Consider the following 142,554-nt stretch of genomic DNA (forward strand, 5'->3'; position numbering starts at 1 on the left):
TGTGGAGTACGTTAGCTCTGAGAGTGTGGAAGGCTGGGTGCCCGTGGAGGGCCTGATCTTCCTGCTTTCAGGTTCTGAGCAGTGATCTGCTTCTTAGCTGAGGAAAGGGGACAATGAGGGGCAGGGCTGGCTACACATGTCACTGGGGATGTGCTGTCTGTCCTTTGGCATTGACACCACTTATGGCATAATCCTCAGGCCTTTACAAACCTGTCCTTTCTGTGCCTATAACAGTCCCAGGGCCCCTCTCACCTGCACTGGTCACCCACCTTGAACCCTTCCCTCTTCAAGCTCCTCATGCCTGCCCATGGCCTCCCGCTCTACCTAGCCCTGGACTAGGTCCCAGAAACCTCAGGGGCCTGCTTAGAGCCCCAGCAATCACTGTTTCTGCCTGTCTCAGTTAGGCAGGCCTTGTGGCGAGGTGCAGCCATTTGGGGGTGTTCCTTTCCCAAACTCAGTAGTGGTGACCTTGTGTGTGCTGTAAACTCACGACACCTATGGCATGTTTGCACAAAGTCACTGTTTCTTTTTTCAGTCTGCCATCCAAGTCTTCCACACGATGTCCCTGCCCCAGGGGGACATAGTCCAGGAGCTGGAGATATGGTCCATGGGGATCCCCTCAGGTGAGGGTGTGTGTGCAGGGTCTACCTGACAGGTTCCATAAGACCTGGGGGATGTAGCGTGGAGGCTTTTGGGTGGTGGGCACAGAGCCCGAGCTTGGAGGGCTAGCTGGAGGGTCCCTTGCTGTAGCTGGCAGATCTATTGGGTCCTGAGAATAACATGCCGTGGTGAGTCTCCTAAGCTCTGCCTGAGAAGGAATTCAGGGGTACTCTCAGGGAGTCAGGCAACCTATTTTAGACTGTTGCAAACTTGGGGGGCCTACAGCTGGGGTTGACTGGCCCTGTTGGAGGAAGATGCTGCTTTGTAATAGGGAAGCCTGCTGGGGTGCCCTTCCCTTCCACCTGCTCCACATGCCCTGCATAGCTCTCAGGTGAGGACACTGGAGACTTTCCTCTCAGGCCCCACTCCCAGAGAATGACCATGCTCAACTGTGGGCACTATGGTCGCAGCCCTGGCCATGTGGAGTTGATTCCACCCCTGAGCAGTTATTAGCAGAGTATCACAGACCTTCAAGTTGGTTTGTCCCGCCCCTGCTTGTCTGTCCCATCTGGGCCTCTGAATCTTGCTAGTATCTTTTAAGGACTTGGCTTGGCCACCGCAGAGGGTCCTTATGGCAGGCAGGAAACTGGCAGCTACTACGCTTTTTTTTGTTGTTGAATCTAGATTTTTCTTTCAAATGGAAAAATGTTACACAACCAAGCTCTATGGACAGGGTTGGGGCAGGGCTGTTCCGGGTGAGATGCTTGGGGGGAGGATGGCTCAAAGTCACTTTTTGGATTCGGCTGACACCTCCCGAAGGAACGCGAGCTGTCTGGTGGCAAATTCCCGGATGCCAGGTTCCGGGTCTTTTTTGAGATCTTTAAAAGCTTCAAGAGAAAAAGGACAAGTCAAAAGGGATTCTGGCCTGGGAGCAACCTTCCACCCCCCCCAAGGTCAGTTCCGTCTGGGTAGGAGGATAAGAGGGTTCTTTCTGTCCATTGGGCAGCATGGAGTGCTCTGGTGGGGTGGGGGTCTGCTCAGGAGGCCTGGGTCCTTGTCTTTTTCACCATCTGAGATAGGGATGCTGCAGAAAGCTGGGATGTGGAGACAGGCCCAGGGTGTGGGCTGCTCACTGGAGAATAGCAGCCTGGTGTCCATGTCGTTGACCATCTGTGACACGGCCTGGGGTTGGTAGCAGGTGGTGTACCCTGTGCAAGATGGAGAGCCACGACTGCTGGATGCAGGCTGTTCTGGCCCAGCCCCAAGGAGCTTCCAGAAGCCCCCAACTCCCTAACCCCACCCCTTCCTCTGCCGTGGTGATGGGTGGGCAGGGCAGGTGAGCCTGGCCCATGCTGCCCACCTATAAACAGAGCTGCCCAGGTCTTGATGTGGCGGTGAGGGCTGTGCAGATAGTTGATGGCCTGCGACAAGTGGATGCTAAACTCCTCCTGGCTGTGTGTCATCTGGTCAGAGGAGAGCCCACCTGTCACTGCCAAGTGCCTCAGGGACTATTGACCTCTATCCCTGCCAGCCTCACCTCTCTGGGAAGGAGAGTCCGTGGGTGTGCAGCTACCTCAGGTCCCCACTACTGACCCTGCACCCTCGCCCCTCACCAGACAGGTCCAGAGGAAGTGGCGGGCACTGAGGCCTTTCTCCCAGGCCAGTGTACAGAACAGGGTGTGCCGTGGCTGCCAGCGGAGCAATACGGCACAGCGGTAGAAAGCAAACTTGGCCTGCTGTGGAGACAGCCATGGGAGGGATCACCCACTGCCCGTGTGTGGCTAAGCCTGAGCTTCCCATTCCCTGAGACCACAGCTGCAATGGGTAGGGGCACCTCAACAGCCCACTGTGCTGATGTCTGGGAAGCTGCTCCTACGCTAGGGATATGGTGCCCTGTGGAAGGTAGGTAGGTACTCAGCTCTGCCTGAGCTTGTTGGGGAGCTGGCTGCTATTGTCTCCTCTTCCGATGATCGAGAGTCCAAGGAGCGGGGCACAATGAAGAGGGCTCTGTCTGTGTGTCAGCAGGTGCACTGTCTGCCTGTGTCCCATCATGCTCTGCTCTAGCCGGTAGACCCACAGGTCTGGCTGGCTCCAATGAGTGTGGGAACACACGGGAGGGGACAGTGATCGGGAAAGCCCTGCAGATGGCCAGACCTTCTGCCGCTGCCCTCTACCCCACCCTCGGGCAACCCGATCTGGCCGCCCTGTCCTTTGACCAAGATGAAAGGCTTGCGGGTGGGCACTGACCGTAACAACAGCTGGACATTGGTCCTTGAGGTGCAGAAGCAGAGGCACCATACTTAGGCACACCTGGGGCCGCAGGCCACTCAGCTCCTTCTCTGCTATCGTTGCCACCAGGTCCCCAAACAGTGCCATAGCTGCTGCTCGGACATTGTCCCGCTCCTACGAGGCAGGGACTTAGTGAGGTGCCAGTGCTTCCCAGCTTGGGGCCCCTACTTCCTTGGACTTCCTCAGTCAGGCTCGGGGACCCAGGGTAAGGTCGGTACTGCTCCCTTAGGTTCAGAGGAGGGTCAGAGTTTCTCTCAGACAAGGTCTCAGTACATCCTCCCATAGAATCGCCCTGACCTCTGGTGCCCACTGTTATCCTGACAACCAGAACCATGAAGGCAGCTAGGTGACTTATTCCCCATTTCCTAATTGGGGTGGCCTACTACAGACCACACGGGCCAGGACACAGAAGGGTTGGTTGGACAAGTAAGACTTGGCACTTCAGCCATGAGGAGGCGTGGAACACTTCCTGGTGGACACCTGGCCAGATCTGGTGCACTGTGGCTGCACAGCTTGGCCCATGGGTTCGGTTCCCCTGGGTTCAGAGTCAGGTGCAGTGGGAGGGCAGAAGGGGTCCTGAAGCCAGGGAGTTGTTGGGAGGGCCCAGGGGGCGAGCCCAGCCGCGTCTGTCTTTATGCTTACGTCATCAAAGAAGTAGCGGGTGTTGATAGAGATGCAGAGACTCTGGGCACCTGCGCCCTCTGTGCCCAAGCGGTGCAGTACGTCCGATACCATGCCCATAATGCCTACCACCACCGCCTCATTGTTCTGGAAGAAGCCATTGAGGAAAGCTGGCAGTTGACCTCTGAGCAGGGTTCCCTATGGGGAAGGCAGTAGACAGTGGGGGGCAGGCTCAGGTCTGCCTCCTTCACCTGGTTTCACTTGGGGTATCTGACCGGAGCCCTGCTGCTGCCTTGCCCTTGAGTCCCAGGTCCTTATCCCTCCTGGGCCTGGCGCTGCTTTTTCCTGCTTCTGAGCCCCGCAGGGGCTTCACTCTCGTGTTTGGCTCCCTTCAGGTCAGATGGGGTCAGCTGGACTACGAAAGGCTGGTCAGGTCACATTTACTGAGGTGGGCCTCCAGAACTTTTGTGTTGCAAGGAATCGTTGTGGGCCATTTTTACACTTTTGCTGTTTGTTGTTCCAGCCCATTCTGCCAGCCCCACTTGTTGGCTGTGTGTCCTGAACTCTCAGTGAGTGGTCAGAAGTCAACAGGATATTCCCACCTTTGGGTCTTTTATCAGGGTGGCTTTCCTCTTATAAACAAACCTTGTCTCCTAAGTTCTGTTTGGTTTGAAATACTAGGTTCACCTTCACAGAGTTGTCTTTTGGCCATGCAGATGCGAGCACCTGTGGGTGTAGTCAGTGTGCCGGGCCCTGGGGTCTAGCCTGGTAGGATGGGGTTCTGATAGAGGAGCTAAGGGGGAAACGGGCACGTCTTTTGGTTGGGAGCAGGCGGGCTGCTGAGGACTGAACAGACTTTCTCGCTGGAGTCTGGGAAGGGGTTTACCAGGGCCTCAGCTGTTGCTCATTACATGGTCCCTGCAGTGAGGAGGATGCCCAGGACCCTAGGGCCTGAACTGGGCTGGGGGAGACGAGGGAAGGGCAGGCCCCCAAAGGCAGCATTGCAGTCCTCCTCAGCATAAACTGTCCATGTCGGATGTGGCTTGTGATGGTGGTGGCATAGGGGACTTCATTGGAAATGGAGAATTGGGGGGATAGGGGCACATGATTCTCAAGGGGTGTTCTCTCTGTACCAGGTGAAGGGTTCTGTCTGCCTGGTTTCTCAGTGGGCCTCTGGGTTGTGCAGGAGGGTCCATCCCTTCTCAGGGTGAGGAGCCATGTTCCTGGGGAACATGGGTGTCCTCTCCTAGAGTGTGTCCCAGGTGGCAGAGCCAGGATTCCAGCCCACTGAACCTTGCCCACCCGACACTTGCGGCTACATGGCACTCTGGCCCTCACCTTCTCTGCGTGGAAGAGTATGTTTCCAAGGCCCTGCAGGCTGGCCACACGGATCTCGGGGCTGGTGTCCTGGAGGCTTTGGGCCAGTACCGTCAGCGCAGCCTGTTTAGAAATCACCTCCAACAGGGCAGGGCTATAGAGGAACTGGGGGACCCGGAGAATAAGTGGTTCAGGCGTGGCATTCTCTCCTGGGCAGCCTGTGTCTTTGTTGTGGGCTTAGGGGAGGATGGTTGACTAGCATGCCCACAATATCAGGGTTAGCAAGTATTTAAAACTTCAGTGGCCAAACCTTTCTATGTATGGCTGATGAAGCTGAGGCCGAGGGAAGTTATTTAGCAAGTTTGGAGCCAACTTGTACCCATAGAAGCGCATGGGACATAGGGAAACAGGACCCCAGGAAGGGCAGCTCTCAAATCCTTCCAGTGGATTGGGAGGAGACATAAGGCCCCCTCTCGGCTTAGAGACCTAGTAGCTGATGCCAGTTCTGGAAGCCACCCTTCCTTCGAAGCTCTGCTTGTGCCAGAGCCCACGGTGGTGAAGTGGCCACATCCCAGCCCTTGTCGAACCATTACCCTGTATGTAGCTCACGGTTCTAGGGTGGGAGTGGGTGGGGACCCGGAGTTACATATGAGCAGAACAAGGCCATGTTTGAGTATGATCTGCCAAGTCCATACCCAGGGATCCTCAACTCTGCTTGGGTCATCGTGGGCAGGGTAAGGTGAAAAGACAGGGTCCCCTAGGCTGTAGGCTGAAGGTCCTGAGAGGAGGCCCCTGCAGAGCTGGAAGGGGTCAGTCTGGGCAGCTATCCCCATGGGGTGAGTCAGGTGGGCATCTTGTCTTGGGTTGAGGAAGCCAGAGGGTGGGACACAGACTACCTGGGGCCCACTGCTCCCCCCACCCCACCCTCCCCACCCTACCTCAATGAGGACCAGGATGGCTGTCTTCCTTTCTCGCTCCTGCTGGCTCTGCAGGCCGGGCAATAAGTAGCTGAGAACTGCCTTGATCTGTTTGCAGTGATTCTGCACCATGGCCCTGGGGGCGGGGCCTGGTTTTGTGGTCACTGCCCCTGAGTGTACCTGCTACCACCTCCCAGGCTGGCCAGGTTGGGCAGCTAGGTACAGCCCAGTGTGATGGAGCAGGCATGTGTCTCTGTGTTCTTCTCCCACGTGCCAGGCCTGGGCTATATGCACGGGGAAGGCAGAGGAGGAACAGATAGCCTTTGAGATAGCCTTTGTTCCTGAGGTCCCAGGACAGGGTGGGACTGGGGGAGGATTCTGCACCTGCGCACTCTGAGTTCATATGCCTGGGAGTGTAGCCCATGCCTCTTGTGCTCCAGGGTACCGTAAGCGTATGTAGACCCAAGAGGTGCTGCCTCTAGGCTGCCCAGGGTGGCCTCAAGTGAGGCACAGTGCTCAAGGCCTGCCCGCTGTGGTTTCATTGGCCCAGCCTCCCCTCCCTTGTCCCATTAGTACCTGGCAAGGAGGCCCACAGCCAGGGGGTAGGTGTTGATGGATGTGAAGTGCTCCCAGGCACTCTGCAGTTCCAGGTGAGCAAAGTCATGCCAGTGTCCCGTGGTGGACAGCAGACTCTTCAGGGCCTCCAATGATGTGCTGCAGCCAAGCAGAAAGGCAGGGTCTATCCAGAGTGGCTGATGCCACCCGAGCCTTCTCCTGTTCTTGGGATGGGGTCCCAGGCTGTCTTGGCTCTGGAGCCTGCCTCCTGCTAAGGGCCAGGGTGAGGAGGAGTGTACAGGGCACAAGGACACAGCAAAGCACACCCACCACTAGGTCCTGCTGCGGTGAGTGTCTTAGTTACTTTTCTATTGCCATGACAAAACACCGTGACCAAGGTAACTTATAAAAGAAAGCACTTAAGCCGGGCGGTGGTGGCACACGCCTTTAATCCCAGCACTCAGGAGGCAGAGGCAGGCGGATCTCTCTGAGTTTGAAGCCAGCCTGGTCTACAAGAGCTACTTCCAGGACAGGCTCCAAAGCTACAGAGAAACCCTGTCTTGAAAAACCAAAACCAAACCAAACCAAACCAAAAAAAATAAAAAAAACCCATTTAATTAGGGGCCTCATGATCCCAGAGTGTTGATAGATTCCATGGCTATCATGGAACTGAACACTTACATCTGATCCACAAGCAGGAGGGGGAGAGAGAGAGAGAGAGAGAGAGAGAGAGAGAGAGAGAGAGAGAGAGAGAGAGAGAGAGAGAGAACGAGCAATAACTCAATAACTGGGCTTGGGATTTTGAAACCTCAAAGTCCACCCCCTATGACACACCTCTTCCAACAAGGTTGCACCTCCCTTCCCAAACAGTTCTACCAATTGGGGACCAAGATTTTAAATGTCTGAGTACTATGGGGACCATTCTCATCCAAACCACCAGAGCGGGTGACAATCATGCATTCACAGTAGGCGGAGTTCTTAGTTGCTCAGCAGCTGTTTTGGGGCAGAGCACAGGAGACAGGGCTGGAGAGAGCTCTGGGAAGTCTTGGGCTCTAGGGTCTCTCATGACCTAGGGTCGGAAGGGTCCTAGATGTGTCCTTGAAGGATGCAGATGTTTAAATCTTGGCAAAGAAAAATGAGCAAGGAGTACTTGGGAGGGAGGTGAGCTAGGGTGTGTGGCGTTGTGGAAGTTCAGATGGTTTATTTCCTTATCCACGGCTCCTCTGTCCTGTGTCCATGAAAAACGACCTGATGTTTGCTAGGTGCGGGGTACCTGTGAGGAGCCTCAATCCAGTGTATTCGGTGTAGTACTGAACACAGGTAGAAAGCTGGGAATGCAGGTCCATGGAGCTCAGGGTGGCCTGGCTCCTTGACCATCTGGCTGCTCCTTGCCATTAGTTGCCGGGAGTGCACGAGCCTGATGCATGGGCTTGCCGTGCCGCGATGGCTGAGCTCTCTCCACCCCTCCCCAAGCTGGCAATAAAAAGAGGCAACGTCTTCCGAGTCACTGCTCACAGCCACCGAGAGATAACGGCTTTCAGAAGGGGAAGGGGTGAGAGGGCATTTTGTTCAGACATTTTGGAATCTTCTAGTCTTGGGGCACCTTGGGCCCGTGGTGACAGCTTATTCTTCATGGTTGATTTGTCCTCATGGCCACAGCCAGGGCTTCAGAGAGATGACCATTAGCTGCTATACACACTGTTAGGTATCTCTGCCTGATTCCAGGAGAAAACCCAGAGCAGAAGTGGGATTGCTGGGCCACATGGATATTCTCCAGGCACTCCCCTCCCCTTCTTCTCTGGAGATACGTTCTCTGTATATCCCAGGCTGGCCCCTTTATTCCTGATCCTTCTGCCTTGGCTCCCTAAATACTGGCGTCACAAGCACATGCCACGACAGTTCATGCCATAGTCGTCCTTTCTGAGCTGCCCCATCTCACATCTCGCTGTTACTGGGCAAGGCTCTTTGTTTCTCCACATCTCCCCCCTTTTTGTTTGTTTGTTTTTATTCAAGATAAGGTTTCTCTGTGCAGCCCTGGATGTCCTGGAGCTTGCTCTGTAGACCAGGCTGGCCTCAAACTCATAGATCTGCCTACCTCTGCTTCCCAAGTGCCAGAACTAAAGGCATGTGCTACCACTGTCTAGCTGTTTTTTCATCCACATCTTTACCCTGTTTGTGATTGTACCCACCCTGATGTGAGCTTCTTTCTCCTCCATTTATTTTTTTTTTTAAAGATAAGATCTTACTGTGTAGCTCAGGCTGGCCTCAAACTCTTTCTGAGGCTGGCCTTGAACTCAGGGTCCTCCTGGTTCAGGTGTGGTGCTGAGTGCTGAGCCTAGTGTGCTCTTCTTGCTTCTTTTCTCCTATTACTAGGCTTTGTCCCTTGACCCAGAAGGGCAAAGGTCAACACTGATGCCAGGATGAGAGTGAGGATGAAGAGAGTTGGAATAGAGATATGACATGTCTCACAAGTGGGCCAGTCAGCCCCTAGTGGTTTGACTAAGTGAGAAGTCCTCCAAGGGCTGACAAGGGACACAGCTGAGAAGTGACCTGGGTGGTTGACACACATATTTGTGACTCAGGGATGTCCCCTGCCTGCCAAAGGCATACCCCACCCAAAGCCCTACTCCTGGTATGGGGCCCAGCCTCGTTGAGCAGGATGACAGGAACCTCCAGTGTCAAGGCTCACTTACCCTGCCACCTAGCGTTCTGTGCCATCCACCCTAAGGGGACCAATAGCAGGCGATAGCATTCAGCAGTGGGTTCCTATATCCACTCTTCAGCACCCTTTTTTCTCTCCATAGTGCCAGCCAACCTGGCACAAGGCCCTAGACTGTGATATATCTCACTGATGCCACCTGTCCTCTGAGGCCTAAAGAGCTCCAGCCACGTCCCTGATGCCCCACTGCCACTCCTGTTTATGTGGCCTGCCCATGTTTGGGCCTCTTTGGTTGGTCCCAGCCAGGCTGCTTTCCTCTGGGGAAGGAGACCCAAGTCTTGTTCAAGTTCTAGGTGGATATAGGAGCCACACCTAGTCAATCAGAGCCTTGGACGTTTTCATTGGTTGGGTAGATGACTGAATATGGGCCAATCAGAGCTCATGTATTCCACCCAGGATATGTTTCAGGGCCTTTGGCTGCTGGGGTCACACTTAGGACCTGGCTACAGGGTGGCCAGTGAAGAAAGGAGAGCTGAGGTGGAGAGGGATACATCTGCTTTCCTTCCACAGGGAAAGCTACCCATGAGCTCAGGAATGTGAGACCTTCCTTGGGTGTGGAAACAGACATACCTGCTTTCTAGAACCTTCCACCCACGGGGCGGAGGCTACAAACCAGGAAAGGCGTTGTTGTTAGGCACTGATGGCCCAGGGTCAGGTATGGCCTGAGGGAGGGGTTGCTGTTTATGGGTGTGGGTGGCCATAGAGGCTTTGACAGGGGACTCTCAGGTAAGCAGAGCCCTGAGGGAGGAAGGCTTTGGGGAAGAGTGCAGAGGGCGGAGAAGCAGAAGGGAGGAGTCATCTTTGCATTCTTCCCCACCTTGCTGAGCTCTGGGAGGAGAATGTTTTATTAGCTTATTAGGGAAGATTCATGCATTTTGCATGGTTGATGTGAATAAAAAAGAGATTTCGTGCATATTGAAATTCAGAAGCAATCTGAGAAGTGACATTTCTTTCCCTGTGCTGTGCCTTGGGGAGGGCTGTTAAGACTGACAAATTGCTGAAGCACACCATCACACAAACAAATGAAAAGAGTGAGCCCTGGTGGCTTCTAAAGACGCGCTTATTGAATTTGGGGACATGTGACCAGGTGCAAGGGAAGCCCAAGGCAGTCGGGCCCTCCTGTGGCAGGATGGGATGCCCCTCACATCCTGGCCAGGTGGGTTGGTGGGTGGGGGCATTAGTATCCATGACATTACACGGAGACAAGCAATGGTCCACTTTGGTAGCCACAGCATTGGCTATGATGAGAGAGGGCTGGATGGTCATCTGTGGTCCAGCTTAGTGCCTCTTTGCTAGAGGAATGTCAGAGCCACCATGAACCACTGCTGTCCCGTGTGCATGATGTGGGGGGATGGCTATGTCCTAAGCCCATTGCAAGGAGCGCATGGATCAAGGAGAGGTCCCCTGCCAGGTGGTGGTGGCACATGCCTTTAATCCTAGCACCTAGCAGATGCAGGTGGATCTCTGAGTTCGAGGCCAGCCTGGTCTAAAGAGAGAGTTCCAGGACAGCCAGGACTACATAGAGAAACTGTGTCTTGAAAATCCCTCCTTAAAAAATGTACCCTGTGTCATAACTGGGTAGCTGTTTTCAGGGACCCCTTTTTGATAAGTGTCTGTGGAGCCAGATACCCTAGGGGGACAAAGAAAACAGGCACATACCTGTTTTGGGGATCATTTGTTCTGGTTGCTATCCTGGTCATGAATGGCATTTGGGATCATGACTATTTATTGTCCCTTTCGGAAAGATATGTTGGAGCTACGCCCCACTATCCTCCCTCCAAGCGTGCGGATGCCATCAGGTTGAGATGCAGTTATTAGGGTGGCCCAGATTCAGTGGTTGGTGTCCTTATATGAAGTGGGCCTTTAGACACAGGCAGAGGACAGTATTATGGGATGTTGGAAACAGAGATTAAGGTCATGTAGCTTTAAGCTACAGACATATCCTGGGAACAGCCAAAGCTAGGGAAGTAATAGGGGTAAGGCTGCAGACCCTCTGAATTTAGACTTCTGATCTACTGAAGAATCTGACCTCTGAACTGAATGATCAGATCCTGCTATCTAAGCAACCCCCACACTGTGTGTGTGTGTGTGTGTGTGTGTTCCCTGGCCAGGAAGCTAACTTTGTCCTGGAGGTTCCTATAGGTGTGTGTAAGGCCTGCAGTTAACTGTCCATGAGGCCTTGGGCTCACCTCTGAGGACTTGGCATGGCTGCTTCTTGGGCTTTCTGCTCTTGCTCAGGCTCTGTGGGTTGGTCCAGCTCCAGGATATAATGCATTTGCGCCAGAAGGGCCAGGAACAGCTGGGGGAAAGCATGCCGCACGGCTTTCTTGAACTCTCTTGCGAACTGTAGCTCGTGGATTGTGTACATGGCCTGTTGGAGTGGAGCGGGTTTGGATCTGAAATGTTGGAATTCCCGGCCAGGGGTGTTTAGCCAAAACCCACACTCAAACACACCTCTCTCCTCTGTTCTGATGGCTCAAGACCATACGTGTCCAGGCAATGTCATTTGACCTGCGCTGGCTTATGTCACCTGTGCACCCTCCATTAGAGCCTCTGGACTTGCTGCTCTAGTCTCGCTGGTGCTCCTCAGATGGTGTGCCCTAGCCTGTGCTCTTTATCTGATGCTCTAGAGTCATCAGCGGGCGCATCAGCAGTTGGCGCATTCCAGCCTGTGCTCCCCAACCCATGCTTCCTAACCAGTGCACCCCAACCTAAGCACCTCCTATGTTCTCAGCACTATGTCTGTAAGTCGTTATCTATCTAGGGAGGATTTGAGTGTGGGGAAGCAGCTATCTTCCAGAACCTATCTGGGCTATCACTTGGGAGGCTTGGAGGTCAGGAATCTGTCTAAGAAAATGTTACATAGAGTTTGGCACAGCTGCTGCCTTGCCAGGTGTAGACATGGCCACCTTAGCAAGCAGGTGTCCTGTCCCAGGGTTTGCAGATATGGTGTAGGCTGATGGAGAAACTGGAGAGAGGGACCTGCAGGAACAGCATTGCTGCCAATCCTATGGCTTGTCCAGAAGTCTATAATACCAATACGGGGCATGGCTTTGAGCCCCAAATGCTAGGCTTCCGTTTGTGCATTGCCAGAGGCCCCTCCCCTCCAAGGCTGCCTCCCTAAATCTCTTTAGCAGTCCTACAGGCAGCCCACTCCTGACTTGCTGAGGGCTCAGAGTTCTGAGCCTGGTCATTGGGAACTGAGCCTGGGGCCACAGAGTGTGGAGTCTGTCTGTGAGCTGGGCTGCCCCATACCTTTTCCTCCAGATAGGCAGTGGACTGTGTCTCAGCCCTCCTCCCTGGAACCTGGCACACTGACTCACGTGCTCACACGGCTGCCCTCCAGGGATGGGGCGAGAGACTCACGGCCAGTGAACGCAAGTAAGGCTTCTCCTTGGGACAGGAACTGCTGTCGCTGGCATCTGAGGGCAGAGGCCTCTTCTGCAGCCAAGCCATCAGCACAGTGAGAACCAAATGGCTTGCAGGCTCTTCAGCTCCCAGGGCCTTCCACAGGCAAAAGACATGACTGTGGGCAGAGGGGGTGCTGTGAGCGCCATGATGCGGCTCCTGCCTGCTGGACTTGGCTAGTAGGCCCTGTGTCTAGGGCCCTGGTGAAGGGCAGGGTGGCCTTGTATTTACTTTGAAGGGAGCTGGATGCTGAGACCTGCAGAGAAAGGCTTACTCAGATCACAGCCCTGTCTGGTATCTGGGCACTGGCCCTGCAGCCATCTGAGGCCTGGGGCAGGGAGCGCAAGTACGAGCAAGTAAGGAAACAATGATGTTTTCTGAGTCTTGCCCTAGTGTCTTCAGGCCTTTAGTGTTGGGTGGAAAGAGCTCTTTGGGGACAAGACAAGAAGGACTTAGTTGAGTGGCCTCCTAAGTGGCAAGGCAGACCCGAGGGGGCCACCTTTAAGGACATCACGCCAGTCCCAGCTGGTGGGCACAGAAGATCGTAGGAGTGTTCTATAGAGTGGCCACAGGATGGCGGCATCGAGAGCTAGAGGGAGAGAGAGTCCTCCCAAGTCTCTGAGAGTCTGGTGGGCGAGTCTTTCCATCTGCTCCCTGGGGCTGCTGCTTCCTCAGCTGCTCCTTTGTGCTGAGCACCTTGAAGCAACATTCAGGAGAGCAAGACATACAAAATTGACAAAATCCTTGACGTCTTAGGGGTGACAGCCTAATGGTAACTGCGGATATGTCAGACACTAAGTGCGGAGGATGCTGAGTGCAAGACGGAAGTGGGGTGGGAAAAGGAGGGAGGACAACCCAGGAAGCAATGGTACCCACACATGCAGGATGATAGCCCGAAGGCCAACAGCTAACCAAGGTGGGGATGGCTCCAGTTCCATGAAGCTGTTGGTAAGAGCAGCTTCCTCTCAGCTGCCCTGGGAGTGCTAGAGCTAAGCAGGCTTGGGAGGAGTGGGGACAGGGAGTAAGAGAAACACAGCCAGAATCCACTGACCAACAGACCTTCTCAAGAAAGAGAGATGCATGGCCATGGAAGAAACACATGGGTGATGTGGGCACCAGTGGGAACCAGTTCATTTTACTTCACCCCCACTGTGATGCAAAGTCCAAGGAGTGAAGAGCACAAGCCTGGGCGAGGATGTGGAGAAACTGGAGTCTGTGTGCTGCTGGGGAGTGTAAAGAGGCAGAACCGCTCTGGAAAGCTGGAGCAGTTCCTGGGGGGGGGGGGAGCTTAGATGCGATGCTGCCACATAGCCTGTGCCTTCACTAAATGCAGGCACCCCCAAAGTCAGAGAACAGAGCAAACATACACAGTTGTCCCATGGTGGCAGCAAGGGGTTGGTTTCAGGGCCTCCCTTGGGTATAAAAATCTGGGGATGCTCTAGCTGGGCATGGTGGATTGCAAGGGTGTGAGTGTAGTCTGGAATACATGGTGAGTTCTAGACCAGTCTAGGCTACAGTGCAACCGTGTCTCAAAAATCCAATCCAAATCAAAATAAACCCGGAACAAGTCCCTCGTGTAACATGGTGAACTCTTTGCATATACCCTACACACACCCCTTTTCAGGTAGCCTTTAACCTTCACTGTCATTATATGGACATATTAGGAGGTAGATTCTGTGCAAGCAGTCATGAGCCTGTGTGGGGTCAGTATAGGCGTAGTGTTTCTGGAGAAATATTCTGACTCAATGGATGTGGGAGCTGGGGATGCAGAGGGGAGAATTCTTGTTTGCCAGTGTTGACAGCAAATTACTCATGCAGAAAAAAGGTGTAGACCACCTAGGTGTCTCCCAACAGATGAACTGATGAGCCAAATGTGGATGGACACACAGTGATGTACATGCACCCACCATAGAGTACACGCAGGGGAATACTGCCCAGCCATAAGAATGAAGTTACGACACGTGTTTTAGCATAGAGGAAAAAATGTGCAATACCCAGGGGAGAGTCTAGGCATTAGTCCAGGGCTGTAGCGGTTCACCCAAGGACTTTGAAACTCCTTTACTTGTCTGGAAAGAGCAAGGATAGCAAAGTCAATCCAGAACACATCGATGGAAAGAGTAAGGGTAGAAAAGTCAATCCCGAACACATTGATGGAAAGAGTAAGGGTAGAAGTCAATCCCAAACACATTGACAGTTACAGTACACACAAATAGAACATGTACTCCAACAAAAACTGGCTATGACAAACTTGATAAAATTCTGTCTACAATGGACATGTCTGGGTGCTAGAGAGATGACTCCATGGTCAAGAGTCCTTGCCCTTACAGATGACGTAAGTTGCATTCCCAGCACCCACATCGGGCCTCTCACAACACTCATAACTCCAGAGTCAGGTGATGAGATACCCTCTTCTGAACTCAACAGGTGCCTGCATGTGCACACACACACACACACACACACGCATGTTGAAAAATAAAGAAAAAGATAAGTCTGAAATGAAAATGTGAAAATATTAGAAGTCAAAGCTGCAATACTAACCAAAGGAATTTGTGTGGTTAGGCTAGGGTTTGAGCAGTCTAAAGACTGGGCAGTGTGAACTCAAATTCTCTAGCAGTGTGCATGTGTGTGAGTGTATGTATCTGTGTCTATGCACATGCCAGTGAGTACCCAAGGAGGGACAGAAGAAGGTGTCAGGTCTTCTGGAGCTGGGGTTATAGGTGGTTGTGAGCCACTCTAACACTCGTGCTGGGAACCAAACTGTGGTCTTCCAAAAGAGCAGCAAATGCTTGTAAGCCCTGAGACATCTCTCCGGCCCCTCGCATAGTGTTGAGTACTTCTGAACACTCAAGTGAAAACAGCCATCAAAGGTGGAAAAGAAGAAAGGCCTTTCGGGTGCTTGGCTCTCAAGTGTTTTGTGGACGTGCAGAGGGCCAAGAGTAGAGAAGACATTCTTGGAAAGTCAGAGGGGAGGCCACTCTGTAGAGGACAATTGTTGGAAAGTCAGAGGGGAGGCCGCTCTGTAGAGGACAACTGTTTCAAAGCTGTCACTATTAGAACTCTTGAGTGTTGTCCTGGGGGATGGAGAAGTAGAGCCCCTTGAGGACAAGAAGTGCTTGGTTTGTGAGGGATGCTGAGCAGGGAGAGGGGTGAGCCGGCATTCTGAGACCATATCTGCATCATACACGAATCATTCCAGATGGGCTGGAGAGGTCAATTTGAAGGCCATTAAGAGACCCTTAGAAGACAGTGCATAGCAGGGGTGTGGTGGCACATGTCTTTAATCCCAGCACTTGGGAGGCAGAGGCAGGTGGATCTCTGAGTTTGAGGACAGCCTGGTCTACAAAGTGAGTTCCAAGGACACACAGATCTACATAGAGAAACCCTGTCTCGAAAAAACAAAAAAATAGCAACAGAAAAGATGACAGTGCTTGAGGATGTGTGAATTGGTACCTGCTCACGAGAGGATGTGTCAGGGGTGAGAAAGCAGCTGCCGCATGGGAGAAGATATTCCTAACATTGCAGGCAAGAAGGGACCATGTCCAGCTTTCGGGAAAGAGTCTCATATTGTATATTATAAAAGAGGGACGGCCAGTGGGAAACCGGGCTTTTGTATAGTCGTCTCACTGCCAAATGGCAAGAAGTGGAAGATGGGAAACAGCTCAGTGGTTAAGTGTTTGCCAGGCAAGTGTGAGGCCCAGAATTTTGATCTCCAGAAACCATAGAGATGCCAGGTGGGTATAGTGATCCATCAGTAATTCCAGCCCCTGAAGGCTGAGTAGAGAGAGGGTCTCCAGAGTAAGCTGGCTCTAATGAGATTAGCCATGTCAGTGAGCGGTCTCTCGGCTTGACTGAGAGATACCGGTTCAGTGGATAAGGTAGAAGAGCAATTGAAGATGATCCCAGACACGAACCTCCATCTTCCACATTTATGGTCATTCACACACATCTGCCCATGCACACACGCATGCACATGTTTGTACACACATACATGAAAGAAAAATGAACCAGGAAAGTGTCAAGCTCAATCATGGAAGTAACGATGAATATAAGGTGAACAGCACCCACCAAATTGGCTAAAATGTGGATGATTGGTTAAAATGCAGGTGCTGAGCATTGGTGAAGCTGTGAAGCAAGAGGGACACTCCGAGAACAGCAGTCTGTCCCTGGGGCGGGACTCGGCAGGAGCACACTGGGAAATGCCCCCCACCCTCCATGGAGGTGGGACACAATACAGCTCCCTCTTCTAGGTGCACTGTCCCTGATAACACACATGTACATACATACGTACATGTGCACATGCGCGCGCACACACACACACACTCCCCACAACACAGGAAATAGAGTCCTCGAGTATGTTAGGACACACACAAGCAAGTTCACAGATGCACTGTTTGTCAAGGTCTCTAGTGGGGAACAATGAAATGTTCTCCTACAGTGAAGAGGACCCTTGGCCTTCACAGTGTTAGTGCCACAGCAACAGTGAGGAGGGAGCTGCAGGGGGACACCATGAAATTTAAACATGAAGTCAGAAGGAATCAAAGCCAGGCAAGAAGAATGGCATTGGAAGAGTCCAGACTGCACGGTTCTGTTTAGGCTTTCAACACACATTGCACTGTTGGGATGGTACGTTTTTTGAAGCAGGGTCGTTCTTGTCTCCCTGGCTGGTCTGAAACCTGGCTGTCTTTGAACTCGGAGGAGGAGGGAGTGCCTGCCTTACCACTCTTGACATCCTTTTTTCTTTTCCTGAGGCAAGGTGGCAATTTGTTTTTCCTTCAGAGACAGAGTCTGTACATAGACTCTCCTTAGAGTTGTAATCCTCCTGTCTCAGCCTTTTGAGTGCTGGGATTCTAGGCGTCCACCACCACATCTAGCTAGGACATGCAGTTTCTTTCTTTTTTTTTAATGAAGGTTGTCCATGAGGGGCACCTAATAGGTGATCTCTCCATAGAGTTATGTGTGTAGTTTAGGGAAGAGAAAAAAGGAAGCAGTACACAAACAAATCTCTGCCCTGTGGGAAAAAAAGAGGAACCCCTCTCCTTTCCCCACTTCAGCACTCTGGCTGGGAGACAGATGCTGTCCTAAGAATCTGAACCATAAGCCTATTTTGATATTTAAATTCCCACCACCAATGCAGCCCCCAAATTGTCCAGCTGGACTTTTATGTTTAAAACCATCACAAATGACGGTGCCCAGGTGACTGGTCGAAGCCAATATCAATCCAGAGAAATCCAGAGAGGCTCCACTGGTGTGCAGCACACTCAGGCTCTGTAACTGTTATCATGGGGACGGTGCTTGGGACTGAGGAAGGCATAAACTCTGGCAGTGAGATGGAACCCTACTAGGCAGCGGTGGGGGTGGGGGTGGGGAGTGCTGCTTGCAGACATCTGCACTTTCCCAGATTCTTTGAGAGACAGCACAGAGCAGGGAGGGAGCAGTGTAACCATGGTCCCTTCACTGGGAGTAAAGAGAAAACACACCAGCCCTGGTGGGCAGGCTCCACCCCTCCACCACAAGGCTCTGAGAGACAGAAGCAGATAAGAGAAACCTTTGGGAAGAGGACAGAGGGCAAATAAAAGCTCAGATTGGGCCAAAGTCACCTTCAGGAAGATTAATCCCCTTGAAGTCTTAAAATACACCAGAAGAGAGAGCACTCTGGGAGGTCAGAGCACCTCCCTTCACCAGCAGTGCTGAGGAGTGTCTGTCTACACGTTCTTACTCCTCATTACTGGCTCTCACTAATTGCCCAACCTCAGGGGACACAGGGAAGGAGTTAAACACTTTGTCATCTTCATATGCAAAGCTTTGGGAGGAAGAAGGGAGAGGAGAGGACTAGGGAGGAGGAAGAGGAGTCAGATGGAAGAAGAGGAGGAGGAGGAAGGATTGAAGGGGAGGAAGAGTAAGAGGGGAGGAGACTTGGTGGTGAAAGGGAAAGAGGGAAACATTCCTGTCAAAGAAGAGAAAAAGGAGCCCAAAGAACTAGAAGGCATATGTATTGGCCTATCACCAAGCCCGAAGTCTTTGAGATGGCCCAGCTCTCAGCTGTACTGACAGAAGATGGAGCCAACAGAAGATGGAGCCGTTGGACTTGAAAGCCCGTGAAACATTCCAGCAGCTCCAAAATGAACAGTGTGGCGATTTGAATAAGAATGGCCCCTATAGGCTCACATATTTGAATGCTTGATCATCAGGGAGTGACACTACTTGAGAAGGATTGGGAGGTGTATCCGTGTTGGAGGAAGTGTGTCACTGGGGATGGGCTTTGACGTCTCTAAAGCCCAAGCCCAAGCCAGACCCATCCTGACCTATGGATCAGGATGTGGCTCTCAGCTACTTCTCCAGTCCCACACTTGCCTGCCACCTGCTCCCATGATCCCTCCATGATGATAATGGACTAACCTCTGAAACTGTAAGCAAGCCTCCCACTTAAATGCTTTCTTTTTTAAGAGTTGCCTTGGTCGTGGCATCTCTTCACAGCAATAGAACACCAAGACAAACAGCTCTACAGATTATTTGCAGCTACTAGAACCTATGAGTCAGCAAAGTGAAGATGGCTTCAGAGTGCTAGTTCTACAGAGGAAACCTGGACTCCTCACCCCACAGCAAGCAAGTGCTTAGAGACCCAACCACCTTGAATATGCTCAAGAAAGGACAAATCTTCAGTATGACCTGAAAAGAATTGGCTGAACTCAGGGAAGAAATAGAAAGAAAGAAAGAAAGAAAGAAAGAAAGAAAGAAAGAAAGAAGGAAGGAAGGAAGGAAGGAAGGAAGGAAGGAAGGAAGGAAGGACAAACCAATGACTTCAGCTAGGTTATCCTAGAACTCAAGGACTGAGGCAGAGGAGGAGGAGTTCAAGGCCAGCCTGGCAAGACTTGTCTTAAAAACAAACAAGCAAGCAAACAAACTAGACTTTCAAGCCTGGGAGATGGTGGTTTAAGAAGCCTACTTTGCCAGTATAAGGACCAGAGTTCAGATCCCCAGAACTCACATAAATGTCAGGTGGGCGTGGCAGCCCACCTGCAGTTCCAGCCCTTGGAAGGCAGAGATTAGCCACATCCGTGAACTCTGGTGTAAACTGTGAGCCCCTGCCTCAGTGAAGGCTCAGTGTCAGCTCCTGGTCTCTACATGTACATCATATACATATGTGTATATTACATACACAAAAAACCTTGGAAATGGGAAAAAAATCAAAGGGTGGCCACAAGAGGTACGACTCAGATAAACATTTAATAAGGGACATTTGGGCAAGGCAGAAGAGATATAATGAGGAGTACAGTGAGTTTAGGGGAAAGCCAAGAGCATCAGCAGGTGTGACCATGAAGGGGGAGGCGGGAGGAAAGTAGCACCAGACCAGAGACCACAACCTGGGCAGAGACCACATTTAAACACAGTCAAGTAAATGTCCCAGAAATAAGAACGAAAAGACTTGCTTACATAGTCAAAGATGCACCAGCTGCATGGGGAAATTAGGCTGGAATACCTCACCTAGTAAAAGACCTAGGTTTCAAAGAGAGAGAGAGAGAGAAAAAAAAAAAAAACATCATCTAGGCCACATGACCATGTAATTTATAAAGAAGGTAAAACTTGGGCCATCTGTATGGCTCAGCAGGTAAAGGCACTGGCCCACAACCCGATACTGTATTCTAGCTCCAGGACTCAGACAGCCAAGGAAAAAACTGACTCCAACAAGTAGTCCTCTGACTTTCACAAAATAAAATGTAACCTTTGGTGAGACAGGGTTTCTCTGTAGCTTTGGAGCCTGTCCTGGAACTCGCCTTATAGACCAGGCTGGCCTTGAAGTCACAGAGAGCCCCCTCTGCCTCTCAGAGTGCTGAGATGAAAGGCATGCACCACCACCTCCTGCTTAAAACAGTATCTTAAAGGAACCAGAAAGTCCAGAGCTGAAAGAGCAGCATTTGTATGTGAACACAAAGGAAATAGGAATTGCTCATGCAAACAGGACACCTCCCCGCTAAGGTGAGAATTCTCCACTGAGAAGACTCTAGGCTCTGGAAGAGCTCTCTCCCAGGTTTCCAGAGTTCCCAGAGCAGGTGGGGCAAAGACAGCACCCAGGGCAAGGAGCTGGGTTTGCCAGGTGGGACTGATTGGTGGAACCTGACCTGGGAACTGGGTGAGGACAGGGGGAGGGGGAGGATATGTGTGGGAGCAGGGGTGGAGAAGGTAGGCAGGACCCCACTAGGTAAAGGCTTGCTGGATCTTGGAGGGAATAAGAGATTCAAGCAGACGAGGGGCAGAGGGGGTTTCTAGTCTGGAAAGGGGAGAAAGCAGAATCTATCTTTGAGCAGATGCTATACCATCAAAAAGTGCGGGGTGACTCGTGCCAGGTCATGAATGAATGGTGGGTGCTGTAGACTGAGGATATGGGATCCAGAGGTGGGATTCTGGGAGAAGAGGGACATGAAAAGTACCAAGAACCCTGGTCTATCCCCAGAGCTGGGGGTCCAGGGGTATGGGAGAAGAGGCAGGTCCACCTGAGTGGGGCAGGAGGCTCAGCAGGAAGAAGAGAATGAACAGCAGAACAAGTCAGAGGGGTCCACATTGAGGGATGGGGAAACTTTGTGGTTGGTAGGGATCCTGCCAGGAGCACTCGGGAATTAGGGACCACTTAGCATGGGTAGTGGAGTATGGGACAGACATTTCTGTGGAATGCCTACCAGAGGCAAGCCTAAATGAACAGAGGTGCTAACCCCCTCCCTACGCCAAGCACTCTGGGTTCCTGTTGACTGTGATGGACAGACAGGAGGGCAGAAGCTGTGACCCTGGCTTGAGGAAGGATGAAGGGTAGGTGATAGGGTCAATGGGGAGAGTAGGGCTAGGTACCTGTCCAGGGGAGTGGAAAAGTCCAGGAAGGCAGCCACCAGCTCTGGGATGTGGTTCCGGGCCAGGAGGCTGATGACACGTAGGACATTGTTCTTGGCTTGGGGCAGTTGGATGGCACAGAGGTGGTGGTGGATGGCCTTGCTCATTTTACCCACCTGTTCGGGGAGTAGTGGGAGGGCTCTGAAGGGGAGAGCCCACCTGCTCTGCACACCTTGCCTGAAGGGAGGTCCCAGTAGGGCTGTCTGAGGCGTTTGGAGAAGTTGGCATGAGCTGTCTCCTGCTGGGGCACCGTTCTCACTCTGTAGGGTTCATCACTCTCTCTCTGCCCCTACTGGGCCATTCTGCCCACCTCTGTCTGTATGTTGTCACCCATCAGACCACAAGCTCTACAAGTTCTGAACGTTTTCTCCCCATGTCATCTCATTCCTCTATGGTCCGTAGTTATACTTGATCAATATATAATTACCCCATGACTCTGCAATCGTCACCAGGACCACAAAGGCTCCCTTGAGTCACCCCTGTGTCCGCCTGTCCATCTATTTATTCATCCATCCATCCACCCATCTACCCACCCATCTATCCATTCATCTGTCCACCCGCCCATCCATCTGTCCCATCCATCCATGCATCCATGCATCCATCCATGCATCCATGCACCCATCCATCCACCTGCCCATCTATCTATCCATCCCATCCATCCATCCATCCATCCATCCATCCATCCATCCATCCATCCATCCATCCACCTGCCCATCTATCTATCCATCCCATCCATCCATCCATCCACCCACCCACCCACCTATCCATCCATCCATTTATCCACTAATTGGGTTGTTTGCTGCCTGCGTGGAATCCCAGTCTTCTCCATTTTGTTCTAGAGAAGGTCCCTAGATGCTGCCTGTGGCCTAGTCCTCAACTCTTCCCCTCTCCTCCCTGGCCCTGGGTGAGGTCCCAACCCCTCACAGTTGCCAGGTTGTCCCCATGCTCCTGGACGGCAAGGAAAAGCATATTGGAAGATGCCTGCACCCAGGAAGAGCTGGTAGAGCCCAAGCCATCGATGGTTGTCCAGATGAGATCAGTCAGCTCTGCCATTTCAAGATGACCCATGATCTCCTGTGAGAGTGGAGAGCCTGTTAGCTTATCATGCCAAACCCTGTGTCTGTCCCCTTTAACCCTTCTTCTTTGTCAGACTCCCCAAATATCTAGGCACCCACTCCTCTAGGCTCTCTATGTGGGCCCAGTATACAATCTTCCACATCTCTCTGCCTCAGTCAATGTCTAGGGACAGGAAGGATGGGTTTTGGTGTCTAGCACTGAGCAGGCATAGGACTCTTTTTTCCCAGTCAACACTGGCTTGTTCTTGGATTCAGGTGGTAAGTCTAAGTTTCTATGTTTTCGTCCTCCCTAGTGCCGTGGAGGGTAAAGCTGGGCTAGATCACACACAGACAGAACCTTCTGGAAAGACTGGCTGTTCACTATAATATCCTGCCACTCAGTAGTTTAGATCCAAGATATACTTAAATCTATCAATATTTAATTTAGTAAAACTAAAACTTCAGTTCTTTGGCAGCCTTAGCTTCACGCCAGGAGCTCAGCAGCTACGTGGGGCCAGTGGCTTCTTTGATCTGCACAGATGTAGACCGCATTCAACCTCACAGAAAGTTCAAATTAGAATAGTGGTGAGATGCTCAGAGCCCAGAGTACTACAGGAACAGGAGAGAGAGAGAGACTCCTGTGAAGTTGAGTGTTAATCAAGGCCACGAGTAAGCGTGAGATGGTGGGTTGGTGGTAGTGATGGCAAGGGTGAGGATATGGGTGATGTTGATTACGGCAGGTGTCGGAGGGGGTGATGATGTGGGGATGATGGAGGTGGCAATGATAGTGGTGGTGGTGGTGGTGATGATGATGGGAATGATGTGATGATGGGGTATTAGTGATAACAACGGGAGCGGTGATAGTGAATGTTGGTGAGGTTGCAGGTATTAGTGATGATGGTGGTGAGGGTAGGGGTGGGGATGATGGCATGGTGATGATAGCGATGATGATGGGGGTATTAGTGATGATGGTGATAGTGATACCTGGTGGTAAAGATGAAGAGGACGGTGATAAATGTGTAGTGCACACCAGGACCACACGAGGAGTCCTGTACAGACGTGGGAGGGGAATCGAGGCCCAGAATATCTGCTCTCCTTTGGAATTCTCCAAGGTCTCCATCTCGAAGTCAGCAGATCCTCCCATTCCTACTCCTCTGTGCCTCCCCCATGGATGGAGAGCAGGTTGCCTCTCTGCAGACCTTGGACTCTAAGCTTCCCAGTGGCTCCCCTTTCTTCTGGAACTTGCTGGGCTGGCGGCCAGTGGAACTCATCCCTCTTTGCCTTGCTTCTGCCCCCAGTCCAGGTTCTGTGATACAAACTACAGCTAACTGAGATTTCCTTCATTTTAGGCAGGCCCATGGAGGTGCTGGCCCCAAGGACTGAGAGAGTCTGTATGAAACTTCTAAGGGGCCTAATACTCAGACAGCTCACTGTAGCTGCTGTGTTCTGGAGTCCATGGGATCAGACCAAAGTCTTGCTGGGGCACTCTCACTAGCCATGCGCCCCACTTTTCTGTCTTCTGTTTATGTAGGATGTCATGGCTGCTTACTGAAGGCCGGTTCAACTACCAGGCCCCACATGGACCCTGCTGAGAAGTGGAAGGCTAGGTCTCACAAGGACCGGCAAGTATGCCAATCACAGGGGTCATTCTTAGCCAAAGTTCAACCCAACCTGAGCAAGAAAGAGCTCACACCTCACAGACTTCATGAACTCCCAGCTCGGATGCCACTTTAGTGTGGGCCACCAGCTAATGGAAGTCCCTAGCTCACAGCCTCGGGTGTGATCTGTGTGGCTTCTGAGGATTACAGTCCAAACCTCGGTGTGATGGGGTGGGAGAGTGGTAAATGGAAAAACAACCTAGAGAAGGCTGGAAAAACGTGAGAAAATAATTTTGAGGAAACCTACGAAGGCTCCTGTCCAAGGTACACATGGCCTAGTGTGTCCCAGTGTCCCTCCACTCTGCCTGGTCCCCCTTCAACAACTTAGAAAAGGATGTGTTTATTGCCACCCACAGATGTGGCAGTCTGCTTTGGCTATGTATCCATCCATCCACCCACCCACCCACCCATACATCTATCCACCTACCCATCCATCCATCCATCCATCCATCCATCCATCCATCCATCCATCTATCCATCCATCCACCCATCCATCCATCCATCCATCCATCCATCCATCCATCCATCCATCCACCTACCCACCCATCTATCCATCCATCCATCCATCCATCCATCCATCCATCCATCCATCCACCTACTCACCCATCTATCCATCCATCCATCCATCCATCCATCCATCCATCCATCCATCCACCTACCCACCCATCTATCCATCCATCCATCCATCCATCCATCCATCCACCTACCCACCCATCTATCCATCCATCCATCCATCCATCCATCCATCCACCTACCCACCCATCTATCCATCCATCCATCCATCCATCCATCCATCCATCCATCCACCCACCCATACATCCACCCACCCACCCATCCATCCACCCACCCACCCATCCATCCATCTACCCACCCATCCATCCAGAAAGACTAAAGGCTTTGACCTTTATAACTTGGTTGCTGCCCATGAAGAAGATGCTGTCATTTTTGGATGCCATATCCTGGGGGATCAGAAGAGTGTCCTTCTGGTCTCCACTGCTCCAGAGGGCAGTTCCAATGACATCAGGCTGAGGGAATTCCTGATGGGTCTCCCTCTCCACCTCTGGAACTTCTCCTGCTGGTCAGGGCAGGCAGAGATGAGGGCAGGGTAGAGAGGGTGGGGTTTATGTGGGACAGAGCAGGAGTCAGGCTGGGTGCATTAGTGACTGGAAGCAGGCCTGTGTGTATTTGTGTTTGGTGGTTTGTTACTAGAAGGTTATGGCTGAAGTCAAGGTGGAAATCAAGGTTGGGCTGAGGGTGGACTTGGGGAAAGGTGGCGTTCAGGAGTGCTGGAATAAGTCTACCCGGGCTGAGTTAAGTAGGGAAAGGTCAGGTGGGCTGTGGTGCCGAGAACACTCACCTTTGTGGTACATCAGAAGCTGATAGAGATGGCCTATGGCTTCTAAACTGAAGCACTGGATGGTTCTGTCTGCGTCCTGGCACAGGATCCCCAGCATGGCCACCAACTGCCCCATCCTTCTGAAGGGCTCTTTGATCTACGTAGGGAGCACAGTTTGATGGTGCCTATCTACAGCACCCTATGGCTACTCATGCACCCAGAATGGCCTTCACCAGAGGATCCCTTGAATTGTGTAGCAGGGCCGGGGTTAGGAAAAATATAAGGACATGACTCCAAAACTTGGTAATCAAGAAAAAAGAATGGGGTTATGTAATAAAAAACAACGAAAAATAAAAACAAACCCTCAAAAACAAAGAAACAGCAGCAACAACAAAAACCGCAGAAAACTCCTGGAGGAACAGAGTGTTGAAGTCTTAGGACAGGATCCAGCTGTGACCTCCTAGGACACTATCTGGCTCCCCTCCCGCCAGCTCTTGGTTTATCCAGATGAGGTTTCTTGTGAAGCCCTGGCTCTCCTGGAACTCACTCTGTAGACCAGGCTGGCCTCAGACTCACAGAAATCTGCCTGCCTCTTCCTCCTGAGTGCTGGGATTAAATGTGTGCGCCAACACCGCCCTGCTCTCTGGCCTTTATTACCCTGATTTCAATTCTGGAGTCAATAAAACTATTTACAAAATACGTAGTCACCCTGTGGACCACAGTTACATTAAAAAAAAAAAAAGATTTATCTTCCTTTCATCTTTTATGTGCATGAGTGTTTTGCCTGCATGTATATTTGTGTGTCGTGCATGTGGTGCTGGCAGAGGCCAGAAGAGGGTGCCTGGCCCCATGGAATTGGAGTTATGGAGGACTGCAAGTCACCAGGTGGATGCCGGGAACTCTGTGAGAGCAGCCTGTATTTTTGACTGCTGAGCCCTTTCCCAAGACCCCACAGTAGTGCCTGATCACATTAAAATGTGATTTATCTTCATTATGGAGTGGGTTTTTTTTGGCTCAATCCCAGAAAATTAATTTTTTAAAAAAGTTATTTACTCCATTAAAAATAAAAGAACCACAACAAAAGGGATATCTTTTAGACTTCTTTGTCATGGAGCTCAGTCGGATAGCGATGTTCAGGGGCCACCCTGGCCTGGTGGCAGGGGCAAAGGTGTTCTTCTGAACAGGAGACCCCACCCTTGAAGGTGTATGATTAGGGAGTTGGGGAGGCGAAGAGTTGGGGAGGCGAGGAACTGGGGTGGGAGAGGAGCTGGGGAGGTGAGGAGCTGGGAAGGTGAGGAGTTGGGGAGGCGAGGAGCTGGGGAGGCGAGGAACTGGGGAGATGTTGCTTACGTCCAGGCATCGTTTATAGTTCAGGAATTTGAAGAGGATCATGCATCTATGCACAGCCCGTTGTCGCTCGTGAGCCTTCTCTGATGCCAGCCAGACATACAGGTGCTGCAGGGTGGGTGTAGTCAAGCGTTGTGTCAGATGCCCAGAGATGGCCCTCCATGTCCACCCCTCAGCAAGGCTCCGTGGTCCAGCTTTTCTTGTTCCCTTGTCAGTCCCTGACTCTAGAGCTGCCCTTCACAACTGGTCACTTCCTGAGCAGCAGAAACATTCCCTCCCCCATAAGCTCTCAGACTGCTGTGTTACGGATGCCCCTTTCTAAAACCTTCTGCTGTGCACACAAGCAGGGATGCAGTTACCTCTGGCAGAGGATGGGTACTGATTTCAGACCTCTGCACGGCTGAGGGGTTGTGTGGTCAGCTGATCTAGATGCAGGATGTTTGGAGATAGAGCAACCCAGGAATGGGTGAGGAAACCATCGTGGTTTCTGCTGGTAGAAGCCATTGCCGCTTGGGCACATTCCTAGATTGTCATGCTCTCTTGGGAGTTCCTTTGCCTGTGTTCTCCCTCCTGACTTCCACCTGTGCACCACAGGGCTTGGTGATCCTGCTTCTGCTCTTAGCTTCTTACATGGCTGAGCCTCACCATAACCCCTCACCTTCCAAGCTCTAGTGGGCAGAGTTACCTCTATTCTGACCTACTGAGCTGGCTCCTGCCTCTCCTTGGCTCCAGGCTCCTCTTGTGGGTCCTTCTCCTCTCAGGGATGGCTAAAGTTTTTATTCAGGGCTCTTTAGGAACTCCCGTTGGCTCTGACCTCTGGCCTGATGGACCTGGCCTCTCCACTGGATCTAGGCCCTGCTACTAGTCCTTCATCCTCTGCTGAGTGGTCTCCCTCCCATGGATACCTAGGGGGCAGATGAGGGGGTTTGTGGGATCCATGCCCTTGGGGGACACTGTGATATGGGCACAGGTGGTAGGGGAAGCCACTTCAACAGATCCTTTTTTGGCTAGGCTGACTGATGCTTCCTTGTCCCCTCCAGATGCTCCAAATCTCTAGGCATAGGAAGTCTACTGGCCAGGTCTGGCATCCTGTGGAGGGCCCTCTCTGGGACTCTCAGGCCAGAGCTGCTCATCCCTGCCTCCCCCCACTGCCAGCAGTCCTCACCGACAACAGGAAGTACAGCTCATTGGTTGTGGGGTTCTGGATCATGAAGCACTGGAGCATGTGGTCCATCGCCTCCATGGTCTGGTTGTATAGTCCCTGTGGAAGGGAGGAGGTCAGCCAGGTCCCGTAGGGATGAGGGCCAAGGCCACTGCAGTATCCAGCGGCACCCACTTTCTGCGTGTCCAAAGGCCAGATTCCCACAACTGACAGAGCTCGTTACCGTATCTACAAGGGGACTTGACACACAGGCATGGGGACAGGCCAGGAAGGCCTTGGGAACCCACCCAAGTGAATTTACCCGAGGGAAAACTCAGTCCCAGCAGGGCTGCCTCTGTAGACGTGTAGAAACGTGACCAGGCCTGCCTTGTCCCAGGACCCCAGGGGAAAAGGGAAACGATTACTGGAAGTAACACACTGTAGTTTTCTTCCTGAAAATCTTAGTAAAATTTTAATTTCACTATTTATTTTGCGTGTGTGCACATGTGTGTATGTGTGTGCACGTGTGTGCATGTGTGTGCATGATGCATACTGTAGCATGTGTGTGGAGAGCAGAGGACACCTTTCAGTCATGTGTCCTCTGTTTACTATGGATTCTAGGATCCAACCCAGGTCCTTGGACTTGAGTGGCAAGTGCTTTTGCACACTAAGGTCTCATTGGTCCTCTTAAAATGTCCCCATCCACCAAAACAGTGTAATAGTCCTGGCTATCCTGGAAGAGCAGGCTGGCCTCGAACTCACTGAGATCTGCCTGTTTCTCAAGTGCTGGGATTACAGGTGTGTGCCACCATTGCCCAGCCTTTTCAAAAGTTTTTTTTTTTTTCTTTTTGGGCATGGATATCTACCTTTTCCTGGTCCTGCAAGCTATAAAGCTGATGTAATTTCTGAGGCTCATGTAAGGGCCCTCAACAATGTTGCTGGCATGTTCAGGGATATGTGTATGTTTGTCACAGAAATGCCCTGACAGACTCTCATGAGGTCATTAGGAGCTCTGGCCATTTGCTATTTGGTGACCTGGATGGCTTCATTTCTTAGGCCAGTGTTCCTCTACAGGGGTGATAAGCAGCTGGTCCCATGTGACAGGGCAGGAGACAGATGGAGCCTGGACCAATGCTACTGCCTCCCAGGACTGACACTCAGTTCTTGGTGGCATTTCCTGCAGGGTCAAGGAGTCTTCTAGTCACCAGGTGCAGATACTCCTCCTCCTCCGTCACTACCTGTTCTAGTGTCTATCTGTCTTCATGCAGCCTGGGCCCAATTTCACATATGTGTAATACAAGTAGAGACCCTGGAGTAGGGTTCAGATATTGGCCTTCCCACTGCTGACTTTATTCTTCTGAGATGTGTATTCCTTGCCCCACCCCATCCCCCAGTCACCGTGGGAAGGTGGGGAGGGTCCACAGACGACCCAGTGCCTGTGCAGCTCACTTTACAAAGCTGTCTTGCCTTTTACCAGTCACATGGGGCTGGGACTATGCCTGACAATCTCATGCGCCCTCTGGTGGTAGCCATGAGACATGGCAAGCATCTTTCCGGCAGGGCCTGCTCAGTATTAAACAGGAGAGACCTGATCTAGTGAGTGACCCAGGCCGGCAGGCGTGGTTAATGCAACCCAACCCGCAAGGACGGTGACTCCATAAGCCATCCTAGTGCGACAGGACCAATTCCTGTAATATCAGGGAACTCATCCCTTTGAAAGAGCCATCTCCTCTCTTCTGTGAATTCCTTAGGTGGCCGTGGGACTTGGAGGGAGGGAAACACAGTGGTGACTCTGCTTATTCTGCATGGATTTTAGGTCAGCAAGGAGACCGTGCACATCATTATGTACAGAGCTCCTGAACAGGCACACACCAGGTAAGCCACCTACCTTAGCACGGCCCAAAGGATGATAATGGGCCATGTTCCAGGAGGGCAAATGGGAACCCAGAACCTTTAAGCAGCTATGTGGGACCTTCACCCTACCTGTGGAGTGGCCAGGCCATGTTCCCCACCCTGCTACACACAGAAGACTGAGCCTGACATCCTACCTGAGAGTCCCCTGGGCTTAAGTGCAGGCTGTACCTGGATGTTGGGTGGTTCCAGGAAGAGGCAGGTGTGCTTCTCCAGGGCATCCAGCAGTGGCAGGGCAAAGACGCTGCGGAAGCAGATGGAGAGGAGCCGGGACTTCCTGTCCACATCCATGGGTGGTCTCAGTGCGCTGTTGGGAAGGTGAAGCATCCTGAGGGCCTGGGACCAGGAGGGCAGCGGTCAGAGCACAGACCTCACCGAACCCACAGCCTTTGCTTCTCACAACAGGGATTTGTGCGTGCACTCATCCACCTCCCCAGTCTCCTAGTGGTCCGTCACTCCAAGCTCGAGCCCTGTGAGGGCCTTTGAAGGTGCCGCTCTTGCAGTGAAGTACCTGCAGGGCTCACTGACTCACCCAAGCAGGACTTTGCTTAACAGTCCCATGTCAGCCAACGTAAGCCGGCCTCATGCGTTGGACTCTGGTAGAACACCAGGCTTATAGGACCAGTCTATGAATCAATGCTCTACCAGCTGTCAATCAGCCTCTTTGACGCAGTGCTGGTGCTCCTACCCTTCTTTGCCTGGTGAGGATGTTACATTCCTCCCTATCTTACTTCTTGCTTCGGTCTCTTTGAGCACCTTTCCCAGCCCTATGTGTGGTATGCATCCCATTTCCAGGGGCATCTTGGGAGAATAGGGGTGTTTGCTGTTGGTTTCTGGCTGGGTCCTAAGAGACCAGACAGTCCCCAAGCATCCAGAGATCAATAGTGACTGTGCATTTGCCGAATACGAAGTGCGGGTTAGCAGAGACGAAGCACCGGGGAATGCATTTGGCGTGGATGCCTGCCCAGTTCCATTTGCCACCCTGCCAAGTGCCGTGTGAATTGCCTGCTATGGTCTGAGAGCAGGCAACTCTGATCTCCCCGGTCTTACCTCCTCCCTGATCTGTGGGTGGAGAAATAAACTGGGACCTGTATTCCCCGGGGTCTGGGGCTCCCCAAATTCTCTAGACCCATGCCCTGGGGTTTGACTGGGGCTAGCTAGATGCAGCTATCCTTTGGCCTCCTTCTAGATTTCTTCCCTACTTGAGCACTAGGCTGGAGAGTCAGCTCGCTGTGTGGAGTGGCTGTACTCAGGATAAATGTTCCAGCCCCCTTCCTGCCTCCCCCACCTCCCGCCATGACCTGCAGTGGCTCAGCTCCAAGCTCTCCCCAGCAGGGCCTTGATGTCTGACTTCCCTCCACCTTGTCCAGCTAGCATCCTGGCCAGGGAGCTGCCTTTTTGGGCCAAGACAGCCCCCATAGGCTGTAACCTACCAGAGGCTGGCGACAATGCGGATGACCTGCTGGCGGATGCTGGTGAACAGTGTGTCTTGTGGTTCTTTCTCCATCAGTATCTGTAAGTCCACGGGAGAAGGTGCAGAGGCTCAGGCCTAGCTGCTTCTGCCCCTGACACCAAATCTTAGCCCTACCCCAGCATTTCAGCACGCTAGGCAACTCAGGTGGTGGTGCTGTCTGTCTTTATCCACCTGGTGGTGAGACCTGGTTCCCACTTAGAGAGCCAGCGTGGCCTCTGGAATTAGACAGGCCAGGTCTGAGTCCTGGATACTGAGTTCGAGCTGCCTGCCCCTCCGGGGACTAGCTCCTGCTTGCACTGACTCTTGTTTCCTTACAAATTATTCCACTTTGCTGTTGGGTCCCAGGCCAGGGACAGGAGCCACCCTGTCTTATCAATGCTCTTTGCTTTTGACACTGCTGCCCAGTCTCTTGTACATTTCCCATCGTCCCAGCGGATCTGTCTAGGGACCCAGAATCCTAAGTGATTGATCTGGGACCCGAGTCAAGAAAGCATGTAGAATAAAGTGTGCTGGTCTTTCTGTGTCTCAGTGGCACTGGCTGTAATGTGGGCATACAAGGTTCTCTCAGGGTCCCAGGAAGACCCAGGTAACCTGGAGGACATGGAGTATTTCAGATGGGCTGGGGGAGGGGACTTCCTGTCCTGAGGGAGGGGGCTCTGCCCGTGCCCAGGGCCTGGTACGCACCATCAGACATTCCAGGAGCTCGCCAGTCTGGGAGAACTCGTAGCTGTGGGCACCCTCACTCCGGCTGATGGCTCCCACAAGCATCGCGACGGCCATAAGGAAGCTTTGTTTCAGGGTCTCATCCTGTGTAGGTCAGGCCCCAGGGCACAGATCAGCCTGAGAGCCCAGGAGCTTACGGGAGAGAGCAAGAGGGGAGGCCAAGGACACCATCTCCAGGAGCAGTTGGGTCAGGGTAAGAGGAATGTGGCAGAGACATCTGGGCTGGGAGCTCGTGGGTGGGGTTTTCTTTAGGAAGGGGCACCTGTGAGGGTTTCTAGGGTGTGTTGGCTACAGCTTGATGGGTAAGGCTTGTTGCTGGCTCTTGCAACAAACTGAACTATGGTGCTCCTTAGAGGCGAGCATCACCCTGGCCTCTCAGTATCCATGCCCCCCCACCAAGTGAAGATCCAGCATTTGCTTTGTAAGAGTCCCCCCTTTTTGATTCTAGGAGTTGGGGGCAGTGTGGAGGTGAGCATAGGTCCAAGGTGGTCCTGGGCCTCTCTGACTCCACAACTGGGGCAGGGCAGAGCTGGAATCCCGGCTCTGCAGTGGGGGAGGAGGTGTAGGACGGGGGTGATCTGTGGGGGAGGACAGGGCTGATGGTGAACAAGGCGACCTGTACCCAGGAGCTGAAGCGGAAGTAGAAGATCATCCTGGACAAGATATTGTCCACCCACGGCAGGATGTGGCTCTTGGCCTTGGCTGCCATCTGGCCGTAGGAGAGGAGGATGGTGCTGCCAGCCCATTTCCACCGAAGGTCCTCGAGGCTCTGGCCGTGGGGCCGGAGAGGGGTGGATTCAGTGTCAGGCTCTGCCCACAGTCTACTTGGGGAGTTGGTGGGAGGGTGCACCCTGAACCCAGCAAGGTGGGAGAGGGGTCTTCTAGAGGGTCTTTGTTCACCAATTGAGAACAGCAGAAGCCGAGCTGGCTTTTTAGGGGGTTAGACTGATTTATACTGGGACACCCAGGGCTACGTGTAGGGTACTTGGTTCTGTTGGAATTGGAAGAGTTGGGGTGTCTCCTGTGATAGCCCTTTCCCCATAGCCCAGCACCCCTTTTCTTACTGTATGAGACAGAGTCTGGTGTACCGTACCCTAGTGGCCTTCTGGGGGCCTGGAAAGATCATGCTCCTATCTAAACAGACAGTAATGGGTCAAGTGGAATTTCCTGCTTGGGTGTGGCCCAGCGTCACCTCTTCTCTCAGATGACACCAGAATACTAGCATGGTGATATTGTTTTTCAGTGCCAGGTGCCCTCTGAGAGTCTGAGGTGTGTACCCCAGTTCTGCCACTTGTCAGATACGAAGACCCATCAGAGGCTGCTGGCCTTCAGGTTGCAGGGTTAACCATGAGCAGAACCACAAAAGCAATAAGAAGCCTCCCCACCAAGGAATCCCAGGGGAGAGGTCCCCAGACACTGTGTCTTCCAGGGGGAATCATGTAGGCTGCAGTAAGGTAGCACAAGCATGGAGCCCCCTCCGGTGTTGGCAAGCAGTTCTCAGGCCAAGTATCTCACTTTTCAAATAAATCCTCGCCTCAATGACAACCGTAATCCCACAGTAGTTGTTCTGCCTTCCTTCAGGCAGTGTGGGGTTTGATGTCCCTCCCGCCCCTTGCCCTGCATCCCCAGGAACCCTGAGCTGATACCTTCAGGGAGAAGCTCTGCAGGCTCCACTTGACGGACGTGCTCCGTCCAAACTGTTCTAGGATGGCCCAGGCATCGTCCAAGTGGCATACTGCAGCCAGTCCCACCGTGAGAGCAATGCCCTGTGGGCAGAGTCCCCTGAGTCTGTGACCTGGACTCAGTGCCTTCCCAGCCCACCAGCAGGGTGCAGGGACTCACACACGCTTTAGGACCCGCAGCTCAGAGCTGAGACACCCATGAGGTATCTCTTGTGGAGTCTGGTGGGTGGAGTTGGGGAGGAAAGAGGTTGTCCCTCATGCCGACTCTGAGCAGACATGCTCAGGAGTAGGTAGGGAAGATATGTATGAGAAGAAAGGGATGAGGTGATGGTTTAGCTTGTGACTGAGTTAGAGTTCATGCTGTGACCAGGGCTCAGGCCTCAGGGCTCAGGACTCTGGGTGGGAGCAGGATCAGGGCCCAGTTGTGTGATGAGGGCCAGAGATCAGGATGTGACCAAGAAGAAAGCTCAGAATGTAGCCAAGATTAGAGTCCATGACCATGATCAGGGCTTAGTATAAGACAAGGATCAGGCCTCAGTGAGTGTTCATGGTCGGGTCTCAGATTGTAAGCAGCAAGGTTCAGTGTGTGATCACGATCAGGGCTCAGTGTATGATGGATATTAGGGATCAGTAAGTGACCAGCACAAGTCACTTTATGACCAGGATCAGGGTTCAGGGGTGACCATGGCCAAATTTGTGGTTTGGGTCAGGCAGTTAGAGGATCAAAGGAGACTGGGCCCTCACCTCCCCCTCTTGGGCCCTCACCTTCCCCCCTTGGGCCTTCATTCCCCCCCCCCCGTCTTTGGGCCCTCACATCCCTCCCCTTGGGCTCTCACCTCCCCCTCTTGGGCCCTCACCTCCCCCTCCTTGGGCCCTCACCTCCCCTTCCTTGGGCCCTCACCTCCCGCTGCTTGGGCCACTGGTGAGATGTTTCCAAGAGGGTTTTGAGGTGTGTCCTGACGGTGGTGCTCTTCTCCTCAGCTTGAAGGATTAGCCCATAGTAGGTGAACAGGAAGTCCTGGTGGGGTTCAACATCCTGTCCTGAGTGGGACCTGCCTGCCCTGAGTTCCTATGCCCAACCTCCCTGGGTTCCCTGACCCTATGGCTACCCTTCCCATCTTGCCCCAGGGTGAGGGAGGAGACACTTCTAGTCCAGGCCGGGATCCTGTTCCCTTAGCCCCTCCAGTTTCTTTCAAGGGCCCTATGTGTCCTATGACAGAGCCCATGGGCCTGTGTGGTGAATGACTGGGGTCCCTGGGGGCAGTGGGCTTACCTTCTCTGGGGTGTGTGCTTGCTGCGTCCGGTCAGACTTGGTAAGGGTCCACAGCAATTCCTTGGACCACACATCTGTGTTCAGGAATGGCACCGACTTTCTGGCCATCTGTGAGCAGGTGTGGTGGGCAGGGCTGGAGGCACTCCCCCCCAGCCTGAGAGCCCTGACTCCATCATCCCCCTACTCCCTTATCCTCCCGGGTTTCCAGAATTCAGCTTTTTGGCTTGTTGGATTCCTCAAGGTACCCCCAGATGTGTTTAGGATATCCACAAGTCTGGGAAGCTGCATTCCCAACATGAGCTGAGGGCTCAGACCAGATATGTCAGTGAAAGTGGCCCCGAGACAGGGCAAGGACCACAGGCAGGACTCTTCCTCTGAAGTGTGCTCCCCGTGCCTGGCAGGGTGGCAGCCTGCACACTTTGTTATTTCCTAGGGAAATGAGTGATCAAGTGAATGAATGCAATGGCCTTTCTAGACACAGGATTCTGGAAGTGCGTAGCTCGCTCAATAGGATGGCTGTCAATATGGCTATGAGATCTTCGTTTCCAGTGTTCCCAGAAGTCAACAAGTCTGAGGTTTTTGTCCTCAGCATTCTTCTGGTGTTAGGGACATCCTCTGAATCCTCAAATCTTAGAAAATATTGATAAATGTTTAGAAAACATAAATTAAGTTGAAAGATACAGTTGAGAATAAGGTGTCCCTTTCCTCTCCTTTGGAATGGTAATGTATATTCTGTGCCACTGATGTTGGAAACACGTAATTTGCTTTTTGACTTTACAGGGGCCATAATTAAGAGATGACCTTGAGTCTCAGAAGAGACTTTGGACTTTTCAATAGTGTTGAGACTGTGAAAAGCTATGGAGTTTTTTTTTTTTTGGAGTTGGATTACATTCATTACAATATACCTACAAGCCTGTGGGGACGAGGGAGTAGAATGTGGTGGTTTGAATGATAATAGTCCCTGTAGGCTCATATATTGGAATGCTTGGTCTCCCGTTGGTGGAACTATTTAGGAAGGATTAGAAGGTGTGGCCTTGTTGGAAGAGGTGTGTCTCTCTGCGTTTCAACAGCCCACACAGCTTCCAGTTTGCTCTCTCTCTTCTTTGTAGACCAGACATAGTCTTTCAGTTACTGCTCCAGTGCCATGTCTGCCTGCCTGCTGCCTGCTGCCATGTGCTCTGCCATGATAGTTATGGACCCCCTAAACCACAAGCAGGCCCCCAATTACATGGGTTTTTTTTTTTTTTTTTGTAAGTTGCCTTGGTCATAGTGTCTCTTCACAGCAATAGAAGAATATCTCTGATAATTCATTTGGAAATGACAAAAGGGGACGTATGATGAAGGTGGCATAAGCTCCGCCTGTCAGATATTTAAGAAGTGGACATTGGGGGCTGAGGCCATGGCTCAGTGGCTAAAAGAACTTCCTGGGCAAACTTAAGGACCTGAGTTTGAACCTCAGTACCCCCATTAAAAAAAAAATAACCAACCAAACAAACCAACAAACCAGGCATTGCTGCATGTATCTGTAATCCTAGCACTGGGGTGGGGGAGGCGAGAGGGGTGGAAGTGAAACCAGGTGGATTCTGGGAGCTTGCTAGTTAGCCAGCCTTGCCAAAATGGTGAGTGTCAGGTTCGGTTAGAGACCCTCACGACACCGAGGCAGAAAGCAGTAGAGAAAGACACCTGATGTCCGGATGGGTGTGCACATGGACACATTTGTGTAATACTCCACACATCTCCCCCAAATAAATAGATAACGAATATTTAAAAAATGGAAATGAAAGTAATTACATAACTTGGGGACAAGACTGCATAAAGGCTGGACACATACGGTCATTTCCTTCAACTGAGGACCACAGACAATATGGTCCCATAAAGTTAAAATGGAGATTTCTATTCCAGCTGTCATAGTGTCTTTGCTCATGTGTTGTGTGTGTGTGTGTTTTGTGGTAATGTGGTGATGCTGGTGGGAACAGGCTTATGCGCCACCAGACCTGTCAAGCCTGACACACACAATGACTGTGAGGTGTGTAGTCCTTGATCATGATAAACGACTCCGATGCTGGCTTATGCAGCTACTCCTTTGATCACTATTTGAGTATACTTCCTGCTTATAAGAGAAGTCATTGTACAACAGTGTCAGCAGGCAGCAGCCCCATACAGCTTGTGAGGACTGTCTCTTGCTTTCATCAAGGCCCTGTGTACACAGCACTGAAAATGCTCAACAGATCTGTAAGTGAAAGGAAGCGTTGTTTGGTGGCAGGGTGATAGAGCTGACAGCTTTGTGTGTGTATGTGTGAAGGTTTTGGCAATAGCAATTAAAAAACAATATTGACATCAATTAAAATCTAAAATACATTTGTCTAAGCAGCTAAGCTTTTAAGAATTTATCCTAAAGAAATCCTAAATTAGGGACACTGTGATCCCAAGAGGGACTGTCTTGCAGGACAGACGACTTAGAGCGCCCCCTGTAGGTAGGAATGTTTGTGTCATCCCCAGCCTTAGCTCTCATCCCTGAGATGGTAGTTGCTCTCCACAGATGGCAGAACCTGATTAGAGTGTGCTTGTCCAGCCTGGGCCCTGTTCTTGGTTCTCTCCCTGCATTCTAGGTACAGAACAGATGCCAGCTTAATCCAAGAGCACTGTGGGTGCTGGGAAGCCTCTAGGTTACCCAGAAGCAGGTGTGTGTGTGTGTGTGTGTGTGGACTCTTGTCTTCTCTCCCACTCCCTTCTGTCTGCTCACTGTTAGTACCAGAGCCTCTTGTCTGCAATGCAAATTTCAAAACTCAGAAAACTAAACAGTTTCCTCCCTATAGCTCTACAGTGTCCTCAGTGTGGCCCAGCCTGACCCAAGCTGATGTGGCATAGATTATGGGATTTGTGCATACCTGACTCCCTGCAGCAGAGGTGGTTAGTGTTTCTGTCTGTGAGTGGGCTACACACACTCTGTTTAGAGCAGCCAGGGGGTACACAGGGCAGGCACCACTGCACTTAGAAAAACCTAAATATTTGAAATGTTGAAGTCTATCCTCAATTAATATATATGAACCATATTATATATATACTATATCATACATAATATAATTTATATTATATAACAACATACCATATATTATAATATAGATATTATAACATATGTATAATCTGTATCATATTATGTATTACAGTATGGAATATATATATATTTGGATTTTTCGAGACAGGGTTTCTCCGTAGCTTTTGGTTCCTGTCCTGGAACTACCTCTTGTAGACCAGGCTGGCCTCGAACTCACAGAGATCCACCTGCCTCTGCCTCCCGAGTGCTGGGATTAAAGGCGTGCGCCACCACCGTATATAGCATGTATTATACTATATAATATGTTAGTATATATTATATATAACACATTATATATTAAATATATCACGCACATACAACATATATGTGCACACATATGTGCAATGTATATTATATATGATGTATAATACACTATAATACATTATATTACATACTATATTATATAGCACATATAGTATATTACACATTATATATTACATATTACACACATACACACCTATATGTGTATGTGTGTAATGTGTGTGTGTATGTGTGTGTGTGAGAGAGATCAAGAGAGAGAGTGATTGCTTAGTGGTTAAGAGCACTGGCTGCTCTTCCAGAAGTTCCCAGCACCCAAATGGTGGCTCACAACCATCTGTCGCTCCAGTTCCAGGAGATCCATTGCCCTTTTCTGGCCTCTGAAGATACCACACACATAATATATAAACATACATGAAGGCGGAACACTCATACACAGAAAATAAAAATAAATTAAAAAGTACATTTATGATGATGATGATGTGTGCGTGTGTGTGTGTGCGCGTGCACGCGTATACATGTGCTATGGCATGTGTGTGGTCAGTCAGTTCTCTCCTTCATGTGAGTCCTGAAGATTGCACTCAGGTCACTGGGTTTGGTGCACACCCCGTTACTTACAGGGCGTTCTCTTCATTTAAAACACTCAGGCGTAGTTCAGTTACAGTGAAATTCACAGTGCCAGAGAGCAAGAGATGTGAACACCCCTTAGAACTGTGAGATTCGTGTGCTTTCCAGCTACTGGATCTGCGCAGAGCTCCTGAGATTCATTCTGGCACAACCCTTTCTGATTATTTCATCATAAGGAAGCGGAATTTCTGGAACTTTATGTGTTTATCGTCCTTCACTGCATGCTTCTGTGTATCTGATGTTTTTTCACTAAGTGTGAGTATTTCTGAGATCCATCCATGCTGCTGCCTGCATCAGAACTTCATTATTTTTTTTTCTTTTTGAATGTAGAATTTGGTTGATTTTGGTTGGTTTGGGTTCAGGAGGGTTCTCCTTGTTTGGCTTCCTAAGAATACTGAGCCACAGGTTCAGATCTCCAGCTGGAGACATTACTCTGCCAGCCCCAGGTGTCTCCAGTTTGAGGCTAGAGCAAGATGGCTGCTGTAGGATTGTGCAGGGTCCACAGAACTGCATAGAAGTCCTCCAGGTAGAACTGGGAGTTTTCTTTACTAGAAGCAAAACTCAGGGAAAAACCTGAACAAGCCACATGCTATCCTGAATAGACCTCCTCTGTCACCTGCTTAGCTACTCTCAGCCGTCTATGGTGGTGCCTACCATGCCTTGGGATAAAGCATGACCCAGTTACCTTTCCCCAGGCCCTGTTGGTGGAGTTCAGATCTGTTTTCCTGTGTCCACGTGCTAGGCAGCCAATTAATAAATTCTTTGTTTTTCTGCAAGCATGTTGTTCAGTGGCAGGCAAAGTGGGATTGGCTTGGAACAGAAAGATTTCACATAGCTATTCTCAATTCTTTAATAGACACAGGACTACTGAGACCTTCTGTTTCTTCTTGTTTCAGTTCTGATAATTTTTTTTTTTTTGGTAGCAAATCCTTTAATATGTAATGTGTTTGTACTGTTAATTATTCTTTGCTGAAAGTGACAGTTTCCCCCTATTATTCAGTAGCGATCTTTCTGATGATCTTGCTTTCCCTCCTTTGTACTTGCTACACAGACCAGGCTGGCCTCAGGCTTAGAGCATTCCTCCTGCCTCTGCATTCTGAGTGCATATTTTCTTCCTTCCGTTTATTTTGGGTTTAGTTTGCTATCCCTTGTTAACTTCCAACCATGAAGTTTTATACCCTTTCTAATATAAAAAGCTTTTTGTACTTCATGATGTTCAAAATATTTTCTATTTTTCTTTCTGATATCTTTCCCCTACATTTTACTGAGAAGTGAGTTGTTTACCTTCCAACCATTTGGAATGCTTTCAGATGTATTTTAACACTGACCTTTAGTTCATGTTTTGGTCATAGAAAGTCTTGTTTGGTTTCGGTCCCTTTAAATTTATTGGGCGTTGGTACGTAGCCAGTGTGTGGGGGAGAGAGGCAAGTCCTATTCATAGTAGCAAGGAGCACCCGTCAGACAAACGTGCCTAATGTCGTCTCTGGTCTTCCAGTCCTTGCTGTTCTGTTTCATCTCCTCAGCCCACTCCAGCTTCTCTGCCTGCTGCCTACCACAGTACTGATGACCATTACCGAGGGACTAGCCCTTCACAACCACCTCTAACCCGTTTCACAGACGAGCAAACTAAGCTGCAGAGAGGCAAAGGAAGTCAGCCCAGGCTGTCGTTGCAAATAGCTGACGTTGGACTCAAACCCAGTACAAGCCCCTCACTTGGGAGAAGGTCAGAGATAGGCTTGCCCTGACTCTACTTCAGGCCTTGTCACACAGCCTTCCTCCATCCTTCCTTGGTCTCAACTCTGGCCCCTGTGTCCTTTCCAGTCCCCCAAGTGTGAGTGGCAAGCATTTGTCTGTGTTGAACATCTGCTCTGTGCTGAGTTTCTTGTGACCACGATTTAAATCCTGGTTCCCCCAGTGACCTTGGTCAAGTCACCTCCTGCCTCTACATTGTGTGCTTATCTGTAAGAGAAATTCTCTGTCTAGGCCCCTACCACCCCCATCCCCCCTTCCTCCTTCCCACTCCTTCATCCTCCCCACCTCTCCCTCTTTTCTTTTCCTCCAAGGCCCCAGCAGAGGTTTCCACGTGAGCTCACTGCCTTTCCCTCACTGATGACCCTCAGAAGATCTAGGGAGACAGGTTCCCTCCGTACCTGGGACAGCAGATCTTTCCAGCTCTCTCTGTCTTCTTTCTTGAGAAGCTCCTCTGTGGGAGAAGGGGGCGGGCTACAGGCCAGGTCTCACGCATCCCTCAGACACCAGCCTGCTCCTGCCTAGTGGGGTCCACAGGGAAGTGGGTAGGGTAGGAGACTCTCCAGTAGGAAGAACGTGAGCTGGGATGGGGATCAGGGTCCAGAGAGCTGGCCTGTAATCTTGGCACTCCCTGCATGCTGTGCCCAGGCAGGCTGTCTGCCTTCTCTGAACCTTGTTTTCCACTGGTAGGTGAGTGGAGGGACATTTTTGAAGCCCGGCCCTTTGGGATGTGCTGCGGTCCCTTCAAGTGTGGAAATATAAGTCTGGGAGGGGATACTTTGTGGGACTGGAAGGCCTTTTGAGAAATCTGGAAATTCTACCATGTAGGGAGGGCTTACTTTGGGGGTCCTTCCATCCAGCCTACCAATTTGAAGAAAGGCAGGGTGAGATAAACAAGATTCTGCTTGGGTCCAGGCTTGAACACAAACTCTCTAGAACTCTTTGGAGCCCCCACGTCTCTTCTCTGCCTGAACTTGTTGGCTGCTGACCTGTGGCTCCCAAGGCCTGACTTAGATAGGGCTCATATTGGCTGCCGCTTACAGGAAGCCCTCTACAGTGACCTTCTGGGCAGCTGGTTCCCTGTCGCGGGCCAGCACCTTCCTAACTGGGCATTTATAAGGATAGCACAGGCTTGGGTAAGGAGTGAATGAATGAGAGCAGGCAGAAGCTGAGGGTCCGAGGTGAGGCAGCCTGGGTGGCCCTGGCCAGCATCACTACTTCTCTGAGCTCTCATCTTCCTTGTGTGGCCAAGGGAGGGGAACAATTAACAGCCACTTAGGGAACAGTCAAGGTAGAATGGCAACTTCTGGGCCAACTCCTGGACCAGCAACCATGTGAATCTATTAGACAGTGGTGCGGAGGCCCTTTCTGCCTTGTGGGAAGGTCCCTAGCATGGCCAAGGCTGCTAAAGGCTCTTGGGACATGGAGCTCAGAGCTGCTGAGAGGGCCGGTTGGACTGCAGGGGCTTAGAGCTGCAGCCTGCATGGCCCATGTGTAGCCACAGCCATGGAGGGGTGGTCCCAGAGGCCCTTCCCAGTCTCCTTCCATTGCCTGGCCCTCGATCCATCCTATGGCAGCACATACCTTGGGAGGACAGGGTGCCCATCACATACAACAGGCTGCGGTGTGGGAAGACACCCGTCAGGAGCTCCGTCTCCAAGTGCTTGGCCACTGCTGGCCACGAATGCCGGCAGAGGGCCAGTAACACATTGCTGGCTGCATCCTGGTATATATCATCCAGTTCCTGGGCCAGGCGAGGGTGGTCACGGGGAGTGGGGACAGACGAACAGGGTAAGAGTGGCCTGGATCAACCAAACTGGGCACATGTATTATCTTTATGTCTTTACTAAGCCATCTCTTGGATAGAACACAGGCTAATGGAGCCTGAGATGGGCCCACTTCTGATGCTGGGCTAGAATCTCAGAACACAAGCACTGTTGTTTTTTTTTTTTTCTCCGCAGCCTTTGCACTACTTTGTCCCTACCTGGAGCTTCAATCCCAATCCAAATCTTAGTCCATTTTTAAAGCCCACTCCCAGGCCTGTTCTCAGGACATCATTCACAGGGCCTCGGGCTAAAGTCACCTTTCCCATGGAACCTAAGCAGTTTAGGATGTCACCCCCTCTAATTCTCTGTCACCCATGAGCTTTGACCAGAGGCCACGTTTCCACCTGAAGACCTCGGCCTGGACAGCCAAGTGTGTAAGGCACCACAGCAGAGTCTGGCCAACCAGCTCCCTGTCTGCGGCATGAGGGTCACTCCCAGATAGCCAGGAGCCAGTGTCTGCAGCCTGGCTGGGTGCTGCATAACTTTCTCCTCAGCACGTGTGCTGTGGTTTACCGAACCTGCTCCTACCCACTCAGGGTGCTGGGTGGGACTAGAGAGAGGCCGGTGCAGCAGAGCACAGCTGGCTGCATGCATTTGATGGCTGGGCAGCATCTGTAGGGATAGATGTCTGAGCCCCCCCCCCCCACTCTTCCTGTGATGCAGGAAATTGTCCTATGAAATCAATATACCACTTACAGCTTATTATAGGCACGGCTGCGAGAGCCTCTTGTTAACACACTGGATTGAAACTGATTTTGCAATTTCAAAAAAAAAAAAAGAAGTCCCTCATCTAAAACTATATTTAGGAGATTAAAAAGAGGGAGCAACAGCAATCATGTTCTGAAAGCCAGGAGTGGAAGGACAAGGGAACCGAAAACAGAGAACTTTGTCGGCAGCAGGGAGCACACAGGTCCGGCTCCTCTCATCAGCCCCATCCCTTCCATTCAGAGGGAAGGATGATCCTGGCTCCCTAACCTTTGGAACTGGGGCAGTAGTGAAGAGTCTGGGAGACAAGTCACACTGGGCAGAGCTCAACCTCAACCTGCCACGCAGTCCACCTGAGAAACAGCTGTGGAGAAGCTAGAGGCTGAACACAGATGAAAACATCATGTGAACTCTGAGGGCCAGGGAGCCAGCTCAGTTGGTAAAGTACTGTGGAAAGTGCAAGGATCTGAGTTCAAGTCCTTGTAATCATAGAATTATGATGCTTGTAATCCCAGTGCTAGGGAGGCAGGGAGGGGCGGATCCCTACTACTGGCTGGTCAATCAGTGAGCTCCAGGTCTCAGCGAGAGACAGTGCCTCCTGAAGAAAGTCACCTGAGGTTGACCTGTGGCCTCCATGTGCATGGGTGTGCACATGCACACACGGGCACCTGCAGACACGTGAATATGTATGCATGGTAAGAAAAAAAATAGAAGACTGATGGAATCAGAACCTGGAGAGGACATGGCATCCCTGAATGTGACACACAGTATGTGGTGTGACAACACACACCTTTAGCTTTTATGCCCGCTTCCTTGCTCACAGGTTTTCCCCCAAGGTACAGCACAAAATCTAGAATTATCTTCCATGTCCTGGTTAGCTTTCTGTTGCTCCAAAAAACACCACAACCACAGCACTTGGGGAGGAAAGGGTTTATTTCACCTTGTAGGTTACAGTCTGCCGTGTGAGGGAAGCCAAAGCAGGAACTCAAGACAGGAGCTTGAAGCAGAAACCGTGGGAAAATACTGCTTGTTGGCCCTCTTCTAGGTTCACAGTCAGCTACCTACTTACATAGCCTGGGTCCGCTGCCTAGGTATGGTACTGCCCACAGTGGGTTAGGCCCTCCCACATCAACTGGCAATCAAGAAAATCAGACATGCACACAGTAGAGGGTCCCTGTTCCCAACTGTATCAAGTTAACAAGCAAGGATGAACCATCATATTCCCAGAGTGCAAGCTGCAGAAATCTTCATTTTTCCTTGCTTTTTTTGTCTGGGTCGTATGACTTCTCCTCCTCTTTACTATTACTATTACTATTATTATTTTGGTTTTTCGAGACAGGATTTCTTTGGGGCTTTGGAGCCTGTCCTGGAACTAGCTCTTTTAGATCAGGCTGGCCTCTGCCCCCGAGTGCTGGGATTAAAGGTGTGCACCACCGCCCTCCCGGCTGGCTCCAGAGAGAGGAATGTTGCATGCACACACGCACGCACGCATGTGACAGGAAGGACCTGAGCACATGGCACTTGATTGTTCCCCCTGCCAGATCATTGCACAGGAGGTAGATTATGCAGAGGAACCAGAAAGGTCAGAGTTCACAGAGCTTCCTTGATAGCTCAACACAGAGAAGTTTCTGGAGATTGGGAGCACCTGGAAAGGGCAGGGATGCTTATTTCCTTCCCCACACCTCTCTCTACGCATATTTATCTGTATGTTTTGCAGTATCTTTTGTAACAAACAAATATGCTCCAAAGAGTCTTGCCCGAGCTCCCTTAGCTGCTTGAGGAGGTGGATGCGGGAGTCCCCATTAGTGACTGTCAAACGTGACAGTATCTAAAGGGGCAGGCAGCCTGGGGACTGGGCTCCAGTCCAGGGAAATGAGGCCACCTCCAGGTAGAGAGTGTTGGAACCTCCTTGTTTTGGGGGGATGCCCTGCTGCTGGCTACACCCACAGAACTGCTTGATGTGGGAGCCACCCGCGCCTCTCCAAGGTCACAGGCTCCTGAAGTGGGAACGTACAGATGAGATGTCGGCTTTCCCCAACACCCAGGGAGAAATTTTGTGAAAAAAAAATCAAGATCTCTTGAAAATGAGACTTCTGAGTAAGGTGACATGTTAGAAGCTGCCTATGTGTGACTGTGAATGAGAGGTGTCGGGGTAACAGAAGGCGGATTTTATTCCAAAGAGCAAGTGAGAGGAGCAGCAGGGCTCCTGAGAGAGGCAGAAGAGAAAGAAGCTGAGCAGAGAAGGAAAGAGTCTTAGCCTCGCCCCGGCCCCTCCTCCCCCGGAGGGCGCTGCAAAACCTCACATGTATTTGTTATAAAATTTGAAAAAAAGAACAACAAAAAAAATTTGAAAAAAATGTCAGGGGAGTTGGAGGCTGGAGAGATGGCTGTGCAGTTAAAATCACACACTGCTCTTGCAGAGAACCCACGTTCAGGTCTCAGCAGTCATGTTGGGCAGCTCACAGCCACCTGGAACTCTAGTGCCAGTGATCCAGCCCCCTCTTCTGGCCTCTTTGGGCACCTGTACTCACATACACATATATACATATACATACAATTAAAAAAATTAAAATAAGTCTTTAAAAATTATTAGTGTGTGCATGGTCATGTAGAGGTCAGAGGACAGTTTTGTGGAGCTGGCTTTCTATTCTGCTGCCGTGGAGGTTCCAGGAATAAAGCTCAGACCTCAAGGTTTACATCGAGCCAACTCACCAGTCCTGGGTTGTTTATTTTATTTTACTTCTTTTATCTTTATCTAACGTTGTTTAAAAAATGTTCTTTCTTGTTCAGATTTCATCTCTTGCTCCCTTCTTCTTCCTTACTTTCTTTGCCTTTTTCTTATTTTCTTTTATTTAAGCTTTCTTTCTCCCTTTCCTGTCCCCTTCCTTTATTTCATTCTTTATTGTTATCATACACATACTTTCTTGTTTACCACAAGCATTTTACTTTCACAGGTACTCTATCTATATCATTTTTATGTTTTATTTTCTAGGGTTATTGGTGGCATGGTGGTTATCTTTAATTGATTTTTAGTTATGTTTCCTTATCTGGTTTGGTTTGGTGCTGTTGCTGTTAAAGCACTATGATTTCTCTTCTCCAAGTGGTACTTGGGGTTAAACCCTCAAAGAGAGAGGAAGACTCTATAATAAAATTGGAAGAGACAACTGTCCCAACAGATGAGCAAATCACAGCTCAGAAACACAAGAAACATGAAAAAGCAAAGCATTGTAACTCCTCCAAAAGACCATGCCTCTTCAACTACTAAATCAAAGATATGGAAATAGTTGATATGCCAAAGTATTAATAAAAAATACAAAGTGTCATCAAAGTGGATCCAAACAAGCAGATCAAGAAGTAAGAAGGCACCTTAGAGCCTGGTCAAGGAAGTCAGCAACACCGAAAAGTTCAACAAGAAAGCTGGGGCAAACAAAACAGCAGTTGAATAGAAATGCTGAAATAAAAAACTCTGTGTTTCAAATAGATCACACTGCAAAGGAAGAACCAGCAATGGATTAGGGCAAGTAGTAGAAAAAATATTAGGGATCTAACACGAGGTTGAGGAGGTATTATATTCAGAGACTAATCAAAGAAACCAATAAGCATAGCCACAGCTTGGGAATTCTGAGGCACAATCACAAAATCAAAAATGAGAGCTGATGGGTGGGAACAGGGCCAGAATACAAATGGAAGACACAGAAACCCTATTCAGTGAGAAATATAGCAGAAAACTCCTAAATCCAGAGAAAGAGAGGGCATCCACAAACAAGAGTAACTTAGAACCCCAAATAGACTGACTAGGAAATTATAGGTAAAAAGCCAGGATTATGGAACAAAGGTACAATGCTGAATACTCAAGAGAAAAATGCCAACTCAAAGACTAGTTGATCAGACTGACACCAGACTTCTCCGGCAGAAGCTTCACACCCTCTTCTAAGATCTGAGAGTAAAAACTGCCAACCAAGATTGCCATATCCACCAATTTTACCTTTAAACATCAGTGGAGGAATAAAGACTTTCCATCATAAACACAAACCAAAGGAATTCAATGACTACTAGGCAATGTTACAGAAGATGAGATAGTCACAAATCCAGAAGCTCAGAAAAAAATGAGTTTCATCAGAGACAAATAAATGAGAAGTAGGAAATGATCAAACACGCCCAGCTCAATAAATAAGCAAAGCTCTGTGATAAATAAGGGAGAAGAAAAGAATACTGCCTAAACTGAATCTGATGACAAAAACCAAACTGTAGAAATCAGCAAATACATTTCAACAATAAACTAAATATAAATGGTCTCATTTCTCCAATTTAAAGGCACAGACTTGCTGAATGGATTTACAAGCAAGACTGATTTGAGGCCTATAATACACACACTCTTCCTAAAGACAACGCAACCAGTTGAGAACATTGATAAGTGTTCAGAGTTTACATTATGGGTAAGTCAATCCTGGCAGGAGAGCCTGTAAAAGCCAGAGTTGTTGACTTCTTTTTGCTGACAATTATTTTTATGTATATGTGAATAATACTACTTTAGGAAATATTAAACTCCTTTTTTTTTTTTTTGTAAAAAAGCAGAAAAGGAAGATTATTCAACATGGCCACAATGAGAACAGTTTCCTTTTTTTTTGTTTTTTGAGACAGGATTTCTCTGTGTAACCCTGCCTGTCCTGGAACTTGCTCCCAGGGATCCACCTTAGAGATCAAGCTGGCCTTGAACCCAAGGATCCACCTGCCCCTGCCTCCCAGGTACTGGGATTAAGGGCGCATACCACCACTGCCTGGTTCCATTCAGTTTTAAAGCGATTCACCGTTAAAAAGTTCAAAAGACTTAGTTATAATCAGTGAGGAAAAAGAGAAGGCAAGTATATAATACAGCCCCATGGTGTCGGCTGACTTATATCAGAGCTGGTATGTTTTCTCTAGTAGATATGTATATGTAAAATATGGGCACAATAAGTAATTCTATAAACAATGGCAACATTTATGATTGAACCATTCCTGACAAATTAATTTACGATGTTTTCAAAAGTTAAAATTAAAATGTAGTCTGAGATATATAAAGCCTACACAAGCAATCTAATAAGGAGAGTAGTCCTGTTGGAAAGAAGGAAAAAGAAACATGCCCGCTGGCCAAGACATACACAGACTAAAAGTGAAAAGGCAGAGGTTAATATGCCAAGCAGCAGAAACCCAAAGCAAGCACGAGAAGCTACTCAACCACCATGGATCTTTCTCCAAAACAGATCCCATTTTTAGTTCATAAAGCAAGTCAGGATGTGCAGAAATACACAAAATAAATGTATTGCACCTTATCAGACCACAACAGAACAAAACTAGAAATAAATATGAAGAAAAGCTATAGAAACTAAGCAAACCTACAGTGGTTAAAATGGTACACTCTTGAAAGAGTTGCTGAAGAAATTGTGTAGGAAATTAAAAAAAATTCCTAAAACTCAAATGAAAATAAAAACATGGCTTCCCAGAATGCAGCAAAGGTGATTCTAAAAGGGAAGTTGTGTCCGCTTACATTAAAACAACAACAACAAACAGGAAGAGAAATAGCTCAATTAAAAAATTTAAGGATAGACCTTAAGCTCTTAGAGAACAAGGACAAGCTAGCCATACAGCAAAGAGATAGGGTGAAGATTGGGGAAGAAATAAATATGATGGGTGTATAAAAACAACAAAAACAATCAGTGCATTGATGACTTGGTTCTCTGTAAAGATAGACAATATTACAAACTCTCTGTAAGGGACACAGAGGCCTCTGTGCTCGCAGACATGCACTAGGGGAACCTGGAATGTTAACCACACGGTACTGTTCCTTCAAGGGAAAGAATGAAAAATGTGTTTTCTGCCCAAAAATCTGGGGCAGATGTGCTTTCTAGCCTGGCGACCTTTGCACAATCTGTGTGGCAAGGGACTGTCTTGGCCCCAGACCCTCGTCCAGACCCTTCTCATAGACTTGTTTTTCTTGGTCGCTAGAACTCATCTTTATGGAAGATATCACAGGCGCTTTACAAAGAGTTTCCATGCTGTCACAGCTGATCTGTATTTTGCTTACTTTCTTCCTCTAAGAGATTTGGGTATGTCTTGCTGTTCACTTGAGATTTAGTTCATCATTACAAGTATAGTTTTCACCAGATTGGGCTGTGCTGAAATAAGCCTAAGATAAACCACTTGGGGGGTCAGATTCCTGAGGTTTAAACCAGCCTGGATATTGAGTGGTTTTGAGATGAACTGCCTTCTTGCCTCCCAAGGCTTCACACTCTACTGCTATGAAGGTTGCTGAGATCCCTGCGATTCAGCAAAACTAACCAAAAGAAGAAAATAAGACACAATTAAAAATTATAGGTGAAAACTGGGGGATGGGGGGATAGAAAGACATTGTAACAGATACAAACACAATCCAGAGGATCATTAGGGAATACTTCAAAAGAAATGGACACATTTCTAGAAACATATGACCTGACAAAATAAGTCAACTGTCCAGAAACAACCTGTATACAACCTAAACAAATGTATAAGGAGCAGTGAGGGCCAGACCACAGTGAGGAGTCTCTCAACAAAGGAATATCAGAACTGGATGGACCTTTAAAGAATTAACATCAGGGCTCTTCAAATTATGCCATTCCATTGAAAGAGAGAGAATACCCCAACCTCATTCTATAAACCATTATTATCCTGGTGCCGTGACACAATTTCTGGCAAAAGTAACCAGCTCAAGGGGCGATGGGTTCACTTTGGCTCAGGTTGAGAGTGTATAGTCCCTTGTGGTGGGGGAAGCATCGCAGAACATGTGGGTGGGATTCCTCACGTCCTGGGTGTATTAGAAACGGAGAGAACTTGAGCTTGTATAGGATAATTCTATCACCTCCAAAGCCTGCTCTCCAGTGGCCCCTTTTCTATAACAAGGTCCCACCTCATAATGGCCCCACAGCCTCCTAAAACAGAAGCACCAAGAGAGTCTTGGGAAAGAGTAGTCCAGGGCGTAGCTGTCTCTGCCAGGCTGGTGAAGGACAGCCAGGGACTGAATAGGCAGTGGGCCTTATATAGGGCTTCTTAGGGGCGGAGTTTTCCCAGGGAGAAATTTTTCTGCTCAGGGATTGGTTAGTTTTCCCTACTCAGGGATTGGTCAGGGACAGAGATGGCTCTGATTTCAGATCCTGCCTGTGTTTCTGTCACTGGCTCTGGGTTCAGAGCCAGAGTGGGTTTCTTTGGCTGCCCCTTTTACCCTACAGTGTTAAGTGGCACTTACTGGGCCATCCTAGTACAAACATGGAAGACAGAAGAGCTGAGGGTGATGTGGGAGTATTGGGGCCCAGCTCAGGAGGTTTTAGAGAATAATATTAGAGACTATTCTTGTGATATTTTGGCAACGAATGTGGCTGCCTTTTGCCTTTGTCCTAAAAATCTGCCGGAGGCTAAATTGAAAAGTTTTGGGTTACTATCATTGGCAGAGGAGATAGCAAGACACAAGGATAGGTTGTGTCTCATGTTTCTAGTGATTACCCAGGCAGATCTGTAGTGAAAAAGGGCAAACAGGGCAAAAAGAAACAGAAAATGCACAGTTTGAGGAGAAAAGGATCACAGGGAAATGTAATGTTGGAGTGAAGTCCCGTGTTCCAGGGAGCACCATGTTTAAAGAAAAGCCCGATGCTAAATGGAATAAAAAGTGTGGTGCTCTTGGGGCAATATCGCCCCTGGGTAAGCTTCCAGTCTGTGAGAGGGAATTAGAGGAAAGCTTAAACAGCTAAGGAAACCCATCAACAAAGCAAAGCTCATGTAAGTGTAATTCAAGGAGGGGTTCAGGTTCCAGCCCTAGCCTTCGGAAGAACTTGACAACTTTGGCCTCGTGGTTCTGGCCTTAGAGTAAAGAATATAGGAAATGGGTGTGGAATTTGCCTCTGAAGCCAGGCACGGGTCAGGGGAGGCCCTGCACGGACACCCGGAGAGGCCACTGTGTGAAGCTATGAAGGTGACCCCTGGATTGTACTGGAGATCTCAAGATGTTGGGGACACCAGAGCTGTGGTGCACCTGCCAGGGAGAGCCGCAGGCTGGGCTTGGAACCAGGCCAAGAGAGAGAAGTGTGTTGCTGTCAACAACGCTGGGAGGAGTGAAGAGTGCTTTGACGTTGGCTTTGATCTTGCTTTGATACAACATTTTCTCACCGTGCTTCCTTTCCTTCCTTTCGGAATGGTAATGTATATTCCGTGCCATTGTTTGTTGGAGGTATGCAATCTGCTATTTATTTATTTATTTATTTATTTATTTATTTATTTATTTATTTCACAGAGTATTACAGGTGAGAAGTTGCCTTGAGTCTCAGAAGAGACTTTGGACTTAGAAGCAGTCTTGAGACTGTGAAAGTCTCTGTGAATGTTTGAAGTTGGACTGAATGCATTTTGCATTATGATATAGCTCTAAGCCTTTGGGGGGTCAGGGAGTGGAATGTGGTGGTTTGAATGAGATTGGCCCTCATAAGTTCATATATTTGCACACTTGGTTTTCAGTTGGTGGGCTATTGGGAAGGATTAGGAGGTGTGGCCTTGTTGGAGGAGGTGGGTTTTGAGGTCTCCAAAGTCCTTTCTAAGTCCAGTCTCTCTCTGTCTGCTGCCTGTGGATCAGGATGCAGAGTGCTTAGCTACTTCTCCGGCATCATGCCTGCCTTCCTGCCACCATGTTCCCTGATGATAACAGACAAAGCCTCTGAAACTATAAGCAAGCCCCTAATTAAATGCTTTAAAAAAAATAAGAGTTGCCTGGTCATGGTATCTCTTTACACCAACAGAGCAGTAACCAAGACAATCACATACCATAATCAAGTTGCTTTCATTTCAGAGATTGTTTAATATATGGAAATCAATTAAGTGTCTATAGGATATAAATAGAATCAGGGACGGAAATCACATGAATAGATGCAGAAAGGCAATTGAATACATTCACATCCCTCCAAAATAAAAGCTCTGAAGAAGAGAGGACTAAAAGGAACATCACTCAACGTGATACAGGCCATGTATGCAAAGCCTACAGCTAACATTCAATAATGAAGACGACCGAGAGCATTTCCACTAAAATCAGGAGCAAGATAAACATGTCTGTTCTTTACACTTGTATCTAGTATAGAGCTTGAATTACTTGTTAGTGTTCAAAGACAAGATAAAGAAACAGAAGTGACAAAAAAAGAGGAAATGAAGAACTCAAAATTATCTCCATCCTGTTTGCAGATGGCACGATTCTCTACACTACAGACCCTAAAGACTCCACTAGGAAACTCCGAGGTCTGACAAACACTTGACAAAGTAGCAGGATACAGAAATCAACATATAAAACCCAGTCACTTTCTGTCAGTAATGCCCTTCTAGTGATAATGCACACGCGAAGAAAGCAAGCAAGGAAACAAATCTCATTCACTATAATAGCCTCAAAAACAGCTAACAAAACCAAGGATAAACCCAACAAGGGACGTGAGAGACCATGGAAACCGAAACACTGCATAATAAAGAGTTTAAAGAAGGCACTGGAAGGCAGACCTTTCACTGTAAAACTACTTGCTATGTGCTATGGGAACTAGGCTGAAAATTTAAACACACAGAGAGAGAGAGAGAGAGAGAGAGAGACAGAGACAGAGACAGAGAGAGACAGACAGATAGACGGGGCCACGGGGCCATCCTTGAGACAGGAATGCCAAGCATGGCCCCCTTATTGTGCTCAGGGCAGCTTATATAGGGCTCTGGCCACGCCCCAGCTCTCGGGATCTTTCAGCTGCAGCCTCACCAGCCTGCCATCAGGGTCTCATGCTCAGAGCAGCTGCAGGCTGCTCAGAGCAGACGAAAACAAGTTGTTTACAAGAAATTCAGGGTCTGGCGGTCCGCAGTCCCCAACATTTCACTGTTAATGGATTGGTAGGACTAATATTATGAAAAAGGTTATATTACCAAAAGCAGATTACAGATTTGATACAGCCCCTATCAAAAGTCTATAGATGCTCTTTACAGAAAGAGAAATCCTTAGATTCATATGGAATCACAAAAGATGCTGAATACCAAAGCAAGCCTAAGCAGTGTCAGCAATGCTGGACTATCATCATACCTAATCCCAAATTCTACTACAGGGCCTCAGTAACAACACTAGTGTGGTACCGATATAAAACCAGACAAACAAACCAGCGGAATAGAAGAGAGGCTCCAGAAATAAGCCCACACAGCGATCTATAGCTTTTTGATCTACAACAAATATGCCAAGAACATATGTTAAAGAAATGATGGCTTTCCACACGGTGTTGGGAAAAACAAGTCGTCCACACGTGGAAATCTTAAACTAGATCACTGTCTCTCACTGTGTATAAAAATCAATTCACGGTGGTTCAAAGACCTTCATGGAAGACCTGAAAATCCAAAATTGCTAGAAGAAAAAAATGGAGGAAACATTCAAGATATGGGTATTGACATAAAAAAACAGAGATCTCATCTCAAAGGGGATAAGAGATAGTTTATTCTAGAGCCTAGTATGACCACGGCTCTAGAACATAGATTTAGGTTATTCAAAATCCCATGTCCCGATGAGGTAGCATTTTCATGAACTTTTTATAGCGACAGAACAAAGGAAAACCCAAATAGGTTGGTGGGGATAGGTGTAGGTGGACTAAAGCAAAATGAAGCTCTGCTTTAGGCCTTAGATGCTATACGATAACACTTATCCCACTGATTGGTGGAAAACTAGGGTTTGGGTAAGTTAACACATTCCTGAAGTTTTTCTTAAATCTGTTAGTATATTCAGTCTGTCTTTATCTGTTAGTGATGGAGTATTTGTTCTGACACAGAGGGGGCAAGGCACGGCTATCCCATAGGCTAAAGATAGCCCAAGATAAAGTGTAATTAGGCGATGGGTCCCTAACATCCCATCCTCTCCAAGTGGCTGAAGTTCTAGTCAGGTAATCAGCCTTTCTAGACACAGCTTCTTTCCAGGAATTCGCGTTCACATAGCAGACGCAAGGACTTTCTGAAATGGACTCTAATAGCTCAGGAAACAACTGCAAAAACTGACAAATGGGATTGCATGAAATTAAAAAGCTTTGGCACAGCCAAAGAAACAATTACCAGGGTGAAAAGTCAGCCCACAGAATGGGGGAAAATCATTGGTAGCTATTCATCTGACAGGGGATTAATATCAAGAGCATCTAAGGAATGAGGAAAATTAAACACCAAAAGACAAATCATCCAGTAATGAATTGAGCAGGCAGTTTTCAAAAGCAGTACTACAAATGGCCGATTAGCGTATGAAAAAAAAAAAGTTCAACATCCTTAGCCGTCTGGGAAATCCAAGTAAGAATTATGTTGAGATTCTCTATCACCCCATGAAGAATGGCTGTGTTCTAGTTTGCTTTTTTTGTGGCTGTGGTGAACCAGTCAGCGACTGAATCAATGTAAAGTAGGGTTTATTTGGCTTCTCCTCCTAGGTCACAATACATTACGGATGGAAGTCAGGCCAGGCACAGAAGCAGATACCCTGGAGGAACCCTACCTGCTGCTTCCCTCACTGCTTTCGGCTCAACTGGCTTTCTGCCTCGGGATGGCACCACCCACTGTGGACTGGGCTCTTCTACATCAATTAACAATCAAGTCAACATCCCATAAACATGCTCTCAGGCCATTTTTCTAATCCATTCTAGCTTATGTCAAGTTGGCAACAAAACCTAACCAGTACAAGGTATCATCAAGGAAACAAGTCCTTGTGTGGATGGCGTTGGGGATGGGGCTTACACACTGCTGTTGGGAGTGCAAACCTGTGCGTGTGCAGCATCTGTGGAGATCAGTGTGATGATTCCTCCAAGAACTCAAAGTTAGGTGTACCGCATGACCCCTCTTTACCATTCCTGGGTCTTACGTCAACATAGCACAGAGACAAATGCACATCCATGTTTACATGGCACTGTTTGCAATAGCCAGCTCAGCCTTGTTCTCCATCAGAAGACGGATAAAGAAGACGTGGCACAAACACACAATGGAGCTTTATTCAGACATGCAAAGGATGACATTTTCCATTTTTCATTTTTGCGGGAAAATGGATGGAACAGGAGATCAAGTAAAATAAGCCAGATGGAGAAATGACTATTGCCTGTCTCATATGTGGAATCGAGACTGAAAAAAATACATCAAAAATACATGAAAATAGACAGAAGACTACTTGGGGGAGAGAAAGATGATTAGTGGGAGTTGGGCAGAAAAGAGTAACAAGGATGAATAAAAGCAAAATGCATGATGCGTACATTTCTATATGTCATAGCAAAGCCCATTGTTTTGTACAGTGAACATACACTAATAAAAATAGAACGGTCTTCTCCCAACAGTTCTAGATGCAACACTACAATACTTGGTGAGAAGGTTGAAATGTTGTGAACTCCAAGTACAGAGAGATGAAATAGGAGAGGAGAGGAGGGGCGAGGAGAGGAGGGGAGAGGAGGGGAGAGGAGAGTAGGGACGAGGAGGGGAGATGATGAGAAGCATGGAGAGGGAGTTCTGTCTCGGCACCGACATAGGGCAGAGGGATAGTGTCATCAGTATAGATGCTGAGCAGTTTTCCAGGATCAAAGGATGCTGGTGCCAGATTGAGGACACACGGTGTGGTGGTTTGAATGCAAACGGGGAAGTCGGGAGCCTGCAGGACAAAGTCATGCTAGGCTTTTGGAGGAAGAGCAGGGCATATATGTGAAGGACCTGGGTTCAGATGGCCCTGGAGGAAGAGCAGGGCATATATGTGAAGGACCTGGTTTCAGATGGCCCTGGAGGAAGAGCAGGGCATATATGTGAAGGACCTGGGTTCAGATGGCCCTGGATTTTAACAGTCTTCGTGCTCACGAAGACTGAGGGAACAGTGATTCTCAGTCCATGGTACAAGATGCTGGTGTGTGGGCATCAGGAAAAGTGAAGAGGAGACATTCTGAGAGACGGTGAGGCTACAGCCAGATTATTGTTTTTTACATATGAACTCTAGGGCCCTATCTAGTAGGATCCTGCACAGAGAGGCATTTCAAGGACATGGACATACAGAAAATGCAGGGGAGAGTTCAGAAATCCTATGCACCCACGTGATTTGAACCTCCAGGCAAATGACTCAACCTCAAAGTCAAAGTTGGGTTAGTCAGTGTGCTAGGGGAGGGAGGCCTACCGTGGACTTGGTCATGTGCTCCAGGGCCAACTGCATGAAGTACTTCTGCCATGTCTCTTCCAAGACATCACGGGCTCCAATGACGGCCTGCAGGACATGGAAGAGTCGGAACCTGTGCCGGTTGGAGATCTGTGGAGGACAGAGGTTATGTTGGGATGATGGTGTCTGACGGTACAGGGGATGCTAAGGAGAACACGGATGGGAGGGTACGCAAGGAGGTTGGAGGGAGGGAGACACACAGACACATTCATTTGGCAATTCTTAGGGGACACCCGCCTTGTGCTGACCTTGAGCTTAGCCTACAGACCTGAGAGGAAGAAAAGCTTGTTTCTGTCCTCAGGAAACTGTTGTGGGATTTAAAAACTTCACCTCCAAAGGGAGGCCATATCTTTATCAACACTTAGACTGGTTTTTCCTCAACCATGCATTAAGTCATTCATGCATCCAAGCATTCATAAATGAATGTATCCATCCCCATGTTTACTCATTACCCACACTTCCCTCCTCTCCTCTCTATATCAACTCATCTCCCTATCAATCACTGTATCCATCTGTCCACCAACCCATCATCCATCCATTTGTCCAGTGGCCCCCCCCCCACGTATCCATCAGTTTCTACCATTTACTGGTTCTGTCTCCTTAGGTAAGTTCTCTCTTCCCTAAGCCATAGTTTCTCATCTTTGAGAGTCATAACCTCTACCTCACAAGAGTGCTCTGAGCATGTTGGGACCACGTGAGTACACTTTCCTTCCTCCCTATTTAGTCTATTGGCACACAAGGAGATTGAGTTGCACCATTTTTTTTTTTTTACCTGAATGGTACAACTGTCCTATGTAGGATTCAGGGTTTGAGCCCCACTTGGGATCCAACCGTCCCATATGCTCCCACGCCTGCTCCAGGGTCCCAAGAAATAGTACCTCTGGGTTGTCTTTGAAGTAGTCATGGATGCTTTCCATCACCAAGCTGGGGGACCTCTGAGCCATCTTCTTCATCTTCTTGGTAATGTACTTTAGTTGCAGAGGGTCTGAGGTGCCTATGTCTCGCAGCATCTTGAAGCAGATGGCTAAAGTTGACAAGAGAGGTGTGAGGAGGGTGGGCCTTGCAGAGGTCATATTGTGTCAGAGGGTTGAGTGGGGAAAGAGGGACGGGCATATCGGCAAGGAGTCTGATGGTCTCACTTTTTACTTAGTCCCTCATGGGGTTTAGGGGAGCAGCAGAAATGCATGCCCATTGGCATATCCTTATTCTCTCATTCATAGTTCCCATCTGTCGACACACCCACCCATCCACTCATCCCTCTTTCTGCATAGCCAGTGATCCAGCTCTCCGTTTACCTGCCTGTCCATCTCACCTCTGTTTAACCACCCATTCACTCACGCGTTCATAAATTCACCCACTGACCAGTCCACTCACCCACCTAGCTAACTACTATCTATTCATATATATTTTGATCAATTTAACAATATATCCACACATATAGTCATAAATTCACTCAAAAATCATCTCTTTATCCTTCCATACATCAATTCCTTTTCATTCTATACATCAATTCTTTGATTTTTTTCCCCACTGTCTATCCAGTCATCTGACACCCCTTGGCACTAGGGTGAAGAGGAAGGCATTCCAGAAAGAGGGGGTACAGGTCTAAGCTGAAGCTCTGAGGTATAAAATGGTGTGGTTGGGAGGGAGTGTGGTTAAGAGGAGGAGGGGACAATTTTTGATTTCTTTTGTTAGTGCCCAGGAGGCAAGAACAAGGCAGGGATCTCACAGACAGCTGCTCACAACTTTTTTTTTTTAATTTTCGAGACAGGGTTTCTCCGTAGCTTTTTTTGGTTCCTGTCCTGGAACTAGCTCTTGTAGACCAGGCTGGCCTCAAACTCACAGAGATCCGCCTGCCTCTGCCTCCCGAGTGCTGGGATTAAAGGCGTTGCTCACAACTTTTTTGATGCATAAAGTTCCGGAGAGGGCCTTCTTCTGATCCGCACCCTCAGAACGGCTTCTGGAGGAGGGACTTGACAGACCTACTGCCTGACTGTATTCCAGGGCATGCTCACCTGAATTGTAGGCCTCTTCCATAAACATGTGGTGTTCCTTGGGCACCAGGGAAGCCTGGCTGCTCTTGGATCTGCATAGCATGATGGTGGCAGGATGGGACTGTCTGTCCCAGGAGGCATAGTCTTGAGATTCCTTGGTGCACAGTGACTCCTTCGCAGAAACAGATACGTGGGAGAAGAATCTGAAATAGAGCAAGTTCCGCGTGTAAACATCACGTGTGCTTACGTGTGTTCAAGTGCAGGGAGCACAGTTTGCTCTGGGCCAAGCTCTGCAGTGTCCTTCCACGCATCTGTCCTTCTGTTTAGTGGGCTGGTGAGCTGGGAGTGTGCATGCCTCGAGGCTCAGGACATGGTTGAATAAGCCTAAGCTTCTTAAACTGGGTCTGACCCCACATAGGGCCACATAAACTACATGTCGGAGTTCCAAGAAACTTGTTAGTGTGAAAGATTTCCGAACATAGGACACCAAAAACAAATTCAAAACCAAACACGCTATGCATTGGAAGTGTTTTTCTGAAAGTGTTCGCCTGCGCTGCAGCGTGTGACTTCACCGCAGCCGACATCCTGAACACACCACCCGCATACTCTGCACTGTACACAGTGCCATAGAGAATAAAGGCTTCGGAAAGTCCCCTGCCAGTCTTACACAGCACCTAAGTATCAAATCAGCACAACTTTGAATTGTATTGTGGTGGAAAACAAGCCCATCCATCTAATTAGTAATTAATTTGCTTTTATCTTTGATAAGTGGTAAGATCCTAATACCAGATAATTGAATTAAGATGAATTATTTCACGGTTTTATGATCAGCCAGTGTTTGACTTGTGTGCCTGTTATATGTACCTATCCATGGGAATGTTTGGCTTGTATCCCTATTGTATACGTCTGTATCCCCAGGGTCTTATAAAAGTTCCTTGCACAAAAGACTCTCCTGAGTGGAGAAGCTGAAGGTCTGGAGAAGACAAGCTAAGGACCCAGAAGGGCTCAAAGTCTGATCTCAGCCCTATCTTATTGACTTGTAGAGCTAGGGTTTTCAGAGTGGCATAGGGAATACCCTGACTAACCAGATGTCCCCTGAGGGGTCTCTATGTGGGCAGATCTGCAGGAGCAGTAGGGGTAGGAGCACAGAAGATGGAGGTCCTTCAGTTTTGCAAACGTGTGGAAGTATTCCCCCAGACTGGCAGTTGCCACAAAGGGCCGGAAGAAAGATACTCTTGTTTTGGATGCTGCTCAAATCTAGTTCTCCCATGACTCCATCTTGGCTTCTGTTCTTCAAGAAGACCCCATCTGCTTGCTAATGTGCAATTCTTAGTTCTGCACACGTCCATGGAGAAGGTCTATTCCAGACACTCCTTATGAAGCGGCCATCATGGGGTGTACTAGAAGGCATTCGTCTGTGTGTATTGAAAGTTGTCATGGTTGCCCTAGAAGGTAGCAGTCTCTAATGTTTATTTATCCATTGTCTCATATGTGACACTTGTCATGCTGTGTCTCATTCCTGCCGTCTGTGTATCCATGATGGAACAACCAGGACCAGGCTTCCTTCTTGTCTTATGCAAATCAGAAATTGCCACAGACAAACAAGATCATTGTCATCAGAAAGTGGACAACATTGGTGCAGGATAATGGTCCCTGAGGGATGGGAAACCTACAGGGTGAACCTTTGACTATGAAAGCTGGTTGATGGACCACAACCCAGTTTCAAATGGGGACCACGAAATCCTTGGACCTTGGTGAGCTGCTGACATGGTAGTGATAGTGTAGGGAGACCACAGTGGCCAGTGTGTGAGTGGAGGAGGCCTATGAGGAACTCTGAAGGTCTACAGAGTCCCCCATGACATCTACGTCTGCACTTGGTGCACACGGGGGTAAAAGCAGAAGAACCACACTTTGGAGCCAAGGAGGTACTAGGAAGCACACTTCTCCCACCTCCACAACGAAGTCTTTAAGAAGTCACATCAGCCACAGGGAAAATTCTACCCAAACAAGGATGCTCTTGCTCTCCCTTTCAAAGCTCTAAAAAGTAAGGCTCAAAGAGACCAGCTGTTTTAACAGTTCAGATTCTAGGCAGAGCTGAAGAATATTTATGTGTGCAGGAACAGCGCCATACTCAGCAAGGTCTAGTTCATGGTATCTGGCAGTCACTCAGAACTTACCAGGCATGCAACATGGCAAGAAAATTAACAGACCAGAATCCATATGGAGAGCCAAGTGTGAGGTACATCCAGAATTAGGGAGGCTGAGGTGGAGGAATCTCTGAAAGTTTGGGGCTATCCTGGTCTACACAGTAAGTTTTGGGTTAGCCAAGGCTACAGTGTGAAGTCCTGTCACAAACAAACAGATACATACTAATGCAGGGATCACAGAATCAGTAGATAAGGACATTAAAACATTGCAAGTGTGTCCAACATGGAAGAGTGAGACAAAAGGATGCCAAGGAGAGATGGAAGAAATAAAAAAAGATGAAAATCACGTTTCAGATTAAGACTCCAGTGGGTGACTTGGACCGCAGACTAGATACCTTGGAAGGAGAAACTGACAAACGGAAAAGATCTAAAAAATGAAACACAGATGCAGAGAGGAAAAGATGGGACAGAATCCTCAAGGTGGGACAACTTATAGCTCAACATTTTTTTCAGGTTTGATGAAGACTACAGATCCACATATCCTGGATGCTCAATGAGCCTCAAACAAAGAAACACAAAGAACACACCAAGTGACATCAAGAAAATGCCACCTAAAACCAAAGGCAAGAAAAAAAAATAGACCCATGAAAGGAAATGAAAATATCAGTGTTATTGTTAGAACACAAGCAAGATGACCAGAAAGAGGGGGGACATCCCAGCTATCTAGAAGGTGCTACCCAAGAAAATTTCTTCGAGACCTTCAGATGAGATCCGGTGCTTTTCACACCTGTACTTTGCCCCCTCCATGAAATTCACCACCACAAGTCCCAGACTGCAGATAGTATCTAGGTGTCCTCTGAGGCCGGAGACTGAGATCACCATGTGAACTAGCTGAATAAAGAATACTGGGGAGGCTAAATACGCAGTGAAGTAGGAAAGGTCTTTGCTCGCTTTTAACATTTCACGTGAGATAATGCATTGTGAGTCTTAACAAATGTAGAATTAAAAAATAGATAATGCCAATGTAAGATCGGGAAAGTTAAGAGTGATGTGTTGGCAGTTTTGGCACCATGCGTGGTGTGATACAGCTCGAAGGGAGGCGGCACTCGGGCTGTACTGTGTACTCTAAATACCTAAGCCGTGACTAAGGAGAGCATCAACACAGAATCAAAGCTGCAAAAGGACAATAAAGAATGTAGGTGAAGAAGGCCAAGTCATACCGACAGTCACATTCAACGCAAATGATTCAAACACTGTGGTTTGGCAGCAGAGACTGTTAAAGGGAAGGAAGGCAGTGAGACTCAAGCATGCGTCCTGTAGGAACTCTATTTATGCTGTGAGGGGCAATGTTCAGATGTAATCTGTACTCCCAAGGCAGAGGCAGGGGAATTATGAGTTTACATTTAGCCTGGGTTACATAGTGAGATCCTGTCTAAATATAAATGAAACAGGTGCTGGGAAGACAGCTGAGAACACTTGTCATTCTTGCAGAAGAGCCGGGTTCGATTCCCAGCATTGACATGGTGGCTCGCTAGTCTGTAATTCCAATGTCAGGGATGTCTGACCCCCTCCTCTGAACTCTGTGGGCACCAAGGCATGCTTCCGCGCACAGACAGAACAACCATACACATAATAGACAAATCTCCAGCGACTAGTATCTACCTGTAAAACTAAAACAGAATATATCAAAACCAAGGAAAGAAAATGGTGAGAGCTAGACAGATGCTGAGATGGCTGAGCAGTGAGGACATTGTCCGTCAGCTCCGAGATCGATTCCCAAGGCCCACATGATGGAAGAAGAGATTGGATTAATGGAAAGTAAAGCAGTAGCAGCAAACCAAGGTAGGGAGGACCTGGGAGGAGTTAAAGTAGGGGAAAGAATAAGATCAAAATATGCTGGATAAAAAATTCAAAATAAAAAGTGAATCTCTCCCTCCCCCTCCTCCCCAAAATAGAGAAAACCAAAGAATCCTGATACTGGTTCTTTGAAGAGCCAAGTTCATTGACAAACTCATTGTGGGATTAACAGAGTGAAGAAGCAAAAAGAAGACGACACAAATCATTAATTTAAAACAGAGGTGCACAACTACAGAGCCTACAGGTGTCTGTAGGATGCTAAGGGAACACCGCGCATGACTTTACTCAAGCTAGAGTGACAAGAGACTGAGCACATCCCTTAAGGCCATGAAAGGCCAACACTCGTTTAAGAGGCAGATAACAAGGAAAGGTCACATAGGATAAACTTCCTACGATGGACACTTCTGACCTGCCAGCTCCCGACTTTTTACAGAGCTTGTTTTGTGGAGAAACAGTATATGCTGATACTTATCTAGAAAACAGAAGAAGAAATAACAGTCCGACTCATTCTGTGAGATACCCAAGCCTCTTCCACCTCTTCCACTTCTTCATCCTTTTCCTTCTCTTCTTCCTCTCCTCTTCCTGACAGCATCTCACTGTGTAGTCCTGGCTGGCCAGGGGCCTGTAACTCACAAGATCCACCTGCTGCTGTCCTTTGAGTGCTGGGATTAAGGGTGTGTGCCATCACACCTGGCCATCAATGAACTTGCTAAAAAGGTGAGTACAGGCGCATATACTTCATCTACAGACACAAGCTTTCTTAAAAATACAGAGAACTTACCAAGTGGGACTTCTCTTGAGGATGCAAGGAAATCAGTGTAACTTCTCAACAACAGACTAAAGAAGAAAATCACAACCAACAGATGCTGAGAATGTGTTGGAACACGTGACAACTAATCACACTAGAAATGGAAATTAGAGGATCCCCTCGACTTGACATAGAGACCTATACCATGCCCCAGTTACATACAGTTTTTGAAAGACAGGCTGTTCCCTCCCAGTTAAGACTGACAAAAGGGTATCTGCTCTTGTCACTCCATTAAACACCACACCATGGGCTTGGATGATGCAAACAACCAGGAGAAAGAAATGAAATCTACGGAGAGGAGAGGAAGAGATCAGCCCTGCCTGCAGAAGTCTGGCTATGTGAGAAAGTGCCAGAGAATTTACAGAGAAGGTAGAACTAAGAAACGGATTCAGAACATCTGCACATTTATCAGCGTAAAGACCTCAGTATTAATCTGAACACACTGAACCTGATAAAAGAGAAAGTGGGAAGTAGAGATCATTTCCTACGTATAACCCTAGTAGCACAGACAATAAGGGCAACATTGAATAAATGGGACCTCCTAAAACTGAGAAGCTTCTGTAAAGCAAAGGACACTGTCATTAAGACAAAAAGGCAACCTACTGATTGGGAGAAGATCTTCACCAACCCCGCATCAGACAAAGGTCTGATCTCCAAAATATATAAAGAACTCAAGAAACGAGACTTTAAAATGCTAATTAACCCAATTAAAAAATGGGGCACTGAATTGAACAGAGAATTCTCAACAGAAGAAGTTCAAATGGCCAAAAGATACTTAAGGTCATGCTCAACCTCCTTAGCAATCAGGGAAATGTAAATCAAAACAACTTTGATATACCATCTTACACCTGTCAGAATGGCTAAAATCAAAAACACCAATGATAGCCTTTGCTGGAGAGGTTGTGGAGTAAGTGGAACACTCATCCATTGCTGGTGGGAATGCAAACTTATGCAACCACTTTGGAAATCAGTGTGGCAGTTTCTCAGGAAATTCGGGATCAACCTACTCCAGGATTCAGCAATACCACTCTTGGGAATATACCCAAGAGATGCCCTATCATATTACAAAAGCATTTTTTCAACTATGTTCATAGTCGCCTCCTTCTCCTGTTACCACAGCCGAGGGAGTTTTTGCCGTCAAGCCCTCCCCATCAGGAGGGGACTTGTACCCTCTCCAACCAGGAGCCAAAACAAACTCTAACTTCCCTAAGTTGCTTCTTGCATGGTCCTGGTCTTAGCAACAAGAAAATAGCCAATATAACCAAGAAATATAAATAAATGGAACACAATGCAACATTCATGGGAATTTCTGCACACATGTATGTGTACATGTGTGGTGTGCATGTATGCATGTATGCATTTTTTGCACACATGTGGCTTCTCCTGTGAGTGTGGATGCATATGTACCTGTGTGCGCATGCATGTGGAGACCTGAGGCTGATGTAGAGAATCATCCTTGCTCACTCTTCCACCTTATTCACGGAGGTAGTCTCTCTCAATCAAACCCAGAGCTCACTGATGTGGTTAGTTTTGCTATTCAGATTGCTCAGGTGACTCCCTGTCTGCCTTCTGAGGCTGGACATGACCACCCAGTATATCCTTGGGTTTCTAGGGGTCCAAATTCTAGCCCTTATGCTTGCTAGACAAGTGCTCCAACCATTGAGCAACATCCCCAGATCAGAGCAAATGATTGTTTTTTGTTTTGTTTTTGTTATTTTGTTTTGGTAGTCCTGGCTGTCCTGGAACTCACCATGTAGATCAGGTTGGCTTCAGAGATCCACCCATCTCTTCCTCCTGAATGCTGAGATTAAAGGAATGCACCACCACCACCTAGTAAGGGCTTTTGATTTTTGACAGATATACAAAAACAATTCCAGTAGGAAAGGCAGGCTGGATTCGTCAGCATATCACACTGAAACGCTTTGACACAGGCTCACAATTCCTGTCTATATTTCAAACACATGCAAAAAATAACTCAAAACAGCGTGGAGTTAAAAGAAAGGCCATTGAACTCTTGAAAGTTTTAGAAGAGAACAGGAGAAGAAAATTATGACCTTGAGTAACAAAGTCTTCTTAGACGTGCCAACAAAAGCAATACCCACGTGTGTGTGTGTGTGTGTGTGTGTGTGTGTGTGTGTGTATATATATATATATATATATAATTTAATAGAAACAGAACTTAGGATTAGTATCCAGAAGGAAAGGTGGGCGGCAGACCTGGAGCAGTCCTTGCAGATCACACAGGAAACAGACAACTGAATAAAACACAGGCAAAAGTTGATGGGACAGCCACCTGTAGAGAGAAACAGATGGCCGAGCAGCAGACGAACGGGGCCATACTGTCCTCCTTGAAGGACAGAAAAAAACCAAGGCCACAGCAGGAAAGCATTGTGCAGGCCTAAAATAATAAAATCAGGCAAACTGAATACATCAAAAGCCGTGGGAGTGCGGAAGTAGGAAGTCCCTGCAGAGCCGGGGTGGAGCTGTCACCCCACTCCCAGCCGCTGCACTTTAGAGTTGGGTGAAGTTTAACACACAGAGGGCATGAGACTTAGCCCAGTCCTGTGCATTCACTCAAGTGAGTTACAGTCACATACAAGTCCCCGCACAAATATTTAATAGTGTTCTGACTTACAACAGCTAAAAATGCAAAGCATACAGATGTGTTTTCTAAACAAGCCATAGCATGTTCCAGGGATCCAGGAGAAACAGATCAACGATGACACAGGACATCAGAAACAAAGTATGACATGTGAAAGAAACCAGACCCAAAGGCTACACTTCGTGTTATTTTTCTGACATAATGGAAAAGGTTACAATGGTCGGGGACTCCTGGGTTGAGCGTAGCTGGACTCACTGTCAGGCTGTGTGGGGCTGTGTTCAGAGACAGCTATTTCTTGTCTAATCTGTGGTCCAGGACACACTCAAACCAGTGAATTCTATCATGCATAAGTAAGATTGTGCAGGAAAAGAAAAAAAAAAAGAACACACAAAAGAGACTAGAAAGGAGCCCATCCTGACGGGTCTCATTTCCTCCTGCCTCCTGCTCACTCCACTCCAGTCCAGTGAGCTCAGGCTGGCTCCAAACTACCAGGTAAGCTGCAACCCCAGGACATTTGCACTGGCTGCTCTCTTTGATCTGGAGATCACTACAACTCCCCTCCCCTCCACCCCATCCTACACTTCTTTCATGGTCCGCCACTTCTTTTTTTTTTTTTTAATTTAAGTTAATTACTTAATATATATGTATATGTATATGTGTCTGCAGAGGCCAGAAGAGGGTGTCAGAGGGCCTGGAGCTGGAGTCATAGGATGTGAGTTTCTTGATGTGTTTGCTTGGGAACCAGACACAGGTCCTTTGCAGAGGGGTACACACTCTAGCTCCCAGCTGCTCACTTCTTTCAAGTCTTGCTTAGTAGCATCTTGGCAAACTTGTCGGAAACCTCAGCCTGACGCTCACCCGCTTTTTAGCTTGTCAGGTGGCATAACTGTCAGGACCTTACCAATTCTCAACTGCTAGGCAACTCAGCCTCTCTGGATCTTTGCATAGAGAGCCCTGTAATAGCCTTCAGAATCTTTTTGCACAGGTAGTATGCTACCTGAAGACATTCCAGGGGACACTTGGGCTTCTATGCCTTCCATTTTCTCCTCTGGACCTGGTAGGATGTTCTTGGGAGAGACTGCCTCCCTAATCCTGAGATCAAGCTGGGGAGGAACTATTACAAGGTTGGGTAGAGAAGGGAGCAGGTGACTGGCCAGCGGTGATGCCCCGGCTGTGGAGCGGGCTGTAGCCCTGCTATGTCCTTGACTTCTCCCAGGCTCAGGTGGAAGCCTCACTGTATCCTTGGAGGTTTGACCATATGGAGGATTGGGGTCAAACTGAGTGCTGAGGATGGGGCCTAGGCATAGGGTTAGTGTCTCCATAGGAGGCTGTCTCCTTCCCCCATGTGGGCACGCAGCTGGAGGGTGGCTGTCATTGAGCTAGGAACTGGCACTCATCAGAAGTCATCCCATAGTGAACTTCTGCTCTGAAACAGCGGGAGACAAGTCTGGTGGAAGATGTCCAGTCCTGGGTGCCCTGTCACAGCACAGAGTGGCCTGAGTCCTCACTGAGACTCATGGGGCTGAGGCAGAGTTGACATCTGGGAGCAAAGTTTGTCAGCAACTGTGGCTCTCAACGTCCCCTCCTTCATGGGGTTGACATTGCAATGGGGATGGAATGCAGAAACAAGCGATTGGACAAGGGAACTAAGGACAGTGATGGCTGGGCCAAGATACCAGGGACTATGAGGTAAAGGAAGGAGTCAACTCAAATAGCAGGCCTGGAAGGCTAGGCCAAGGCTGTGGCCTGTGGGCAAAGCCACCCTGCGAGTGCCTCATCTGTATGCACGTGTACCTGTGTGTATATACACGTGTGCATACACATATGTATGTGTGTGTATACCTATGTGTACTTCTGTATACCTGTGTGCATATGTGTGTATATACATGTGTATGTGTATACCTGTGTATACATGCATGTATGTGTGTATATGCATGTGTATGCGTGTATCTATGTACACATACAGGAGTCTGCATATATGTGTGTATATGTGTATGACTGTATTGTGTGGATAGGAGTTTGTACATGTACATGTAATGAATGAACAGTAGTAGCTCTTTTCTCTCCTCATAGTCAAATCTGTAAGAACACAAGATTCTGTGTTTCTTCCAGTCCACCTTGAAGAAGCTGACACAGAAGTAGGCAGCAGCCTGTCCCTGTCTGTCCAGCTGTCCATTCCCTGGCTCACACTGTGCTGTGACCCTTGTCCATCTTCGTCTCTGGTCCTTAAAAGCAGCTACTGCCCTCTCCTCCATGGTAAGGGTAGAGCTTGTGGTCCAGATATACCACTCACCCCATTATTCTGAGGGCAGCATCATCACGGGACTCACCCAAAGTCCCTCAGGGGCTGCTCTTGGAGGTGAGACCCCCTAGACACTGTGCTGGCACAGCCTGCCCAGGACGCACCCTCTGGGGTGTTGCTCTGGAAGGTGAAAAAGCCAGGAGCCTGTAGGATGAGTGGCCCCTGGCTCTCCCATGTCCTCTGGGGCTGAACTGACCTGGGGTTGTAGGACATGGCTGAGGAGGTCCCATCAGTTGAGTTGCGGCTGTGTGACCTGTCAGGCTGCTGCCCATCCATGCTGAGGCTCAGAGCAGGAGACACACAGGTCCCAATTGACAGCCCTATCCTCACCAACAGGCTAGCTCTGTCCTGGGCATTGTCCTTTCTCTTGGTGCCCTGACTGGCCCTGACCTCACCCTGAGGTCACAATGGCTTCAGTGTCCACAGCACCCTTACAGGGACAGTGGTGTGGAGCCAGCAACATCTGGGGATGACAGGTTGGGGATATGTGTGCTTGGGTCTACATAGGCATTGAGGATGTGTGTGCCCAGTGAGGCCCCGTGTCCATCTCTTGGTCCTCAGACTTCAGACATTATCTGTGACTTGTGGATGAGTGGACCATCTGTTATATGAGTCCAGGACCCTGTGGTGATAGCAGGGCCTAGGCTGGGTCTGGGACTGCTCTCGAGGGCTCTAGCTGAGCACACAAAGTGCTGTAGTCTCCCATCTGGGTGCTATTGCATAGACACCCCCCCCCACTGTCCCTCACAGACACAGCTGGAGTGAGGCCAGCCTGAGGTTCCAAGTAGAGGGCAGGGCAAATAGCTCCACAGACTAACTGCCCAGTCTACCTTTCACTGACCTGAGGCCCAGTGACTCCGAGGCCCGGTGTCAGCTATTCAGCCTCTCCCTGCCTCAGTCTCCCCACCTGTGAAACGGGAGCATGTCTACCCAACTCCTGAGATGCTATGAGGCTTATTGAGGGCAGAGTACCTCAATACAGAGCCTGGGCAGGCTAGTGGCATCTTGGTTCTGGGGCTAAATGGTAGCCACCATCCCAGTCCAACAACAGTCTGCCAGAGATGGCAACAATGCCAGTCCCGGCTGATGGTGCTTAGTGTCACAGTGCTCAGAGTTGGGGGTTGCTGAGATTCACCCTCACTCCCAGAGTGCGGGACACAAAGCAGGAAACCAATGCTCAATGGGGGCAGAGCTTGGTCCAGACTTCCTGATGTTCATGAGCCCCCAGGCTATGCATTCTGTCTCAGCAGCAGAGTTGGGACCCAGGTTTGTTGGAGGTCCTGAAACCCCCTCCCATCGTAAGGAGACTCACACCTACCCACTCACGAGGGAGGTCACAGCACAGCTGGTTCTGTGGCTTCTACAAGTGTGTGGTGGCTCCAAGGACCCCATAAAGATTTTTGTCTGGGACCCTTGACCAAAGGTGTGCAGGAGCCAGCCAAGCAGGCTTCGTGGGAGATTCCTGAATTTTGAGGAATTTTGGGTGTTGGTTGCTAAATAAAGCCACAGAAAGCTTAAGCATTATCTTGAGTCCCCCAACTCTCCCTTGCTGGTTTTGTGGCCATGTCGCTGTCCTCTGTGCTGCTAAGATCATTACTGTATGCTACACCTGTGTGACTGCCAAACTATGTAACAGTGAGTGACTTTGTGGGAGCCACAAGCACCCACGGTGTTCATGAGAACCTGAATTCAGCCAAACTCCTAGTTGTGCTGTGATTGCGTTAGTCTGCCTGTGAGCACCGCCAACTTCTGCCAGATATAGGCTCCCTGTCTAGTAAGGGCCATTGCTTCCTTTTGTTACCCAAAGGTCAGATGTGGCCACTGTCCTGATCTGGGATGAAATTCAGAGACGGCCATAAATTGGTTAAGGCCACACAGCTGTCAGTAGCAGAAGCAGGACATAAACTCAGGACATAAACAAGTCCAATGTGGGGATGAGGCCCCATGGCCATCTGGAACCCGTTTTCCTGCGTCCTGCCTCAGTGTCTCACCTGCTGGGCCTCCCAGCTCCCTCATATGGCCAGTAGGTGGTGCTGTGGTCACAGACAGGCCTGTGGTCAGAGGGCTGTGGTGGGGGAAGTTTGAGGAGGGGGATGCAAAGGCTGGGACTCCAGGGAGTCTGCCTGGAGCCCCTGTAGTGAGCTGCTCCCCTATATTACCCTCCTCCAACTGAAAGCCAGCAGTGGGGGACTTACGGGCTGGGAGGCCAGTGTCTTACCGCCTTAGGGGGACTTACGGTGGTTTTGTCTTGGACCCCAGTACCAAATCCTTGCATACTGGCTCCCCAAGCAGACCTGACCCACACAGGGTAGTCCTGGTTGCTTCCAGGCCCATCCTCTACCTTTCCCCAGCCCCCAGTGTTCCAGTGATGCTAGTTTTTGTTTCTTATTTTCCCCTGCAACATGGGGTCCCTGGAATTTGCCCTCGTCCTAAGGAAACACAGTACACCTTCCTATCTCTTCCTGGGTGCCCCAGTCCTGGTCTCTGGGAAGCCAGTCCTGGTTTGTCTGGGTTCTAGGGCTGCAGATCCTTGAAGAGTGTTGGGCATAGTGGGAGAGGGTTGGGGGAGCTGTGTTGTTGATATTGATGGAGGGGCCAGGTACACACCTGCACCCCTCTTTTCAGCAATACAGTGCAGCCCTTTGACCAATCCACAGCCTCTGGAGACATCAGCTTCAGGCTCGGAAGACCTTTAGAAGAAAACTCAGGGCGGGGGAGGGGCGGGCAGCTTGTGGATATTGGTCTCCCTGGATGAAAAACCAAAAGCGCAGTTAAAAGGGTGGAGATGGATGCGGGAGAGACAGTATCTGAGCAAAAAAAAAAAAACTAACAAAGCACAGGAAATGGCAAAATTCAAAGGCAGCTCCCCACAGCCAGGGGAAGGTACTGGCGGCTGTCTCTCTGGTAAGGAGTTACAGCCAAACAGTGAAAGAAAGCACTCAATTCATCAACAGACAGACAACCCCCAACAAAAGGGCAGGGCAGGACAGGCTGACATCCTCCAGAGTGGACAGACACCTGGCTAGCAGATGCACAAACAGGTGCCTCCATCACCGGAAACCCAGGCAGGGCCATCAGAGCCTCCGTGAGCTGTCAGTTTTCACCTGTCAGGACGGACTGTCAGAAAGCAAGACTGGGGGTGTGGAGGAGGGGAATGCTCCTGCCCTGTGGGTGAAGTGTGACATGGTGCAGCCAGTCAAGAAAACAGTATGGAGGTTCCTCAGAAAATTAAAAATAGCACTGCCATATGATTTAGTAATCGCCCTTCCAGGCACACATCCAAAAGCATCAAGATTAGGATCTCGGGAGGTGTCACTCCTTGTTTGCCAAGGCAGCCACAAGGACAGGATGCGGGAGCGACTTGCGTCCATCTACGGCTGGGTGGATGGGGGCGCATGATGAGGCACCCAGGGGAATACCATCTCGCTCTTAATGAGGAGGAAAGCTGACGCCTCAGGTGTGGGGCTGCTCCTGAAGACCCTGCACTAAGTGAAAAGAGCTGCTGCAGCAGACAGCATGGCTACAACATACAAAGCCAGCAGACTCCCAGGAAAGGTGGCTACAACATATGAAGCTGGTAGACTCCCAGACAACATGGCTATAACATACGAAGCCGGCAGACTCCCAGCAGTGGGGGGCGGGATGCGGATGCTAGGGCTGGGGAAGGATGGGGGCTGCTGGCCCATGGCTCTGGAAGATGAACGAAGGCACGCTGACATACTGAGGGTGTAAGCTTATATGTGGGGATCATGGGACATAGACCCAAAGCTCTGCTGAGGTGGAGTGATATGGGGAGCCAGGAAGTCATGCGAGCAAGGTGCATCCCACCCTTTCTCAGAAGTCTGCCTGTCTTCTTGGTTAGACGTAGGTAGACTGTTACTGGGCACATTTTACAGACAGGAAAACAGAGGCTCTGGAAGAGACATGATGACCTAGGCCACAGTGAGTGAGAGTCTCATTCTGAGCCCAGCCTCTGTGGGGCTCTTTTGTGCCAAATCTGGGTGAAGACGGGGGAAGGACTGTGGCTGTTTGGGGACCTGAACTTCAGCCCTCCTGCCATGACTGAGCAGAGAAAAGGGAATGGTCTTGGTATGGGCTGCAAGCCACACAAGTCAAGGAGGGACCAGTTCAGATTGGTGATTTCCCATGAAGGCTCCGCGGACTTGGAGGTGCAGCGCCGACCAGGAGGGCTTCTTGGAAGGGGAGAGAGAGTGGTACTGAAGGGCAAGAGTGTGCTTGCTCTGTGGAGGATGGCAAAGCCCTGCAGGAGGAGTGTGTGTGTAGGTGACTCTTCCATGAAGGTGGGCCCATTCTCCTACTGTGGTGCTGCTGCATCAGTCAGTGCAGCCATGTAACAAACAGCCCCTGGCAGTGAACTTGCTCACATGATGGCTGGAGGTTGGGTCTTCTCTTCCCCAGGCCCCAGGCCCAGTTACAGGCATGGACATTCACTTCTTCTAAAGTTACCTTGGCTTCTGGGCTTTCTTACAGCCGGCAGGCATGGATGGAGGGGAGCCACACAGCCCAGCCTCATTCAGGGATTATGGCTTTGCTGGACTATGAATATTTTGGGTGGCACCACAGAATGGCTATACTACAGTGCTCAGCGTTCTGATGAGGAAGCCTGGCTGCCCACAGTAGTTCCCGCTAGAGTTTCTTACCTTGGCAGCCCCACATCCCTGATTCTTCTACTGGTGCTATGTCCATTAGGGCGGGGGTGTGAGGGGGGAGCGCAGGATGGACACAAATCCACAGAGGCTTCCTGAGATAGGAGACCTAGTCGGGTCCAAATCTAGAGCTGGGATGGGAGCTGATGATTGGGCTTCTGGGTTCTGGGGACAATCCTGGGGTGCCCATGGCAGGGGAATCCATTTCTCAGCAGCCCTGGGGGCACAGGCTGGGATGTGGCTACCATATCGAGCTGAGACAAGACGGGACACACAGTCACCTTCTGACTCCTATGAATCCCACCCTTGGGCCCCAGCATCCCCCCTCCCTAGATGAGGCCCCTTTAAATGCAAGGTTCTGTCTTCCAAAAGGCCCCTCCCAGTCTCCTGGGTAGCCAGGTAAACAAAAGTGAGACCCTAGCTTCTGACATGGCTTCCCCTTGCTCTGGGCATCTTAGCCCCACTGGTCTGCCCCCGCCTCCTGTGGCCACTCCAGGTGAGACACTCAGAGGATGAGTGAGGAATTGGGGGAGGGTGTGTGAGAACTGGGAGCAGTGGTCCAGAAAGTGGGGGCGGGGCCCAGTCAGCTGAGGGCTCTTCCTCCCAGCTGAGCTCCTTCCTGCTTCCTCTCTCCTTGGCCCTCTAGGGGAGAACACACAGCCTCCTTTGCTCTGGCCACACCTCTAGGACCCCAGGACCTCAGCCCTCCACCCCTATGGGGACATCACCCTCTCTGGTCACCATTTTCCTGTCATCCCACCGAGTGGCTCATGCCTCTGGATTCCTCTGCTCCTAGGAGCCTGTTTCCCCAGCATGGTCAGGACCTGATCAGCAGGTTCCTCTATATCGACCTCAGGATTCTTCTGGGTTCTGCTCTCTTGAGGAAGCTCCTGTCCTACTTGGCAGAACCACACTCTGTTTTTAAACCATCTGCCTGCACTCCCAACTTTGTCTCACTCACCCCACCCTAGCCTTCTCTTTTTCCTGTCCTTACTTGGCAAATCCCTCTCCCCAGTGCTATCTCACCCTTGCCTGTGTCCACTAAGCGGGCAGACAGAACCAGGTCTTCACCCTCTTAACAGCTGCCTGTAGGGTGCTCCAGCAGGCCAGGTGGCTACTTCCTTAGTTGCCTGACTTCTGTCCTAAGCAGCAGCCAGGGGCCTTCTCTCTCTGTGCCCCTCCTCAGCTGTGAACCTCTTTCTCCAGGAATCCGCAGTCATCACAGGAGGACTCTGGAACCGATGGTACTGACCCTGCTTCCAGTCACCTTCTCCACTCCCAGCCGAGGCCAGCTGCCCGCCCTTTTCTCTTACCCAGCCACACCCCAAGCTGCGCTCCCTCCCCCCTCAGGCTTTCCTTAGAGGTGGGTGGCCAAGCCTCCCTCCCACCTCAGGTTTTTCTCAGCCTTCACCGCAGAGGTGGGTAGCTCTGTGTTTCCGCTCTCAACTTCACGTCCCTGGTAGTGACTGCCCCACTTCTCTGCTCTTCATTTATAGCAAAACTCTGCCAGAAGGTCACTCATCCGCCCTGCCTCCAAATCTCTCTTTCATTTGTTCTTGAACTCACTCTAATCAGGCTTAGTTTCTGTACTTACCTGAAGCAACTCAGGTCAAGGTCACTGATGACCTCCACAATGCTAAATCTGAGGGCCAGTCTCAGGTCTCATTTGACTGTGACCCACTGACAGCAACTGGCTCAGCCCCTCTCTGTTCCTCCTTGGTCCCCTCCCTAGCTACTCCTCTCTCTGACCTGTCAAGGACAGATGGCCGGCCTCAGGCTTGGTTCTGGATCTCCTCTCCTCTCTTCTCTCCCCTCCTCTTCTTCTCCTGTCCCCTTTACTCTCTCCTCTCCTCTTTTCTTTTTCCCTCTCTTCCTCTATCCCTCCTTTCCTCCTTTCCTTGGCAATTTCATCTACTCTTTCGGCTCTAACTACTACATCCCCCAGTCTATCTCCAGTCAGAGACAGTGCTCCCCACTGGTCCACCTGAAGACTTCAACCTGCCCCAAATCAAGCTCTCCATTCCCTGGCCCCAGCAGCTTCTCTTTTGCTGGCCTTGGAGTTTCCCTTGCTCACAATGCTCCCGTTCCACAGCTCCACTCCAACTACCTTCAAGACATCTTCAGAAGCAGGGCTCTCCTCTCTGTTGCCCTGGCTCCAGATGCCTTACTGGTCTCCCTGCCACTGCCCTCCTACCCTCACCTCTGTAAACTAGACTTATCTGGAACAAGGCCAGTCTGATAAAACCACCCCATCCATGCCTGGGGCTGTGATGGGGTCTCCGCTCCCATTTGCAGTCCCTCCATTCTGCACCAGCACCTCAGAGGAATTCCTACAGCCCCTTCTGTCGCTGCCCCCCCCCAACACCCTGGCACTGAGCAGTAAGGCAGGGACCCCAGAAGACAGCCAGGGAGACGGGATCTCATTGGCCCTCTGAGCTGTACATCGAGGGCACAGCCATCTCAGGCCTGGCCTAGCCCACTGGGCTAGGCAGGTCACACCTGCTTCATCTCTCCCCTCCTGGCACAACACTGCTAGTGTTGCCCAGGGTTCATACTCAAGAAGGCATTTGCTTATCTGAAGGTGGAAGAACAGGTCTGGCTCATGGCTGCAGAGAGTGTCTAGTACAGAACGTGACTGTCTGTATACAGCAGGTCCTCAGTAAGAGCACTGTGTAAGAATTATAACCAAGAGGCTCAAGGGCATAGATGTGGCACTAGGAGGTTTATCGCAGACCTCCTGCATGACTTTCCTGTTCTTAGACCTTCGCCTATAGCCAAGATGCAATGTTGACCCCCATTGTGTTGTGGGAACCCACATACCTGCAAGCTGGAATCCTCCAACTCCTAGGACTGATCCCCATCCTGGGGTCCAAGCATCTGCTGCCATGCCAGGCTCCTCTACCCCATCTCTCCGGCTGAGTGCTCCACTATCCTTATCCATATTTCTTCCTCATGGGAGCCAAGTTGAAGACCCAAGGCCGGGTCCATAGTTGCTGTATCCAGAGCAGTCAGGGTGGTTTCTACTGAGTTACTCAGTCACTTTCTGCCCCAACTGCTGCCTGTCCACCACCTGCTTGGTGAATCCTACCATCTTGAGCTTTTTGGACAAATTACCCCCTCCCCATCTTGAGCTTTCTGCCCAAGAGCCTGACTTTTTTCATACTCTTGGGACTTTGCTGGCCTCCACAATCTGTTGATGCAGTCCCTCAGCAAAGTGGACAACTTCCCTTTTGGAGGGAGAGGTGACCAAGAAGGCAGGAAAAGGGTCAGGGATAGAGGCAGGCCACCTTGGTTCCATCTAGGGTTGAGAGCCTCTCAGCCTCGCAGGCATTGTCCTCGGTGTTGAGGGGGGCCCAAGCTCTCACTTCCGAGTGGCCCTCACCTCGTTCTTCTGTCCCGGTGGCCTTTCCTTCCGTTTCCTTGCCCTTTGCGCCCCTAGCCTCCCCGCGCAGAGACGAGCGTGGGGCCCTCCGCTAACTGTTGCGCCTGTCACAGGTCCCGCTGCACCCCCCGCGCCGCGCTTCCCCGACATCTACGGCGGCGACGCGCAGCTCTGGGAGGCGCATTTCCGCGGCATCGGGCGCGCCTATCGCGCGCTGGGCAAGGAGGACGACTTCGCCATTCGCGTGCTCACAGAGGACTTCACGCTGCCCTTTCCGTTCGCCTGGCCACCGGGGCCCGACCCGGCCACCGGGCCGCTCTTCTACGATCCGCGGGACCGCACGGGCTTCGATTTCCTGCTGCGCGGCCCCGGCGCGTCACCTCCTGCGCTGCTGCAACCCCTGCACGCCACGGCGCAGGCGGCCGAGCGCAAGCGACGCCTGGAGCGCCTGGCGCTGAGCTATGCGGGTGCAGGTCGGCCTCATGGCTTGGTGCTGCTGGCACCTGCGACCGCTGCCTTCCCGCCCGAAGCGGGCTGTCCTGCTTGGCGCGCCCTGGGTCGCGACAGCGAATAAAGCCTTTGCCTCTCCTGTCCCCTTGTCCCGCATCGCCCTGCACCTTGCGCCAGAGAAGCCCGGGAAAGGGTGCGGGACACAATGCCTGCACAAACTCCATCATCTAGCCAGTCTGTGAGCTAGATGAAAAAGGAGACTCAGGCAGGCTGCGAGAAGGGTCGGGGAAGGCGGGAAGTCAGGCCCTCCACCCCAGTGTTGTCTCTCTCATGCAGCACCAGGATGGGAAGTTATGATCTCACCTGGCAGAAAGGAAGGCGAGGACAGCCTGGCCTCCAAAGAGTAGCTGGATGTTGACTGCCCTTTACCTCACTCCAAGTGCCACAGCGTTGCTGGTTTCCATGACAGCCGCTAGAGATGCACAGGGATAGAGTGTATGCGCGGAGAGCATGTGAGAGGCAGTGTCAGGAAGGAGTTCTGACTGTCTCCAGCCTGTCTTCCTCTTGGTCCCCTCCCAGAGCGTGCTGTCGATGTCTCCCTTGAAAATCTGAGAGGCTTTCCTGGAATGTGGCACATGTGACCAGGGCTTCCAACCTGTCCCTTTCTAGGTTGCACATTCCAGGGAGGAGTCTGTGTCAACAGTTAGTGGGCTGCAGGGAAGGATTGCCTAGCCCTGGAGGCTTCTCTTAATCTTGGGACATCAAGCAGCAAGGCCGAGTGGCCTTTAGTGAAATGACCAGTCTCTCTCCTGCCTGGGAGACTTTGGGTTCCTGGTGTACAAGGGGGCTGGTGGGCTGCAGGCCCATTCCCACACAAGAGCATCTGGACTCAGAATTTGGTTCTGCTTTTGTTTGTTTCTTCCTATCCAGGAGTTATTTATAATTTCCCAGCGCTGAGGAGAAAAAAAAATTCCCAAGTGCTGGCAGAACAACTTAGACGGAATGTTCACTTTGGGGGATGAGGAGGAGAAGCAGGGGCAAGCAGGAGGAGAAGGGGGAGGAGGAGGCACAGTACCAGAGACAGCTTGGGGCTATGCAGGAGGCAGTCTTTTCCTTCCTCCCCTCCATTGCACTGCCTCAACTGAAGTCTCTGCTCTAGGCTTCTTCTCTACTTGGGCATCTCTTCAACGCTATAGAGATGTCTGATGGCATCACTGTAATACTCCCTGGCATCAGATTCCTAATCGGGCCACACCCGTCTTGACTCTGGCTAGTGTCTGTCTGTCCATATAGTATACTATCTGTTTAGGCTCTTTAAAGACAGCATCTAGATTTGGAGGTCCTCCGAACACAGACAGGGCATCCAGGAAGTCAACTGGGTAGGGAAGGGGGCCAGATATAAGCAGTTCATACTGTGGGCAACTGGAGGGCAGTGCCCTCTGGCTCCCACGCAGAGCCATGCTCCCAGGGACAGGAAGTCAAGTACTTAATCACTGCCTCTCTGTCCTAGTGAGGAGTCCTCTAGGCCAGTAAGTCCTGCAGGTCAGCTTGCCCTGTGGGGGAATGGAGCACACGCCTCCTCTCTCATAGCATCCGTAAAGTCATTTTATGACTATGCTATAATAACGAAAATGTGGGGGTTGGGCTTTTTATGTTTTTAACCTCGCTTTTCTGGAAATTGATTTTCAAAATAGTTTTCAAAGTCATGTGGTTAAGAGCTCAGAGACAGAGCCTTGAGCCAATCTGAGAATATAGGGCACCAAGACCCCCCCCCAGTGAGTTATCAAAACAGGAAATTAAACATCACAAGGAGATGCAGGAGTGACGTGAGCAATAATGGTACGAACTATTCCCAGCAGGATGTCAAACCCTCTGGGAGGGGGTGGCGCTTTAGCTAATGACAGGATGAGGAGGAAGCTGTCCTGTGGGTAGGGAAGGGTGCCTAAGGCAGAGGGGACAGTGTAGGCAAAGGCCAGGCAGTCCCAGGGAGTGGCAGCAAGGATCAAAGCCCCTTCCCCAGGAGTTCTGTCAGGCTGATCTCAGGTGGGCTTCAACCACAGGAGGGATTGGGGTGATCAGGTAGCTGAAATGGCCAGAAACATCGGCTTCAGGAAAGGTTTGCTCCCCGGATTCAGGGGTGTCACAGAAACCCTGTCTTCCAGCTTGCTGGTTGTGCCCAGAGAGGAAGCAATTCTCTTCACCATCCACCTTCACCGTCACCCCGGCCATGGACCATAGGCTTCCACGAGCTGTTTCAGAAAGAACAGACATGTAGAAGACCCAGGGGCTCAAATGTGGTCCATGGTGAATGTGTTCCCATGCCCCAGGAAGTGCCACACATCTGTTGACACTAGTCTCTGTTACCTGAGTCAGGAAGACAGGAACATATTGGGTATGCCACAGAGCTATGCTCCCTGGGACAGGAAGTCCAGCGCTTAATCCCTGCCTCTCTAGAGGCATCCACAGTGGGGGAGATTGGAAAGGGTGATGAGAGCTGAGCCACAGGCAAGAAGGTCAAGGGTGTGACTCCATGGCCAGCTCCTGCTGAATCTCCCACGTCCCACTGTACCCCCAGGGAGCATGCTGTCTTAAAGAGCTACGGACTGGGGTCTCTGCAATTTGTGGAAAGTCTGGCCACACACCTATGTGTGCTAGGTGGTGTTGAGGCTATGAAGGTAGCTTCAGCCTCGAGGAGCTCTCAGATGGAGGTGGGAAATCCTGGGCAATCCTTCCTGGCCTCCGCTTCCCCTGTGGCCCTCATTACAGAGGGGGAGCACTCACAATGCTGTCAGCCGCCAGGGACAGCACTCACAGTGCTGTTTTTGCTATGGCCACTGGCATGACTTTCCTTGGGCTTCATCTTCTGGGACTCCTGGCCCCTCCTCTCTAGCACCGATGCTGCCTCCAGCTGTCTGCCTTCCAAGTCTCCTGATGTCTGGATCATAAATACATGAGGCATGGCCTAGTTTCATTTCTGCCGCTGTGGTGACATTCTGACAAAATGCAGCTTAGGGGAGAAAGGATTTATTCAATGAACAGTTCTGGGTTACAGTCCATCATTGTGGGGAGTCAAGGCGGGAACTTGAAATAACCAGTCACATCATACCCACAGTCAAGAGCAGAAAGACTGCTTGCTTGTGCTCAGCTCAGTCCTCCGCTTTTAGTCAGGTCCCTTGCCTAGGGAATGGAGCTGCCTACAGCAGGCTGGATCTTCCCACATCAGTGAATTAAATTCAGGCAACCTTCCCACATACCAGACAAGCCACAGGCCAATCCAAGGTAGACAACCTCTTTCCTTTATCTCTGGTGATTCCAGGCTATACCAAGTTGGCAAAGCTAACCATCAAAAGGCCTCAAACAAGGTGAAAGACAGAGGTGACAGAATTCTGTGAGTACAAGGTTAGCTTGGTTTAACACAGTGAGCTCCAGGCCAGCAAGCGAGCAAGCGAGCGAGCAAGCAAACAAACACCGCAAAAACCAAACAAGCCTTAAAATCATCTTCAGAAGTCGGGGAAGTGTCTCTTCTAGGGTCATAGAGCTTGGCCTTGAATGGTGGCACTTCACCTCCACCTTACAAGGAGCTAGGGTGCTGAGGGAACACCCACACTGGCGTTTCTAAGCTGTTCCTTGTATGTTCCCCTATCTTCAGGGCTAGTCAGTCCTCTGCCCCAAGTGTAGCAGTGCTTCCCAGGGCCCCTCGCCCTCGTGGGAGCCTGAGTTGCCTACGGTTTATCTGTCTCAGCCTCAGGATGTATCCACCTAATAGGGCATCTGACTCCTGGGTGAAGCACCACCCCATGGTGGTAGGATCTCTGGCCAGGTGTGCACATGGCAGAACTGCACACAGCAGGTGCCCTGAGCAGCCTATGATCTGGGATAATCACCTTTCAAAACCAAGGCAGGGCAGCCTGGGGCCCCTCCCATTCTGGGAATGGCAGAGAAGGGAGGGAGGGAGGAGTCCAGGGTACACAAGCAGAATCAAGAGGCCAGCCGGGTCCTGTTCCCCTAACAGCGGCTCTAGGTGACTCCATGCCTTGCTATATTAAAAGGAGACTGGTCCCTGCTTTGATTCCCCAGGCTGCTAGGAATAGAAGTGGGACCCACCTCCCCAGGTTTCCTCAGGAGCAGATTCTGAGGAGCCGTGAGAATGTTTAATTAATTGCAATTACAATCTTCAAAGGAAGCCCTGGGTTGGAAGTTGTTCCTAATTACTGTGGTATGATGTCGGCCGGCTCCCTGAATTGATTGTGTTAGACTTTCCGATGGAGGCGTAATTGAGTCGCTGTGAGGATCTAGCTTACGTCCCTCCCCTGTAGATAAAGCCTGTGTTCAGCCAAGGCAGGGGAGGCAGGAGGGCAAGGGGGGCGGGGTAAGGGCAGATGCTGATGCCTGGAGAAAGACCTTAAGGCCAAGGTTGAGACTGCTGGTGGGCAGATCTAGTGTGAACAGTCAGGTGGGCTCCACGTGGTCACCTCTGCAGGCTGCTGAGTGGCCCATTTAAGTCTGCTGGCATTTCTGGGTGTGGTTGTTTCCCTTGGGTTATGAGAAGATGGGGCCAGTAAGCGACCCCTGCTAGCCACCGAAATGCAGACACCATGTCCTTGCCACTTTGTGGGTCAAAGTGTCATGGTCGGAGTTGAGCACGTGGAAACCCCTTGTCTGTTTTGGTGATTGATGGCAACTGTGCCTAGGTTTCCCATAGTTCACATCCTGGGGCTAACTGGGGTCAGGGTCCTGTAGTGAGGATAGGAACTAAACCTCTGAGATGTGAGGTTGTCTCGTGGTAGCATGGCCTATGGAGCGAGGGCACTCTGGCTATAGGACTTATGAAAATGGCTTCGGTCCTTCTGGGCTGTGACTCTGTGTGACAACCCGGCTCCTACAAGCAGCAGATTTTGGCCCCACCACACACCTAGGCTTATTTGGGAAGTGTTTTTTTTTCTTTCTTTCATGACTTCCTTTCTCTGTGCCTCAGTTTCCTCACCTGTAAATCTGGGCATGGGAGTGTGAGCAGGCAGTATGTAACCACTTCGAACAGGATCCCAGGATGTTTCTCCGAGATCAGATTTGGGGGATAGGGGGGAGATTGGAGGGTATCTGTGGGCAGTGCTAGTGAGCTGGCAGGGCAGGGCCTGGTCTGGATTCTCACACCATGGGGAGGAGGGATCTAGAGGCAGCAGCGGCTACCTGAAGGTGTCCTGATGCCCAAATGACCTGTGGAGGTCATTACCACACTCGGGATGGGGACGGGGGGCGGGCAAAGGCTGGAGGAGCAGCTGAGGCTTAGCTTTGGAGGCCTTCTAGGATATGCCGAGGATCTGAGCCCCATGAGGGAGGGCTGCACAGGTGGCTGAGTACTGAGAGGCCCCAGGATAACTGTCCTCAAATCCTCCTCCTAGCAGGCAGGCCCTGAGCTTCTCATCAGGGAAATGGACTGGCAAACACTAGTCTCTATGTGGGTCTTCTCTTCAGGGCTGTTCCTGGCAGTCTGCTGAGACTAAATTCAAGCCCAAATAGTTGGGCTGTCCCTGGGGTGGTGAGTGCTCCCTGGCCCCCTAATTACTGAACACTAATGAGCCTTAAAATTCAATTAAGAGAAGGAGCTGACAACCCTGTGTCCCTTCTCTCTGAGCTTTGGGTAGAGGAGCAAGAACCTCAGGAGGGTGGGCAGATGAGGTGCCGGGCAGATGAGGCGCCTCACAGCTGCTAGGAGCTGGGGGTCTGTGTGGGTTACCAGGCATCTGGAGTGCAGGTGTGTGCAGTTGTGGGCCCCAGGAGACAGGGATGAAGGGATCGACCCAGAGTGACAGTAGAGATTCGATGTCAAATAACTCCCCAGCCCTAGACCTCATGGTGGCTCCCATTGAAACAGTTGTGGAAACAGAGACATACAACAAAGGCAAGAAGAGTGTCTGGTACCAACTCTGGGCAACCAAGTCCTGGGCAAATGGGTCTCAATCCTGTTCTCCCTGGGAAGTGAAAGGACCCTTGTGTAGATAGAAGGACTCTGCCTGACGTATCTCAAGGACTGAAAGACTTCCCAGACATTCAGAGCGTCTGCATGTTCAGTGTGTGTGTGTGTGTGTGTGTGTGTGTGTGTGAGAGAGAGAGAGAGAGAGAGAGAGAGAGAGAGAGAGAGAGAGAGAGAGAGAGAGAGGAGGAGCCATGGTGGCCTCTGATCCCAGCCTGCCATTCCACCATTGCCCTTTGCCCAGTCCCAATCCCAGAGCACGGACAAGAGTCTGGGAGTCTCCACACTGCCCCTGCTGGGGCTCAGCACCTGTGCCAAGGCCATGAAGATGCCAGCACTGCCCACTCCTCCTGTTGAGCTTCCTCCGGGCTGTAGTGGACTTCTCCATTAATCATTGCTAATTGCTAGTGGGAGTCTTTCTTGTCAAGAACCATTATTCCTGGGAATAAAGAGAAATGAAAGACATCTCCTTTCAGGGAGGCAGCTTGGCCTGAGGAGAAACAATGGCAGGCCTGAAGGAGGTCCCCTGACCTGGTCCACTTCCAGGGGTTTCCAAAAACGCATGTGACAAACGCAGGCTCCTGGCTTTGGCTGAATGCGCAGAGAAACAGAACATCCATCTTGTTCTCACATTTTCTAAAGTTGTTGTGAGTTTCCTTGAAACCCTGAGGGCTTTTTTTTCTTTTCTTTTTTTGGCAACAACAGCTGGGAATAAGTTGACACTTTCCACTTATTTCTGGGGACTGGTGCAGGAAAAGGGGGCCTGCGCTTGCCAGCCCGTGGTCCCAGATCCCCTCCTCTAGCCAAGTTCTACTCTGTCTTTGGGCTTCTAGAGCTGGTGGCCAGGGCCCTAGGCTTTCTAAGTGATCGGTAGGGACAGTGGAGTGGCCCACAGGGGCATAGGGCTGGGTTTACATGTATTATTATCCTGTGGGATTTGAGACCAGTTCCCCTCGAAGGACCCAGAAAATAGGTGTGTGTATGTGGGGGGTTGTTTCTGCACGTTGTCCCTTTTAAGACCTCTCTATACTTTTGTTTCTTTGGAACATGTCTTAAATCATTTTTTTAAAACTGAAATTTTGGCTGTTATTTTTTTAACAGAGTGTCATGCCTGATGTAACTCACTGCTGAATGAAACCATATACACGGGGGAAACACAGGATATAAGTAGAACACAGACCTGGAACACAAGCACTCTGCACCCATGTGTATGTATAATGCTGTTCCGTGTGTGTCTGTGTTTGCTTATGCCGTGTGTGTGTACACACGTGCGCCTGTATGTGTGCAAGTGTCTTTCTGATGTGCATGTACTGTGCCATACATGCATGTGTGCATGTGTGTACCTGTGTGTGAACATATGTTCTTGCTTGTGTACACAGGAGTGCACAGAGGTCAGTGTGATACATGCACGTGAGCTTGTGTCTCTGGGCTCCCATGCCAGCTGTTTTCCATGTGAGTAACAGGAAGGCTTTTGTGGCTCTGGATCCCCCATTCAGTCTCACACTCTGTCACTGTAGCCCTGTGAATTTCACGTTGAGGAGAGACTGAGGCAGAGGGTAGAGGGCTAGACAGGTCTCCATATAAAGAACTGGCCCAAAGCTGGGCGATGGTGGTGCACGCCTTTAATCCCAGCACTCGGGAGGCAGAGGCAGGCAGATCTCTGTGAGTTCGAGACCAGCCTCGTCTACAGAGCTAGTTCCAGGACAGGCTCCAAAGTCACAGAGAAACCCTGCCTCGAAAAACCAAAAAAAAAAAAAAAAAAAAAAAACCCCAAAAAACAAAACTGGCCCAGCCCAGAAGGATGTGGCCTGGGATCCTTGGATTTTAGTCTTGACCAGCATCTCACACAGACGCACAGAGCTGGCAGGCTGACCAAACATCTGACAGGTGAGACACATTGCTTTGAGGCTCGCCCCTAGCCTTATGAGGTCTTGGGTCCTGTCAGGTCTTTGTCCTCCTCATCAATCCCTCTCCAGAGTCACCATACCCTCTCCTCCCGCTGCTGAGGTCTAGCACCGGAAGGTCAGCAGCTGTGGCCAGACCCAAGACCCTCCCACATCCTCCCAGGTTATGGCCTCATTTCCAGGGACAGCTCCAGAGCCCCCTTTGACCTTATCTGGAGCCCCTGTGTTCATTGTGCAGCCTGCAAAAGTACTTCCACATGTGCCTGCTGGGCCTTCTGACTGAACTGTGGACTCCCAACCCACATCTCCAAGCCACAGTGATGGTGGTGGACATTCTGAGCAAATGGTGCCATCTTCCCTTCTGGCTGCGTAGACTGATGAGGCTTCCAATTCTTTGCTTCCTCTTTACTACCTCATATACTCCTGGAGAGAGCACGGACGAAAGTCAGAAGGACCCAGGCTCAGATCTGCACATCCTCTTCCCACTATTGACTGGGACAAACATCTCCCTGCCTCGCCTTGCATCACCCTGTAAATCAGGACGCTGTGAGGATGAGGTGAGTGGGAGGGTGACGTTGTGGCAGATGAGAACCCAGAACACGGGTTGGGGTCAGGGGCAGATAAAGTCGGGAATCTCCATGTCTCCAAGAATGCTGGTCTACCTCCACCAGCTTTGGAGTCTCAGTAAAGAACCAGATGGTGTTTTGAGCATTTTAATAAAGAGCTATTTGCAGTGTTGCTGCCGTTAAAAAAAAAGATGCCTGCTTAATGAGCGAACGCACGTTGGTAGCGAGTTAAAGGCGCTCGGATGTTTTAAATATTATGTACGTTGTGCTCGTGTTAACCAACCTGATTTTTAATTACACCTTCTCCTGCTGCCTGGCTGGGCTGGGAGTAGGAAGGGAGAGAGAGAACCAGACAGCAGTGTGCTTGGTCATTAGACGTGATAGTCAGTTATTTTGGCTCTCCTCAGATGGAGCTGAGAGCTGGGGTTGTGGTGAGGTGGCTTCCTCTTGCTATCTTGGATGCATGTTAAACCTGATCTTGACCATGCACTAAGCCCTAATCCATGCTTACAGGCTTGAGGCTTGATGCCAGTAACCTGTTGAGCACTGACCCTGGCCTTAGGCTGAGCCATGATGTCAGCCATAGGTTGAGAGCTGATCTTGGGCACCATCTGAACCTCAGTCTTGGTTACAGTTATAGTCTATTTGCTGGTCACGGTCTGAACTCTGACCTCAGTGCAGCAGAACTTTGGTCGCGTCAGATATGTGCCAAGGCCTCAGTGCCCTCTGCTAGTGCCTCTCGTGCAGGTAAACATGGTAAGTGTGGCATTCAGGGAAGACCTGCAGGCTCTGGAATGATAATGTGGGCCTTACGGAAGGTGACTGGGGTGGGCTGGCATCCCCAGTGCGTGTCCTTTAATCCCCTATGTGAGATGTATTGATGCCCCCTCCTCTCAACTCACAGTCTCTCACCTTTTATTCAGTGCAGGTCCCTTCAATGCCCTGGAGCTGTCATGGGAATGCTGGGAAGGAGAGGGAGTTACCATTGACATCCAGTTCTTTCAGGAGTCCTGGGTGCCCACCCTTCTTAGTTATAGCCCCATCCTCTCTTTTACCTTTTAAAACAGGCTCTCACGAAATGCGCAGGCTGGCCTTGAACATGTGATCCTCCTGTCCCAGCATCTCAAACAGCCAGAATTAGAGGTCTGCATAACCTGCTTCTGACCTCCCCAACCTTCTGCAGGCAGTTTCTGTTCTCTTCTCTTTACAGATCATAACATACTGGTTCTGGAAGATAGTGTATCTTGTTTAGGATGACTGCTGGGACCAGTAGGCTGTCTTATTCCAGCCTCCCAACATGGACAGCAGGATGGGTATTCAGGTGCTCAGTGAACCCCTGGAGGGTGTACAAGTGTTGGGGAAGCACTGTGGAGGGGGTCCGCGGAGGGTTGAAGCCCTGCACTGAGCCCAATCCCTGCTTTGGGAAAGCTTTCAGCTCTCTGCTGTGTTCTGGCAGGGAAGGGAGAAAAGCTACCCCCAGCAGCCCTTTGAGAAAAACTGAAGGCTTCTGAGACCCAGCTTAAAAGGCTTCCAGGGAAGGTTCCTGACTGGTCCCATTGGGTGGTGTGCTCACAGCCTGGACCAATCAGCTGCTGTTGGTCTAACAGGCAGCCATGATTGGTAGCCCAATGGGTTGCTGCCTTACCTAGTGGGTTATCTGCCAGGGAGAAGCATGCAAATATCTGTCACCCTGTCACCTGGAGGATGGCATTACTGCGGGACCTTGTCTGACCTGGTGCTTGCAGGTGATGGTTGCAGGGTCTGTGCCTGGTGGGTGCTGGTAAATGGTCACTGCAGGGACTCTACCCAGCTGGGTGCTGGCAGAAGGTCCCCACTGTTGGGATCTGTCATTTTTATTTTGTGGCAATAATGGAAATATCGAATTAATGAAAACATTATGCAAATTGCATATTTTAGTGTCATATTTATGAGTTTTTGCCCAAAGAAAAGCCACTTTAATTGGTGCAATTGACTCTTTAATAAGTCTCCCTTTTCACATTTTTCAAAAAAAATGACACCTTTCTGAGCAGGGGCTCAGCTGAATCCCAAGGGTTTCCCTGAGCTTGTTCCCCTGAGGCAACAGAGCCAGTGTTCCACGGCAGACTGTGTCCCCTGTGGTGCTGGCATGTCAGCAAGCCTTCTGACTTCACAGCCCAAAAAGATGCTGCTGCATGGTGAAGTTGCTATGGCTCTTCTTTACCTGTGAACCTTCAGAGGCTCCCAAGGTTCAGAGGAGGAAGCTAGCACTACCATCGTCTGGGTTTCCGAGTTCTTCCTCTAGCCCCCTCAATGCCCATGTGTCTCCTCCAGTCAGGGGTCTTCTTCTGAGGGAGTGTTTAGTATTTGTTGGATGAGGTCACGAGAGAATGGCGGTTTCCTCGGCCACTCTTCTAGTACGCTGATGTTAGATTCTGTCAGCCTGAAGAACCTGGGGGTCATGCAAATCACATAGTTGGAGAAGGCTCACCCCATCTTCCATGACCCTCCTACTTTACCATGGAGAGTTGGGGAGATCTCAGTCCATCTCACCCTTTCCTACTTCGGGAGTTTCATTTTACTGTTCCCTCTGCCAGGAATACCCTCTCCTGTCTTCACCTGAAGGTTCCTGGTGGCTTTTGGGTCCCAGATCAGACACGGTACTGCATGATTCTATCTTTAAACGCTGGGAACAGCTGCCCCTCCTATGTAGTGTCTATGGGAATGGCACCGCCAAAGTCTCCCCGCCCCAAGGTCTGGTTAGCTCTGGCATGTGACACTCACACTGTGCCTTTCTTGTGAGGTCGTTTCTCTCCGGCGTGTGCACCCACAGCACAGTCTGAGCGCCGTCTCTGCTATCTCGGCAGGTTCTGTGCAGGTGCTCCGGGCGTCTCTGCACCTGCCCTCCTCTGTGTCCACGCTGGGTGCTGCCTGCCCCGTGGCCTGAGAAGGAGCAAGGGCAGGTGAAGTTCTCGAAGCAAGAGAGAGATCAAAGTGATGGCCAGGAGTGGTGCCTCAGGCAGGCAGCACACCCTCAGCCACACAGACTTGCAAACATCCAACAAACCAAAAGCGGTCCATTTCACTTACGTCCGCTTTTGAAGATGCACGGAGAAAAAAATCTATTTTACAAAATCTTGACCTTGAGCCTAGATCTGTGGGGGCAATTTTCTATCTCAAGGCAGATCCCAGCTATTCCACAGCCCAGGGCTCTCCCCTATTGGCTCAAACCAAGTAGGTAGACATTCCAGCCCTGTCCCCAGCTTCCTGAAACACAAGGGCACTCTGCTGCACCCCAGGAAAGCACAAGTCCTCAGAGAGATCTTGTATTCTTGTTTGAGTGACAAGCACAAGTAGTGATGATCTTTTTCTGGGAGGGCTGGGTAATGTCTTGCACACTGCCTCTTCCACGGCTCTGCCACTGCCGGGAGAATGATGGACCCAAAGTGATGGGCTGGAGCCGGGTAACACTGTGTTCAAGAGACACCACGCCCACAGCAACCCTGCCTGTGGTGCTGGCGCTCTATTGTCATACTGCTAGAAAGTTTCCTCTGGGCCTGGGTGTATGCAGAGTTCTGGGTGTATACCAGTGCCTACTGGGACAGTTTTTCTGAGGACCCCAAGAAAGAGGTGTCCCTCTATGTTGCAGGGGAATCTGAGGCTCCAGAAGGCCTGATTCCTCCAGGACTATGAAGTGAGTGACTGACCCCCTTTCTTGCAGCTCAGGCCTCTGCAGAGCAACATGTTGAGCGTCACCCATCTGGGACTGGCAGCCTGGCCATTATCACGTGACCTGCTTTCTCACTGCTGCCTGATGGTGGAGGGAGGACTGGCTGGCTGGGTAGGAAGGTTGTAGCTGGAGGTAGCATGGGAGAACCTGGTGCTTTCTGGGTTCTTGTTCCAGCTCTTCCTGTGACCCACAGAGGGCAAGCTTATAACCTTGTTTCCTTTTTACTGTCTGGGGATTCAGAACGGCTCTGTAGCTGAATCTAACTTTGAGGGCTCCGTTCTTTCCTACTAGGATGGGATACCCTGGATGGGATACAGCAGGGCAGGGTAGGGCAGGGAAGGGCAGGGCAGGGTTCTCCCTGTGTGCCCGAAGCTGTCTAGACAAAGCTCTCAGACTCCCAACATGCACAAAAATAGCAGCTGGGTGCTAGCTTCACCCCTGCCGGGAACAGATGCTGCCTCAAGGGGGCGGCAGGCAGCCAGCAGCAGGAGGGGCTGGGCTGTTAGCTGGAGCTCTCATGCTGCCAGCCTGAGCGCTGTGGGCCTGGTTACTGCTGTCACTGACTCATAAGGTGGGGAGATGGACAGGGCCTGAGTCTGGGAGGCCCTAACCCGTGCTAGCTGCTGCACCTCTGCCCCTAGGGCATCCCAAAGGACTTACCTGGCAGGTGTTTGCTCCCTTCTTTAGGTAAAGAATTCTGAGGAGTGAGATCAAGACTTTACCAGGTCCCACAGAAGGTGAGGCTGCCTGAAGTCAAGGTGGAGGTTGGGCTCACCAACCTTGGTAGGGTGGGGAGCAGACATTCGTTCGTTCATTGGTTCCCTTGCTGGGCCTGATTCTCACCTGTACCTGGCCTGGCTCATTAAGTCTTGAGGGCTATGCCGAGTCCATCTCAGGGACTCAATTGACTCATGGGTGATGGACTCAACATAGCCCTCAGGACTGCCCCAAAGGCCCTTTTTAGCTTAGCTGGCTCACACATGTGGCTGCCCAGCTCCTTAGTCTGGATATCAGTCCCATCTGGGGCTGCTTGGGTCAGAGACCAGTGAGGCTTCCCCTTCTTTGTTCCCCTCTATCCCTGTCCACTCCCAGCTCAGATGGCCGGACACTGAGTCAGGAAACTCAGACAGTTTCGTCACTCCCTCCAACAAGCCAGTCTCTCAGCGACTCAGTTTCCTCATCTGTAAAGTGGGAGGCTAATAGGCCCCACATCAGCACAGGGTTATATGAGAGAAGGCCATGGGGACAGAAGCTCTTGGGGACAGAAGGGCCTGGCACATACTAGTTCCCAGGGATGGGCTTTTTATTGTGGTCAGACGCTCCTGGATACTGTGTAGGGCTGGACTCAGGGAGCCGGGGGGGGGGGGGGGGTGATCGTCATCTTTTGACCGACAGGCCTAATGGTGTGAGGTCAGTGTCTTGGCTAGTCTAGGGGTTCAGAGCTAGGATGATCAATGTCTATGTGACCTGGGCAGAGTTTGGGGCCCACTTTAGGCTCTAATCAGTCGCCCCTTCCCAATTCTAGAGAACCTTCTAGGGACTGGGAAGTCCTTTTTCTCATTTGTCCTGAATTCTATGCTGTGGTATCTATCAGCCACTTTCTAGAACCTGATTGGTTGAGAGGGCTGTAGGAGGGGCTTCCATTCAGTCACTCACTTGGAGGGCCAGTGTTCTTGCCAGCTGCTAGGAGCAGCCTTGAGCTGGGGAGAAATAACAAGCAGTGCTGCTGGGAGCAAGGCTTTCCTCATCAAGCTCGGCTTCCCCTGGTGCGGGAGAATTATCTGTATTCTGTCAATCCTGTATTTTAAAACGCTGATTGGCCAGGAAGGAAGTATAGGTGGGTCAACCAGACAGGAAGTAGAGGTGGGGCGACGAGAACAGGAGTATTCTGGGAAGCAGGAAGCTTCCTCTGCCACTCCTATCCAGACACCAAAGAAGCAGGATGTGACCTGCCCCGCTGGAAATGGTACTGAGCCATGTGGCTAACATAGATAAGAATTATGGGTTAATATAAGCTACAAGAGCTAATAAGGACCCTGAGCTAATGGGCCAATCAGTTTATAACCTATGTAGACCTGTGTGTAATTTTCTTTGGGGCTTGCCGGCTGTGGGGAACTGGGCAGGACAGAAACCCCAACAAGCAGGCCTCCTCATGCTACATTCCTCCTCTAGAGTGAGGTGGGGACAGAGGACATCATTCCCTTCCTTGGTGTCTTGTTACAGCTCTGTGAGAGGAAATTGGTGGCATCCAGACACCCCTGGGCACCCCCAGGTTCCTGAGAGTTCCTTGTCCTCAGCCGTGGTGCTCGTCCATAGTCCTAGGTCTATGCCGGCCTCAGAAACTTGGGTGACTCCCTCTTAGACAGCTCCTGAGGGCTTTCTTGGACTCTGGAGGTCACTTGGGAGCAGGAGATTGGATTTGGGAAACTTGGAGGTTTAGGAGTCATTGGAGGTAGTGTAGGTGAGGTGAGCAGTTAGTATGGGCCTAGAGGAGTCCAGCACACTCCACAACACTGCAGTAGGATATCGGGGGCACAGAGGCTCCAAGGTGCATTTCCCAAATGGGGAAACTGAGGCCAGGAGCGACAAGGCAGTGTATCTAGGTTATAGCCCAGTCACTGGGTTTCTCTGGGTGGGGATGGACCCCAAGTTTACACCTACCACATGGGACAGGTGCCCACCCCCACCTCCCACAGTGACACATGCATAAAATGAACACACACCAACACATACACACACACCTCTCACACTCACTCAGACATGTGTACACATACCACAAAAACATGGGTGCATTGGGGGCTGGAGAGATGGCTCAGAGGTTAAGAGCACTGACTGCTCTTCCAGAGGTCCTGAGTTCAATTCCCAGCAACCACATGGTGGCTCATAGTCATCTATAATGAGATCTGGTGCCCTCTTCTGGCATATAAGCATACATGGAAGGAATGTTGTATACATAATAAATAAATAAATCTTAAAAAAAAACATGGGTGCATACATCTACGTGAATACTTGAGAGTCTAAGTGTATCAGTCAATAGACCCAGGATGTCTTGTCCCTGGCTGCCTACCTTGTGGGGGACAACGAACAAAGGGTCTGACTAGGCCCAGGAACTCACTGAAGTGCTTCTCACTGGCTCCATAGTCCCCAGCACAGGTGGAGATACATTGCTTCAGGGGGACAGTAGCAAGCTCTAGGGCTGACTGAGCAGGAGTGTCTCTGTGGACACCTAGATCTTGGCAACCAGTCCCGTTCCAAGGTCAACCTCTGTCCTGCCAGCCAACCTGCCTCTGTTCTGCAGGTGGAGTGGCAAGCCCACGGTGGGATCCACTTCCTGTCACATGGCACCTTAGTTGTCTTTGGTCTGTGAATGGAAGATTCCCATCCCAGTATGGTTTGCCAGGCTGTGTGGCAAATGTCACAGATGGGAGTCCAATAGCCTCACGCTGTCTTTGCCACCACCTTACAGGTTAGTTTCAAAGTTCAGCTTCAACTCGGGGAGACAGCTCTTTGGGGTTCAGCATGGGAATATGAGACACACAGTTTAGTTTGCAGTTCCCCTCTCTAAGTATGGGGACCTGCTTGCTCCACCTTCCCTTAGGAGATGGGCAGGGGAGAGCCATTCTCTCCCTGACTATCACTGTTCATTGGGTAGTGTCCTTTAGCCTTCTGTATGCAGTATCAAACAGCAACAAACCCCACCCCTCCCAGGCACGCATCGCCATTCCTGCATACCAATGCAAAGCCACAGTTCAGCATTTATGCCAGCGCAGTGCTGCAGACACACAGTGTGTAAGAGTCTTGGTCCCTTCTTTCTGGGAGCACAGCACAAGGAGCACAGTGGAGCAGGTGTGGCCCTCTGCCCTTTCGGGCAGGGGTTCTCTGTAGTCATCTGGTCTATTATATTCAGTCTTGACGTCATGGCTCCTTCCTGCCTTGGGTGCATCAGAAGCAAATGCCCCTCCCACGGTTGGTACCCTTGCACATCCTTGCAGCTCTGCCATCACGGCATCACAGGGCTGGCTGCACCACAGCCCTCTGAACAACCTGGACAATTGCTGCAGATGAAACGGAGTAGGTGGGCCAGTCGAGGAGCTGGCCCTGCATGGGCCCTGTGGCCCCTGGGACTGGACTGTCTTTATCCCGTCCCTTCCTTTGTCATCAGCCAGCTCTATGCTGGCAAAGGGATGCTCTTTGGAAACAAATGTCCCCTGGTGTCCTTTAGGAAGTCACCACATTTGGAAGGAAGCAGGGTTTGTCCCAGGACATGAGATACTGTTTGGTGCTGGAGGCCAAGCTGCTGAAAACATACATTTCTAATTAAAACAGAAATTAATCCTCTCCCCAACTACCTGCTATCTGCAGCCGGGTGAGCACAAGTCTTATTCTGCTAATTAATGTTATCATTGTTAGCATTATTTACATAAGCAGATAGGATTCACGCAGGCGTGTAGGAGCTGATGGGAAACTAATTTTTTCTCTTGACCATCCCTCTTGCATTCTAATCACATATGTACAGGGGTCCCTTATGCCACCCCCAGCCCACAGTGGTGCCTTCTTTGATGCAGTGGACACTTGCTCCAAATGAGGGCCCTGGAGCGTACAGAGAGGGAGTGGCAGCCAGGGCCTGCGAAGCCCAGTGCTCGTGATCTCCTTTTGCCTGGTGCTGGGGGTTTTTGTTGCCCAGTTAAATGATTCCAAGCACCACATTAAGATCCCAGAAGTCTCCTGGCAGATTAATAAATCATACTAAATGCTCTGGCATTTAGCCGTGCGTTCAGAGGTCTGGGTCTCTGTGGGAGGCGAGGCGTGCGATGCCTTCAGGGGCTGCCTTGGTTGGTCTGTGCCAAGGGGTTCCCGGCCTGTTTAAATGCCATCTACACTGGAGATCTTCCACTAGCTTTGTGCCTGGGTCCTGTAGTACCCTGCTTGGTGATGCCACCTCTTCCTGGGGGTGTGGCTATGATTTCTGTGCCCCCCCCTCGCTGGACTGTACATTCCTTGAGAGCCTTGGGGACAGAGTGTCCCCAGTTTGCTCCCCATGCAGCATACCTACGTGCCTGGTAAATGCTGGCCAAACTTGTGAACATGTGATCTGATCTGCCTTGCTGTGTGACAAGCGCAGGAGCACCCCAGGTTGGCTGAACAATGAACGCAGCTCTCGGGGTTTAGTTCCCAACTCGCATGGTCAGCTCTGGTGCCTCAGAGCTGGTTGCCTTGTGTGCTGATCCTAATCCCTTCATCTTCTGCCTGAAGAGATGCCCCATCTCACCTGCCAGCCTGCAATTGCCACACCATGCCACCTTTGGATTTCATATCCCTGGGAGGGGGTAAGGCTGCCTGGATGGTAGACTAGAAGACACATGGAGAGGGGACAAGGACAGAAGAGTGGAACTCCAAGGCGCTACCCCCACCCCGCCGCCCCCGTGAAGGGAACAGATGCACTGTCTCAAAGAGTTCCCTCTTCCGAAGAGACTCTGGTGTGCTTTTCCCCTTCTTGAATGAAGGGAAGAATGAGGCTGAGTAGAGAGTAATTACCGCAATTGAGGCGGAAATCTGCCATGAAAGGGAGAGAAATGAGGATCAGGCAGGAAGTGCTTGTCTCCTGGCCCCAGCCTGTGCGGGAGCCTTTCTGCCCAGCCAAGGGTGCCGTCCTTGGCACCCAATGTCAGTGCTGGATGACTGGGTCTGAGGAGTGCAGCCAAGCTGACCTGCTCAGGGGCAACCACATCCCTTGGTCCCTCTGCCCCAGGGTCTGTGGAATCCCAAGCCTCTTAGCCCACACAGCACACTGTGTGGAAATCCCTCAAAGCCTTGGGCTGTGTTCTGTCTTTCCTTTTCAAAGCCATAGGAGTTGGGAGTGGGAAGGCTGACTCTTCTGTGGGTGGAAGGCATTGGGCATGGGCTTCCTTCATCCCAGGTCTTTTCTTTCTAGGTGGCAGCGTCGCTGTGGCACTTGTGTTTCAGGATGACTGCATACCAGCTGTGTCTTTTGGTCCAGCCCTGAACAGAAGGTAATGCTTTGATTAGCACCCAGCCCTACTCACGCCACACTCAACCTCACCTACCCCCGGAAGCATGTGGCAGAATTCTGAGAGACGGGAGGAAAAGGGTCAATGTTAGGTTACACAGAAGCAACCCATCACAGTTAATTCTCCTCATCTTGACACAAATCTAGATACACCTGAGAAGATGGACTCTCCATTGAGTAACTGCTTCATCAGATTAGCTTGTGGGCACGTCCGTGGGCATTTTCTTGATTGCTGATTGATGTGATAGGACCAACCAACCCCACTGTGGGCAATACCATCCCTGGACAGGTGGGCCTGGATCGTATAAGAGAGGGAGCTGGGCAAGCCATGGGAGCAAGCCAGTACTTGTGCGGTCTCCGCTCCAGTTCCTGTCTCCAGATTTCTTCCTGACTCAGTGAGTTCCTGCCAAGATGAACTGTAACATGTAAGATGAAATAAATAAAAAATAAATAAAGCCATTTTTCATTAGGTTGCTTTTGGTCATGGTGTTTATCACAGAAACAGAGAAAGCAAACTAGGAACCTAAGCCCATGGCCACAGACCGCTGAAGCTGCCTTTCCACACAGCTGTCTGTGCTGTGGGAGCCTGAGGGAGACCAGAGACCCAAGCTCTGAATCCTAACTCTTGGGACTCTGGGGGATCCTGATGGCCAGGAGTTTCTGTATACTGGGAACCTTCCCATGCAGGTTTGCCTGTGCCTTGTGAAGCATGTGTTCTTAAAGTCTTCTCTTCCCTGTGGACCAAGTAGGCTGATGGCCGTGGTGCTGTACTTGTGTTGGATGACCTTCTATGTTCCAGATTCCAGAACATCAGAGTTGTAGGATGGGGCCATTTATTGATGGTGGAGAGGTTCTTCTTTGGGCACATCATCTAGTAGGAACCAACTGGTCCCTCAAGCAACAAGAACTTCCATTCATCCTGTAGAATCAGAACCCAGTGACAAAGGACCATACTTTGGCCCGGACTACTTAATTGCTCAGACCTCTTGTCTCACCCACCCTCCCAATCCTTCCTTTCTTTAAACCCAAACCTTGTGTCAGCACCTTGAAGATAAGCGTGTGTTCCCTGGACTCCTTCATTCTGCTCCCCAGCATTTCACTAAATCACCTTCTTGACTTTTTAACATCCCACATCTCTTTCATTGACTTTATTGGATTGGTGGCCGAGCTTAACCTGTGGGGCAGTCAGAGTCAGGCTTTTGTGGCTATCAGCAGGCCTGAAGGTCATTGAGGACAAACCCCTCTCTCATAATCTGCAGCATCTGAAACCAGGAGCTGCAGAACGTTGATTACTAGGATCTGAGTTGAATCTCGGGCTTTGTGCGGAGACAGGATATTTTAAACTGTCCTAAAGATGCTAAGATTGCCATCCAGCAGAGGCTTTCTGATAAAGACCATTGCCCCCTCCCTTCAGAGTTAATCCAAATGGGCCTGTCAATCACAGTGGGAAAATGTCTCTCTGGCAGCTGCCTCAATGTCTAGAGACTTGAAGAAAATAGTATAAAGCCTTTGTAAACACATAAACTGGCCCAGTGGTCCTTCCAGGACTGCCCATTCCGTCTGTGAGAGGGTTTCTCTCTGAGCGGTCCCTTTGGCCACTGCTCACTCTCACCCTTGAGAACGTTCCACTTTACCTGGGAATAAAGTCTGTCTGTCTTCCTTACCACACTCAGTGTGTCTCATGATGGAGATCACAAGGACTGAGCAGCTGAGGGGAGCCCAGAGCAAGATCCTCATAATACTAAAACTGCCCATAATTCTACAGGGCTGACAAGAGCCCTGGGTCACACAACAGCAAACTGAGGTCCTGCAGCCTCAGTCCCCAATTCTTTCCACAGCCTAAGGGGTGTTGGAAGCTGACAGACAACAACCAGGCTTTGGCATGTGTGACCGAGTCAAAGGTCAGCCAGGCTACATTGGCCTCTGAAGGAACCTGAGATTCACAGATATCTATCTATCATCTATCTATCTATCTATCTATCTATCTATCTATCTATCTATCTATCTATCCATCATCCACCCATCCTTCCATCTAGACAGGATCTTACTATGTAGCCTAGACTAGTCTTGAGTTTGAAGCCCTTACACCTTTACTACCTAGCTGCTACCATTCCAGGGAACACTCAACCCTAGCCTACGTGTAGATGTTTGAAGGCCTGGGGTCTGTGTTTACATGTTTGTTACACAGGACAGACATCTAACACAGACTCCAGAGCCCAACCACCTTCTCATCCCCTACTGATTTCTGTGTGTAGGCAAAGAAAAGTTTTGCTCATAGATAGTATCTTCAACTACAGACTAAGCAGACTGATGCCAGTGGAGCTGGACTTGAACTGAGGCAGCTGCCTTAAGCAGGGGGAGGTGAGGGGATTGCCTGAACTTCCAAAGTGTTCTGTGTCCTGCTTCTGGCCCCATCTGTGCCCTGCTCTGTATCTCCCTGAGGAAGAGCACTGCTTTGACCTGTCACTCAAATCTAGAAAGCCATGAGGTGGTTTAATGGAGTCAGGGCTCCCTCCTTTCAACCTCAACCATCTCTGTAACAGGTATGGAATGTAAAACCCTGGGTTTATGACATCTGTGGGTGGATGGAGTTTTCAGACTAGGACTCTGCTCAAGAAAAGTGTGTTACAAGTTGGTATCTTGGTCCATTTAGCATTTTTTGACAAAATGCTACAGACTGAGAGCTCCAAAAACAATAACAGACATTTGTTCCCCTGTATTGAAGTCTAGAAGTTTAAGAAAGCTCTGTTGATGGCTGCTTTCTGGTCCTTAGATGGTACCATGACCTGTGAAAGGGTATGAAGTATCTTCATCTAAGATACGGGATTTTAGGTGCCAAAAATGCCTTCTAGGGGTTTACAGTTTTGGGACAGGCCTTCTGCTCCATCTTGTGTTATGCAGTATCAGCGGCCCAACCATGGAACCATATAGGATAGGTGGATAGGTGAGCAGGAAAGAACCAAGAAATGGGCCTTATAGTCGAACTCTTTCTTGTGGGACCCTGTGAATCATCTGGGGCTTCAGAGCCTGTTCTGACCCAGCTTCAACCAATCGTTGGCAGAGAGTTACACAATGCTGTGTTGCTGGTCCTCATACCAGTGTGGACAGTCAGCATTTGCTTCTTGCTCATGCCGGATGCTACAGGTGGGGACGGCGGAGAGGCAGGAGCTCTGCTTTGCAGAGTCACTTGACTTGGGAACAATGAACAATAGGGATCCCAATTCTGGGACACTGCTGAGCCTCAGAAAGTAAAGAGGGGTGGCAGGTTCAGCTATCTGCCCTTTGGGATCTCAGTGGCCTCGACTGAACATCTCCAATCACAACTCACAACCTTCTGGGAGAACTGGGGCAAGTTCTGCTGCCTCCTGTGCCCCAGGTTAGGGAACGGTGAGAATGGGGGTGGGTCGGGGCTCCACAGCAGAGCCAAGGTCCTGTTCAGTAAGTGACATTTGAAGGAGGCAGCCAGGAGCTCACTTAGCATCTGAGTGTCACACCGAGTGTTCCCAGGGGCAGTAGTTGCAGTTGCAGCCACATGCCACCCGGCTCAGTTGGCATGGGACATGCAGGCAGGATTTCAGAGCTAAATACAGCTGCTGAGTTAACAATGATAAGGCTCTGTCCTCTCTTCCTAAGCAGAGGCCCTATTGGGGATGCAGGGGGATGAGGGATGAGGAAGAGCGTATGGGGAGGGGGGAGGGAGTGTGGGGGAATCTGGCCCTCCTCCCTCATAGCGGCCTGAAGCAAAATCTACAGATTCTGGCTCAGGGTTGGTACTTCTAGCTGCTTACCCTGGCAGTGTTCCCCAGTCCAATGTGACACTCTAATGGATTCTTCCACGTGATGAGCAGCAGGACCGTGTATTCTGCTCCACATCCAGGCTGTCGCTTTGAAGTCTGCAGGAGTGGTCCACACTGAGTCTCCAAAGGAACAGAGCCGGGAAAGTCCTCACTTTCCTTTTCCTGGCTTCTGCAGCTCTGTAGGGACCGTGACAGATTAAGGGAGGAAGGATTCAGGTGATGTGGCTAATGGTTTCAGTTCGTGACTTTTTGGCTCTGTCACTTCTGGACCACAACAAGGAGAATATGGCAGTGGTAAAAGCTGCCAGCTTGCAGCAGGCAGAGAGAAGAGAAGAAACAGGAAGGGTCCAGGGTCAAGTAATACCCTTCTAAGATGTGCCCCGGTGACTCATCCTCCAGCCAGGGTCCGCCATTTACAGTTCTATCACCACCCTAAATGGTCCATTCGTACTTGCAGCCATCAACAGATTAAACCGGAGTTGTCTTAAGTACTCACGGATACCTCAGAGGCAAGCTTCCTAACCTCCTGACTCCTTTCAGTTCAGTCAAGACCCAAATTAACCATCACACCAAGCAAGGGCATAGGCCTATGTATGGCCATGTGGTATGGTGCAGCCTTAACCTTGGGATTCCTTTCTACTGGAACTGTGTGTGGTGGGAAGCAAGGGTCAGTGTGGAAAAATTTAGATCTTCCTGGGCCTTAGGAAGAACCCTGCAGGCCATCCTCAGAGGAATAGGCCGAGGAAGGGGCCAGATCTCTCTCCCTCCCCCGGCCTCTTTCCTCCTGGTAGATGCTGCTGAGATGGAGGCAGAACCATCCACGCTCCATTTCTTCCTGGGCTTTCAGGCAAGCCAGGGACAGATCCCATCCTCCCTCCCTATGCTATATGTCCTACATGCCTTTCTGAGGTCGGGCTAGGGTATGATTCTCTGGGAAGCCTCCTTGTTTGGGTCCTCAGCTGACTGCTGGTTTCTGCTGGTTCTTGCAACCCTAGCCATAAAACACAGGTCATAGGACCAGGGACGCCATGAAGAAGTCATCTTTTTCTGTGGGTCTAGAGGTCAAGACAGCCTGTGGTCACTTCATTATGCCTTCTCACATTGGCTCATCTGAATAGGCAAGACCTAGTTCCTGGTACCCCCGGGCTTCTATTATGCAGTGTGTGTGTGTGTGTGTGTGTGTGCACGTGTGTGCGTGCGCATATGTGTGCGTGTGTGTGTGTGTGTGTGTGTGTGTGTGTGTATGCTCTATGGCGTCTCTGCCCTTTGTTCAGGCATTGAGTAGGGTCATGAAGCTGGGTATCCTATGGGCATCCCATCCTCCCTGGCTCTTTATGGAGGTCAACTGTCTTATAACAAAATCTGTATGGCTTAGCACTACGTTCTATGGGGGAATACCGTGGTCAGCAGGATGAGCCAGGGGAATCAGTGGGAGGCAGATGGGGTGCATGGCCTGGAGCAGGACATACCTGACCAGGAATGTCTCCACTGGTGAGCAAGGGAGAGCAAGGATGAAGGCCAGCACTCTGAACTGGGACATTGCTCAGCTGATGTTGGGAACTCTGGGGACCGTTAGTCTCTGCCAGGGTCTGAGCAAGTCCACATGCAGTCAGTGTGCAGTACACACATATGTATGGCATCTATGTCCTCTCTGTGTGCCAGGCACATCCAGTCCATGGGGATACTGAACAGCATCCATCCTGCACCCCTTCTGCCTTAACACAGTCCCTCTGCACTGCATCCTCCTGCTCCCCTGGAATTGGAGTCCTGTTCTACCCACCCGGGCTGGACTCCCTCTGTCTCTGTTTCCATACCCATTCCTTCTCAATGCCAAAGTGGACTAAGTGGGTTGCCGAGTTGAATTTCCCATGGACTTGGTCTCCTACTTAACCTCATCTCATTTTGATCAGGACACAGAATTGCTTCATGTGTTTGCTTTGCTCCAGGCCAACCTTGCACACAATTACTCAGAACAAATGGACGGCAGGAGGCAAAGAGCGCGGCTAACAAGGCAGCCTTCCACTCCACGTCCTCCTCTCTCTGCGTAGCCCGAGCCTACAGCTTTTCTTTCCTTGACCACTGCTCCTGTGACAGTTCCGCAGGGACAGAGGGACTCAGGCTCAGACCATAATGCCCCCGAACTACCCACAGAGAGGGAGCCCTCAGAAGGTCCTTGGGACTTGGAGGTTTGTGCAGTAGGTGGAATGGCAGCTCCTGTGGGGACTTAGTCCATCCAGCCATTCAGTAAACACTCCTCCTCCCCCTCCTCGGAGGTACCTTGTTCTTTCAGTGGCTTCAGCTTCCTGTGCTTGAACTTGTTCATTCTGGCCTGGCCTGACATGGGTTCATGGGCCTAGTCTGTTAGCATCCTTGTTAGAAATTAAAAAAGAAAAAAGAAATAAAGAAATAGAGAAAGACAATTGACTGTTCCCAGCAATAATGATGCTGACGAGGCTGTAGTCCTGTGACCTCCTCACCCTGTCCTAGCTCATTTTCTACTGCTGAGACAAAATACCCGAGCCTGGGTAACCGAGAAGGGAGGAAGTTCTTTCAAGGAGCTGGGAAGGTCAAAGGCAGGCTGCTGCATCATGGTGGTGTGGGGAGGGACGTAGGAGTCTAGCACACCTGCCGTTCAGGGCAGGGAGCAGAAGGGGTGTGGGGCTGAGGGAGAATAATGGCCTACCTCCACTCTTACTGGTAAGGCTATGCCCCCAGTGCCAAGTCTCTCTCCAGGCCTTCCCCTGATACTGCATACAGAGGAATTGAGGTTCCAGTATTGGCCTGAGCTCCTAGGGTGCACACATTCAGGCCAACACCTATAAACAGTAAACAGTGTGTGCATGCGTGTGTGTGTGTGTGTGTGTGTTGGTACACATAATCTGGAGCCATGAACACAGAAGGGCCCCGAAGAAGCACATGGCCAAGGCCAGTGGGCTGTGAAGCCCTGTGGAATCCACAGCCAGGTTGGAGAGAGCAGGTGAATGGGTTGTGTCTTAAACCATCCCCAAAGCAACAGAGACCTATCCTCCTGCCTCTGGAGCCCTCTAGAGTTAAGTCACTAGTTCTTTTTGCCTTCTCCAGCCCTGCAAGTCCCTAGCCCCTGGCGTGTGAAGCTTCCTGCCACTTTGGCCTCTTCTCACCTGGCCCTCTTCCCTTTTGTATCTGTGTCCAGACTTCTTTTCCTTTGGGGACACTAGCCACGTTGTTTACCTTTGTCCAGCATGAGATCTGGTCAGAGCTCATGACCTTGGTAACATCCAGAGGCTCTATGTCTAAAGTCCGGTCACATTCATAAGCTCTGACCAACATTCTGTTGGGGGACATTTTTCAGCCTGGCACAGAGTTACCCACAAAGGGCAAGTTACCAGATGACATGCTGAGAAGCTTGTCTCCAGTCTCCTGGTTCTCTGGGGCCAGCACAGCCATCCACAAGCAAGAACAGTGCCCACTGACCGCTGTGCTGCTGGAGGCAGCCATTGCTGGCACTTTCCCCGTAGGTGGATGGAAGTGGTATCAGGCAGGTAGTGGGGGAGCACTGGGAGGATTCCCAGGCCCCTTCTTGTCTACAAAGCACTCCTTGTCTTATCCTGGGGATCCTGTCATCCCAGTAGGGTGGAGGTGGGGGAGATCCTGGCTGAGAACTACCCTACCCAGTCCCTGCTCCTCCAAGACCCTCCATGGGTCCACCTCGGGAGATCAGCTCTCTTGCTGTTTTTGGGGAATATTTTCTATGCATTGTTCATCTTGGCGTTTATTGTTGGCATTCCAAGAACAGTCAAACAAGATAAATGCCCCATCCCCATGCACGACCCATAGGCTGCTAGCTTCTCTTTGCTGCAACATCAGTCCAAACCCCCAGCCAGCATCTAGGTGCCTGTAATGTGTCTCAGTGTGGAAATGGGGTGGGGTGGAATTCAGCCCACACAGGGACTTGTGCCAGAAGCTGCAGGAGGCAGATAAAACCCCGAAACCAGATGCGACTGTACCTTGCCAATAAGTAAGACCCTAGGGGGCTGGGATTTGGCACTGTATGTCCATGGTGTCCTGCCTGGCTCTGCCACACATGGCCGTGACATCCTAGGCAGATGATACCCTCAGCCTCAGACTGGAGATAGCTCATGCCATGAGTACATGGTTTAGTGGCTAATGTGCTGTCCACATCCCTGTTAGAACTGTCTTTCTATGATCACTGTTGATCTTGGAGCCCCTGCTTGCCAGTGGGTTGTGAATTGTTCATGGTCTCTCTAGAACCAATGAGATGGAAAGGCAAATGGATGTAAAGGTAGACAGAGAGAAAGATGACAGATAGATGGATGGGTAGAAACAGGAGGTGATAGATAGATAAATAGACAGGTAAGGATTACAGGGAGGAAGGTGACAGATGGATGGAAAGATTGATGTTTGATGCACACTTTGGGAGATGATGATAGATGGATAAAGAGATAGAAGACAAATGGATGGAGACACACAAGGCAGACGGAGAGTAGAGGGATAGTTGGAGGGCTGGATGGTGGGTGGGCACACAGAGGAATGCAGGTCTGGTGGACAGACAGAGTGAAGGATGGCAGGAACACAGAGGGACAGAGGGAAAGTAGACAGACAGAGGGACGGACACTGATGGGACAAAGGCACTGGCTTCTGCTCTGGCTGCAGCATCTGTATGTGGTCAGCAGGAAAGATGACCCAGGAGGGCTGTTAGGGAGGGCTTCCTGGAAATGGCTGCGTCCGAGCTGAGTTTCAGGAAGGTCAGGGGTTGACTGGACTGAGAGATGGCAAGAGGACCCTCTTGATCAGAGAGGACATGAGGAGACACCCACATTCCCACAGCCACACCTCACAGACACCCTCAGCCATGCCCATAGCCATCAGGTCCTCTAGCAATTCTCCATTTTGTGCAGAGGAATCCCAGGTTCAGATGATGAATCCAGTGGGCACTTAAAGGCCTGGGGCTCCTAGAAGCAGGAGCTCCCAGGACCTAAGCCTCCAGGCTCAGTAACCCAGGGCTGTTGTCTATGGAGCTGGTTTTCCTCGCCTGCCCATGGGAGGCCAGCTCTACTGGGAATGCCAGATCAGCTCAACTCCCACTGGGCTCCTGTTAGTCACTTTCTGTCACTGAGATAAACAACTTAAAGGAGGAAGTTGGGTTGGGCTCAGAAGGACTCTCTGGAGGTTTGGTGCATGAGCACTTGGCTCTGCTGCTTTGGGCCTGTGGGGAGGCAGAGCACTAGGGTAAGGGAAGGTGGGGAAGGAGCTGTTACCTCATGGCAGCCAGACAAAGAGAGAAAGAGACAGAGACAGAGACACACAGAGAGAGACAGACCAGAGAGACAGAGAGAGAGAGACAGAGAGAGCTAAGGTCCCAGTATCCTCTTTAAATGCATGCCCCCAGGAACCACTTCTTCCCATCCGGCCCCTCCTTTGGATGTTTCCATCACCTCCTATAGTCCCACCAGTTGGAGACCAAGCCTTTAACACATGGGGATCACAAGTGCTCCACACCAAACCCCAACAGTCCTATTGTCCTCTTATAGCCGTGCTGGCCATTGTGTGAACAGGCTGCAAAGACCTGACTATTTGACAATATGTAGACAAAAGTTTCTGTCTCTCCTGAATGTCCCGCAGCCATTCAGCCCAAAGAAACACACAGAGGCTTATATTACGTATAAACTGTTTGGTCTATTAGCCCAGGTTTATTATTAACTAGCTCTTACAACTTAAATAAACCCTTGTCTTATCTATGTTTAGCCACATGGCTTGGTACCTTTTTCCCAGTGCTGCATTGTTTCCTCTGTTTCTGGGTAGTGACTGCAGACTGAGCCTTTTTTCTTCCCAGAATTGTCCTAGTTGGTCGCCCCACCTATAATTCCTGCCTGGATTCTATCCAATCAGTGTTTTATTAAACCAATACAAGTGACAAATCTATACAGGGTACAAGAGCATTATCCCTCAGCAGCGACGGGCCACTGCAGCCTTGACTTTACAGGTTTTTCAATGTGGCCTGTTTGGAAATGTCAGCAGAGGGCTTGGTGGGAGGTTAGGGTGTCACGATGTTCTGGTCTGTAGGAAAGAGGGAAGGATCTTCCAACTGAGAATCTGGAGCCAGCACAGGCTGCCTGGGGTGGACACAGAAGGCCTTTGTTGTCATAGTCTGTGTCAGATCCATGCCTTGGACATCATTCTCTCCCAGGTCTGGTTGGTCAGACTGGCATGTTCCTACCTTAGAGGGAGGCTGGATGGAGGTGGAGAGAGGGAGGGACATCGGCAATTGTGTTCTCAAAGTCTGTGCCCACACCCAGCAGCAATGTATGCATTCCTTTCCAGCGAGGATCACTTACTACACAGCTCATTTCCAAGTGAGAAAATTGAGTTCAGAGAGGTGAGTGACCAGCCTGTGGTCACAGCCACATCACAGATGGTGGGGCCAGAGTTGGAGAGGCCTCAAAAAGATTCTTCATTGCTCCATTCCCATCAAGGGGAGTGAGGTCCCTGACCCTGTGGTGTGCAATGTGGCTCAAGTTGTACCTATATCTAATTGTAAAGAAATAACGTGGAGTTGGTTCTGGGGCTGGGAGGATGGGACATTTTATGCTCATGCTTGATCATGTACAGGTACATGTGTGCATGTATGTATAACTCTGCTCCCTACTTTCTTGATTTCTCCCTCCTTCAGCTTCCTCTGTTACTCTGGCCCATCCCCAATCAGGGACGAGTTACTTTGTGACCTGAAAGGCAGGCTCCAAGGAGGGAGAGATTGCTTGCTTACACTCTTCCTGAGCCAGGATGCTCAGGATCTCACAGATGCCCCCACTAACTCCTCTGCATAGGGGAATGTGAGACAGCCTCTTCTTGGACTGAGCCATGCATCAGCCCCACAGCATCAGCCCCTTGAGGGCTAACTAGCTGCCCTGTGCCCTCCCTCCTCATGGGGAAGCCAGTTTCTGGTTACCTCCATCCAGCCATGATTGACTCAGCTACAGGATGTCCTTCAGGAAGTTCCCATCATCACCAGCACCTCCCTCTGCCCACTTAGGCAGGTCTGGATGTGTGGGCACAGATGTGAACATGAAACCTCTGCATGAATGCATACATATGCAGCATACCCTCACAGATGCAAGTATGAGTCCACACAATGCACTAACCATACACATGGACATGGGTGCACATACCACACACATGCATGGATGCATGCATATGTAACACATAGAGCAGACGTACCTAAATATAGGTATACGTGCACACATATGGACTCATACATATGGATGCAAGTACATAAACATGACACACATATGTGCGTATCTGCATGGAAGCACTTGCATGCATCACACATGTACACATAGCACACAGATAAGATCACATACATGGATATAGGCTTATGCACAGGTGCATACATATACAACACCAAAACCTCTGGTGCACACATGCACACACGTCTCTCTGTGTGAACCATGGCTGATGGGTCTGGAATGGCCAGGGGTTACTGATAGCTTATGAGCAGTCAGTGCTCTACCTCCCAGCAGGGCAGGGAGGCCCTCACAACAGGGTTTTTATGGGGACACCTTTGGCGGTTTCTCACTTGCTTAACATTAAATATCTCCCGTGGCAAAGGCGCCACCTCCTGTCCCAGTTGTCTGTTTCATTAGTTGTGGAGGACTTGTGGGGCTGGGGTGGTCCTCCTGTCTCTGCCTGGGTACCCTTCCCATGGCTCTGGACACTGGGCCTTCTCCAAGCCCAGGCAAGTGCAGGCTGGCAGCTGATGTGTTTATTTGCCTGGCGGCATGGTGGGCGGGAAGGCGCGAAGGTAATTGGTACATTTTGTAAGCAATCATCTCCTGGCACCTTCTGCTGCAGTGTGTGGGTCGCCTGATCCCGTTAATCATGCCTGGAGGCCCGGGGCCCCCACCAACTGACAGCCTCATTTCTCTCCCCTGGAAGAACGGGCTGCTCCACTTCCTAATGGCACTATCTGTTATCCCCGGACAGTCTCTCCTGACATGCAGGAGCCAGGTTTGAGGAGAGGGTAGCAAGCAGCATTGGTGCCTGTCCAGAGCCTGTGTCATGCCAGGCCTGGAAGAATGCCAAGGGTCTGTGGCTAACCCTCCACAAAGTGCTGTGCATATTTCTCCTGTGAAGGAAGGAGATGCTTATGCCTCATGAGGTCATAGTGTAGGGCAGGTGGGCTCTGTCTGAGTCCCCCAAATGCATCCTTCATGGCCAGGACCAGCTGTGGAATTTGCAAGTCCACAGTAAAAAAAAAAAAAAAAAGATTGATTTCAAGAGGACATTAAACCAAGCACTGGGTCTGAGAATTTTGCCCCACAACTTCACAGACCGCACACATAGAAAGCTGTTTGCCTGTGTGTTCTGACTCATGTATACATACAGGCAGAGTGACTCAGTCGCATACATGCCCAGAAGCTATGGCAATGTCCCTCTCTGCCCTCAGTGACCTTATTTCTGTGAGGGGATCCAGGATGTACCTCAACACCAGGACTTTAATGGGGCCTAGTAGGAGATCTGGCTGCTGCCTACTGGGAGACATGTCTGTCATCTCTGTTGATGCTGCTGTTAAGTATGGAATTGATGGCCATGTATGGAAAACACAGGAGCAAATTAATTTGCAGATGATTCACGGGTGTCCTAAACTAAGACTAATTCCTGCATTACTTCACTGTATGAGCAGATACACACATACATAGCAGATAATATGGTGTGGCAGATACCAACTCTACTTACCTGTCACTCTACCTCACTCCATCCATCCATCCATCCATCCATCCATCCATCCATCCATCTTCCACTCAATATCCACCTACCCATTCAATCAATCCTTCCATTACCTACTCATCTGCTTAACCATTGATTCATCCACCCTTCCATTCATCATCTTTCATCAATTCATCATTCCTTTATCCATCTACCTACCACCTACCCACACATCCACCTATCACCCACTTATCTATCCACCCACCTACAAATCTATCTATCATCTATCTATCGATCTATCTGTCTGTCTGTCTGTCTGTCTGTCTATCTATCTATCATCACTCTATCTCCAAGTTATGCATGCATTTATCCATTTATTATTTGCCTATTCACTTACCCATCCACTCATAATCCATCCATAGAACCACCATCTGTCCATTTATCCATCCATCCATCCATCCATCTATCCATCCATCCATCCATCCATCCATCCATTCATCCATCCACCCATCCATCCATCATCCACCCATCCATCCATACCTGTCTATTCACCAATTCTCCCACTTATCCACCTAAACATCTGTTTATCCATCCATTTCCCCATATATACCCACCAATTCACCTACCCACTTCATCCATTTATCCATCCACCCCTCATCTGTCCATCCCCTAACCAGTTTACCCAGTCACCAAGCTCTCATCCTGTCAGTAAGTATTCACATGTTAACCCTTCGTGATAACTCTGAGGTCAGGAACGAACAGTTCCCATGGCCCTACCCTGAAGTCTATGCAAATAGGTAAACCATGCTTCCTCCCCTTCCCCGGCTCTGTGTTGCAGCCAGATAAGACATATGGGAGGCCTGAAGGAGAGGGGAGTAGGTCAGAGTGATGACTATTGTCTGGAGAGAGGGAGGGATCCATTGACCACTTGAGCAAGCCACCACTCTCTCTGTAACTTGACTTTCTTGTTTATAAGATAAGACTAATTATGATACCTTCTCTCTCAGGATTGTAGTGGGGCATTGGAGGAGTTAACTCAAGTCAGGCATTTAAAATGGTGCTGGGCATATTGTGAGAGTGTGCTATGTTAGCATGAGACACACATGTAACTTCTAAATTTATCTTTTACATTTAAAAATATTTCAGTTTGATTGGAGGGTCTGTCTCACCCCAGCCAAGAACCTAGTTAAGGAAATGAGGTTGGGGGATATTCACAACAAAAGATATACTCAGAGCTCTTCTGGAGACAGACAATGGACCAAACTCTCCTAATCACTGAGCATAAAACATGTAGCCTGCTGTAGTTTCTGGACTTTTTTTTTTTTTTTTGAATGCCAGGTTTGGAACATGTCCTTCACATCCTCATGGGCCAACTGGGCTAAGTATAAATCCTTGAAGCCCAACTCTGATGGAGTAGTGATGGGGTGCAGGAGACAGTCCTTGGGGAGCTGGAGCAGAAACTACAGGAAGGCTGACTGAGGAGCCAGCATGAGCCGGAGGTCAAGGCTACCAGAGACTGGATGCTATCTTGTGCTCATCCTCAGGGAGAGAAGTACAGCATTTTAGCTACAGCATTGTGGTGACATAATGCCCAACAGAAGCAATTCAAGGAAGAAAAGATTTATTTGGCTCAGGATCTCAGAGCTATCATAAAGGCAAAAGTATGTGGTAGAGGTTGTTTGTGTCATGAAGACCAGAAATCAGCCAGAACCAGGGACTGGATGGAACCCCCAAATACTCATAAGTAGTGACCTACTTCTCCCAGATAGGCCCCACCTCCAAAAGTTTCCAAAACCTTCCAAAATAGCACCACTAGCTGGGGACCAATTGAACACATGAGCCTGAGGGAGACATCTCAGAATCACAATGGCTGGATTTAGATCTGAGGTTGGCAGACCTACGGTGAGGAGAAAAGAACCGTCTCTTCTCTCCGAGACGTGATGTGTAAATGTGTTCTCTGCAGCCCAGGAAGCCATGCCTGGTTCCCACAACCTTCAGGATAGCGCTCCCTTTTGTCCAAAGTAAAATCAATTTCTGAACCAAAATTTCTTATGGCACCATGGGGATCTTGGGACCTCTGTGTCCTCATTTATAGGGTACTTGTGGACCTTGAAGGATAGTGAGACATCTCTCGGCTTGAGGAAGACCATTGTGCACTCCCGACACTCAGCCTGGATACTCTCCTTGTGGGAGCACAAGTGCCTTTGTCTCTGGCTGTGTCACTGGCATGTGGGGGCTGTTGCGGAGTTTGGATTTATTACTGGTGTTCATTCTCAGCATATAACAAGAACATTGGCCTTAGAGCTTGGGGCCTGAGTTAAAGTGCTGGCTTCTACACTCATGGTTGTGTGACCTCAGTTTCTTAACCTCCTGAGCCTCCCCTTCCCTCTCTATGCACCGGGTATCTCTGTGTCTGATGGACATTAGAGGTTCACTCATGTATGTTAAACATATTATAACTGCTAAACTCTGGCATTTTCCTGACTGAGCCAGTGAGGACCTGGCACCCTGTTTCTGAGCCTGCTGTGGCTGAGCACTGAGGCCAGGCCTGGGGTCTTCCTTGTTCTTCTCCTAAAAGCTGGGGTCCTGGACTCTCCTTTGGGGATCTGAGAGTAAATGCGACTTGCCTGTCTCTCTGCAGAAGAACAAGGCTTTTAAAGATCAAACAGTGGAGCTCTGACACCATCTCAAAAGGATATTGATTTCAGAGATGCAGACAGGTGCAGGGAGAGTCTCCTCAACCCACACCCCTGGGGGATAAAAGCAGGCCCGGTCATCAGTGTTGTGTTCCAGCTTGTCACTTTCATCCCTATGAAGGGACCAGAGTCTGGTGAGAGGTCCAGCGATCATGAGAACAGTGGGATCAAACCTTGAGCTCCAGGAGGCCTGTGGAATAGGGCAGGCTTCTTTCCAGGATAGCTGCTCGGTGTGAGCGCACTCCCCTATTCAGCACCACGGACAGCACCACCTCCACACCAGTTGAGTCTCTGTCCCAAACCATACTTCCTGCAGAATTAGAGGACAGGGTGGCAAAGATGAAAGGCAGGCAGGGGTGGCCAAAAGATGCCATAGGGAGGACTGAGAGAGACAGAGCACACTGAAGTTTCTCAAAAGCATCCTTGACCTTGCCATCCAACTCGGGTCTGACCTTCACACATTTACTGTCTCTGCCCAGACTTGAGGACGCGATGGAAGACCAATACAGAATGCGAAGGAGTAGAGGCATAAATGGAGTCACCCCTAGGTTCGAGACCTCCCTCCATTTCTATGGAGACACACATGGGGGGGGAGTCTAATTGAAGCCCGAAAAGAAAGACCTCAGGCTTTGTGTCCCAGGGCACCTCACCCGAACATGTTCAGTTCTCTCCTCCAGCTAGACTCATGGTCTAGGTAGCCCTGCTGGAGGCCTTGGTCACCCTTCACCTCTCTGAGTCCCAGGTCTGCATCTGTGCAATCTGGAAGCCCTGAACTCTGCTGTAGACCAAGCAAGTTCAGCAAGAGTGAAAATCAGACTCGATACGGAGAAGGCTGAGCATGAGGCCAACAAAATGTGTGCTGTGTATCCAACCTGGTTTTCCCAACATCACCAGCATAACTTGGCCCTCCTGCTGCCCTCTGCTGGGTGGTTTGGCCAGGTACACCCTGAACCATGGCATTCTCTTTATCAGCGTAGACACATCCCCCTAAATGCTGTTTACATCGCCACAAAAACACCCTGAAATGGACTGCTTATGCAAGCTTTGAGAGTAGCTATCAGTGGTTGGAACTGGCAGAGGAGGGACATAGGGACTTTGCCTTTTTTCCCTTCTCTTGGCATCCAACTGTGATCCTGTACTCGCTCCATTCTGGAGGTTGGCTCTGTAGACAGCATGGCTCCGGCAGGCCTGTACAGAGGCGATATCTTGGAAGGCAGGTCGGCTGGATTACTTGGCAGGTTTGTCAAGAATGAGACCCGTGGGAAGACAGAGAAATATGATCCTTCTTCCTAACGGCCGTGTGGCGGGAGCTGGGGGCATCAAACACACAGGACGTTTATACCCACTAATAAAGCAGAGGTTGTAATTCTCTTCCCGATTCCCTGCAGAACCCAGGGACCAGCATGCCCTCTGAGTCACCTCTGGAAGGAATGACTTTTCTGTGTTCCTTCTTGGAAGCCATGGGCACAGTGGTGGTGACTCCTACAGAATGATGATGGTTAGTAACCTCGAGGGAACAGGGCCAGCTGGAGTCTGACTGGGGCATGGGTGTTGATGCAGGGAGGGGTTATAGGAGGCCCTAAAGTTCAAGCAGCCTGCCTATAGTGACCAGGTAAGGGGCAAATCTCGAGAAGAGATGGCAACTCTTCTTAGCTAGCTGGATCCCAGAAGAGAAGGCCCAGCATTCTGGGAGCCCCAGATGTAAATAAACCTACCATGCAGCTGTGGCCCATTCTGAGCCGCTCTCTGCCTTGAGCTGGCATAGACACCTTTCCATTGTCACCTGGCATCTTACTGCAAGGAATTCTGGGCGTCCCGGAGCTGGTGTCACCTGCAGTGTGGGGATCCTGGATCAGCTGTGGTTGAGCAGCAGCTGTTATTACATGACTTTGGCATGAGAATGTAGTATGTTTGTCCCGAGAGGAGCTGCGGCCAAGGCCATTTCCACAATCTTTATGATCTATGTCTCAGCCACATCTAGGGGGATTCCACTTTCTAAGAAGCTGGAGTTGAGGACTGCCACCCCAGCAAGGTTGCAGCGAGACGTATCATCTGGCTTCTCCAAGGCTCATGTCCTCTGTCTTGTGGGATGGTCTTTGTGGGTCCAGAAGGGCCTCAGGAAGAGCTAGCACAGGTGTGCCCAAGGCCTTGAGCCCAGGGCAAACCATTGAAATACCCAGGCACAGCCGCAGCAAAACAGGGAGGTAGAGGGTTCCAAGGTATGAGTCCCTTGAGGGGACAAAAAGGGGCCTCAAGTAGGACACCCTGAATTCTGCTTGCCAAGTGGAAGGAGAAGTGATCCTGGCTTGTGTGGGATTTCTGAGTCAGGACTCCCAGGAGGAAGTGGTCTGCCCAGACTCCACTAGCAGCCAGCCCATGGCGGCCTCAATCCACTCTGCAGGGAGTAGAGAGGCAGACAGTCTGGCTACTCTTAGGTTCTTGTCTCTGAAGGCAGCAGCAGGGCCCCAGTCCTGCTGGGTGGGATGCTCCTCTGAGCTCAGCTACCAGAAAAGATGCAATTGAGTGGAGGCACCTGGCTTTCATCTCCACTGGCTAGGTTTTCCACCTGCCTGCAATTCTTTCCCAGTCCGGGCTGACTTTTCTTGCTTAGTCCATTTCTGAGAGTGTTTGGAGTTGTAGTGGGGAGTAGGATGGGGTGGAGCGATGGTGACCTTGAGGCCTTCTTGCTCAGAGGAGGAGGGGAGGAGCGAAGGGCTGAATGTTGGCGAGGAAGTTGGCACCAGGCCAGGCTACTGCTAAGGCACCCAGGTCATGGCCCAGTAGTGACCCTCAGTCAATCATGCCTCTTTATATCTGTAGAAAGTGTGTTTGGACTCATTGGTTTACAAAACCATGCATCTTAGAAAACCTGCAGGTTTGTGGATTGAAGGGTGTTATATGGGGTAGCTGGGGAATCTAGAGTCCACCTAGGACCCCAGAACCTTCTGAGTAGCTCTGAACCCACCCACATGGTTCAGGAAAAGTATTAACAGTGTAGAAGTCCAGAAGAAAAATTAAGCCATATCCCAGGCCTCATAGGAGTTGGAGAGCTGGGATTAGGGTAGAAGCTTGCTCAATATACTACATTAGATCTCATAGCCCAAGCCTAATTATAAATACCATTCTCATGAGTGCTGATGGCTGTTCCGCAAAGGGCAGGTGCACAGCTTCATGGGAGAGGTAGGGAAAGGGATAAGAGTGTCTGGTTGAAGACCTACTGTGGGCTGCGTGGGTCTGTCTACTCACCCACTAGTGCTTACCTCAGGCCTGGTTCAGTTAGTGCATGGCTGAGAGCCCAGGCCCCTCTCCAAAAACGGAGTGGCTTCACTGCCAGAGAGAATGGGTTACTCAGGACCTCTCTGCTTGGAGAGCCCGGCCTTCTATCACAGGCTCCAGACTTCCTCTTTAGATCCCTAGGGAGTGGTCAGTGGGGACATCTAGGATCTCTTGCATGGCAGTGATTTAGATCTGTGTCCACTTCTGGGCTTGGTTTCTGGAGACTTCCAGAGATTCTTTGGTGTCTGCTGGGGGTGGGGCAGGAGGTGGGAAGGGGATAGGCTGGGGTCCAGAAGCCCTGTGCCTACAGAACCTGCGCTGTTCACAAATCTTAATCAACTGAGAACATGTCTTTAGTATTAAGCTTTACTAACCGTTTAATAGCCCAGGACAGACTGAGCATAGGAACAAGGGTCAATTAACCATCTTCTGCACTATGCTTCGCTTGAGGCTGGTCAGGGCCCCTCAGGATCACCCTGGGTCCAGGGTGCGCTGGCAGAAGTGGGCTGAGCTCTGGCCTAAAGCTGAATGAGTAGCTTATTCTGAGCTCCCACTGACCCACAGGAACCTGAACAAAGAAAGATTTTGAATTCCTCGGGGGACCCAGAGAGGCCCTACCAGATGTGATGACCAAAGCCAGCAGCCCGGGGGGAGAAGACCACAGGGCATGCTGGGTACATTGTGCCTCCACCGGTGACTCACCTCAGCCGTAGTGGGGCCATGTTTTCTCTCATTTGCAGATGGGGAAACTGAGGACTCACAAACCCACATAGCGACAACAGCTGAGTACTTGTAAGCAACAGACGTTTCTCAGCAGGACACATAGAAGGTGGTCATTGTGCTGTCCTCTCCGAGAGAAACCCCTGGCTCTTCTCCCTCCTTAGTTATTAACCCCCAGTCCCCTGCCCTAGCTGTTTCCGGTGACCTTGCTCCTCCATGGACCAGGGCTCTCCTACAGCAAACACAACTGCCAGGGTTAGAGCTCAGCCCTGACCAGGGAGCTACACAGTTCTGTGGTGAGAAATTCATGTCCCTTGCAGCCCCTGGAAGGCCAGAGCAGCAGGTTCTACACATCAGTGTTGGCCAGGCTCAAGGAGATGGAATATCACAGGTCCCACCCTTTCATCTCTACACATAGCATCTACTGCTGTATGCAGGGACCCACAGGGGTGGTTAGTAGAGGGCATGCCCCACCCTGCACAGAGAGGGGAGGCAGGCTGTGTGTGGGGGTGACCTTTCAGTGGGGGAGTATTGGGAAGTTTGTTGGGAACAGAAGACCATGTAGGTCATAACACACAACAGTAGTGAGGCACCAACCAGTGCTATGGGTTGAACTAACTCAGAGGCTGTGCTGAGTCCAGAGGAAGGAGGTGCCATCCACTGGAGGGCAGCAAGGGGCCTGGAAGTGTAGGAAGCCGGAGACGTGGGCACTGCTGCTGTGTGAGCATGGCCCTCCCAGCTCCACCAGCCTCTTTCTTCCCCAGGTGGCATCATGGTGGCGTCAAGCCCTTGCCTTTGTATCTAGGCAGAAGGCGACAGTGGTACAGTAGTACTGGAGGCCTCTTGGGTCTGTCCTTGTCTCCTAGACCAGAAGTTTCCTCCTAAGACCTCAGCTCAGCTCATGGGTTCAGGCCTGGGTCTGACTGTGGGAGGCGCCTGCCTCACAGGGACACAGGAGGCACCCCCATCTGGCTATGCAGTGTGTATCTGATGGTATAACAGGGGATGTCAGTGGGACTCTGTGTGTCCAGGGCACTGGTACTCTAGGCCAGGGTAAATGGTTTAGCCCAGCTATCTTGCCTGTGGAGGATGTCCTTGTGGACCTCATGGTCAAAAACAGTGTCTCAGCATGATCATGGGACTTAAGGTGCTGGCTTGGCTGAACAGTGTCATGAGGACTTGAACCTGGGGCACTGGCAGTAGATGCCACGTTGTTTTGGGACAAGTGCTAAAATCCCCATTGTGGGGTACTGTAGGCTCTCGAATGGGGTCCGGAGTATCTCAGACCCTGGCCTCAGTTTCCGTATTTTAAATGAGTGACCAGTATGTGTTCTGGGTGGTCTATGTCACGCAACATCATTCTGTTTTTCCAGTCACAGGCAGCGGTGCCTCTTGGGCTTCATCTCTGCTGCCACCAGTGATGACCCTGAGTGCCTGCAGGAGCCTGGCTCCCCTTGAGGAAAACAGTGGTGCTGGGCTCCCTCCAGGAGGTAGCCCCGTGAGAGGAGACTGGCTCGTGCTGGCTTCCAAACCTGACACACTTGCCCGGAGTTGTGGGTGGCAGATGGAAGCTGACAAGCTGAATAAATTAGGGCGCGATTGCTTTTTAGCAGACGTCATCTGAAACAGCTTGAGGCCCGTTAGTTAAGCACGCCAGGCTGCATGTGCAGAGGGGAGGGTAGCTAGCTCGCTTTATCTGCAGAAGGTTCTGGAGAGGGCTGCAAGGTCCAGACTGCCGGCCTGGGTACTCAAGTTTCTGGGTACCTTGATGAGGGGCTTGCAGCTTACTGTCCACATTCTATCTTCTGTGGGAGACCCAGGAAGGCAGTGTCCCTTGCCCACAGCAGCTGTCTGGCAGAGTCAGCCTAGTGTGATGATGGTTTGCTACTCCAAGATTCTGAGAGCCAGGGCTTGTCTGTTCATTCAGGAGTTATTCTTGAGAACTTAGTGAGACAGAGGCAGTGGTGGGCCTGGATTTAGCATTTTCTGAAGCCAGAAATCTGTAACTGCCACCACATCCAAGATAAGTGTGACTCACACTTCAGGTCCAGCCCAGGTGTCCTCCTGAAGAAGACACTCTGCAAACATGATCGTGCTGGCGACCCCTCCCTGTAAGGGTATGGGGGCACTGGTTTGTAGAGGCATAAGCTGGGCATGGGAGGACACATGATTCACCCAGGGGCATGTAGGATGAGTTTTTGCATAGTAGTGGTTTGGCTCCATCACCTTGCTCTCCATCCTAGGTGTGGGAGGCTGGGAAGACAAGGCTTTGGCCTCTGAAACAATGAGCACTGGATGGGTGGAGCCCTGTGACAGGTTGCAGCTGACCTGGTACACATTGGCTTGTGGGTACCAGGGTGCTCATCTTGGAGGAGGTGGCCCCTGAACGGAGACCACACTGAAGTTAGCTGCAACAGAGGGGGAAGGGGAAATGGAAGGAGGGGGTGTGGAGGGTCAGTGACCTGTCCAATAAGGGAAGGGACTAAGGGGACCCTAAATCCCAATAACCCGTGGCAACATTATCTGGATTCTTGGTGGGCATAGACTGCTCATCTTCAGAACCTCCAAGTATCTCACCACCTTTGGGTCCACCAGGTCTGACTGTCCTGACTTCCATAACCTTCCTGTGCCTCTGTGGAAATTCCATCTCTTCTGTCCTGGTTCCCTGCTCACCTGGGCTGCAGTCACCTCCTCTAAGATCCCGAGGGATGCTTCTAAGGCACGATTGGTATCTTTTTCTTCTAATATCTTTTCTGGAATGCCTTCTTCCACTGGGACCTGTCCTTTCAGAACCATACTGTCACTGAGGCCATGGGGTCTGAGACTGACCCTCTTGAAGTTCCAGGGTCTAAGATACCCTTGAGTAGGCTGCATGACCCAGTACGGTGATCCAGCATGGCCACTGGGCAATGGAGCCACAGTTTTTAAGAACCCACTGTGTACCCAATGTTTCTCTGGCCACTTTTTATGGGCCTCCTCTGCCCTACAAAACAGTTTTAATGATCCTCACCTGTCTCAAAGGAAGTAAGCTCAGGAAGCCTATGAGGCTCTTTAAGGTAGCACTGTGAGAAAGTAGAAAAAAATACCCAGGTTTTGAACCCAGGCATCTGCCCTGGTTCCAAGCCTCTCCTCACTTCATTTTGTGAAGCTGAGTTAGGGAAGTGGGGTTCAGTGTCTGGACCCTGGCAGAAAGGTCTGGGCTGAAGTTGAGAATCCCAAGGCAAAGCCATCAGATCAACTCACAAACGTCAAGGGCAGGAGGACGGGGGAGTACACATCTCTGGGAACCACATGCCCCTGCCCCTGGGTAATCTGCAGAACTCAATCCTGTCCCAAGGACAATGACTAGAGAGCAAGGTGTGAGCACCTTCTGAGATGTCCTCAGGCCAGGCTCAGCATGGCGACCCTATGGCCTTGCCCTCTTCCCTTGAGAGAGCAGCGTGCACTGTCTAGGGGTTGTGACCACCATGACAGGTGGCTGGAGAATCGGAGTTATTTGAACTTTACAGGAAGGAAGGACGTGGGTTAGAGCACGCAGGGTGGGATGTGGTACAAAGCACGAGCCACACTGGCAGCATCTCCTCCTCCCCGGGGCTTCCACAGATCCACTGCAGGCCAAGCATGGAGGAAGTGCATGAGGCCCTGATGGGGAGGAGCTGAAGTCTGTCCTCTCAGAGGTGCGGCCCACAAGGGTGCTGCGAGATCTGTTGATTCCTCCAGCTTTGCAGGAAATCTAGGAGGAGGTGTGGGCACCACGTTCTGATAGTCATCACACCACGAGTCTGGTCCTGGTCACAGGCTAAACTCAATCATAGACTGAGCTGATCTCCTCATACACTGAGCACCTACGCTGGTCACATGCTGACCTAGCTCCAGGCTGAGGCATGACATTATTGCTGAACAATGGTTGCTCCTAATCACATGCTGAGCCCTGATCCTGATCAAATATGGAGTCCTGATCTTGGCCATAAACTGAACCCTGATCCTGGCTATTGATTGAACTCTGACACTGATCACAGACTGAGTCTTGATCTTTTCTATCACCTCACTACCCCAAAGAGCTCACAGATGTGAAACTGTATTCCAGACAATTTCTTAACCCAAGGTTGGGCTACAAGTACTCAGGGATGAAACAGGAAGTCAGTGAGGACCATGTATCCAGGACCATCTGTGATGGCATCTCAGTGCTGAGGCCGTCCTTGGGAGTCAGCAAGAGCACATAGCTTAGTCTTGGTTAGGGGTGGGTGTGTGAGTGTGGGTGCAGTGAACCTGAGTCTCAGCTGACGTCATTGTGGGAAGATCCTATGGGCCTACCTCCTCTGAGAGGCATGTCCATGCTGAGGCCTCCCATCTCAACTGTTGATCAAATTGTGCCCTAAAATCTTGCCTACAGGCCACTCTTACAGAGGTGTTTTCTCAATTAAGATTCCCTTTCCCCAGGAATGTTTAGGTTTGTGTTTAGCTGGCAAAAATCATCTTATGGGATGTGGTGTGGCGCATGAATGCGTGAGTTTGCAGGTCTGCATGTCGGTGCACACATGTGCAGAGGCACATGAGTTTGCGGGGCTGCATGTTGGTGCACACACTGCAGAGGTGCATGAGTTTGCTGGGCTGCATGTGGTGCACACACACATGCAGAGGCATGTGAGTTTGCGGGGCTGCATGCTGGTGCACACACACGTGCAGAGGCACATGAGTTTGCGGGGCTGCATGTTGGTGCACACACATGTGCATAAGCGTGTGCATTTGCAGGTCGGCATGCTGGTGCACACACATGTGCAGAGGCACATGAGTTTGTGGGGTGTCATGCTGGTGCATGCACACATGCAGAGGTCAGAGCATGGAGTAGAGCATCTTCCTCTGCTGGTTCCCACCTTTGTTACCAGAATCTTTCACTGAAGGAGAAACTTTCAGTTCAGACTAGGCTGGCTGCCCGTGAACTCTTCAGATTCACCTGCCTTCCCTCTCTACTGCTGAGGTTACAGACCATGCCCAGATTTTTGCCTCATTAAAAAACAAAGCAAACAAACAAAAAATGTGCATGGCAGTGGTGGTGCATGCCTTTAATCCCAGCAATTCAGAAGGCAGAGGCAGGTGGATCTCTGGGAGTTTGAAGCTAGCCTGGTCTATAAAAGCAAGTTCCAGGACAGCTAGAGTTGTTATATAAAGAAAGCTAGTCTCAAAAAAAAAAAAAAAAAAAAAAAACCAAAAAAGTAATTTTTACTAGACACGAATGTATATACAGAAGATGTGAATGTGTTTCTCATTCTCACAGTTTTTTTTTGTGTGTGTGTGTGTGTGTGTGTTTCTGGTGGCTTGATTATTCACTCAGCAAATTCTTATTCCTGTTTGAAGCTCCATGATGTACCTCTCCTGAGGGCAAACTCCAGCCTTGTTCACTACCCTACTTGTAGGCCCGTGTCCTCGGGCTGCCCCTCATCCCTGTGCAGGCTGCCCCTCCTTCCCCTACAGGCTGCCCTTCCTCCCTGTATAGGCTGCCCAGACCTTGTTTGTTGGGCTGTACCGAGCACAGCCCCAGCAGGCTGCATCCACACCTGGGGCGATCCTAGAACCATTTGCACTGTGGGATTGGGACTCTGCTTTCATATTCTGTTTTGTTTTAAACCCAGACTCATGGATGGAGGCTGGCCTGTGGGTTCCTGGATTCCCCTCCTCCATCCCTCAGCCTCCTGTGCCTGTTGCATGGTGGCTTGTGACTCACCTCTGTGGTTATACTTCAGTGCCACAGAACTGTTCTGGGTGCCTTGGCTGGGTTTGGCTGCTACACACTCTGCATCTCGCTATTTTACTCTATGATCCTGGCAGTCTATCTATCCCGCTATTATTCTCCATGAGTCGATGATGATTCTCAAGTTCTTGGGCGAATTGCTGGGGAGCTGGGGCAGGAGGAGTAAAGGAAGGGGTTGGGGCAGTCCTCGAGGGCTGAGCAGCACTGCACTGAAGGTTCTGGCAGAAGGCAGAGCTGGGGGTACTGTCCCCTCCCCTTTCCATACTTTCCCTTCCTTTTGTTGGGAACCTGCGTGCTTCTGACCCAGGAAAGCCATTAGACCTTTAGGAGGGCAGGTGCTCGGGCCTAGTGGTGCAGAGGGAGGAGAGACAGGCTGAGTCTCCTGAGACAGTTATCATGAGCTGGTTTTGATGGAATCGTCTATCAGGACCCCAAGACTTTTCTCTGGGGTCACAGGCTCCCACTGCAGATGTCCCCACCTCAGCCTTGCCATGCTGTCTCCCCTCAATCTCTCTGGTTACAGGGAACAGTGCTCAGGAGGGCACTGACTGGAGTTCTCGAAGGGGTTCTGAGCCAGATCCTGGAGTTACAGTGACATGTTGTCCCTCAGTGGCAGCCGCACCCAGCCCCATTTTCTCACAGTGCATGCACAAGGGACCCTGGCTACCTTCTCTCCCTCTACTGGAGATCTGCCCCAGCCTCACGGCCCACTCCCTAGGAGGACATTCTCTAACTCACCAGGACACTTGTGACCCTGACTGCTGAACTCAGTGGACCTCTGAGACCCATACTGGCCTGATACTGGCTCCCATCGGTCAAGTGACTATGGGGTTGCAGCTCTTTGTCCTGCTCCATCCTTTGTCCTCATGCCTTCTCCCCAGGCCCTCCCCATCCCTGGGTAGGAACTGTCATCTTTAGGGAATGGACTTAAGACGCCGGATACCACAAATGGCCCCAGCAATTGGGCTGAAGGAAAGCAGCCCTGGGGAGTGGTGGCTCTGTTGCCTTCCTGGGCCCCTCCTTGGGTCAGCTGGGGGTGCTAAAGTAGCAGCTCTACTGTTGGGGAATCATGGGGTGGTGAGTGTGAGGGAGGGAAACAGATGAGTGGCCTGGGGGTGGGGCAAGAGAGAGGGAAGCAGGTGGGTAATCTGGGGGCTAGGTGAGATAGGAAGCTGTGATTGTCGGTAGGAGACACTGGAGTGGATGCTAGGCTTTGCTTTGAAGAGTCTGGAGGTTTCATAGCCTGGAGCATGGTAATCAGGAGGCTGTTGCTAAGAGCCATTGATACAAAGAGAGAAAATGACAGGCTCAGACCCATGAGTCATCATTTCAAGCACATCTCCAGGGACTGGGCCCCTTGAGGCTCTGGGAAAGAAACTTATTATCTGCAGATGAGCAGTGCTGAACCAAAACTGGGGTTGCCGGCAGGCAGATTTTCGGGGAGCAGTCTGTCCACATCACAGGTGGGGCCCGTCGGGAAGGAGAGGGCCCTGTTACTGGAGGCATTGAGAGTCCTGAACTGGATTTCCTGTCCTGGGACTCTGCTACCAGCCAAGGAATCTTCCAGATGCTCGATAGACCGAGGGTAGAGGTAGAGCTCAAAACAGTGGGCCACCTCGCTGTATGGTGCACTCTTACTTATTACTCTCTTTCCCGTCTCAGTAAATCTACAGGGTAGGACCTCAGAAGCTTGCTAGCCATACTGTGGGGTGCAGTGTGGGACTGTGGGTCATAGATGTGCAATGAGGGCTGTAGACACTCTGCTGACCTTCAGCCCCGTGGTGGTTTGAGTAAGAACTGCCCCCACAGGTTTATATACTTGAATACATGATCATCAGGGAGTGGCACAACTTGAGAGGGATTATGAGGTGTGGCCTTGTTGGAGTAGGTGTGACCTTATTGGAAGAAGTGTGTCAATGGGGGTGGGATTCGGAGTTTCAAAAGTCCAAACCAGTCCCAGTTTCTCTCTCTTCCTGTTGCCTGTGGATCTGGATGTAGAATTCTCAGCTACTTGTCGAGCACCATGTCGGCCTGTGGGCCGCTGTGCTCCCTGCCATTATAATGGGCTACATCTCTGAAGCAGTAGGCAAGCCCCAACTGAATGCTTGTTGTTACTGTTAAGAGTTGCCACGGTCATGGAGTCTCTTCACAGCAATAGAACATGGACTAAGACAAACCTCAACTTCATGTTGATGCCCCTGTTCCAGGCCTGCACTCCCTTGGCAGACCTCTTCTCCCTGTCCCAGGCAAGACAACCTTAGGTTCAGTATGACCACAGCAACACAGAGACGGTTCTTCTCACTTTTGGCAACAGGGCTCTGCTGACCCAGAGCCTGGGCAAGCCAAATCTGTCTTTATCACGTGCCTCTCAGATCCCTCATTGGTCTAATCCTTGTTTGGAGTCTCAGTGTTTGGAGATGAAGTGTGGAATGCGCACAGGCACCTCGGCCTCCCTTATCCTGAGGCTCTCTGGTGCTGTCCACCTGAGCTGAGGTGGCTTTTATCGTGGGAGTCAGCTGAAACTCTGGGACTCATGAGCCAGTGTCTTCTGCAGGCCCATAAATCCTGCTCTCCTCACTGTTCCACTGGAGCCCTTGCCCCTGACCATGGATAGCACCTTCGGAGTCCTGTGCACTAGTTGTGAAGTTAATTCCGCAACCCAGGAGGCGCCTTTGTTGTTTTTTTCTCTGGGGTTGGGCCAGCCTGATAATGGCCACATTTAAAGGACAGCTACCCCTGTGGGTAGATGTGGGGCATGAGCATTTATAGCTTGTTCCTGTTGTCATGGGGATAGGCAGGGTGCTACTGCTTGCAGGCATTGATCCAGGATCCTTATTTGTCCAGCTTGGACCTTAAGGAGCCTACGGTTAGCAGGTGGCCCAACTGGTTCCTAGACAGATATTAAGTGCTAAGGTCCTGGTGAGAAAGGGTAGTTCAGTGATGGGATGCATGCTAGGATAGCGCTATCCTTTCCCACGTATCTGGCAGGAATCTGGGGGACTTCAGTATAGTGAGAGAGGGTGCTGTGACCAATGGGCCACTGCAAAAATCAAGGGCTCCAGTCACAGGGTACTGCCAGCAGCAGATGTGGAACCTGTGTACTGCCAGACAGGACGTTAGAGACTTTAGGGATAAACCAGAAGCAGCAGACAGGTGGGAAGGCATGGGGCAGCAAGCTGAGATCTCACATTTAGAGCCACAAGCATGAAAACAGAGAGAATGAACTGGGAGTAGGTCTTGAACTCGTGAAGCCTGCCCCTAGTGACATACAACTCCCAACCAGGCCACAAGTCTTTTTTTTTTTTTTTTTTTTTTGGTTTTTCAGGACAGGGTTTCTCTGTGGCTTTGGAGCCTGTCCTGGAACTAGCTCTGTAGACCAGGCTGGTCTCAAGCTCACAGAGATCCGCCTGCCTCTGCCTCCCGAGTGCTGGGATTAAAGGCCGTCTTAAGCACCCCCGAACAGAACCACCGACTGAGGACCAGGTGTTGAAACGCTCAAGACTGTGGAGGACATCTTCAAACTTACCATGATGTATGACCGTGTCCAAAAGATCTCTTAACCAGGGCCATCTAGAGATCTAAAGGGAGCTAGAAGTGGGAGAGACAGAAAGTGGATGAGAATGTTGGGGATACAGAACTGGGGGTCAGGTACAAAGTACAGGAAGGATCCATTGGGAAATTTAGGCAGAAATAAGAATGAGGTGTAAGAGGGGATCCCGTGAGAACTTGGGGTATCTCCAGTGGCCTGGGCGTGTGTGGTTCATAGGGTCTCAGGCTGCTGAGTAGAGGGGCCAGTCCCTCAAGAGGTAGATCGGGGCTTCTGCACAGTTCTCTAGAGACCAGGAGACGCAGGAGGTGGTTCTAATCGCAGTCTTTGCACAGACCCATCCTCAAACCATAACCACTTGCCTCACTTTCTTCACTTGAGCACAGGGGCCAGGTGCTTAGAGCTGCAAGGACAGCGGAGCTCCCGCGGTTGTCTGAGTGTGTGAGTACCCCCTCAGGGGCACCAGCTCTCTCCCCTGGCTCCAATAATCTAGATTCATCATTCCTCCGCTCTCTGGTGACATTTAATCCATGCAGGGCTGGCAGAGGCTTTATTTTTGGAGCTCTTTGATTGGGGAGGGATTGCTCGTGGGGTCCCCTGAGAGAGGATTTAAGAGTAAATGTCACTGTTTCTTGAGAAGGCATGGGGTGGCCTTGCGCAGATGCTCATTCTGTCCAGAGAGAGTACTGGGCCTGTGTGCCTGGCTCTCTGCCAGGACGCAGCCTTTTTCCCTCTGTAAAGAGGCGGCTGCTGGGTTGGAAGTGTCTTGGCCATAGACTTTCCTGCCCAGCTCTGGACATGGGCAAGTCCATTCGGCCATTCTCGCCTCCCGTCTCAATTTCTTCACTTGTCCATTGTCCAAGGGCAGGTGACGTTGACGCAGGAACTCTGGCTGGCCCAGTGTCTTCGTGGCTGTGTGGGTGGAGCTGACCCTGGAGAGGAAGGACAAGCAGCCGCCTTGCCTTCCTGCAGCTGATCTGGGGGAGGTGTTATTTGCATACTATTTGCATGAATATGTATGCAGATTTCACAAGACTGTAGCTCCAGGCATTTAAGAAAATTCCGACAGACAGATCTGGGCTTTGTGCCCATGATTGTCCTGGACCTGAGGTGGCTCTGCCAAGCACTGTCCTGCAAGCTGTGTCCTCTGCGTCTCCCCACCTGTGTCCCCTTGGAGTATCAGGAAGGTTAGGTCATTAGTTATGGGCCTTGGTCTGGCCCAGAAAGCTATGTTTCCAAGGGGTAGCAAGTGTGCTAGGAAGAAGGGCACCAGATCAAGGTGCGTAGAGCCCCCCCTGTTTGGGCAGGCCTCTTCTGGGTTCCTATGAGAGTGAAAGATGGGCCTTCCATGCAGGGAAAAACTGCCCACTGGATTGGCCTCCCCCCTATTAAGGTGCCAGTTAAGCCTGGACCCTGGGAGCTAGCCACCTGTACCACCTCTGCCATTTTGCCTTAGGACCTCCAGATAGCTCTCACATTTCATATCGTTAAACTGACCATACCCTCTGAAATACCCGAGTCTCCAACTCCAAGCCCCCGAGAGGCTTCGACCTTGGGGAAGATGAACTTTTTTTCTTGTTGGTCCTAGGACTCTTGAAGCATGCTGTCTTGCACCCCTGCTCTGTCTGTAGCCTGGTTCCTCCCTTTGCAGGCTCTGTGCTCACTGGATGGATGCTGTTTCATCTAGTTCTCTGTATCCACCAGTAGAAAGGACAGCTACCTGAGGCTGGAGTCCAGGACACAGGCAGGATAGCAGGCACGGAGCTTTGTGGTAGTGAAATCCTCATGGTCACCCCTCAGCTCTGCCCTTATACTATGCTCAGGGTCAGTCAGTTGACAACAGCTCCCATTGCACAGATGAACAGAGTGGCTGCTTCAATAAAACTTTATTTATAAAACAAGCTGTGGGCCAGGCTCAACTTATACAGGTTGCAGACTGCTGTTCCTCATGGGAAACCCCTCTCTAGCGCTCTGTAGAGGTGAGAGTCTCCTGCCTACCAGGTCACCTTGCACAGCTAGAACTAGTTTCTTTTCAAGTGCAAACTTAGCAGCAGGTCGGGCTTCCTGGAGGAGGTGTGTCTGCAGAGCCTTGAAATGTGGATGCAATGTGGAGGAGAGTGGAGGGACTGGTGGAGATTTCTATACTACAGAAAGGGTAGTGGCCGAGGGGAAGGGTTACAGTTTGTAAACTCCATAGCGACTGGCTGTCAAAGTCCCCAAACTGTGATGAATGCCCCCCATGCTCTCGGCTCTGGCCCACATGCTTCTGAGTGATGGTGATTTATGATGGTTGGGATTTTCCTTAAGCAAGTGGTTTTTCAGAGAGAAAGGAAAGGTCACAGCAAGTTAGGCCTAACATATCTTATCTTGTTCGGAGGCAGCTAGCAATTCCCTCTGAACGCGGTGGAGCCCATGGAGGGGTTCGGCACTGGATTGACCATTAATATCAAATAAACAGATGCCAGTATAAGGGAGACACCTACCTGGCTGGGAGGGCACGCTTTTGTTCCTAGCGTTTGCAGTGGGAGAGTCGCTGCCATGAAACTGTGATGTGAAAAAGCCTGGCTCCCCTGGAGAAAGGAGGTTGGGAAGGCAGAAGTGAGGCAGGAGGGGAGGGCTGTGGGTGAGCAGTTAGCTTTGCTTTGCGTGTGGATGCTGGATGGTGGTCTCAGATACACACAACAGGAATGATCAAGCCTGCCTTTATGACCCAGGGCAGTGTGTCTTTGAGCAGCTTGTTCACCGCCTCTGGGCTTTGAATACCTTGGTCATAATAGCACCCCTTGGTCACTAAAGGACCTTCTGCATTGCTTGCTTCATTTGCCTGTTGTTGGTCTTCTCTGGCTGGATCCCAGAATGCACTGGTAGGTTCTTGGCATCTCTTTTAGATGGGAAGGATGGATGTGTGTGTGGGAGGGGGTAAAGTGAGGCACACCCAGGGAGACAGGAGGAGGCAGTTACGTTCCATACATCACTTCCCCAGAACACAGGCTGCATCCAGATATGGGCTCAGAATGTCAGGCAGGTGTGCATGTGAAGGGCTCTATGCCATGAACAGGTCCCAGTGTTAAACAGTCTAAAAAAGATAAACTGCCATGTTTAGGAGGGAGGAAGGGACTTGACATCCTCCCGTGTAGTGAGCCCAGCATGCTCGTTAGGGCATCCAGAAGGACCACAAGTTTATCTGGGAAGTGTTTGAGTAGTAAGGGCGAGAGTGAGGTTTTGGACCTGCAGGACCCCCTTACTGACTTCTGCTGGGGGATTCTCCTGCTATTATTGGCCAGGCAGCCCAAGGCAAGAGAGAGCCCCTGACACTTCTGTCCTGGTTCCTTGGGGGTGACCTCCCCTGAACCCACAAAACATGTACATTTGGATTTCACAGCATGAGCTTTATCCAGAGTATAGGTGCACGCAGGTGCAATTACAGTGGGGTCCTGAGATGGGACAGCCCTGGTTTATGGTGGCACTAAGTCCAACAGCTGATGGCCTTCTAAGAGAGAGGCACTGACACACAGCAGCGAGTGTCTATGTGGAAAGAGCTGAGGTTGAGGCAATGATGCCAGCCCTTGAGCTACTGGGAACTGAGGGAGGAAGGAAGGAGCCTACCCTGGAGCCTTCAGCATGGTCCTGTGATACCGAGACCTTTGACTTCTAACTCCCACAATGGATTTAAACTTTGATTCTCTCCTTGGGAGGTGTACGTCCTTGGGCATACAGCTCCGAATTTCGGGTGTTTTTTCCACCAGGATAAAGATGGCAGACATTGAGACAGTTAAAGTTTCAGCAGATACAACATGGTTGTTTTCTAACAACCTGTGCTGGACACACTTTCCTCCCCTTTCCAACCTCCTCTTTGGGGGAACTGATTGACAGTCCAATCACCCATTTTCCCATTGGTGGAGGGATGAGGTCATGTGGGTCTTTAAGTTGTGAGAGTTTGCCTGGCCCAGGATGTTTACAATTAGTTTGCCATAGTGAGACTGAGAGGTGTGTTACTCAGCTCTCTGGGACTGTAGCAAAACACCCGAGACAGTCAGTGTATAAAGATAGCAGATTATTTTAGCTCAGTTTCGGAGTTTCCGTTCCAGGATCAGGTGGACCCTTGTGCCTGCATTCATGATGGTGCCACACATCACGGTGGAGCGAAACCACCCGCCTCGCTGGTTTGCTAAGAAATGAAAGAGAAGGAGGGTCAGGCTGTCGACAGTCCCCTAGCGAGCACAGCCCCAGTGGGTCTTCCTCCTGAAACCTCCCACCAGCCCCATCTCTCAAAAGGTCTATCCACAACAGCGCCAAGACGGGGACCCAGCTCTCCACACATGACCTCTGGGGACATGCCAGACCCAAAGGGTTTCACTTTCGTGTCAGGCAACATCTATTTGCTGTAACAAAATACCTGAGGGAAATACGTTAGGAGGAGCAAAGGTTCATTGTGGATGGCAATACGCCAGCAATGCCAGCGTGCATGTTTCTCTGCTCCCTGCCTGAATCCAACATGATCAGCTGCCTCACAATCCTCATGTCATCCTTCTCTGCCGTGAGGGACTGTACTGTCCCCACAACTGTGTACCAAAATAAGTCTTTTCTTCTTAAGTTACTTGTGTGTGGTAGAAGGTAACAGATATGCCTCCTTGGTCCCCAAGGTTTTTCCCTGAGGAGTCGAGTTACTTGCTGGGAAGACTCCAAGTAGGTGCTCCCTCCCATCCTGCACCGAATCAGGAGCACTTTAAATCCTGGCTATGGGCTGTCCCTCACCCTGGGACACAACCCCCCATCTGCTTATCTGACTAGATCCCTTCAGTTCTCATTTGCACAGCCTGGAGCCCGAGCCTTGGCTTGTCACCCCTGTCACTTCCTCTCCCAGGGTGAGGACAAGCTGCACACAGCCCTCTGGGTCTTGGAGCGAGTGGCTGTGGCTGTGGAGTTCCTCTTCCCCAGAACACACAGTGAGAGGTTACCCCTACCTCCTGGCCTCCCCAGGGTCTGTCTTGGTTCCTGCTTCCTTCTCTCCTCTCCCTGTCAATCAGTCCATCCTCCCCACTGGCACGGATGCCCACTGAGGGCTTTTCCTGGATGTTTGCCCACGGGAAACTGAGTGTGGTCTGATTCTCAGAGTCTGGGCAGAAGCGATCAATGGCGGCTGCTCCGAGTGAGGGGTGTACTGTGAATGTCTGCAGAAAGCGCTTCTTCTTCCTGTGGATGATTCATGGGACCTCAGAGGGGGTCCAGAGCAGGGGCAGGCACACGGGGTGCGGGATGGTATGAGATGATGGATGAGGGACAGCCTGAGGAACCTGTGCCCACGAGCAAGAATGCCAAGTGAAAGGGTTCCTTAGCCTGTGGGTGGTACACACACCAAGGAGCGGGGTCACTGCTGGGCAGTGCATATTGGCCAAAAAGGAACTGGGCATTCCTGGGAATCGGAAGCTGAACCAAAACTGCTGGCTAACTCCAGACTCTTCATGACTGCCTGCCTGGGTGACTGGGTCAGGGGGTGTTGGGTGTCTAGAGAATGGTCTACTGTGCACTGGCCTGGGCTGGCAGGGAACAGGCGATTGACAGGCCTCGGATGTCATTTCCTCATGACTGAGAGCTCCCTTCCTGGCAGGGAGGGGTGTTGGTTGCTGCACATGGCCACAGTTAGTGAGCAGAAATGAGCTCCTTAGGTTTTATCTGAAGCCACAGGCCACCGTGTCCCGAGGAGCTTTCTTTAGAAGTGGAGCAGACTGTCTCTTCCCACCTCTGGAGGCTCCAGGCGTTCTGTGATTGTGGTTATGTCCCTCCAATCTCTGTCTCTGTCCTCATGTGGCCTCTCGTTTCTCTCAAGTCTCCTTCGGTTTCTTCCCTATGGATTGGGACAGATGTCATTGGAAGCGCTCCCTCAGGTAACCCAGCATGGCCTCCAGTTAACAGCATCTTTAATTAGACTTCCTGCAGGTTCAGGAAATCAGATTGTGCCAAAACCTATCAACGGTGCTGTCCAGCTCTCAGGCCAAAGGGACGCAACTCTGTCACCCCCTCATTCCTTCCTACAGTGGTGAGGACTGAGGAAGTTTAGGGGCCAGGCTGTGTTGTGGGTGGTCTGTGTTCTGAGGCTGTGTGGAGACCCTGGGCTGGGCAGCAGCTGGTGAAGGAACAGCCCAAGGATAGTGGGAAGAGTGGCTAGGTAAAGGAAAGATAGAGAGATCGGGTTTTTGAGTAGCTACACTGCACAGCAATGTCTCATAGAAGAGCGATAGGGGGCAGTGAGGTCTACCATTGCTGGCTGTATCCTGTTCGCTATTTTCCGTTTCCATTACTTGTTCCTCTCTTGTTCCAGGAGGCTGAAGGTGAGTGGCCAGGCCACCACCAATGACACAGCTCCTGAGGGACTCTACAGAAAGTCCCATTCCGGCCCTGATTCACTGAAAAAGACAGAGAGGCTATGACATTGGTGTCCTCCCTGCATGTTGTTCTCTGGGTGGGGAGGGTCTGCAGACTGCTGTCTGTGGGGAATTGAACAGGTCTATGGGGGGTGGACCCTTGGGCAGCTGTGAGGAGAAAGAAAGTTCTCCTGAGCTTTGCCTGGCCAACCTCAGGAAGCAAGAAAGTAGGCTCAGAAAGGATGCTGGGCCTTGATGGCTGCTTGTGATTGTCGGGGTGCTCTGGAGGCAGGGTATGCTGGCATTGCAGTGTGCAGACAAGGGAAGGGGTGTGGCCATGAGAAAGCCTCAGTGGAGGATGAGGATGCTATGGGCAGAGCCTCTGGCTCTGGAGTGACCTAGGAATAGAAAGAACTCAGAGCAGCCAGGACTCAAGGCTCCAGGAAGCCAGTGGATCTGCCCTGGTGGTCAGCATCTGTGCCCTGGAATCCTGGATGCTTCAACCAAGCCCCAGGCAGCAGGTGCCACAGATCTAGGTTCCCTTGTGCCAGGTCATCTTACCTTAGTACAGGGGGAGATAAGGTATCAAAGGGCCTTGTACAGATAGCATGCTCATCAAGCAGACAGGTGGAAAACCAGGGTTGTGTGGGCAGGCAGTGTTAAGGTGCATTTGGGCGTTCTGTGTTAAGGTGGATTTGGGGGTCAGAGGAGGCCTACTTGTTCTGGGATCTTTGATGTAGGTTTTAACTTGGATGGGGAATGTCTGGAGGTGAGCAAGGAGTTGTGTCAGGCCTGTTGGGCTGGGTGCATGATGGGACAGCCTGTCTTGCCCCTGTTCTGTCCCTTACTTTGCAGCTGCTGAGTTGGAAGCTTACCTGGGAAGTGTCTGCCCATCTGGCTTCATTGCAGTGACCCAGAGCTGATCCCAAGACCAGAGATACTCTGCAAGCTTTGGGAGATACTGTCTCCTTGTCCTTTAGTCATGGAAACTATAATAGTGCTCCAATGTGGCTACTACAAGGTAGATATCTAAGGTTACAGATCGGCTTTAAGGCCTTACCTTTCTGCATTACCTTGATCCTCTTATTCTGGCATCAGGTGAGCATGACTAGAATGCCCAGGATCAGCTCCTGTGGTCCTTCCCCCAATCTCTGGCTACCACTCATCTGCCATGCCTTCACTGCAAGGCCATGGGGGCTGGGCAAAGGTGCACATGTTGGTTTTCACAGTGTTTTGTAATTTCAGTCTTCATTGACTTCCCACTGGGAGATTGGTGGCATCATGGCAAGAAGGGTGACAGAGCTGGCCTCAGTGGATTCTTGTCTTTGAGAGAGCCTGATCACACTCCCCTCAAGAACTTGGCCTTGGGCCCCTCTCTTTTGTTGAGGGTGGCAGGTGGCCCTCAGGTAGGAAAGATTCTGGGTCTGACCCTGATTCTTCCTCCCAGTCCAAGCTACACAGCTCTGAGGAAGCTGAGGTGCAGAGAGGTGAGGTGTGCTGGACCCCCACAGCTCCAGTCCAGATCACCAGCCTCCCAGCATTTAACTGAATCCCAGAATTGGAAAGGAACCTGGGAGATCACCTGGTCCAAATTAATTTCTGCCAAGCAGACACTTTGGCCCAGTAAGATTGGGGCTCAAAGTGGCGGGGGGGGGGAGTGCTTTGTCTGTTAGCCAGACAGAGATGGGACTGACATGAGCCATGAACCAGTACCCTACCTTCACCCCATCCCACTTTTACCAAGTTACCTGTGCATCTACCTGGCAAAGATATAGCCCCTTTCCAATACTGTCAGAAGATCATGTCTGTGCCAGTGGGTCTTCTCCACATAGCTGCCACCCAACACTGGGGTGCAGGGACAATTGTCAAGCTACCAGTTCTTGGGAATGACAAAGGAAAAATTCCATAGAATGTGGGAACCACTGGCTCAAGGAATGTGTGTGGAGGGGTGTGTGCTTCGTCCTCCTGTATTCCGGTAGGCTAGGGGTCAGCAGGTGGGGCCCAGGCTGTGTCTCTTGGCTCTGCTCTGTCCTCTGTCCCTCCATCTCTGCCTTTGTCCCCATGTGGCCACAGAATGGCCCAGCTTACAGACAGGGGCTTGGTTGCTCATTTCTTTAAGCTATGTCTATCGAACTGAGAGAGTTTAAACCATGTGCACCCATTTGAGAGGGGCCAAGGTCTGTGAATGGTGGTCTTCATGCGGCCAATGTGCCCACCTTGAAGGGGGGCAGGAGGCACTGTGTGATCCTGGTTGGCTTTCATTTGCCCACCAGAGCTGAGGCAGAGAGTGGGGCTACCTCACCATAAAAACCTCTAAGTGAACCAACTGCATACTTGAGAATTAAGTTAAAAGCTACAACTATTGATGTTTTCAAAAAATAGCATTTAGTAGGAGCCTGGAGATGCTTTGCCTAGGACCCCCCTTTCCTCTCTTCTTTTTCTTTTTTGGTGTATTTTATTGATTTTTGCTCTGAAATAGTGCTTTCAACGTTTTAAAATAGAATTCTAGGCGAAGGCGTCCCAGGCTTGGGATTTAAGTGGAAATTGACATGGCTCTTCATATATTCTCCTTAAAAACAAGGCTCTCAGGAGCTATTTCCCAGGCTGGTCAGGCATCTCCTCCTCATGACTCTATCTGCAACCCCCACTGAGGCTTTCTGTCTAAAAGGAATGCTGGGAAAATAGCTGTGATTGTCTCACAAGCCTCCTGTGATTTATGGTCTGTTTCTCTGAATGTGGTGGGTGAAGAAGGCCTGTGTCATTCAACTGAGAAGTCACCCTCCTTCCCTTCTCTGAGACCCTTCCTCTTCTTCCTCCTCCCACTGATAGCCCCTGCTTCATGCCCAAGGGGCTCTGAGATCCTCTGGAAACCTTGGCAAAGTTCTCAGGTTTCGAGGGAATATCTTAGATACCTTTTGCAGTAGCAGAATACCTGGAGAGAGACAACTTAAGAGAGGCAAGACTGATTTTGGCTTACAGTTTGAGAGAACACAGTCCACCATGGTGGAGAAGATGTGGTAGTGAGAGACATTCACAGCCATGGTACCAGGGTCTTGTGACTGCATGTTCACATTCTTGGCGGACTAGAGAACAGAGAATCTGGGTCTAAAGTGGGCCTGATTTATGACCCTTGAGGTCAGTTTCTGTGGTTCTACAGTCCAACAGCTAGGCTCTATTTTCTAGAGTTCACGGGCTGGAGAGATGGCTCAGCCGTTAAAGGCTGGGCTCACAATCAAAATATAAAGAGTTCACAACCTCCTCAAACAGCACCACCTATTGTTGACTAAGTATTCAAACACATGAGCCCTTGGAGAGTTCACATCTAACCCATAATGGGAAAGATGAGCTAGAAAGGAGGCTGGATTCTCTGCTGGCTGAGGCGGTGATGGTGGGGTGCTACCTGAATGTGCGACCCACCCCATATGCTGAAATTTCAACCTTTATATGATAATGTGAAGAGGCAGGACTTGGTCAGGTGAGGGTGGAGTCAAGATGAGAACCCTTTAAGGGAGTTGATCCTTGCCCTCACCCTCTTATTGCCAGAGGACATGGACAGGGAGCTGGCTATGAGCCCAAAGGTGGCCCCTAGCAGACACAGAGTCAATCTGGACCTGGACTCCCAGCCTCCAGAATTATGAGCATTGCATTCCTGCCACTTGTCACCCCTAGGCTACTTCTCCTTGACAGTAACCCCAACAGACCAAGGCTCCAGACTTAGTATCAGCCTGCAGGCAGAGCCTCCTGGATGTGTGGTGAGCCTGAGGACCTATTGCATGCTGTTGGCTGTCTAGATGCTGCTCTGCATCTCTGGAGATGCCTGTGGGCCTGGTACCCATCCTCCTGTTTCACTAAAGCACCTCATAGCAAAGGCTTAGAGACACCACTCTCAATCCAGGATTGAGTCTCAAGGCTGACTTTTAGGGGACAGCATTGGGAATCTGCAGGCACTTTACCACCAGCACCCCAGAACCTCCAGAGACTCCAGGACTGGTCTCCATGTCCAGTGTCCAAAGGGCCAGGGGTGCCAGGGTTCATATTGAGTCATTAACTTTCCTGCATTTCAGGCTACCTGCTGCTGGGCTCTTTGTGGGATCTGGGAGGTTAGTGACAACTCTAATGACCACTGATCATGAGTGTCCTCTGATCAGTTGGAGACAATTGTGTTTTATCCAGCCCACCAGGAACCCTGGGTGACAGTCAGGTACCACCTCCCCACCCTAAGGGGGTCAGTCTTCAACATGCCTTGAGGAAGGTGCTCAGGCCTGGCTTCTGTCACTGTGACAAACACCATGGCTGAAAACAACTTAGGAAAGGGTTTATTGAGCTTATTGTTCTACGTCACAGTCCGTCACTGAGGGACAGCAGGAATTGAATCTGGAGGCAGGGGCTGCTGCAGAGGTCATAGAGGAATGCTGCTCACTGCCTTGCCCTCCATGACTTGCTCAGTCTGCTTTCTTATGGCTCCTAGGACTATCTGCACATCACCATTGGCAGAGGTTTCTGTCCTGCCCAGTCCCACAGCCGTTCAGTCCCAAAGAAACACACAGAGGTCTACATTAATTATACACTAGTTGGCCTATTAGCTCTGGCTTCTTATTAACTCTTACATCTTAAATTGGCCTATAATTCTTGACTGTGTTAGCCACATGGCTTGGTACTGTTTATCAGTGAGGCATTTTCATCTTGCTTCCTCTGTGTCTGGGTGACAACTGCAGACTGAGCCTTTCCTCTTCCCAGAATTCTCTTGTTCTGGTTGCCCCACCTATACTTCCTGTCGGGTTACTGTTCAATCAGCATTTTATTAAACTAGTACAAGTGACAAAATTTTACAGGGTACAAGACCATTGTCCTCCAAATTACCAATCATGAAAATGTACCACAGGTTTGCCCATAGGCCAGTCTGGTGTGGGCATTTTCTTAACTGAGGTTTTCTCTTCCAAAATGACTTTAGCTTATGTCAAGTTGTCAAAAACTAGCCCTGAAGGTGAGGCATACATGCAGGAGAAGTGACTGGCATTGTCATGACTGTGTGTAGATGTGTCTGTGCAGTGTGGGTACCACCCTGGGTACTTGGCTTGGAAGCACCCATCAAGAGATGAGCAGCTCAGGGCTGGGCGCTGCTCTGACCCTGTTCACCCTTGACCTCTGTGATTCCAGCTATCTCTCCTATGCCATTTGTCCTGAGAGGGGAAGCCATCAGATGTCATCATGGCGGTCCCATCCTGACAGCATCTGGTCAAGTGGTGGATGGCTACCTGGATAGAGGCTGAGGTGGAGAAACTCAGGCATTGACCAACTCTGCCAGCTACAGCTGGAATGACTGTGCCACTTCACATTCTGGGATGGCTTTGTGGGTGGAACTTTAGCAGATGGGATGCTGAATGTCATGTCTCCTTCCCAGGAGGTGTTCAGGACTGCCCTGTTTGGGTGCTGATGCTGCTGTCTACACTGTTGGAACTTTGGGGAAGTCACAGGAAAAACAGGTGGAGCAGTTGACAGTTGGTGGTCAAAGATAGGCTGGGGACTGCCAGCCTGGGCCTGAGTTCCCCTGGCCTCTATGATATCTGTCCCATGTGTACAGAGTTCCTATTGGAGTCAGTGTGTGGGTGAGGAGCTGAGGGATGGAGGGAAGCCCTCAGCCTCCCCTTCCCACTGTATAACACACGGCACCAACCCTACACAATGGGCCTGGCCCACACCTTCTGAGCTCTTACACACCCTCCCTGTCTGCTCTTGACTCCTCCTGGGATTTTTTGATGCTCTTTTCAAACATTCAGTGTCTCTCTGGTGCACACTGAACCCAAAGCTGACTCTCTAGACTGGCATCAGGGTCTTGTAGGCCATTGGTCTCCATGGCCTTTGTGACTCTTGTAGCAAAGTATGGCCAAGGTCCATTTGTGTTTCTTCTAGTTAGTCTCGTAGGTCATTTCCTGCAGGTTACTAGCCATTCCGCAGGCACCACAGGGCCCTCTGTTGTTTTGCAGCAGTATTTCTACTGTAAAGAGGGAATTATTTCCCCTCCAGCTACACTGCTCACTTGTTGGCTATGAGTAAGTGGGGTGCCTTGTCACCTCCCTGTACTTGACAACTGGTCACTCAGGGATCCTTCTGGTCAGGGTTCTGCCTTCATGGCCTTCACAGGACACTGTCATCTGATTGCAGAGATAAAGGGCACCTGCTTCCACAGGACGGCCCCGTCAGGCTAGCAGAAGCTGAGTGGCTCTCCCAGTGTCCCGGGTCCAAGGGATGCCTTGGTGATGAAGGGTGAGGCTAGGGTGGCCCAGAGATCAAGGTCCTGCTCCTCAGGCCTGGGTGGAGGAAGAGCGCTAAAAGGCTGAGAATTATTCTGTGGAGACATCAAGTAAACAGTATCTGTGAGCCATTGTATTGATTGCTTTTCTCTTGCTGTGATAAAACGCCACAGTCAAGCCAACTTATAAAGAGTTTATTTTGGCTTTAGTTCCCGAGGGGTTAGAGTTCATCATGGCAGGGAGGCAGAGCAACAAGTGGCAGGCAGGCATGGTGGCAGGAGGAGGAAGCCGAGAGCCCACATTGTTCAGTGTAAGCAGGGAACAGAGAGAGCGAACTGAGAGTATGGGAGGCTACACAATCTCGAAGGCTCCCCAGTGACCCACTTCTCCAGCAAGGTCGCACCATCTAAACCTTCTCATATCGCAATATCAACCAGGAACCAAGTGTTCAAATGCCCGAGCCTAGGCTGTTTTCATTCAGACTGCCGCATTCCACTCTACGGCCTCCACAGTCTCCCGTGGCCATATCATAATGCAAAATGCATTTAGTTCAACTTTAAAAAGTCCCTATGGTTCACCACATTTTCAACACCACCAATACTGTTCATAAGTTCCAAGGTTCCCTTTGAGACTTAAGGCAACTGTTTAACTGCAACCTTCTGTAGAATAAAAAAAATTGAAGTACATACTTCCAACACTTAAAGACACAGGCAATACATTATCTTTCTAAAAGGGGAAAAGTGGGGCATAGTGGGGAGATAGTGGACCAAAACAAGACCAGAACCGAGCTGAGCAAACACTGAATCCTGTAGCTCTGTGTCTGATGTCCAGATGACTTAGCTCCGCCCTCCCAGGTTTGCTGCCTGCAATATACACCTCTCCCGTGGGCTAGTTCCACCTCTTATATTTATGTAGCTCCCCTTGGCAGACATCCCACAGCTTTGGCAGCTCCAACATCTTGGGGTCTCCACTATAATCAGACTTTGTGTCATGGCCTCTCGCAGCCTCTCACCCTCCATGGGCATTGCGTATAGGAAGGGCTGAGGCTGTAAACTGGTGACCATGGCATCCAGTACTGGGTGATTCTGTCTGTAGCCACAGGTAGCTACTGCCAGCACCAGGCAGTGTAAAGACGGTGGCCTCCAGATTTGAGCAGCTGACTGTAGGGTGTTTAGATACGTGGGTGGATGTACGAGAGGGAGCTGGGCACCCAGCCACCGCATGGGGTCTCAATCCAGAGGGTTGTCCCAGGAAGTCCCCATGGGAAAGTCACTGGCTGCACAGAGCTGCCCTCTTCACCTGTGTGAGCACACGGTGTTAGGAACAGGCCACGACTCCCTTCCCAGCCTGTAGGTGACACACATGTCACCGTGTGTACATGAATCCATGCTTTCTGTTTGTTTGTTTTTGCTACTGACCTCTTCTGTAATCCTGTCACCTTCAGCAGGACAGCCCGACTCTGGGAAGGGCCTGACTGGAGCCAGAGCAAAGTCCTCACACTTGGGACAGTCAGACTGGGCATTGTCAGAGATGCCAGGGTCCTTGGCTGGCTCCTTCTCTGCTTGAGTCCCCATCTTGTGGAGCGCAGGGGGCACACAGGCTTTCAGGCCCCTGTGCTCCCTCTTTGATCCACTGGAAAGAGGTGGTTTTGATGTGGAATTTGCACCTTAGCACAAACATAAGCTGAGAACGCAACAGGGAGATGTTTGCTTCACCCTGAAGAGAGAGCTCTGTGGGCAATAATGCAAACACCACTGGTGTGGTCAGCTCGGAGACGAGAAGAACAAAACCACAGAAAATGAGTAGGAAGCAAAGACTGGGATTGTAGTAGTTCATCGGCAGAGCATGTGCTTGGCATGTGTCTGGGCCTGGCTTCAACCCCAGCACCACAGAAACCAGGTGCAGTGGTGCTCACCCCTCATCCCAGCACTTGGGAGGGAGAGGCAGAGAATCAGAGGTTGAAGGACATTCTCAGCTACGCAGCAAGTTCTAGGCCAGCTTGGGATCCATGAAACTTTGTCTCTCCCCCCCTCAAAAGTCATAAGTGGCCAAGAATTAGAAAACAATTCAAGCAGGGGAGCCCTGCATCAACAGAGAGACTAAGCTTCCCCTCGTGCGCATGCTTTGGGGTCGACGGCAGGAAGAACAAATAGCTGGATTCATAGCTGCGTGAGGGGAGTGGCTTCAATGTTTAGCAAGCACAAGGCCTTGGAGACTCAGAGGAATGGAGCAGGATGTGCCCCTCTCCTCACTCCTGCTGACGGGGATGTTATCGAGACTGGCGTGGGGTTGTGTGGGCTCTACCACTTTGGCATTGGCTAGATGGCACATCTTGGCCCATCTTGCTGTCATACCTGGCCATAGGACAGTGTTCCACTTCCTCAGACTACAGCAAAGAGGCCACACCCTGGGCCCTTGACCAGGAGCTCAGCTTTCTCCTGCTGTGAGGCTGAGCCACACTATAATGATGTCTCCCAGCCACTTTCCCTGTGAGCAGCATGGTCTCATAGTTACTGCCCACCCAAACCCCTGTACTTGGCTGACGAGTACTCCTGGGTGCACAAAACAGAGACAATACATTTGGACGGTGTCAGCAGGTTCCTGGACTCCTCCCTGCTCTTCTCCCAGGACACCATGCCAGTGCTTGTGGTCCCTGCCATCTCTAGTCTTTTTTTTTTTTTGTCCTCTTATCTCAATTAATTCCCTCTATATACATCTATGGTTTCTCTAAAAAGGCAGAAAAAGTCACTTTCTGGACAGAAATTTTGCCACGAACCACATTATGAGAGACATGTACGCAGGGCTGTCCAGGAGCTTCACAGGCTGGCTAAGCATCCTATGAGAAGAGAATATCAGGAAGACATCCCAAAGCCCCCTTAACTTCTGGCTCTGGCAATTGGAAACAAGAGCGAGTGTCTCATGGTCCCCCTAAGTCCAGCTGTTCCCTCTGGTAGCCTAGGTCCTTTTGACAAAGGCACCGCATTCCTGAGGGTGAAGGAACAAGCACCTCCAGGCCTCACCCATCTCTCCTTACTCAGAATGCTTCGAGAGCCCTTTGGGATCTTGAGCTTGATGTATTTGCAAATCTGCAGGCTGGGGTCCTGGACTCCTCGGTATGGCCTGGGCTGGAGAGGGTTAGTCCTTTCTTCCCTTTCTGCAGAGGGAAGAATCCTTGCAGAATCTACCTTGGAAACTGCTCAGTGGTTCCCAGTATTGGATCTAGGATGGCTACGCCCCTTCATGTGTGCTGGAGGACATTGCGGCAGCAAGCATCCAGGCCATGTGATGCTTGGCTCCTGTAGTCATGAGTGCTCTCTGTGTTGAATACTTGCTACCTCTGAACTTGGGCCTGGGGTGATATGGACTGGAGATGGCAAGGTTTTGCTGCTGCCAAATAGAGCCTTGGAAAGGGGACATTGCGGAAGTGAGTGAAGGAATCATGGGACCCCAGATCTAGCCGCTCCTGAGTCACATGTCCACACTGTCAGTGCCTGAGTCACATGTCCACACTATCAGTGCCTGAGTCACACACCCATATGCACAGCACAGCACTCAGGCCCCTGAGGGCCAGGCTCTTTGTCTCTTGCAACTAAGTTAACACCACCATTCTGCCGAGCGATGACCTTCCCGCATATCTCTTGCCCTGCCCTCAAGTCTGTCTTCTGAAACCCGGGTTTGTGGTGCTGACTCACCTGCAGGACTGACCAGGATCGAGGAGAGGCCATCCCTAGGGATGAGTTCGGTCAAAATGCTTGGCACTGTTAACTTTTTGTTTTCTTCTATCTTGGTGTGTGTGTGTTTCTATGTGTATATATATGTAAGTGTTTGTCTATGTAGAGACCAGTCTAAGCCTGGTCAACCACCTTATATTGCTCTCCCCTTTACTCTCTAAGGTTGAGCTCATTGTTTCAGTTAGTTTGGCTGGTCACTAAGCTCCAGAGAAAGCTGCCCGTTTTGTCTGTTCGGTCCTGGAATCATAGACATGTGCTGTGACTTCACCTCTTTGTATGGATGACGGGGACCCAGAGTCGGGTCCTCAAGCTAGCACTTTACTGACTGAATCATTTCTCCAGCCCCACATTAGGTTCTCAAGGCTGCTCTTGAAGGCGATGTATCCATCTACCCACCCCTGTGACAAGCTCACAGTGTGTCCCAGTGGCCGGTGCTCTGGTGTGCATCTTTGTGCCTCCTTCTACCCTTTCTGCTGACTGTTACCTCCATCAGATTTGCTGAACTCCTCAAAGCCTTGTCCTTGTCCTGCAGGCCTATGCCAGGTTTCAAGTAGACTCTTCCCCGTGCTCCTGTGTGGCTCTCGACATGGCCGTGTGGTGGCTCTGCTTACCTGGTCCCCTGTGCTGTGTTCCTCACATGGACCTGGCCTCTTCCCACTGGCCTTGCACTGAGCACTCCCTCATCTCCAGGGTCAAGCTGCAGAATGAGTCCTGAGGAGCAATAGTTGAACAAAGGGCATGTGCAGTTCCATCCACAATGGGACTCTCAGGGCTGCAGCACCTACAGGGCTGGACTCTTTCTGTGAGGAAAGCTCTTGGGCTCTTTGAGCTCCAGGTACTCACCCACACCAAGGTGAATCCCAGGCCCCCTCCAACAGAGAAGTGACTGACTCTGTCCCAGATGTGAGGGGTAGAGTGGCTTCCCCGTTCCACATGCAAATTGAGGATGTGGTTTGGTTTTGGGTACCTGGGATGGGGCACAGGCTTTCTGAGAAGCTGGCTTGAATCCACCTGCTAAAGGGTAAAGTTAAGAAGAGGGAAATGGGCAACAGGTTTGACTGAGCCCTCTGGGTTTCAGGGCAGTGCAGATGGGTGAGAGGCACCAGTCTCCAGTAAACGCTGGAGGCTTGTGGGCAGCGGTGGGTGCTCTGAAAACAGCTGTCTGCCCAGCCTGTGGCAAGAGGCTGAAATGCTCACAGTTGTCATGTCACAGGGGAGAGGGTCAGGGCCACCTTGTCAGTTGCCATGGAACCACAGAGGGGCCAGAAGCAGCATCCAAGGGGCAGTGAGAGGTGGCGAGGACAGGTCACCTGAGGAGGTTGCTGGGTAGACCTGTCGATGATGCCGTCTCTGGTAGAAGTCATCCCAGGTGACGCTGTCTCTCCCTTCAACGCCCACAGGGGAAAAAAAAGGAAGAAGGAAAAACCTGAATATCTTTCAGAGAACTGCTGACGGCAAGGACACAGGGCGCGAGGCTGGCGGGCGCAGGTGGGTGGCGTGCGTCACTGTTGCCAGGAGAGTTGATTCATTCCAGGGGAGTCCTGGGAACAGCTGCCTGAGGGGCAGGGGACTTGTGTCCTCCTGGGGTGATACTGATTGCCCCCCCCTCCTCGGGAACCTCTTTTCTAGATGGGAAATGAGGATTTTAAGGAGTCAGGCTAATGCCTCAGGCAGTCCTTGGAACAAAGATACACCTTCCCACCACGAGACACCTGCCACTCTGGTCCCCCACAGAGCTGGAGGGCATGTTGGAAGGGACAGGAGACCACAGAGAGCCAGCTCTATTTGACCTGGAGCAGGCCAATTCATCTCTGAGCAGAAATGTCCTCCCGTGAAGATGCTGGTGGAGGTTGGGGAAGGGTAGGTTGGATCAGAGGCTTCTGGGAAGGCCTAGCATCCAGCCCCCTGGCACGCCAAGCGGCAGGTATGGGGATGTAGTGACTATGGGTGACTCACAGCCATGGAGGAAGTAGGTGGTTCTGAGATCCTCATAGGCCCTGGTGGATCCCCTGCCTCCATTCCTCTGACTGGGGCGCAAGTGTAGCTATGAGCAAATTCACCTCTGCTGCCGAGGGTCATGTCGAGGAGAGGAAGCCATCCTGACACCATCCTCTGCCTGCTCAGCTGTCCCCCACCCTCAGCTGTCCAACGGCTGCTTAGCTTCCCCTCTGTCTCCTGGCGCAGCCTGTCTATGAAGCTGTGGGCAGAAGCGATGCTGGGCACTTTCCTCCCTGATGCAGGAAGGTCTAGGCCATCAAGATCCATCTCCACCCGCCACCCGATGCCATCTGGATGCCAGGGCTCTGAGAGGGAGCGGGGAAGATGAGACATATTAATTTTATCTGGTTTGGTTTCTAATTGTCTGGAGAAACTTCTTATGTGTTAACATTAATTTATTTTCACTTAGGGCCAGTTATACTAATTCAAATCCACTTTAAGTATTAAAATAGTGATCCCGTGAATCAGATAATAAAAACTATTAAGGGAAGCAGGCGAGAATGGACCACAGGGCAGCAGGAGATGGATAGTGTCCTGGAGGAAGCAGGGCACCTTCTCCTCCATGGGGGCTCGGCTGAGGACACCTCCACACAAGTTCCCATAGGACAGTGGCCTGACAGCCATTGCTCAGAACCCCCAGCTCAGAGCATACATAGTTCCGCATGCCAACTCCAGGTGGGCGCTGGTGACATGGCAGATGGACCCTTCACCTCCCTGTCACTCATTAAGTGCTTAATCCACAGTGGCCCTTGCCTGTGGGCCTGCTCTCATACCAGGCAGAGGATGTAGGGGTGGGCATGGACATGGGGGGCACCTGTAGGCGGGTGGAGGGTGGTCCCACCACATCCCGGATTCTGCAAATAGTTGTGTAAAGAGCCAATGTGGAGGGAAAGAGGTGTGAGCAGCTCCTGGGTCTGGCCACACTGCTCTCTTCCAGACATCTGAGATTAATAAGGCATTGGTCAAGAGGA

At 50.5% G+C, this 142,554-nt stretch overlaps 2 protein-coding genes across 2 annotated transcripts; one reads left to right on the forward strand and one right to left on the reverse strand.

The window, feature by feature from the left end:
- Nucleotides 1-1,386: 1,386 nt before the first annotated feature.
- Nucleotides 1,387-75,687, reverse strand: LOC130888848 (maestro heat-like repeat family member 5). The gene is made up of 30 exons (XM_057792211.1): nucleotides 75,567-75,687; nucleotides 58,385-58,566; nucleotides 57,248-57,393; nucleotides 56,331-56,459; nucleotides 42,216-42,375; nucleotides 41,033-41,085; nucleotides 34,904-35,011; nucleotides 34,532-34,648; nucleotides 33,595-33,714; nucleotides 32,571-32,717; nucleotides 31,910-32,032; nucleotides 31,185-31,264; nucleotides 29,923-30,058; nucleotides 27,865-27,960; nucleotides 26,703-26,807; nucleotides 25,374-25,509; nucleotides 24,919-25,091; nucleotides 22,228-22,377; nucleotides 21,265-21,419; nucleotides 12,385-12,544; nucleotides 11,209-11,389; nucleotides 6,321-6,465; nucleotides 5,766-5,880; nucleotides 4,849-4,992; nucleotides 3,532-3,708; nucleotides 2,848-3,003; nucleotides 2,214-2,336; nucleotides 1,961-2,063; nucleotides 1,734-1,808; nucleotides 1,387-1,487 (listed from the first exon to the last, which is right to left on the reverse strand). Exons 1-30 carry the CDS (start codon nucleotides 75,605-75,607, stop codon nucleotides 1,387-1,389), a joined length of 3,837 nt encoding a protein of 1,278 aa, XP_057648194.1. The 5' UTR covers nucleotides 75,608-75,687.
- Nucleotides 75,688-75,942: 255 nt separating this feature from the next.
- C17H8orf90 (chromosome 17 C8orf90 homolog) lies at nucleotides 75,943-76,702 on the forward strand. The gene is made up of 2 exons (XM_057792212.1): nucleotides 75,943-75,988; nucleotides 76,242-76,702. The coding sequence occupies exons 1-2, from the start codon at nucleotides 75,943-75,945 to the stop codon at nucleotides 76,700-76,702; spliced, it is 507 nt and encodes a 168-aa protein (XP_057648195.1).
- Nucleotides 76,703-142,554: the final 65,852 nt, after the last annotated feature.

The sequence above is a fragment of the Chionomys nivalis genome, chromosome 17 (assembly GCF_950005125.1).
Source record: "Chionomys nivalis chromosome 17, mChiNiv1.1, whole genome shotgun sequence".
Taxonomy (NCBI): Eukaryota; Metazoa; Chordata; class Mammalia; order Rodentia; family Cricetidae; genus Chionomys; species Chionomys nivalis.

Excerpts from the sequence above, each read along its gene's own strand:
- LOC130888848 (XM_057792211.1), bottom strand. The coding sequence starts at position 75,607 with ATGGGGATCAGTCCTAGGAGTTGGAGGATTCCAGCTTGCAG. Across the intron at positions 35,012-41,032 it reads GGAAAGATCTGCTGTCCCAG|ATGGCCAGAAAGTCGGTGCC; the intron begins GTACGGAGGGAA and ends ACCTGCTCACAG. Across the intron at positions 25,092-25,373 it reads GCTTCTGATGTACCACAAAG|CAGGAGAAGTTCCAGAGGTG; the intron begins GTGAGTGTTCTC and ends TGCCCTGACCAG.
- C17H8orf90 (XM_057792212.1), top strand. The coding sequence starts at position 75,943 with ATGCAGTCCCTCAGCAAAGTGGACAACTTCCCTTTTGGAGGGAGAG. Across the intron at positions 75,989-76,241 it reads CTTCCCTTTTGGAGGGAGAG|GTCCCGCTGCACCCCCCGCG; the intron begins GTGACCAAGAAG and ends CGCCTGTCACAG.